At 40.6% G+C, this 121,896-nt stretch overlaps 1 protein-coding gene and 1 pseudogene across 4 annotated transcripts; one reads left to right on the plus strand and one right to left on the minus strand.

Moving 5' to 3' along the window:
* Positions 1-30,261: 30,261 nt before the first annotated feature.
* Positions 30,262-116,359, minus strand: FBXW11 (F-box and WD repeat domain containing 11). 4 transcript variants are annotated; one of them, XM_020992309.2, is made up of 14 exons: positions 116,118-116,359; positions 82,487-82,588; positions 63,914-63,976; positions 57,188-57,413; positions 50,932-51,118; positions 49,979-50,069; positions 43,915-44,052; positions 42,580-42,698; positions 41,176-41,425; positions 40,102-40,220; positions 38,799-38,909; positions 38,064-38,142; positions 36,919-37,105; positions 30,262-32,796 (listed from the first exon to the last, which is right to left on the minus strand). In XM_020992309.2, exons 1-13 carry the CDS (start codon positions 116,160-116,162, stop codon positions 36,944-36,946), a joined length of 1,692 nt encoding a protein of 563 aa, XP_020847968.1. In that variant the 5' UTR covers positions 116,163-116,359; the 3' UTR covers positions 30,262-32,796; positions 36,919-36,943. The 4 variants fall into 4 exon arrangements, with proteins under 4 accessions (XP_020847968.1, XP_020847971.1, XP_020847970.1 ...); XM_020992312.2 differs by lacking the exon at positions 82,487-82,588 and adding an exon at positions 103,299-103,466; XM_020992311.2 differs by lacking the exon at positions 82,487-82,588.
* Positions 116,360-119,724: 3,365 nt separating this feature from the next.
* On the plus strand, positions 119,725-121,070 carry LOC110212335 (E3 ubiquitin-protein ligase RNF149 pseudogene; annotated as a pseudogene).
* The last annotated feature ends 826 nt before the right edge of the window (positions 121,071-121,896 follow it).

The raw sequence follows: 121,896 nt of genomic DNA on the forward strand, positions 1-121,896 counted from the left end.
TTTCTCACAATTATCTCAAGCAAACCATATGTCTTATCTGAAAACTGGCCTCACACTGATCAATCGGTCATTGTCTCCACGGTTCTTTTGATTATTTGCATATACTTGGGGGGAGTGGGACATCTCTTTTTCTGAATTCAGAGAATTGCTCCTGTTTGCTCTCTGCCTCCCACCTTGGAAAATTCCCTAATCCTTTATCCAATTAGAAATCAGATTACCTAATGTTGTATGCTGGTTAATTGTTTCCTTCTAATTAATTGGTCTTATTTGACTGTTTTTAATGTATAAAAGTCTGTCTTTCCCTGTATTTGGGGTCCAGGACTAAGCTGGGGAGGTTGGGCCCAAGTTTGTTAAGCAATTGCTGCGTGTTACTTAATAAATTGATATGCTTAGAAGATCAAACTTTTGTTTCCTCAGTCATTTTCTCTTTCACTCACCATATCATGGAGAAGAGGAGTCCACAAGGCAGTTCTACAAAGTGGTGGGAGAAACTGCTAGAGGGGACAGCCTAGAATTGATACCTTGGAAGTTTTTATTGTGTGAGGAATACAGAAGGATGAGAAAGACCAGATAATTATAGGGGTCATGAATCAGAGAATGAGGGGCTAGAGAAGACAGAAAGAGAATAGATAATGAAGAAAGTAAAAGAAATCATTTTTTAGAAAAGAAAGTAAAAAAAATGAAATTTTTAAAAACCTAATGAACAGGACTGGTTGAAGAGGAGGGAAGGAGGGGGAAATCTATTTGATTAACTAAGAGGGAAAAAGGGGAGGGAGAATTATATAAACAGAAAAAAAGCAGGAGAGAACAAAGGAACTAATAAACAAACTCTAAAGGGAAAGGAATAACAAAGGGGCTGGGGAGGGATCTGGAGTGGGCCACCTCCAAAATATTAAGATAAAGTAACTGAAGGAGCACAGTACTGTATTTAGAGTAGAAAAGGGGAAAAAAATCAGGACTTGGAAAAAAAAACCCAATATTGAAGACAGATGGAGGAAAACATAAATCTAATTCTCAAGACTTTAAATGTGAATGAATTAAACAATCCAATGAAACAAAAAAAGAGTGACAGATTGGATTACAAAAGCCTACAACCTATTTCTTGTAACAAATGCATTTTAAAAACAAAGAAATGCAAAAAAATGAGATAGAAAAAAATGTACTCTATATACATCAAGTGAATCCAAAAAAACCAGACTTTGTAATTGTGCTGACGCATCAAAATAAACAAGCAAACTATATTATGCTGAAAGGAATCAGACGACAACAATAAAATCAGTAATAAATCTATTAACTCCAAATGCCTTAGCATCCAAATTCATACGGGAAACATCTGAACCACAAGAAGTTATAGACAATAATAGAACAGTGACAGGAAACCTCAATAGTTTTGGATAAACAAACATTAAAAAAATAAACAAAGAATAAACAAGGAAACTACGTTTTGCTGAAAGGAACCATAGACAACAAACCAATACCGATAATAAACTTAAGTGCTCCAAATGCCTTAGATCCAAATTAATAAAGGAAACATTAACTGAACTATAAGAAGACATAAACAGCAACACGATAGTGACTGGAGACTTCAACATCCCTCTCAGAAAGATAAAAGAGAAATATCGAACTGCACAAGTTGCTAAAGAAGAGAGAGTTAAAACCCTTATGGCATCTAGTAAATGAGACAGCGAAAGAATATACCTATTTCTCAGCACCATGGGGAACTTTTATAAAAATTGACCATGCATGTGGAGATATTGCAAACAAATATGAAAAGGCAGAAGTAGTTAATATAGACCCTTTATAGACCACAATGCAATAAAAACAGAAATTGGTTCAGAAACCACAAACAAAAAAGAGAAATCCAAATGGAGAATTAACAATGAAATCCTAAAAATGAGTGTGTCAAAGAACAAATCATAGAGAAAATAATGATAGAACAGCATAACAAAGTTTCTGGGATGCAGCTAAAGCAGTCCTTGGGAAAAAATCGTATCCTTACAACCCTCTATTAACATGATAGAAGAAGAGAGGATTAATGCATTTTTGAAAAGTAAAACACCCACAAATAAACAAACTTGAAATAAGTATAAATGTGTGAATATTAAAAATTAGAAAGGAAACATAACTTGGAAGCAAAAAACCCATAGGAATGATAAATAAAGCTGAAAGCTGGTTCTTTGGAAAGACTAATTAATTTGATAAATCCTTAGCTAATCTCATTAAAAAGAAGAAATAAATCAAATCCATAAAACAGCAGGTGAATGAGGTAAAATTACAGACAAACTAGAAAAATAAAAAGAACAATCAGAACTTATTATATACCATTATATGCTAACAAAACTGAAAATACAAATCAAATAGAGGAATATCTCTAAAAATATAAAATAGACAAACTCTCAGAATTCCAGTTTGAGATCTTAAATAACCCAACATCAGAAAAGGAAATATATTTAGTTGTAAAGGAACTACCAAAGTAAAAACTCCTGGTCCTTCTGGATTCACAACAGAATTCTAATATTTATTATCCAGACTTCACAAATGATTCTCAAAAATTAAGAAAGAAAGAGCTCTACCAGAATCCTTATGTGAGACAAATATAGTCCCATCACTTAAACCAGGGAAAAATAAAACATAGAATACTATAGGCCAATAACATTAATCAACATTGACTCAAACATTTTAAACAAAATCCTGTCAGACAAACTATAGTGATTTATCCAAGAAATCACTCATTATAATCAAGTGAGAATTATACCAGGGTTGCAAGGATACTCAATATTAGGAAAGCAATCAAAATAATTAATCATATTAAAAATTAAGACACCCCAATCCATGTGATCAACTCAATAGATGCAGAAAAAAATCTTTGGTAAACTACAACACTCTTTTATATTAAAAACTACAATGTACAGGCATAGAGGAACTTTTAAAAATACCATATAAAGCACCTATCTAAAACCAAAAACAGATATCAGGGAGCAATTAGGTGGCACTGTGGATCCAGCCCTAGTCCTAGAATCAGGAGGACCTGAGTTCAAATCCGCCTCAGATACTTGACACTTACTAGCTGTGTGACTCTGGGCAAAGTCCCTCAATACCATCGCCTTGCCATTAAAAAAAAAAAAGCATATCAAATGCGAACATTTTCCAATAAATATAAGAGAGAAACAAGGATGCCTACTTTCTCCACTATTATTTGATAGAGTTCTGGAAATGCTAGCAATTGCAATAAGACAAGAGAAAGAAATTAAAGGCATAAAGATAGGTAAAGAGGAGATAAAACCATTCCTATTTTGCTGATATGATGTTTGCTGAGAAAACCCCTTGTGGTCGTGGTATTCGGTCATTTTTCAGTCGTGTCCAACTCTTTGTGACCTCATTTGGGTTTTTCTTGGCAAGAATACTGGGGTGGTTTACCATTTCTTTCTCCAGCTCATTTGACAGATGAGAAAACTGAGGCAAACAGGGTTAAATGAGGAATCAGTAAAGATAATAATTGAGACAATAGCTTTAGTAAAGTCACAGGAGGGAGCACAAGCCAAGGAGATATTATTAGTGAGGAGCTGCCAGGATCGAACCCAATCTGTGAAACACAATGCTTCAATTCTAGGCTATAGGTTGTACCCATTTTCTCACCTCTATAAAAAAATTTTTTCACCTCTATAAAATTTTTATGAGAATGGTTTATTCATGTTTTAAGACTATTCTTGATGAAAATATGAGAGTAAAGCAGGTAGGATTTCACAGATGGATCTTTTTTCCTGCAAACTAAATCTTTGGTCACACAATTGAATGAAAGGTATATATAATGCAAAACTTCACAATATTTGTTGATCACTTTTTTAAAAAAAAAAAGGAAAAAGGAGGGATTTGACTCAGAAAAAAAATATGTTCTTAAAAGATCTCCTTTAGTAATGCATTTCTCATGCATATGTTAAGATTATGTCAGATTCCCTGATAGTTGTCACTACAGAGATTATTTTCTTCAATATTCTATAATTATTGTAATCAAGGAAGGCATACAAGAAGGAGACACACATATGGCCACCACAAATGTTTACAACTGTCATGGAATATGTCCAAATGGGAGAATGACTTTCGAAAGGGGGTGAAGAACTCCAGATGTTTTTGCTCACGGATGCTATTGTGCTGATGTCATCAAGTCCCAGAAAACTCCAGGTTCTGATCAATGAGATTCACAGACACTTAAAATAGATTGATCTAACAATATACTCGGGGGGAGGGAAAGCAGATGAATAAGCCCTGTTGCTCAGCTTATGACAAAATTTTGGATGTGTGTCCCAGAGATAAAAACAGCACTTGTTAGCCTGGGCTATACCTTGCTGACATGGGGGATAAAGGGGAGTGGTGGTGATTCTTTCTCTCTGGGTGTATTCTCCAACTCCCACTTCCTCGGACTATCATCCTTAACTAGGTCACTCCTTCACCTGGTTCCATATTGCATCCCCACTGGGTACTATCACCATGGGCCTAGGGAAACAGGTAGTAGTTAGCCTTCACTCTCTTCTTATTGTCCAACCATTTGACTTAGGGATCAATACCACATGGGCCGTTCAGAATCATGGAGGTATCAGCAGTGAAGGCATCTCACAGCCCACTGAATAGTTGGCCACCACCTTCAACCTCTTCCCAGATTTTATAGTAAATTCAGTTCTAATCCTCCCCTAATCACCATCCTCCTTCACTCTCTCTTTTTATTGTGTATTCAGATAACTTGACTCTTTTGTGGTACAGAGGAAAAAATCACTGTATCAGATGACCTGATTTTTCCTATCTTTATGACTCTGGGAAGTCCCACTATTTCCACTTCTGTAAATGAAGGAACTGAACTCTAAAATCCTTTTCAGCTCCCAGCTCTAAACTGGGGATCCCATTATCCTAGACACCGTCCACTCAGATTCCTTCCATATTCCAGTATTCACTGAAAGGTGGCTTTTTGTGAACATGTCATATCTCTTGTCACGCTTTTCCTAGCGTGGCTATTCCTTCTCTCGTATCCCCAGCAAACAACGCCATGAATGGATAAAGTTTTCACTCTCCACTATCACTTCCTGACTTTCTTCTGCCATGATGTCCACAAATGCCTCTCTCCTTTTTTTTAATGTTTACTTTAGTTAGCCCAAACTCTATTACTATAACTTACAGGTTACTCTCCCTGCTCCCCAACTAGTTCAATGTTTTAATCAAAGTCTCCCTTGACTTCTTCAAATACTCTAATCTCTTAGCCACCCAACCTCCCATCTCTAGTGACTTTTGTCTCTAATGTACCTCACATGAACATGCATAGGTGCTTTCATCACTTAGAGCTACCTCTTACCACCACCTTCCCAGCCATATTTGTACCTAGTATCAAATTCCTAATTACAGCTTTAGTAGAGACGATTGAATTGGACAGCAAATACATTATCTTGAATGGACATTTCAAGACGAGAATGAGCCAAGCCCAGAACTGAATAGGAGGAAGAGAGTGAGATGCATCGCATTTGGAAAATTGAACAATGCTTTCAAGGACTCCCAAGCTGCTTCCTTAAAAAAAAAACAAACTCATTTTAAACACCATTATTCTTCTGGTAATGCCACATGGTTGCAAATTATGCAATGTCATAATCTATGAAGAATTTTTAAAAATGTAAGTAAATCAAAGGACAGTGGAGCAACAGGCCTAATGACATACCACAAAAATGGCTGGTTTCTGAGAAGTGGCATAAAAAGATATGGAGGCGACATATGATTGGAAATGGATTTGAGGGCATCATATATGAAGACAAAAGGATACCAGATAAATGGCCCAAATGCTACATGGGTAGCTATGTCAAGACAAAAGATCTATTGGAAGGCTTTTAAAATGTTAGATGGACCCCACATGAAGGTATTTATAGGAAGATAAAGGTGAGAATTCATGCATGCATTGCAATCTTCATGATTAAAGGGAATACCCAGATAACTGAGATCACCCAATCCATGAGGAAATACAGAGTAATATAAGCAGCTAGGCGGCACAGTGGATATAGTGTCAGGACTGGAGTCAGGAAGACCTGAGTTCAAATATGGCCTCAGACACTTAATAGCTGTGTGATCCTGGGGAAGTCACTCTTTGCCTCAGTTTCCTCATCTGTAAAATGAGCTGGAGAAAGAAATGATGAACCACTCCAATATCTTTGCCAAGAAAGCCCCTAAAGGGATCACAAAGAGTCAGACACAACTGAAAAATGATGGAACAATTAGGTACTAATGATAATTAAAGAAGTTAATCAGAAAAGCAGTACACAATTTACAGAAGCAATTGAGCACAGTAACCTAGAATTTGATTAATAAAAATATTGTAGTGATTGGAACTCAATATTTCATAAAAACTATTGGGGAAACTGGAAAACAATCTGGCAGAAACTGTATACCAAGATAAGCTCAAAATGGGTACTTGATTTTGACATTTATGTGATATAATGAACAAATTAGGGGACCATGGAAGACAATATGTCACATCTATGGATAGGGAAAGAGTTTATAACTAAATAAGAGATAGAGAGCTAGCTTCATGGGAGATAAAATGGTTTGTTTGATTACCTAAAATTAAAAAGGTTCTGCACAAACAAAAACAATGCAACTAAAATTAGAAGAAAATCAGGGAACTGGGGGAAAAATCTTTGCAGCAAATTTCTCCAAGAAAGGTCTCATATCCAAAGGATATGGGAAACTGAGTTAAATTTATAAGAAAAAGAGCTATTTCCCAACTGATAAATGGTTGGTTGTTGTCTTTCATTCTTTTTTTTTTCAGCCAAGACAAGGTTTATTAGAACATCTGCCATATTGACCAGACTCTTGAGGAATCTGAACATTACTGAGCTATTGGCTAGATTATAAGAATCTGAACAGTGGCTAGATTTTAAGAATCTGAGCACCTTAATGGAGACAAGATGGACCTTTTTACAGAAAGATTGTGGGGGGGATCTAGGAGTGGCCAAGTAGTTTGGGGTGACTGACGGAAGTCTAAGGAGATCTGGGTGGGAACGCCTGAGACCTAGACCACGAGACCAACAGAGAATGGCGATTAATGGTGGAAAGTGGCCCGGGCCTTAGGGAGGTAAAACAATGGCCTGCTAGGCTAGCTGAGGGGTAACAGAACTGGGAGATTGGGCTAGGCAATAACAAAAGGCCAGTTGATGGAATTATAGCCGCAGGCAAATACCAGAGATTTGATCATGTGGGAAAGTCCAGGGTTTTTCCTTTCTGGGGTCCAGATCCCACCCCCATCATTCCCTCCTCAAACAAATGGGATGCAAATTCTTTTGAGGTAAGGGGTGAAGGTCTCAGCTTCTGAAACTGCTTCCTGCTGTTGTCCTTCATTCTTAAAGAGGACCAAAATGACATCACTATGTTGAAGTCAAGATACAGTGTGTCTGACTGTGACCGATCAGACCAATATGAGCTCAGAAGGCTCTACCACTGGTCAGGCACAAAGAATCCACAAGAACGTTTGGAATGGAAGTGTCTCTAAATTTGCACATCTCATGTTTCTTTTGAGCAACTGCAATTCTGCTTTGTTCATAGAGCACAGCACCTTCTTTGATGTGGGCATGCCATGCTGGGAAGGTCCTTTGCCAGTGTCTTCTATGTCATGCAATTGATTCCAAAGTTCTTCAGGAAGAAATTTAATAAATAATAAATTTTGAAGAATGGTGAAAAGATATGAAAAGTTTTCAAAGGAAGAAACCAAAGCTATCAATGGTCATATAAAAATGCTCTAAGTCACTAATAATTAGAGAAATGCAAACTAAAACAACTCTGAGGTACCACCTCATACCCATCAGATTGGCTAAGATCTCAAAAAAAAGAAAAATTACAAGTGCTGGAGAGGATATGGGAAAAATAGGTACACTATTGCACTGTTAGTGGAGCTGTAAACTAATCCAACTATTCTGGAAAGCAATTTGGAACTATGCCCAAAAACCTATTGAACTCTTCATGTCTTTTGACCCAGTGATACTGCTATACCTCTAAGAGATCAAAGAAATAGGAAAAGGCCCTAGATGGACAAAAACATTTGTAGTAGCTCTTTTTTGTGGTAACAAAGAACTGGAAACTGAGGAGATGCTCATAAATTGGAGAGTGGCTGAACAAGGTATGGTGTATGAGTGCAGTAGAATACTATTGTGCTATGAGAAATGATGAAGTGGGTGGTCTCAGAAAAACCTAGGAAGACATGTATAAACTCATGTAAAGTGAAGTGAGCCAAGAGAACAATGCATATAGTAATAGCAATATTGTAAAGGTAGTCAATTTTAAAAGACTTAGCAACTCTGATCAACTCAATGCTCAACCACAAAGGACTCATGAAAAATTCTATATACCTCCATACGTAGAGCCGATGGACTCAGAGTTCAGAGAGAACCTTGTTTCTTCTCTTTTTCTTAATTTTCCCACTTTGGATATGGCTAAAGTAGAAATTTGTTTTGCATGAAACTATATTCATTTGCAATGAGTTTTATTTTTCTTGCTTCTCAACGGGTAGAGGAAGAGAAAAGGAGAAAGAATATTTGAAACTAAAAATAAAAGAAAATTGAATATAAAAGAAAAAATATACACTTTTTCCCTCATGATAGAGAAGTGAGAGAATGCTAAGAAAAAAAATATTATAATATCAGATGTTCACTCTAGTTGCATGTCTGTCCATTTATTTGTCATCAAAAGAGATCTTTGCCTAAAAGAAAGAACTGGAACATATGCAAAATGTCTATCTTTTTTTTTAATGAAACTGTGGTTTATCATTTGTTTGTATTTTTGTAGCCACCTACAATTTTGAAGCTTGTAGCTATGAATTTACAATAAAAATTTATTTTTCTGATTTTTTTCTAAAAAAAAAACCTATAGATTTCAGATTTCTATGATAAATGTTTTTATTTAATTGTTTTTCTTTGTCAGAAGGGAGAGTTCAATCTGGAGGAGATAGGAGGTACTAATTATGGTTTAATAAAACCTATTTTCATTATTTGTTTTAAAAGAAGCAGTCAGACCATGTTGTTATGTGTCCTTCTTTGTGGAAGAGGACCTTGACATCAGAAGGTGATGCTATGACATGTAAGTGAATCAGATGTAAGTAAGGGAAGGAGGGCTGTGCAAAATCACTAGCCTCATTTTCTCTTCCAGAGTCATCCGGGTCCAGTGGTAAAACACAGTACGGGATGACCAGAGATGGCCCTAGATACAGTGGGAGACTGGCCTTTTTAAGCTAAGGTCTTTAACAGGTCTCAGTTTGACTAAGGCAATGCTCATTCAATGATTAAGGCTAGGTAAGAAAAAAGGCAGAGAATGGCCTCTTCACCTAGTTTTTTAAAAACCAACAATCTGGGAGGGGAAGACTCCCCAGGGTTTCTGGCCAAAACAGAAACAATGACTATTTACATTCACTTTGAGCCAATCAGAGCCCAAACAACGACCAAGTGGGGCTTGGCCTGGGTGCCAAGAGAGGAAAGAGCATTGATGAGAAGGGGGTGGGCAACAATGGGAAAAGCTGCAGATGGATCAAAGAGATATAGATTCCCAAAAGTCACTGGTCTTAGTCAGCAAGGATAGAGAACTTTCTCAGACTTTGTTGTAAAGGATAGAAGAGATGTAGGAAATTAGCTTAAGGAGATGGCAGGGTCAAAGCAAGAGTGCTTTTTTGTTTGTCTGTCTGTTTAGGGTAGAGAAGAGTTGGGCATATTTAGAAGGAACAAAGGGGCAGTTAGGTGGCATGGTAGGTAGAAGGCCGAAGTCAGGAAGACATCTTCACGAGTTCAAATCTGCCCTCAGACACTTACTAGCTGTGTGACCCTGGGCAAGTCACTTAACCCTGTTTGCCTCAGTTTCCTCATCTGTACAAATAAGCTGGAGAAAGAAATTACAAACCACTCCAGTATCTTTGCCAAGAAAACCCCAAATGGGGTCACAGAGGGTTGGATACCACCAAAAAACAACGAAAGTGGCAGATGGAGTCGATGTGTTGGCTACTGTCAGTAGTTTTCCTAAGCTGTTTCTCCCAACCCCCCACTTCTTATAACAAAGTAATATAACAATAAAAGATATCAATGAAAAATGTTTCAATAGCGAAGAAGTAGGAGGCAAGGTTATCTGCCAAATGAGTTGCTTGAGGAGTAAAGACGTTTGGAAGAGCTGCTATAATAATCAGAGAATGACAAGATTGAGGCGCAGCAGTAAGAGCCCCATTGAGAACGAACGACACAAATTTGTAATGGACCCAATCATCGAGGTTGCTTGACTTCTTCCAGTCATGTTCAGCAACCCAGGACCAGAGATAGTGGACCACCAGGAATGACCTTAGATTAAGGGCTGGCACAGTAATGACAAGGGGGCCAGGGCTTGGAGGGCAGAAGACTGGGTATAATTAAGCAGATCAACTATAGCGCTGACTGTGAACAAAAGAGAGATAGGCCAGGGTAGGGATCATATATAGGTAAACCAATGAAAAATGCAATCAATAAAATTGGATCATAAATTTAGAAGAAGGGAGAGAAAGTAAGAAAGATAGAGAGAGTGATTCAAAAATAATTTATTAAAGGTCTCCCGTTTGTTGGACACCAGCTAGGTGTTGAGGATAAAATGAAGAAAAATGAAGAACATTTTTTGATCCAAGAAAAGTTATTTAAATGAGGGTGGAGGTGGTAGTAGTATAACAGTTGAGAGGCTCAGGAAAGGTCTGTATAGGAGGTCGCACTTAGCCAAGCCTTTAGAGACCTGGGAATTCTAAGGGTAGCAGTGAGAGGGGAGAGCATTTTGGATCCTGAGAACAATCTGTGAAAGGACATGAAGAACTGTGGCAGAAGCAACATCTATTCCACATAGGCTATGCTAGCTCTTCAAAATCTATTGAAGTTCCTGCCACATAGGTGAGGCTAATCTTTCCCTAAAAAGGCAGTGAAATGACTTTATTGTTGTTCAGTCATGTCTGACTCTTTGTGACCTCATTTGGGGTTCTTTTGGCAAAGATACTGGAGTGGTTTGACATTTCCTTCTCCAGCTTATTCAATAGATGATGAAACTGAGACAGAGTTAAATGACTTACCCAGGGTCATGTAGCTAATAGGCCAGATTCTCCCTGATTCCAAATCCAGTGCTTTATTCTATATGCCACCCAGCTGCCCAATAAAACCATCCAGAAGAGCGACTCTGTCCTTACGACTAGGGTCTCAAACTATTGACATAACTTCTGGCTGCCTAAGGCAAAAAAAAAAAAAAAAGATCTTTGTGAGAGGAGTCAGGGCTTCTCAAACTTGACAGACCCTCTGCTACTGCCATTCAAGATAATACCCTTTTGACCAGGCAGGCCACTGTGGCAAATGCAGAGGTGAGAGAAACTGTATCTACTTGAACTAATATTGTATTTTTGCTGAGTATCCTTTCCATTCTTGATAGGCAAACGACTTTTTGTTAAATGTTAGATGGTCTATAAGTGTCTTATTTTAGCCTAACTCCCAGCCTGTACCCCCAGTCTGCCTAGTCTAGAACAAGAATATGTGAATGAAGGACAACTAGGTAAATGTAGCTGAAGTGTGGAGTGCAGGAGGATGAGTATTGGGAAATAAATCTGGGAAGAAAAGATGGAGCCAGATTGGGAGAAGCCTTAAATGACAAATAGAGCAGTTTATATTTTATCTCAAGACCCCCGGAAAGACTGCCTCACTGATATCAAATGGTAGCAAATCATGGAACACCATATCTATGAAGCATCAAAACAGTGCTTGACCTGAAGGGCAATGGAGAAATGGATGGCAGGTATAAATAGCAGGCAGTATATTATCTGAGATGGTTTGTGCCCAAGTAAAACGAAATAAATCATCAAACATGTATGATTGGAAAAGATTGTCAGGGATTATAAACTGATGGCCCAAGTGGTACTTTGGTACCCACCCAGGAAACATCAACCTAGAGACAGGCCTCCCGCATTTTGGACAGACTGCCTTCAGAGGAAATATGGCAGAACATCAATAAGAATGGCACAGGCTGAGAAAGCATAGATGGGCAATGCTCTTCACCAGCGGACGCAACATCCACATCTATGAAATGCATACTTAAGGGGAGAATAATATGCCACTTTTCCCTTTTCTGAGCTCATCATGGATGTATTAGCTGAACCGTACAATTTACTTTTTATTCCATCAACGTCTGCTTTGCGTATTCTGTAATAACAGTAATAGCTAACATTTCTGCCAGGCACTCCACTGAGTGCTTTACAAATACTATCTCATTTCAACTTCACTTGTGTAGATTCCCTTGGCATAGGGTCAACACGGTTAAGTGTAAAGAATATTGAATACAAAATTAACAAGATACTGAGAATGTACGAAGGGTTAATGTATAAGATCTTCCCTATCCACAGCCTAGGCCAAGGGACAAGGAACTTCCCTAACATAATGTTCTGGGATTTGTTTCAACCCAGACCTGCCTTGGGGAACTAACTATTCCTTAAAAAACAGGTCTTGAGGTAAACGTCCAGGGACTGGGCCAGTTCCTGGGTATTGACCCAAGACATTTTTGACACAATGAAACTTGTTCTTGAGGTCAGAGAGTTTCAGCCAAAACTCTCAGGTCCTTAAGATCAATCCCCTGTTCCTTGGCTGCCTGCCTTCTTTGAGTAAGGATGGTAAAGACGGTCTTTCTTGGGAAAGTGGCTTTGGCAGTCTCCCTCAGAGAGGACGCTCTGCCGTAGGGACTTCCCAACCGAGACCCTGACAGCTGTGCTACAGGACGCCCCCAGCCAGATGTTCAGGAGCTGGTGCCTCCTCGGATTGGTGATGTATTTCTTTCTCTTTATCTCTCTATCTTTCTGTGAGTAGTCTTTGTTTTTAAGATTGTATAATCATATGTAATCACATTTGTGGGCATGTATGTTTATGATTATTATCATTATTAAATCATTTATAAGCTAGGAAAAATGTGAACGTATCTCTGTGGGTACAGATCCGAACCTGTGAAACAAATTATAAGTGCTGTGCAGCCCACAGCACCTTACTGTTACAACATACAAAACGAGAAAATATGGCCCTGATCTCAAGGAGCTTCTGACTTGGTGGGGCAAATGAGATATAGACATGAATGATGCAAATGTCTATAATTCCAAAGTACAATAAGGGACGTTTCAAAACGCCATGGGAGTTCAGAGGAAAAATCACATTGGTTAGGAATAGAGGAAGGATCAAGGAAGATTTCGCAGCTGTGGCTCCTATGGGTAGAAATCAGGTAAAGAAGGAAGAGAACTGAGGTAGTGGAAACACCCACAACAAAAGCCCTGTGGCAGAAAACACCATACATATCTGGAGAACAATGAATGGTTTGGTCTGACCATAGCGGGAGATGCACAAAGGGGAATAATACAAGCAGTTCAGCCTGGGAAAATGACATAGGTGCTTCATAAAGGATGCTGGGTAAAGGAAGTAGAAACATACTGGTGATGTAATGGGAAGGTATAGAAAGTTTTGGGTCAAAGCAGTGATGCAAGTAGAAATGTATTCTAAGAAGATTAATTTAATAACAGTCTTCAGAAAGCTTTGGAGTAGAGACAGAGGCAGGCAGGTTATCTGGGGGGGTTTATTGTACTTTTATTGTGAGAAGTATTTGAGGACCTGAACTGAAGTGATAGCAGTAGGAATGTACAGGAGAAAATAGTGAAGGTGTTTTGTACATAAATGTCTAGGATAAGGCAATTGGCTAGCTATTGAAGGGTAGGAAGCAGGAAGCGAAAGGAGAAGTCCACCACGATGGGTTTCAAGTTTGGGTGAGGGGGCAATGGTTCTGCAGACTTAGCAGAATGTGTGGAATGTTTTATCTACCCCAGCCCAAGTAATCCGATTATGACTTCTGATGTACAGAGAGCTAAAAAAACAAACAAACCTCAAATCAATATTATATAATTACACATTAGAACTCTGCTGTAAGTTGTATTTCCGGATTATGTTGTAGAATTACATTTTAAGGTAAACTACCTCATCGTAGGGTCCAGATTTTCCTTCTGGGTGGCTTGGTCTTAGGGAATACACAAGTACTTAATTCTATTTACAGCTAAGACACGATCTTGGACAAATCATTTCCCCTTTCTGGGCCTCAGTTTCATCATCTGTGTAAATGAAGAAGCTGGACTAGAACTCTGTCTCCTTTCCACTAATATTCTGTGATTCTAGGGTTTGAGGTATGAAGTTTATGGAATATGCTAAAAAATAAGCATATGCAGGCAGAGTTAAGTGTGGTGGTTCCAAACCCTTTCTGTGACTGAGCAGCAGTCATTTAGGAGGGACCATTTCTTTGTCTTCCTATCCACAGTGCCTGGCACATAATCAATGCTTAAAAAATGCTTGTTAGTCGATCAATTGTTGGATTTGAGTTAACGTGGCTAAAAAAAAAATTCAGCCCTCTGAAGTGCAGTGATGAGCTCTCTCCTGTCTTTGCTAGGTTCATCCTCAGATGACAGACACAAGTATTGCTAGACTTCTGCCCTAAGCCCTTCTGGCTTGGTCTCTGTCCCTTTGTCATAGCCGTGGAGAGCCCAAGGTCACCTGTATACAGCAATGAAGCATCAGGGAGGATAGCTGTCCTGATTTCCCACAGTACTTATTCCTTTAATGGATATAGCATGTGGATTCATTGGTCAGGTTGGCCTTAAACTGAGGAAGCAGGAGACGGAACAGGTACTTTTGAGGTGGAGCAGAAGAGAGGGCATGGGCAGAATCAGAATTGACAAACTGGCTGGGAACACTGAGCTCCCCAACAAGTGGATGCCTGGCTTCTTGAAGTGGCCTATTTCTACTCTGGCCAAGGGCTTACTCAAGGTGACCTCCATGGAATGAAAGGAAACAGGCCTAGATCTATACCAGGGTGAGGACGTGTGCCCATTGGCCAACTACAAGAGATTTCCAATTGCTTCACTTAGAGGATTATCATACTAGTCATAATACAGCCAACAGACTAAGCTTTTAGAAAACTCTCTTTCTGCTCCCTCCCCCTTTTGTCTGTGTGTGATTAAGAATCTAGCCTAGATGAAAGAAGTCAGCTTTCTGTTAAAGGCTACCTTCTCAGCAATGCAGTTTGCAAGCATTCTGTTCACTTTTGAAGAATCATCTCGATACGGGACCTTCCTGGGGATGTGTTTGGAAAAGTAGTCCATATACTAATGGGACGTCCAAAAGTCTGCCAAGGAAGCTGGCTTCGATAGCAACAGAGCCAGGGCTGTTTTTAAAGGAAAAGCTATTACAGAAATGAGGTATTCACAGAGGTGCACTAAAGCAGCCCTGACTACAGTGACCTGAGGATGACCTAGGCTGCCTCATGTTACCGAAATGAAAAAGGGAGTTAGAAAATCTGAGGCCAATTAACTTTTTTTTCCCTTTTTCTTCCTGGAGACATGATGAAATTTCCTGAAACAAAAACTTTTAGCAAATTCTATAAAATGCTTCAACTTTGGTGGAAAAATAAATGATTGCCCTTTTTATCTTCTCATTCCTGAGGTGCAGACCTGGCCCACTTCTGTTTATGCAGATGGGTTGGAGGGAAAACACCCACGGAAGAGCCAAACTGCGAGATTCTTGGCAGGGGCCATGACGAGGGAAGCGATCCTCAGGGCAGTCTGCTGGTAATTGCTGCAGGAACCTTTGCCATTATGTGGAAAGATGATGTCTTGGGCCGGGAGCAGGGGGGGGGGGCGTGGAGTGTGAAGCAGGATTATGTGTCTGCAAAGGGATTAGTGAGAAAGGCATTGTTTGTCACAATTGGGAACCTGTGTTCCTTGTAAAGGTCTACAGGGGTAAAGGCTTTATAAGAGGGAGGGGAGCTCTGTTAAGTATAGATAGGCTGTTAAGGGACCATTTGCAATGTCTTCCTTGATCATATCTCATACTACAAAGATTTACCAACTGTCCTGTTAAGAACAACATAAGTCTGAGTGGGTCTCCTCATCTGGACCTTTGAGAGAATTGTGGGCAACCACTGATCTGGGATGCTAAAGGCTAAAAGGCGTGTGGGACAGAGACCACTTACTCAAAAATAAAAACAAAAACTTAGATACCTTGAAAGTAGAAAGCAGTTTATTGCTTTCTCATGAGAAAGGGTACCATCTCTGGTCACCATTGCCAGGAGAGTATGAGTTCCTTATGGAAATCAAGGCTTATTTATACCCTAACTCGAGTTCCTCCTCCCTAATCCCCTTCCCGTTATCCAATTGGCTGGGCTTTCGGGGGTACTATCTATTCACAGAGACACAAGTTTGCCCAGAGACAAGAAAAGGCCGGAAGATTTTTAAGAACAAGCAATTCAGGTTGGGGGTAGGGTTATTTTTTCTGCTAAGTACTTAAAAATAGGGTCTGCATGGAGGAGGGTTTTGAAAGCAACCATCAAGAACCATGAACAAGAACTACTGACCCTTTGAGGAGGCTTCACTTCTGAGAGATCATCTCTCACTAAGGGAATCTCTGGAGGTCACTTTGCGGCTCTCCAGGCTCTCAGCCAAACCAGATGGAAACCTAAACCAAGCCCAGAGGGGTTTTAGTCCCAGTGAAATTGAGAGCTCTGAACAGAAATCAAAGGAACAGTCTGGCTAGCATAACCTGCAGTACCAAACCACTGTTATTTGAAGGTGAAGATACTGTCAAGAAAGAGACTAATAATAATAACACTTACATAGTACTTTGAAAGAAATGATTATTTGTCTCTTATATTCATAATCAATCGTCGAACTGGGACCAGGATTTTTTCAGAAACTTGTAGGTTGTTTAGTCTCTGAAGGACGTTGCTGATGGATCAGATTCTCCAACTCCCAGGGTACTCTTTCCACCTTGGGGGGGGGAGGGAGTCCCCACCCAACTATAGAACCTTACAGAGAATTTAATCAAAGGTGAATTCTGGCCCATTGCGTTCCACTAGGGTTAAGGCTAGATTCTTTGTCTAGATTGCTTGAGACAGTCTTTGTCTATAAGTGACGTAATCAGTCATGGCCCACCGTGTCATTAAAATAGGTCTACTTCTCATTACACCATTCATTCTCTCATTATTTGTTAACTAATCAGAGTTGATTGCCACCCTCAGGAACACCCATTGAGTGGGTTCCATGAGGATTCTTTGGCATTCTAGAGTTCCACTGACCCCTTTTATTAATTGCCTGCTAGCATGATTAATAAAATAATTAATTACCCAGAAATTATGTCTCTGGACTTTTTACACATCACAGCTTAAAGGTTTGCAAATCACTTTAGTATCATCAATCAATCCAATCAACATTTACTAAGCACCTGCTATGTGCCAGGCCCTGTGCTAGGCCCCTGGGAAACAAAAGGAAGCCAAAGATAGTCCCTGCCCACAAAGAGCTTACAGTCTAATCGGGGAGACAACAAGCAAATGCAGTGTATATAAAGCAAGCCACACACACACACACGCGCACACGCACACACACACAAGTGCATGCACACACACATGCACACGCACACACACACACGCGCACACACACACAAGTGCCTGCACACACACACGCACATGCACACACACACGTGCACACATGCACGCACACTTATTACATAGGAAATTATTAACAGAGGGAAGGCACCAGAATTAAGGGAGATTGAGAAAGGCTTTCAGTAAAAGATGGAATTTAGTTGGGACTTATATATAGTAAGCCAGGGAAGTCAGTTGTCAGAAAGGAGGAAAGAAAGAGCACTATGGACATAGGAGACAGCCAGAGAAAATGCCCAGAGCATTTTATATTAACTCGTTTAAGCCTCAAACAACCCCATGAGGTAGATGCTACTATTATCCTCATTTTTATGGATGAGGAAACTGAGGCCAAGAAAGCAAGGGACTTGTCTAGGGTCATATAGGTAGTAAGTGTCTGAGGTAGGATGTGTACTCAGGTTTTCCTGACTCCAAACCCAGTGACCTGTCTACTATCAGTCCATCAGTCAATTAATAAGCATTAATTAAGTGCCTGCTATGTGCCAAGCGCTGAGGATACAAAGAAAGGTAAAAGAATGGTCCTGGCTCTCCAGGGCACAGCAGAGGCAATGAAGCAACACTGTTACGACTTTACATCCCATGAAACAAAAAAGTGCTCATGAAGCAACTATCATGCGCCAGGCAGAAGTGCTAGGTGATGAGAACATACAAAACCAATAGCCCACCTCAGCTACAGTAAGGAGATGAACTTTTCAGTGACAGTCATTAATGAAAACCATCAACCAAGCTATGAAGGGGTCATTATGGTTTAAGAAAAAAACAGCTAGCATTTACGTCACACTTTGAGGTCTACAAAGCACTTGACATATATTAATCTCATTTGATCCTCAGAACAACCCTGGGAGGTAGGTGCCAGCATTGTCCCCATTTTACAGAGGAGCAACTCAGGCTGAGTGGTTAAGTGACTTGTCTAGGGCAGGATTCTGACTCAGACAGCATTGTATCCACTGCGCCACCTCGCTGTCAAATGCATAAGGGAAGTGTCTATGCTGATGAAATCATAGACCCCTAAGGCTGATTGTAATATGTACCTGAACGGAAGGATTTTTGGTGTTTCCCAAAAAGCACATTGGTGTTTCAATGCGATCCTGTGCCTCAGAGCAAAATTCAGTCCAGGTGGGTCAGTGAGGTGGCCCAGTGGACAGAGTGCTGGGCCTGGAAGTAGAAAGACCTGAGTTCAAATCTGACCTCATATTGATAACACTTGCAGTGGTACTAATGGGGTACAGCACCCCAAACCTCTCGACCTCTTTGGTATTATTTGGCACTTCCTAAGTGTCAAGTACTGTGCTATGAGTTTTACAATTGTTGTCTCGTTTGATTTTCACAAAAAACCCTGGGAGGTCGATACGGTTATTATCCCCATTTTACAGTTGAGGAAACTGAGGCAAACAGAGGTTTAGCGACTTGGCCAGGGTCACACAGCTAGGAAGTATCTGAAGCTTAGATTTGAACTCAGGTCAGACAGGTACCAGCTGTGTGATGAAGATAATAACAGCACCTGCCTCCCAAGGCTGTTGTGAAGATCAAATGAGATACTATTTGCTAAGCATAGTGCCTAGCACATAGTAAGCACTGTGTAAATGTTAATTGTTCATCCAGGAGGCCATCACCAGTCCTCTGGACTTACTGCTCGCCACTGCACCCTGATGGCTCCGGAGGAGACAGTGAGGCTGGTGACTTTGCATAGCTCTGCCTCACTTCAATCCAATTCATTTGCAAGTCAAGACATCACCCTTCTGAAGCCATTGGTCCTTTTCCAGAACCCTGTTAATCCTGGACCCATCAGCCAGGCAGTATGAACACAAATTGAGAGAAAACCCATTATATATATATATGTATATATATATATATATATATATGCACAGAGTGTTCCAAAAGTCTTAGTGCTGGTTTACGTGTTAGTAGCTTAAAGAGATTTATAGCTGAAAACTTCACTGAGACTTCTAGGACACTATGCGTATGTCCTCCATGAAATGCCATCAGTAAATACAGGAGAAAGCTGAAAGGCAATTACCATAGTTCACACTCATCTGTACTTTACAATTTACAAAGTATTTTCCTTACAAAAATATTATCCCTTCATTGTTATTACCCTTTTACTGAGGCCCAGAGGTAACCGACTTGTCCGCCGCCATCGATGTAATCACATCGGAGCTGGGACTCCAATCCAGGTCTTATGGACAGTGTTCTTCAATAGCAGATAGACAATACACACAGGAAAGAACATTTACCCAGTCATACGGTGACTTAGGGACCCAGTGTTCATACTCACCAGGAAATCAGACGAGGTTTCAGACAGCCAGAAAAGAGAGAAGTTACACGTCTGTTGGGAAGAGAGGAGTCTGAAGATGTGGGGGCTAATAACAGCACCTACCTCCCAAGGCTGTTGTGAGGATCAAATGAGGTGTACTCTGCAAAACAAAGCGCTATGTAAATCCCATAGTTATTATTATTTACTGTTATATGATTATATATTAGTATACATATTATATATGATATACCAACACTATTAATATCATTACCAACAAAGTATAATACATTATATAATATAACAACTACTACATATTAGTCATTAATAATGTTGCATACCAATAATATAATCTATTGTCATCTATTATATATGTGCGTGTCATCTTGAGCAAATCCCTTCACTCTGTCTCAGTTTCCACAGCTATACAATGGAGGTAACAGTGACGTCTGCCTCCCAATGTTGTTGCCAGGATGAAGTAACAGTAGAAGTGAAGTGCTTTGTAAGCCTTAAAGTGCTACCAAGCGTCAGCTGCTGTCGGCCTCATCAGCCTCGCCGTCACCACAAGTACAATTTGCACTCCCAAAGTGACCAGTTGGCCAGGCTTCATGGCATGTCTGATAAACTCAGCTGCTCTCCTCCCCTCTTCCTGTTCCAATACGTCCAAAGGCCACAGCGGAAAGAACCCAGGCAGACTAGCTGCCCTTTGCAATGGTACCTCTGAAAATTATACTAACCTCCCTAGCATTCTTAAAGCATCACTTCTCACCGGCAAATACCATAGCTGACAGCTAAGACAGCAGGTAATTCCATCACAGTGACATAAACTGAAATGAGCAGGATAGATTTTCCCGGTCTCCCCAGCTGCCTTTTCCTCTTCAGATTATCCTTCAACTCTGAATAGATCTACGTACAAGAGGGGCTGCTAGGTGGCAGGTGGGTAGAGCACTGGGTTTGGAATCAGGAAGACTCATCTTCATGAGTTCAAATCCAGCCTCAGACACTTATTACATGACCCTGGCCAATCCAGTTAACCCTGTCAGCCTTGGTTCCCTATCTATAAAATGAGCTGGAGAAGGAAATGACAAACCACTGAAGTACCTTGGCCAAGAAAACCCCAAATGGAGTCACCGAGAGTCGGACAGGACCGAAAGACTCAACAATTCACCAGTCATTGACATGTTGTTTTCTCCGTTAGAATGAGAGCTCCCTGAGGACAAGGACAGCGTGTGTTTTGATTTTTGAATTCCTAGTGCTTAGCACAGTGCCCATAGTAGGCACTTCGTGAGTACTTCTTGACTAACTGGCTAAGATGTAGAGGAAAGGGGCATTAAAAGTATTGGCCTGTTACTCACATTGTGCTGATTGTATCAAATCCCCAAACCATTACAAAGTCTCAACAAGATCCATGATCACACAAAAGAAATCAACTTAAGAAGCCATGAAGGAGAATGCATATGGATTAAAAATACCTACTGCGTAAGCAAGGTTCAAGTTAGATGCCCATTTTATTGAGTTAATATGGGCCAGGCACTACAAATGACCAAGATGGGCTCAGAATTAAATATGAGAAAAAGAGGGTTACATCACATTTGGAAATCGTATGGTGCTTTTAAAACGATCCCACACTGCCTCCTGGTACAAAAACTTTTTTTTTCCTCCAGCAATTCTGTGGGGTGGGTGAAATTTAGAAACTACGGTCTTCAGAGTCAACGTTTTAGGGAACCCAAAGAACAATGGAAAAAGCCATCGTGCAAAGAGGATCTCACTAAGGAGGCAGCAAGGTAGCACAAAGTAAGAGTGTTAGACCTGGAGTCAGAAAGACCTGAGTTCAAATTTGACCTCAGATATTTGCTGAGGCAAACGCTAGGCAAGTCATTTCACTTGTTTCTAAAAGTGGAGATAATAATAGCACTTTCCATCCTGGGTTGTCGCAAGTATCAGTCAATCAGTAAACGGTCAAGTGTCCACTATGTGCCAGGTAACGTGTTAAGCGCTGGGAATATAAATATGAAAAAAAAAAGACATACCCTGCCCTCAAGGAACTTAAAATCGATTGAGGTAAGACAACACAAAAGGAAAGTAAAAAGGGGTGAGGAGGTACTCAAGTCCCCAGGAGTGCAGCCAGGTAGGAAATGAAGAGACAGCCAAACCCGGGGGGGCTCCTTTTAAATGGTGGCTTGGGGAGGACCTCTCCAGTCCACTCCATTAAGAGAGGCCACAGGGGCAGAGGATATTGATGAGGTATGATCACCAAAGCCACTGTGGTCCTGAAGAATGATGTGGTTCCTAATGAAATCTGAAGAGGTATAGTCAAGAAGGAAATGAAAAGAAGGCAGCTTAGAGGCCTCCCTAAACTAAGGTTACAGATACCTATACGTTACATATTACATGTGTGTGTATACACACATACACACACGTGTGTGTATGTGTGCATGTGTAAAGGGAGAGAGAGAATGAATATTGGTGGGGGTGGGGGGGTGGAGAGAGAAGCAGTAACAACTGGAGAAATCAGCAAAGGTTTTGTATACAACATAGCATAGCTGAACTTCGAGCTACAGATTCCAAGAGGCAGAAAGAAGGAAGGACAGGACTGTGTTGTTGTTTTTGTTGTTGTTATTGTTCGGAGGGGAGGGGATGTCAGCCTATGCAAAGGAAGAGAGACTAAAGATGGAATGTCACATGTGGGGAATTTGAGGTTTAGGGGTGCTGGGACCCCAAAATCACAACACACGGGTCCTCACCAAAAGAATTTGACCCAAACCTTCTTTCAGCCAAAGACGAGCTTTATTAGAACATCTGCCACATTGGCCAAACTCTTAAGGAATCTGAACATTAGTGGGCAATTGGCTAGATTTTAAGAATCTGAGCACCTTAATAGAGACGAGATGATCTTTATATACAGAAAGGCTGTGGGAGGGATATAGAAGTGGCCAAGTAGTGTGGGGTGACTGGAAGACGGGTCTAAGGAGCACCTGGATGGGATTGGCCAATAAGTTGGGGTGAACAGAACACCAGGGACCTGGACCACATGGCCAAGGGAGAATGGAGTCTACATAGAATTAAGGTTGGGAAGTGGCCTGGAGCAATTGGGAGGTAACAGAATTGGGAGCTTGGGTACAGCCACAATGAAAGGCCAATTAATTAGGATTATAGCCCCAGGTGACTGCCAGAAATTTGGTCAGGTGGGAAAGTCTAGGCTTTTTCCTTTTGGGGTCCCAAAGACATGGTCTTTTCCTTTTAGGGGTTCGGATTCCATCCCCATCAGGGAACAGCAAGGAGATCAGTTTGGATGGAAGCGTATGGGTGCAGGAAGCGGTGTGAAATCAGTTGGGAAAGATCAGTGGGAGCCAAATTGGGAAGGACTTTAAATGCCAGAGGAGTTTATTGCCTAGAGGCAATAGGGAGCCACTGAAACTTGAGCAAGAGTGACAGGGTCAGCCAATGGAAAGAGATTGAGGTAAGATAACACCCCTGGCCCCAGCCTTTTAATTCAGCAGCACAAAGATGAAAACAAAATAACAAATAATACAGTATTTCAAGGGTGCAATCCTCATAGATTCCTTCAACAAGGAATCAAAAGATTATAAATTGCCCTACCATAGAAACCTCCCAAATGGAAACAAATTAGACATCCCTCTACAATCTCCCCCCCATCACCATCCTCTGAAACAGGTCTCACTCAGGATCATAGATTTTGAGCTGGAAGGAACCTTCATAGTCATGTAGTTGAAGCTTTTATCTTACAGATGGGGAAATTAAGGCCAATAGAGACTTGCCCAAGGACACATTGTAGAAGAACCAGGATTTGAATCCATGACCTATGACTCCCAAGCCAGCAATCTTTCAAGTGAACCCACCTAGCTAACAAATTAAGCATCTTTCCCCCTTACAGAGCCAGGATTAGTCAATTACTTAATAAAAGTATAGAATCTTAGAAATGGAAAAGACCTAGAAAGAGTTAAGGTTTTTACCTTAGGGCAAATAAATACCTGAAACAATCAGAATGGATAAGAGTGGTTGTGTAGCCTTGGCAGGAAACTCTCCAGGGACCATCCCATAGGCGTTCACCATTGAATTACCACCTTTAATGGTTAAAATTCTGTCTTCTGTTCTGTCCAAACAGGACAGCGTAAAGCTATATTTCCTTTCCAGGGAACGTTTTTTAAAATAGTCAGCACCTTTCTAGAATTGTCCATTACGTTTGGCTCAACAAAAAAGCCAAACTATTTCAGAGATTGTCTTCTTAGCTCTCTCAGGAATTGGAGAAAGTAAAATAGTACCTAGACCTTTTCTCCTTCAGGCTCAACAAATATAACACCTTTTCCCTTTCTTCATAGAATGTTCTTTTTCTTTTTCTTCTCATCATTGCTTTAATCTTCAGTGTTTGCTGGGGTCCTCTTTGGTTCTTCAGTTATGATAACTAAGATTTCCCATATACTCAACTCAATCCCCATGACCTACTCCTCCACTTCACCTTGCCCTTTACTCTTGTGGTTGCCATCATCCACACGTATCCCACTGCCATGTTCACAAACTCTGAAATTCCATTGGCTGGTCATAATCTAACATTCCATCTTTTCCTATGTCTTACTACCCCTAACCCTCTCCACCCTTCAGTACCTCTGCCTCTTTAGGCCGTTCCTAGGCCATTATCCCTACACTGGCTTCACTGTTCTCCCTTCCCTATCTTGACCCTTTGGTAGACTAGTTCAACTCTATATCAGCTTATATATTCAAGTGCCTTGCCTCTTTGTCCTCTCACCAATCATGACTTGCTAATTTGCGAACTAGTACTGGAACCATAAACTCTCACCATCTACCTCCTTTGCTCCAATTTTTTTTGAGAGTTACTGTCATGTTCAACTCTTTGTGATACTAGAGTGGTTTGCCATTTCCTTCTCCAGCTCATTGTACAGATGAGGAAACTGAGGCAAACAGGGTTAAGCAACTTGCCCAGGGTCACACAGCTGCCAAGTGTCTGAGTCTGGATTTGAACACAGGTCCTCCTTGATGAGGATGGGAGCTAAATTTCAAAAAGGAAAAACCCTGGGTTTTCCCACATGGCCAAATCTCTGGCTTTTGCCTGAGGCTATAATCCCATCAACTGGACTTTCATTGTGGCTACACCCCAATCTCCTTGTCTTACCTCCCTAGGGCCCCTGACCATTTCCCACACTTAATCCTAGCTAGGCTCCATTGTCCAGGTCCCAGGAGTTCTGTTCACCCCAGTTTACTGGCCACTCTCATTCAGATCTTCCTTAGACCTAGTCACCCCAAACTACTTGGCCACTCCTAGATCCCTCCCACAGTCTTTCTGTATTCATCTTGTCTCCATTAAGGTGCTCAGAGACTCTGATTCTTATAATCTAGCCAATACTTGCGGCGCTCAGATTCCTTGAGAGTCTAATTAATATGGCAAATCTTCAATAAACCTTGTTTTTGGCTGAAAGGCGTGGGTCGAATTCTTTCAGACAGGACCCGCATGTTGTGATCTTAGGGTTCCAGCACCCCTAACCTTTAGACCTCATCATCCTGACTCCAGGGCCACTGTGCCACCTAGTTGCCCCCTTTGCTCCAATTCCCATGTTGCTGAATAGAGCTAGAGGGGAAAAAAAAAATGAAACTATGATAATTCGATCCATTCCACATTTTTTAATAATCACAACTAGGCCCTTACTGTAGTCAGGCAATCTTTTGATACTTCCTGGCTAGCCTATTTACCACAACATTGCAAACCTTTTCATTCCTCTCCCTACCCTCTCAGCTGATGACCTTGCCTCATACTTCACTGAAAAAAATTTCAGGCTATTTGCTGAGAGCTCTCTCTTCTTCACCTCACATCACTCTGATATGTTCACCCATCTCCTCCTTCACTCGTGTATCACATGAAGAGATGGCCCTTCATCCTAGTCAAGGCAAACCCTGCAACATACACTCAATCTCATCCCCTCCCATCTCCATCAGATTGTCCCCTGTATCATCCTTGTTCTCTATTCATCAATATCTTCCTATCTATTGGCTCTCTCTCACCCTGATGTCCATGAACACACCCATAACACTCTTATTCTTTTTTTTAAATTCATTCCTTGACCATCTGCATTCTCATCCTCACCTTGACTAAAACCTTTGAGAAAGCCATCTACAATTAGTGCTTCTTCCTCTGATCTCATTTGTTTCTAAACCTTCTGCTGACTTCACTATTCAACTGAAATTGCTCTCTTAAAGATCTTAATTGCCGAATCTAATGGCATTTTGTCTTTACCTTTCTTTATTGACCCATCTGTAATCTATCTACCTACCTATCTAGTCCTATTTGATCCTCACAATCACCCTGTGAGACTGATGTATTTAGAACCCTTATTCATAAAGAAACTGAGGTTGACAGAAGCGACTTGCCCAGCACACTCAGCTGGAAGCAGTGTGTCTAAGCCAGTATCTGAATTCAGTAAGTACCTGAGATGAATTCAGGTCTTCTCGACTCTGAGACCAGTACCCCACCTAGATGAGGTTACTCTATCAAGACAGATCATTCTATCCAGATCCTGCTAGCTGTTTTTTTTGTTTGGTTGGTTTTTTACTAGACACTAGGTCATTCCCCCTTTTTTTCTCAAGGAGCTCGGTATCTGGTTCAGTCTTCTTTTCCTCCTCAACTGCACCTCCCCCACTCTTCCCAGTTTATCCTCCTCAGTTTCCATGATCTACACCTTCACTCTGCAACAACTGCACAGAGAATGCCTTTGAATTCACTATCACCTACAAATATTCCTCTTCCACCATCCGTAATTTGACATTCATCTATGTGATCCTAACCTCCTGGCCGTCCGTTTCTCCCTGGGCCATGATCAGGTCACCATTAATGAGTGTATTCTGTCCAAACCTCTAGACTCTCCACTCCCGCATTGGGTTCACGTTTCATTCCCCAGTCTTACCCAATAGGGAAATAGGGCCTGCTCTCCTTGTTCTCTCCCAAATCATTTATCATTCCTACCCTCTTTTCACCCTCTTCCTTGGCTCCAGTCTCAGAGAAAGCATCTATTCTCCTTGCAAATGCTGACATCTCATCTGTGCCTTTGGCTCCTGACCCTGTCTCCTCAGGGAACTTGTCCCTTTAATCATCCTTTCCTTCTCTCTAATTTTCAATCTTACTTTCTCCATTGGCTTCTTCTCTACTGCTTATAAACATGCCGATATCGTCCCTCTCTTTAAAAAAAAATTATTTCTTCCTACCATCTTCTTAAAATAACATTCTACACCTCTCCTGTCTACATTTGCCATCCTCATTTTCTCATCTCATTCTCACTTCTTAATCTCTTGCTATTCGGCTTTCAATTTCACCACTTACCTGAAATTGGAATTCCAAGGTTACCCCAAGCCCTATAGCCTTTTTTTTTTCCTTATCCTTTTGGCCTCTATGAGGCAATTGAGACTGTTGATCACCTCTTCTAAAAACTCTTCCTGGATTTTCATGACCATGCTCTTTGCTAGTTCTCTGGGTTGCTCATTTTCTTGGAAAGGGTCCTAAGTCTAGCCCATTCACAACAAGAGCGGTTATCCCCAGACCTCTGCCTTAGGCCCTCTTCTTTCTACACACATTCCCAACTCCCATGGATACAGCTATCACCTCTACGTAGATGATTCCGATCTCCAGTCCCTCCAAGGGACTGGAGGCAGGGGAGTTTTGGAAGACATCTCCAATTTTTCCCAAGCCATCCTTTCTTCCAAACTTTCTACTGGGGGCAGACTATCCTTCTGATCATCCAGGTTCCTTCTTCCCCTTCTTCTCACCCCTTAAACCTCATCAGTTGCCAGGTTCTGTGGTCTTGCCTCCACAGTATATCTCATGTCCATTTCCCTCTCAACTCACCCTCACTAGAACGACTGCAATTGCTCTCCCTACCTCCAATTCTTCCTCTCCATACAGATGCAAAGTAAACTCCACAGCTAGAGAACCTATAGTGGCTCCCTTCTTCCCTAGATAAAACAAAGCAAAACAAAGCCCTTTAGAATCATGACTTTAGCTTACCCTCCCAGCTTTACTGCACATTACTCACCTTCACGTACTCTGGGCTTCAGCTAAACTCTTGCTTGCTGTTCTGTATTGCATTTCCCATCTCATTATCTGTGCGCAAGTCATTCTCCATGCCTGGAACATATTCCCTTCTCACTGCCATATCCTAGAATTCCTTGCTCCCTTCAAGGCCCAGCTGCTGTCACCTCCTACGGGAAGCCATCTTGCATCCTCTAGCTGCTAATATCCCGCAGAAATTATTTTGTGAAATTTTTCTCTGGCTATGTTGTGTGCCTTCAATAGACCATAAGCTCCTTGAGGGCAAGGATTGTTCCACTTCTGTCTCTGAATCCTGAGCACCTAGCACATTACCTGGTACAGAGCAGGTATCCGATAAAATACTTGTTAGACTGAATTGGTGGAAAGACCAGTCCACCAGTACCAGAAGCCAGATGTGACTTCTAGTTCAGTGTGCTTTCCTCCACGTGGTGCCTTTGTGGCATTTTTTTTTGAAGCTCTCACGTTGTTTTCATTTCTACAGAACTTTATATTTATGGCCATCTAATCCTGATCTAGAATCTTTTTTAAAGGTAAATTTATTGCTCTGAATTTAATGACACTTCAGTTACAAAGAATTATTATTTGCCAAGCAGTTATTTAGAACAAAGCAAAGAATTAGAACATACCTCTGCAGCCCAAAACAGTGTTCTAGATTCTGTGCAACTGATGTCTCAAAGTCCTTGTCTTAAAATTAATGCAGTTCACTCAAAGGAGAGAGCTTCCACATAATTTTGCCTGGTTACAAGAAATTCTAAGAAGGAAGAAGGGTTGTAATAGATAGGCTCACTTCTTGGTCGTAAGAAGTGGGGCACAGCCCTCCTGACATCCTCACAATAATGGTGAGGGGGGAAGAAATCATAAAAAGGAAAAAAGAACACTAAAGAGCAAACTGGGGCCACCTTAGTACATGGGGACTGTACATGCTTCCATATGCCCTGAAGGCATCACTGTATTCCAGTACAGCAAAATAAGAAACGCCCATTATGATACCTCAAAGGACCATTAAAAAGGTTAGATTGCTCAGACTGCACCAGTTCAAAAGCCAGGGAAGTGACATATTTCAGAAAGATTTCCATTCATAATGGTTACATTTAGAAAGCTGACCAGCTTTTAGATACTTGAAAAATCTGTTTCCTCTTAAAACTGTTTTCCAGATAGCTAGGGTTTTAATGTACAGTGGTTAGAGTACTGGTCCTGGAGTCAGGAGGATCTGAGCTGAAATTTGACATTTACTAGCTGTGTGACCCTGGACAAGTCACTTAAATTAACCCTGTTTGCCTCAGTTTCCTCATCTGTAAAATGGAGAAGGAAATGGCAAACCACTCCAGTATCTATGCCAAGAAACCCCCAAAATGGGGTCACAACGAGGTGTTGGACACAGCTGAACAGCAATGTACTAAGTGTGTGTAATTGACTGATCAAGGAGTTTATAATTATCATGGTTGGGGTCTAAGATCTACCTGTGGTGGGGGGGTAGCTAGTGGAGAGAGCGCAGGCCTCGAGTCAGGAGGACCTGAGCTTAAATCTGACCTCAGACGCTCGACACCTACTAGCTGTGCGGACCCTGGGTAAGTCACTTAACCCCACTGCCTAGCAAAAAAATAAATACAATAAAATCTACTTGTGTTCTTTCTGCCTCAGAGCAGGTGTTCTTAACCTGAGATCCACGCAAACAGGTTAACTTGGAGGGGAAAAAATAACTTTCTCCTCCACAAACTTCACACTGAAATTTAGCTCTTCCTTCCATTCTTTAAAAAGCATGGTTCTGCAATTGCCAGAAGCGGCCATGACCCCTGCCGGAGAGGATGATTCAAATAAATCCTGATGATTCCTTACTATGAGCCACAAGATCTCATTCTCGATGCACAGAAGTCGAATGGGCCCCAGCTGGCTGCTCCATACCTGCCTTCACAGCGACGAGATCAAAAAGGTTAATTTCCACTGAAATCAAAACGACACAGAGCACTTCAAGGTGCCCGTTTCATATTTCATCCCATACCTATAAAGCTCAATATTCTGGGGAAGCAATCTTGCGTATGGAGCAAGGCATCCTTGCCAAGGAGAGGTATGGGCCAGCCTAACCCCGCAGCCCGCAAAGTTCAAGTCAGCTTTCTAGCTAATACTTTTCAACGCATGCAACTGCATCATCAGAGACACAACTCTCCTATGCTGAAAGCACTTGACCTTCAACCTCATTTTACAATGCAGATGTTTTAAAAAAAAATCCATAAGCCTCAGTTGCATGTCACTGAATTATTGATAACATGTTACAGTATTTTTTTTAAACAAATTCCTTAACAGAGTAGTAGAGTAGAGGAGGAATATTTTATTAAGATTATTAGCTTCAAATTAGTATCTGAAGTAACAAATGCATGAAGCCAGATTAGATGTGATGCAGAATGCCTATACTCTTTTTGATGATATTAGTTAGCAATTTTCTGGACAAAGGTCAAACTTTTTTTTTTATTAAGCACATTCCACAGTACAAAGCTTTAGGTCATGAACAATATCTGTACAATTTAACAGTTTCAATAAGCTGTTCAGACACAAACTTATTTCAAACAGATAATTGGCAAACATAATTAATTACAAGTTAGAAGTAGACTATCCCAGTGCTTTGAAACATTAATATAGCAGTAATATACAATTGCTCAATTATGGTTAGCAAAACCAAAATCAGAGTGCAGCCAGGAATTGCTACTATGAATCCCCGAAGTCAGATTCCTTGGGTGCCAAAGACAAAGTCCACTGCTATGGTTTAAGAAGCACAATCCAAAAGTTGTGTGCACGTTCAAACACCATGATCTCCCAAGGAAAATGAGGAGTTTCCATTTTACACATGCATAAAAAAGGACACTGCTCTCTGAGAAACAATCTGCCTTTTTCTTCTGGGCTGCAAGAGCATCTTTTCTCAGCCAGTTTCATATTAAAGCTATAAGATGAAAAGGGTTAAAAGGAAGCCACTTTCACAAACTACTGCCAAGCTTACAAAACTGTGACCTTACTTCTGGATTTTGAGGTTCTATCATCTCAAAGGAAAAAAAATCACTTGTAATATATGGGAGGAAGCTTTAAATGAAGAAAAAAGAAAGAAACTACACAATGATCCCAACACTTTTTCTCGATGCAAAGGATAAAATAATAGCAAAGCAATCTGCCCTTTGGTAGTATCTGTGTGTGCTTTCACTGCGAAGAGGTTTGATCCGCAAGAGGATGCCACTGCTAGCCAAGCTCATTCACTGCATTTCAATATTAATTTATTGGTCCTTTAAATACCACGGACATTCCTGGATTCAAACAAATGTCAAAGGACAAATAAAACATTAACATTGTACATGAAAAAAAGAGCGTTGGCTGACACCTCAGTGCCAATATGAGCTCCACAGACAGTCAATGTGACACGGTCATTCACACCTACTTGAATTTTAGTGCATTTGGAAGCGAAGGGTAACAAAGCAAAATCATTTGTTGAAAGCTGCAGTCACACGAAGCAAACCAAGGGACGACATTGGTGAGTCACCCCTTCCCACAGAAGCATGCCACTAAACACACGGACGGCAAAGCAAAGACAAGGAGGCCTTGCACCCTACGATGGAGGGCCCCAAAGAGGCCTTCTGAGGAAGGAGACATCCAGTAACAGAATACAAAGGCACCACACATACCAGCACATACACCAAGCCCGGGGCTAGGGCCTGAAAACTAGACTGAGTCTAGACCCAGATGGAGACAGGGCAGCCAGCAGAGCCTCCTCTCGGCAGAGCAACTACTGTGATGCAGATAGAGTAACAGTAAAAACAGAAATACATCTGAATTTTGACTCAGGACATCGTTCAATTGTAGAGTCAAGGAAATGCTACCAACAAAACAAAAACAAAACAAAAAACCTAACTTGTAAGTACTTCAGAATACCATTGAGAAAACAAAACCAAAAAAATTTTTTTTAAGGTACGTCTATTGTACATACTGCAGAACAGAAACAAAACATTTTAATTTTTTTAAGCTGAGAAATTACATTTTTAAAACATAGTTCCCATAAAAAAAAAAGCTTATGAATACTGCACGGAGGATTCTAGATAATCCACGTGAACCCCTGGGTGCCAGTCATTGAGAATCTCCCATGGCTAAGTGCTAATACAGTATGCATTAGTGTCTCAGGATCAGGAGGCCCTGACTCCACACACCTTGAGGTTAAACTGTTATGTACATTCTATCTACATGCTGATACAGTATTTTAAATTAGGAGGCGAGCACTCATGTAAAGGTATGACTATATCAAATATGAGTAAAACAGAGGAAAGCAGAAAGAGAGGGTGTTAATAAAAGAAAAGCCAGTGCCGTATTACCAGTTAGCAGATAATATCATCTGGTTTACAATTCTTTAAATTAAAAGAAGTGGAGCAGAAATAAAGTAAAATCCAAAAATATCATTAAACAATCCAGAAATATTTCCAAACATCCAACACACTCCTCATAAAACAAGTTCTCGCAGCAGAATAACTCGTACAGTCAAAAGGAGGATGCCGACTTCTGAAAGGAACAATGTACATTCTGGGCATGTGTTTGGCACCCAAATTTCATCGGAGAAATGTGATGTTCTCTAAGGTCAGACCAAAGTGCAAAGCAATATAAATTAGGCCAAGTCTTTTCTTGAATTTTCATTTACTTCTGCAAAACAGATCGTAAATTCAGTTTATATGAAAAATTTACAGTTGAAGCATTAGGTGTTTTCTTTCATGGCAGGGAAGGACAGGCATTTTCTTATCTACTTGAAGTCGACGTGACAGTCCCCAATGCCTCCAAGGAAACAGTCAGGAGTCAGAGATCGCAAGAAAAACGAGGAGAATGTGGGAGCTGTGCTGCTCTGCCTCTACACAGCATCTAGAACCAATTCCAACTTCAGACTCAGCTGTGAATGAACACCCATGGGCACGTAGTAGCTGTGTAGCCAGCAGTTCAAGACTATGGAACCCTGAAAATAATGAAGAACAGGCGCATGAGATGTCTTGCCACTTACCTTTGCACTGCCCTTCCCCCACCATCACAATACAAAGCCTTCTCTTTTCAGCATGATCTGACTGATCAAATATTCTGGGAAACAGGACTACCAGCACAGTGTATAGAATCTGGACTTGGGTGTCAGGAAAGAAGACCTGAGTTCAAATCCTGCCTCTGACACTTGATAGCTGGTATGACCCTGAGTGGGTCACTTAACCTGTCTGTCTCACTTTTCTCATCTGTAAAAAGGAGATGATAATAATATATTATTATACATTTTATATATTATATTATATCATAATATAAAAGGAGAGGAAGCTGCCTACCTCTCAGGTGAGAATCAAATGAGATAACATTTGCAAAGTACTCGGAAAACCCCAAAGTGCCATATAAATGCTGACTATTTATTCCATATGTGGATAAAATATGCCTGCAATAGAACTGTGGTATTTAATCTTTCTTCAATGATTCAGAAGGTATTTCAACAGCATGAAAGGCCTCAGGTCACACAGAATCACAGAACCCAAGTTAGAAGGGAAACCTCAAAGGTCAGCTACCTAGTCCAACCTGAACCTGATCAGAAATTATCTAAAACCTTCCTGAAGGTGGCTACATATCCAGTCTCCACTGAAGACTTTCAGTGGTGAAGCAGTCCTGAAGCAGTCAATTTCATTCTGGGGTAGCTCTAATTGAGAGGAAGTTTTCATTTTTATAAGCATTAATTACTGTTGCAGAAGTACAGAAATGACAACTTTCAGGGAATTTCTGCTAGCAGAATGCAACATAGCAAGAATTTACTGTATTTTTAAGAAATTTCATTGGAAAAGGCAAAATGGTGTATGGGGAAAGCATTAGACTGGGGGAAAGGAGGCTTGGTCCTGGGTGTGGCTATGGCCTCAGTTCACTGAGCAACCTTGGGCAGTTTGTTGGGCTTCAATTGCTCTGTATGCAAAAGAACAGGGTCAGAATAGATGATCTCTCATGCTTCTTCTACCTCTAAAATTCCCCAATCAATTTTTTTTTAATGTATTGGAATGAGCCTCCTAAAAGTCTAAACGTGTATCTTAATTTCATAGGAAGTTTTAATCCCTTAAATGTATATAAGCCACTTTTTCCTTTAGAAAAATGAGTCTATGATTAAAAAAAAAATTAAACTGAATTCAACTCATTAAATCTTTATTGATCCCATTCATATCTGCTTGGCAAAACTAGCCTTGAAGACCTTGGCCCACACTGATCTCTTTAAAATCCTAAAATTCCTCTAGTCACCACTACGTGATGTGGTGTTTGGTTCTATATGGTCTTGTTCTGATATGTTATATTGGGGGGGAAGATGCTCAGGAACATATAGTGATCCTAGAGACCTGGGAGTTTGGGCTCTGGCACATTAGTAAGTAAGATTACAAAATCATAGTTAATCCACTTAAACTGCTTGGAGCACAGACTTCCTCTTCTGTAAGATGTGGATAAGAATGCTTATACTACCTACTTCCCAGAGCTGTTGTCAAGCGAAATGTTTTATCAACCCTAAAGCGCTAGGGAAATGTGTGCAATTAGAATCAGTATCTTAATAAAGATGTTATGGAATTACATCGTTATGCTGGTTTCTCCATAACCAAAAACTACCATGAAGCTTAGCTTTTCCAGAATCCAGGCAACCATAAAGCCCAAGTAATCAGAATCATTTTACTGTACAATGATGATCAACTTTCATAATGGTGACCTTGACATAGATCCTTGGACACCTCTAACTGTATTTTCATTCTTTCAAATTGATAATGCAACTTATGCTACATATGTCTCAGCAAACCATAATACATACAAGTAACAAGGACATGCTATTCCTCAGGTATTCCAGATGAAAGTAAATTTTGTGTTCCTTTGCTTGGAACTCATGTGAATCACAAATTTAAAGTAGACAACATTTAAGTACCTTACAACTTAAAAGAGGCAAGACACCATTATCCATTAAACCACCTTCCTTAGTATCTGTAAATCTGGAAAGCTGTCTTCAGAATATACCAAAAACATATAGTAATGAAGAAAGATTAAACATTTTTTTAAAATGAAAATAACACAAAATGGAGAAATAAAAACAATAACCCAGGAGTATTTTCTCCCAGAGATAAATAAGTATTAATAAAGAATCTGTGAATAAATCTAATTCCTACATTTCCTGAGCAAAGGTCTTGCTTTACTAAATTTTACCTGGGACACTTTCACTTCTTTAACAGTGAAAGCATCTTTAAGAGTGGGATTTTTCTTGTAGTGCTTAGATCTTAGCATCTTAGCATATCATATGGTAACAATTTTTGTCACGTTACAATAAATGAAAAGAATTCCAAAAAAAAGGCAATAAAATCCTTGTAGCTGACTGCCAGGGCTGTCAAAAGCAATTTGCTTTGAAGAAGCAAACACATTTGGAACCTTGTAAAAGAGGTTCATTGCTTGTATTAGGTCTTTGGGACCCACCACCTGAAAGAGCAGATAACATTTTCCACTGATTTACAGTTTATCGTCATAACAAAACACTATAGGGAGTGATCTTTACAGAGTTGTTTTAAAGACTCCTTGAATGGGGGAAAAAAAACCACACACCCACACACTGTTTCTTCCTACCTGAGATAATCATAGAGAGAAATGATTACCACACCTCAACTTAAAGGAATCCTGTTTGGGACTTTATAAACCAGGAAGCTATTCAGAAACATATTCAATTTGTGACATTTTATTAGAGGAAGGTATTAGAATGAATCAGAAAAAATACTTTTTAAGTCTCAAATTTATTGGAACTTTGTGCGTTCCCAAACTGAGAGCTTTAAGAATATGAGCATATATCAGAAGCTGCAGAAGAGGTGCACTTCCTCCTCTTCTCAGGAACACTCAACATCACAAATGAAGTATCTGAATCACTATTACAATTTGTGTGTACGTGTCCAGGGCTACATGATTCTACTGTTGAGGTTTTTTGACATTTGTGGGGTTCATCTAACCCCATTTGAAGGCAGGCTTCCTAATGTCAGTGAAGAATCTTGTCTTCTCCCTTCATCACTCTCCACAGCGTCTAAGTATAGAGTCCTATTCAGTAAATACTGAGTATGATGAAAACCGACTTTCAGTTAGTCTAGGGTGAACTATAATCAATTTGTCCAATGAGAGGAGATTATAAAGAAAGAATAGTTCCCATTAAAGATGCTCAGTCTCCCAGAAGTAGAGTGTCATAAAGCTAGACCGTGTGTTTGGCTCTGATGACACAAAATGTGCATTCAAAGAAACCTACCAGTTATGAAAGCATTCTCCCATTTCCTCTTTTTGGTGTTGACAAGGAGCAGAGAACTCTACTCTGTATGGTTATCTATTAGCATTGGACTTTTCTTCTTTTTTTTTTTCAAACAAGGCATGAAGGAGAATGACTTATGACTGCTGCTCCCACACTCTCCAAAGAGAACTTCAGAGACCGGGCTCCGGAAGACTTTGGGAATTCACCATCTGGGGCCAGGCTGTCCCGATTGGTGAAAACTTAACCATATCAAGCCTGCCAGAACCCTAACCACACTCTTTTACCCCGAGTACTTTCCAACCCATACATCCTCCCATCCCCCTCACTTCCCACCACTTCCTCTGCAGCATATAATCAAGTCAATATCACCATTGCTTTTGGAAAGAGAGTGGCAATTTGAATTGGAGCCCTCTGACTCCACTCAAAATCTCTCTGACTTTCCAGATGAAATATATAGGGGAATACACACACACACACACACACACACACACACAGAGTATCCCACTATTTGAATATAAACTCCTTGAGGGTAGGGCTGGCCTGCTTTTGTGTTTGTAAATCCAGCACAATACACAGGCTAAATAAATATATTCAGTCAAAGGGGTAGGAAGGAAAGACACAAGGAAGACTCAATGAAGAATCCAAAGGGCTTTGATCGCCTACGTTCTTGAGTCCTCTAAAAGTGATCAAAAGCATTTAAAGAAGATGACCTGATAATGGTGACTCAACATCAAATATGAAGCATCTGAATCACTACCATCTAACAGCAAACAGCAAACACACAACTGGGAAGAGCAAACACACAAAAAGGTGTACCTGATGTGGGTAAAAGTGCAGACTGTTATCTGGAGATGTAAGTGTATGTTCTAGAGGGAGAACGAGTCTCGTTCTGGGCACTGGGGGGCACATTTAGGAAATCCCAAATCAGAATAGTGTCATCATGGGAGCTACTGATGATCTGAAATTCATCAAACTGCAGCCGAAACACCCGTCCAGAATGTTCCTGCAAAACCAAACAGGTTCGTTAATGAAGTGAGATCTGCCCCATGCCACGAATGGAAGACCTCAACTTTTTTGGAATTCTCCACACCGTCGCTTTTAGCACGAGGACACGTGGCTGCTGTTTTTGGTAGTTTCCTGGCAAGTTTTCTACAGCACGTTACTCACAATGCAGAATTGGCTGTCTACGGGGAGCAAGGACTTCCCTGTCACCGAGCCTCGGGGTAAAGAACCCCACAGACAGGATTAATGATTTGATAAGAACTGGACCTCCCAGCTACCAGATTCTGTAGCTAAGTCACTTCCCCTTTTTTTAGGACCTGGTTTCCTAATATGTAAGTGAGGATATCAGACTAGATGAGGGCTTCTTAAAATGGGGTCAGTGGAGGTCCATGGAGGATTTTTATCTTTATTTCAAAATAAATAGTTTCCTTTATAATCCTAAAGGTTTTATTGTATTCATTTAAAACTACCATTCCGAGAAGGGATCCCTAGGCTTCTCTAAGGCTTCCTTTGACTGCCAAAGGACCCATGACACAAAACTGGGTAAGAACTTTACTGTAGAAGCCATCAGTTGAATACTTTGTTCTCCATCCCAAGAGCACATTTCTTCAGTCTATTCCATAGCTTTATATTTGTGCCCTACATTTTTAGGTGTTTTGGAAACCTTCCTTTTTGGAAATAGGCATTCCTACTTTTAAATGACCAGAAGACGGCCCCAAGTTCAAAGAAACATTTATGGTTATTCAGTTCCAAATCCAGGGTCAATATACTTTTGGAAAAAGGCTTACTAGAACAGAGATATCAAGTTCTCTCTAATTTGGGTTAACAAAACACATTCATTTGAAGGTACTTATTAAGGCACAAAAGATTTAAGAATTTTAACCTGTGATGTAAATTCACCTGCAAACAGACACATTTCTGCATATGGCCTCAATACAAAGAAGTGAAAAAATACATACCACCAATGTACGCAAACATAATGTGCTTGCTGGTGCCCGGGGGTCAAGAGCAGCTTGCAAATCCCAAACCTTAATTTTTCTATAACACAAAAATAATGTGAATTAAGATTTTACTGAGTGGAAAAGAAACACAGTAAAATGAGAGGAAATAGAAAACCTGATTTTGGTTCAATGCTCATTCTTTCTGCTTAAAAAAAGTGGAGTTTATAGTGTCTGCTTTCTAATTTTCAAAGCTGAAGGTAAATGTGCATTTTGCCTTATGTATGAACTTAATACATTTTACTTTGGATGCATGTCTTATTTCTCCATCTTGCTCTTCCTCCCCCCCTACACCCCCCAATTAAGCTCACTGAAGATCATCCTTATTTTACCATCAGAACAGTGATTGGCACACTCCGTGTGTAGATATAAATCTTCTGAATTTTACTGAAGGAAGCATCATGATCTTTTTCTCTTGGCCACCCTACATTTTACCCAGAAGAGGATGGACTATAGACATGACATTCAGTAGCAACAGTTGCCTTATAAGTCAATGGATAGCTAGGTCTAATTTAGGCTCTACAGGCTCTAATGATGTTACTCTGCCACCCACAGGCCCTCTGGACAGAGAAATGTTATTGGGGTGTAAGGAAGAAAAATGACTACCCAGGAACTTCTACTTCCTATATTTCTTATAGTTATAAGGTCACCACTGATGTGATTTTAACAATGCAGTCGTTTGTTTTAAACACATACCCATCATAGGCTCCACTCACAATCCTTTTGTTATCAAATCTGATGCACCGGACTAATTCTTCATGTCCTTCTAAAACCCTCAGACATGCACCGCACTCAATGTCCCACAGCCTTAAAGAAAATAGAGCATCGTCACGCAAAGGATGCATGTTGCACTGGAATCCTCTGCCTCGTCATCTTGTGATACATGATTCCAACATACAGAGTATTCTTGTGGAATGTTTTAATTATGAGAATTTGTGTTACACTTGATTCTTCACTATTCTCATTATTTCTTTCTTAGTTGTTGGTAAGAGAATGTGGTCAGATATATTCCTGGCGAATTCTGGGTGGGAAGGGAAAGGCCTGCCCAAAGGGGTGGATCAGGGATCCCTCACGCCAACCCATATTCTGACGCCACAAAGTGAAAATTGCTCCTTCTCCCTTTCTGCCCTCCTTAGGGGATACCAAACACTGCCATCTAGCCAGGGGGGTTAGCCCATTCCCCAGAGGCTCCACAGGGGCTCAGTGACGACTAGATGCAACACGGAATGGTTTCCACATGCCTGATGAGGTCTGCGAGTGAGGCTGAGATTATTGTCTTTTCCTTGACCTGGACTAAGGAATTAAGTTTGTTTCCCAATCATTGAGAGATGTCTATGAGTTATATAATGACTTGGGAGATTTAAATGCAGTGGATAAATCAATCCCACTATTTTTAATCTGATTTCCCTAGCAAATATTGTTGTTAAGAGGATTTTTTATTAAATATTCTTCTAGCTTATATATTACTGATTTTCTAGGCTATTTTTAAAAAATACAGACTGACTCAAATAACAACTAAAAAAAAAAAAAGAAAAAAATATTAGACCAAGAATATGGAACATGGCTCCATTGGTCAACTCTAGAGTAACCTTGTCACATTACTAGTCCAAACAAAAGTTCTTAGCATTCTTAACATGCAGCAGTTTCTCTGATCTATTCTGAACAAGCAACAGCTCAGCACTGACTAATCAGAGGTCAAGAGTACTAACAAAACTAAGGCAGCCACAAGGACGACACTCTAACATTTATCTACCACCGACGACAGCGAGCATCCCATCCACAATGAAAATCACCGTCCCAAGATTCAACCTTTAAGTCAAAGTGACAGAATTTTAGAATCTGTTGTAAATCAAAAAGGTTCACAGGAGACTCAAAGCAATCTTTAAAAACCTAAATATAACCTTTATTTCTCCTGCAAATCTTGAAACATTTGGGGTATAAATCCCAAGTTACCATTATTCATGTAAAACTATGAACACAGAGAATCATTTCCACTCACCTAATGGTATTGTCTGAGGACCCACTTACAACTAGTCGATCCCTATACTGAAGGCAGGCAATGCCACGCTTGTGCCCATTCAGAGTACGCACAAATTCACAGGTACTTGTGCTCCAGACCTGCGGGATAAATTAAAACTTCCATAGCACCTAAAATTACAGGTTCGAAGAACATTCGGTTATAAACCATAATCTAAAAACCTAAAACATTGGAAGCCTGGAGGATAAGCTGGATGTAAGGAATGCTTTTTTGCCTGACAGGGATAAAATGCTGGCGTGGCTTACAAAGGGAAGCTGTGGAATCTCCATCCCCAGAGATCTTGAGGAGAACAAACAAGGAGCGTTCATCATCCAGGAGGGTTCAGACACTCGCTTGCCTCAAGGCAAGGATCCCTTCCAGCCCCGGGATTCTCATGTCTTTCCTCCAAAGGCTTACTGACCGCAGATGTACGTGGCTCTTTTTTTTAAGTGTGGGCCCCACCCGTTCTCAATGACCCATACCCTATTTATGTAGGATAATTTCTAATTTATTAAGTCATTTGCATAAACATTCAAATAATAAAGTACTTAAGCTGAAGAGAAATGACGAGGGACACAAAGTAACCAAGCTGCCCAAGGCCACTTGACTTGTTCCACATTCCATCATTTACTCAGCTAAGTGTTTACAGCCCTGTTAGATTCTTTGACTTTCTCACGTATGAATGTATCTATATTATGTACCTCCTTGTGTGTCTACATCTTTGTGTCCATGCATTTGGCATTTGGGTACATGCATATATACAAAATCTCTCTCACATACACACACCCCCCACAATACCCCACCAACAGGACACATTTTCAACAGGTACTGAAAGGTTGCTTATGTCACACCTTTTCATTCCTCTTGCCTGTGACTCTAAGAGCTCAGAGGGTGAAATGACCAGAAGGGGGCACTCTGAGGATACTGAAAGAGGTTTTCTCTGCGTGCTGCCAATTCTACCGCAGCATGAAATCCACTCACATTCCCTGTGTCCTGAGCTCCTGAACAGTAAATGCCTAAAGGTAAATCGAGATTTCCCCCCGGCCCCAAACTTACTTTAATGGTCCTGTCACCAGAAGCAGAGACGATATACTTGTCATCAAAGTCAACCACGTTAACTGCTGCTCGGTGGCCAACCAGTACGCGTCGAAGCGTGATGTCGGTGGGTGAGGCCATGTCCCACACAGCAATGGACCTGTCCTTGGAACAGGTCACCATTAAGCCATTGCTGAAGCGCAGGTGAAGGACTGCTTCATTGTGGTGGATCAGTGTATTCAAAACTTCTCCTGTGTTCACATCCCACACTCTAAAGGGAGAGAAAAGCAGGATGCCGAGTGAAACTTGTGACAAATGATTTTTCTTCGTGCTGCAGACCTATCTCAGTAGCAGCAAATGCAGGCATACACAAGTAGTTTCTATTTTTAAAAGCTGTACTGATGTCTTTTGTTTTTATATCACATTCATTTCCCCAAATCCTTACTACCCCCATTTCCTAAAATGCCCCTATCTCCCTCATTAAGGAGGGGGAAAAAATGCTGAATAAAATTAACAGACATAGTGACTAAATGTGACAGCATACATCAGTAGGGGGACTGCTTGCTGATGGCTCAAAGATTTGTCTGGGCACCTGGATACTCAAATTTAAAACAAGTGACAACAAGCAACTTTCAAATTTGCCAGAATTCTAAAGAACTGTTGAAATTAGGAAGATAGAAAAGAAGGTGGGAAGCAGGTGATTGCTTCAGGTATAAAGTTTTTTTAAATCACAAAGACATGTTTCATCTTACTGGGTTTCCTCAAAGTTACAATTTACCTTTTGAAATCCAGAGGTCCCCTATGCCATTTTAATCCCAACATCTTATCCCCCCAACACTCCTGGCACCCCAGTGCTCAGCAACCCATCTGCATGCCTCCCAGTCATCTTTCTGATTAACTAGAGTTGGTACGGTGTGTCCATAGGATTATTTTTAAATCTGAAAGGAACCTAAAAATCACACAGCCATTTTAAAGATGAGGAAATCAAGTCCTACAGAAAGGAAGTGACTTTCCCAAGGTCACACAACTGTGACAGACTTAACACTCAAACCCAGCATTTTACGATTCTAAATCCGGTATGTGCTTTCCAATGCAGCATGCTGTCTTCCCAAGCCATCTCTTCCTATAATTGCCTCCCTGACTCCAGGGGCCCAGGCCACAGGCCAGACCAGTAACGGAAGTATCAGGCAGTAGTTGGTATAGTTGAAAGCATGAGAAAGACCAGGTCAGATTCTTGGTAGGGTCAAGAGAAAGAAAGGGCCCTCCAGAGCCACATGGAGAAGGAAAGCAACAGGGTGGCTGACAGACAACAGGAGCAGCAGGAGAGAGCAGCCCCGAGGCCAGCCCCAAAAAGGAGGAGGAAGGGAGCAAGACAGCTCTTCAGATACGCTGGCCGGCTCAGCTATGTGACCTCGCTGTGCTCACCTCACTGTGGAGTCTGAGGAACCAGTTACAATAACCCTCTCGTCATACTGCAGACACAGGACCGAACCTGTGTGTCCGGTTAGTATTTTCAAACATTCCAAACTGGTTTTGTCCCAAATCTGCTGAGACACAAGGGCGACCACGCAAAATGTTAGTAAATCACTCTCTTGACCACGCGATTGCTTCTCTTAGCTTGATCTTCTAAACCACGAGACAGATAAACACTCGTACTGCCTTATCAGTTAAGAAAAGGCAGGAAGGAGAGGCGTATGACGATAGTTCAAAGAGCATTGTTGACTTTTTGCCAGCTCACTAGCAGTCCAGGCTTTCCCTCTAAAGCATCTGTGCCCCTTGCCTTCTTAACTCTTGTACTGACACCAAAGTGAGGGGAGATAAGAAGGTATCTAGCCACTTATGTGATTCTAAGGTAGAGGCGAAATCTTTATAAGGAAATGCCCAGTGAGCAGCAAAGTCAAATTTTTAATTCAGAGAAATCATGAATATTAAAGAAAAGATTGTTGTTATTAGCATTCAAGAGGAAATACAATTTGCTAATTGCAAAATTATTTTTACACAGTCATTATATATTGCATATCTCTGACAAAAAATTATAGAAGGCTTTAAAATTCAAAAGAATTAAACTACTTCTTCAGTCTATAATTCAGACTGGTCTCTCCAGATACATGGAAATCAAGAGATTTTTTTCTTTATTTGACCACAGTTAAAGAACCCACAAAAAAAAATATGTTGAATGTTCTGTTAAACATGGAGAACGAAGCTTCCAAAAAGACAACCCCAAGTCTGACCTCTAGGATACTGAACACAAAATAAGATAGGAATTAGGTCAAAGCTATACCAGGGAAATACATGTTAATGCCACAGTTTTATGTACTTAAAAATGAATTGAAATTCTACAGCTAAGTTAAACATTATTTTCCAGCATTACTTGGGTACTTCTTACAAACTGCAAATGCTAATGACATTTTGGCAGAACTGGCAATTAATTCAGTGAATCATTCCAAGAGCAATTTATGCTTACTAATAGTTTGACAAAAAAAAGGTTAAACCTGGCATTTTCTTTGTATTTGACAATGAAGTTTGAAACTCTCACTGTGTGTCTGTGTCTCTGTCTTTGGAGGTGAGAGGGCAAGGTAACAGAAAGACCAGGATATGTAAAAGAAAAATATCAGTATGCGGTTCTGGTCCAGCCAGATAAAAGGCTGCCAGAGATAAGGAGGGCAGATACGTTAAGTCATCTAGACCAGACAGAAAAAGTGTCATCACAGATGATAACAAATCAATAACTACAATTTTAAAAAGAGCCAATTCACTCACCTTAATAGAGTTATCCCGTAAGCCACTGATAATCTTTTCGTCGTCATACTGTAAACAGTAGACACCTTTACTGTTTTCTGAGCGGCACTGAATTCTCTGCAAGTTATGTCTCCCACACCTCCAATTAGATTCTATAGTCTAGGACAAAGAGGGTAAGAGATTTTTTTATGAGTGAAAAAAGTATTCAGTTTAGGTCCAGAATTTTACCCCACTTCCAGAAATGTCAAACCATGGATCTCCATGTTGCAGATATAACTATCTATGAGAAACTCATGCAGTTATTCTCCTCCATTTTTTGCTTAGCAAGCAACTATCAAAAGATTTTTGATGGGTCTTCATTTTCTAGCTGAGAAAAAATGGCCCTGAGAATCCAATACAATTAAAAGAATCTTCTTTCCACCCATAGTATGTATGTGTATATGAATACAAACACACACACACACACACACACACACACACACACACACACTTTTAAATGAAATAGGTATCTTTGACTGCCTAGCAGCTAATAAAGTATGATAAAAGACTCAAATATATCCAACATGCATTTGAGTGTATGGAACTACTTTATGTTGATAGGTATAAGGTCCTTGCCTTTGAGGAAACTGCACCTTACTTGAGGAAACAGGATATGTGGAAGAAATATAAGTAGTGATACCAGATGGCTTGTGATAAATGGAGCTTAATCTACAGGCAACTGGGAACCACAGGTTTTTGAGAAGGGTAGTGATACCTGCAAAACCATTAATTTATAAGGGATGTTTTTTGAGGATCAAAGAGCATGAAAAGCTGTTCTCCTAAGAAAACCTAAGTCTAGTCCACTAGGACTTGAAATTCAGGGTCTATAAACAAGAACTAAAGCTCTGAAATAAGGCTATTGCTGAAAGGGTTATTTATTTTCAATTGCAGTGGCTTAACTGTGTTAATTATTGTGTGCTGGGGTAGGGATGTACTGCACAAGCTGAAGCCTCTTCCAAATGAGGCACCACCAACACTCTCAATATCGGGAGATATACCAGAAAGCACTGAATTAGTAGCTTTGTTGTTTATGGCCAGTCTGCAGCTACTCATATTTTACAAGCCACAGAGAAGTGTTCTTCCAAACACTGAAACCAATCCCTGCACTTGAGAGAGGGCTTACCAGCAAGGAGCAGATAAAAGGATGGAATGCAGTAAGAGGTCAAGATGAGGAAACTAAGCAAATTCCTATGTTCTCCTGAGTCAAAGCATCAAAGAACAATTTCATTATTTCAAGTGATTTCTCAGAATACCCTATACACTCACATGCAAATCTAAGCATAAACGTACTCCTAGAGCTAAGTTGAAATGATTTATTACATTACTTGCTGTTTGGGACTCTCCCCATCTCTGCTACCCTCCATTAGTGCAGAAAATTGAGCGTTGACCAGATAAACAATTTCTATGTGGGCCGAAGCCATAAATAATTTTACAAACTAAAAACCAGTACTTAGAGATGGTGGAGACAGGTGTGATAAATAATAAATCCTATGTCTGGCATTCATAGCAGAAGGGTTGCTGTATTCTAACCCAGCTGCCCTCCAAAGGGTTCCTAGCAAGGCCCCTGAAGTTCCCAGCACCATGAGGGCATTAAGCCACCAATGACTATGGATGTGTAATTTCTTTCTGTCACCAAGCCATCTTTAAAGGAACAGATCCCTACAAGACCTCACACACAATGAGCTCAAGTAAAAGAAAGAACAATTAATGGGAGAGGAAAGGAATGGAGAGAAATTTTTAAATAGCTCAAAGCTGAACAAAAGGAAGACCACCTTGTCTGTAAGGATGGTATGGGGCCTCAATGTCCAAGGTTTTCAAGAAGGGAACAGACAAGCAATCAACTGTCCTAGATAGCTGTCAGTACTACCAGCACAGCAGGTTAGAGAACAGCCATGCCAACTTTGGAACATCACAAGGTGGACAGATTTCTAAAATTGTTTAAAAAAAAAAAAGATAGCCATTCTTCGCTCCCTGGATCCTAATCAGAGTATGGGTTGTTTCCTCTAAGTATTATTATTAAGGATCTTCGACTCGGCAAGGAATGCAACAATACAGAAGCAAGCCCAGAAAGACTAATCTCCTGTAGTTACAACCCTATTCCCATGGTAATGACCATACTGCCAGCTGTTTGATTCTTTCAGGATAACAGTATGTATTGCAATACTGCTGAAAGGATACTAATAGACACATTCTATTATTGACCAGTCCCATGATGTAGTCCACAGCAGTCCAAGAACCCAGTCATGGGCTGGCAGGATACACAGGTTACTGAGTATATAAGAATTGAAAATCATTACTGACCACCTCTCACTGGATGAACTGAATGCAACAAACAAACAGCTCTAAAACCTGTCAGGCATCTACAGTATTTCTCTGCCCCACGTGGCTTTTAGGCCAGTGTTAGGCCTAAAAGTCTACTAGTGTCTAGTCTACATGCTCTTTTCCTTCCCTGTTGAGGTAATTGGCCAAAAATAAGAAACCAAGGCAAAGCTGTGGATACTAAGAGACCAGATATAATACTGTCTGTGCTGATGCTAACCACAGAGAACATCAGGGCATTTCCACAATAAGTATGGACTTCAAATGGAAATAACTTGTCATCTAAGCCAGGGGAGGATGAAATAATAGGTCATATATAGGAGCACATTGTAATTCTGTGGACACCTGCCATTTTGCTTAGATATAATGTGGTGTGGCTACTGTGGGAGAATATTTCATGTTTTTGAGAACTTGTAAAATCCCCTTACCCTGTGCAAATTTTCAAAATACTGGGAAATAAGCCATAATACACAGAATATACAGCAGCATTTAAATTGGCAACAGAGTGAAAACAGATGTGTGAGTATGGAGAAATAACATTATTTTTAGAAGCCTAAATACAGCTGAGTGGGTGGGCAACTTTCAGCATTTTCTAACCAGGACAATGTTAATACCAAATTTGCAAACCACAAAAAAGCTCCCCACTTTCACCATATAAAATGTGGTCTACTGAAAGGTGCAAAGCAATGTGCTACTATTTCACCTATGGTCTATCTTAAGGACAAAATTTCAAATAGTTACCTAATCTGGACAAAAGGTGGGGAACAGGACTAGAAAGAAGATTTTGACCCTTGTGCCAAAAAAAAGAAAAAAAAATAGGTTCAAGAGGTCATTGACTTGTGTGGTTAAATTAAAGAGTCAAAACTCCCCCCAGAATGCTCAAAGAATCTGGGTCTCAGGGAAGAAAATGGCTACCATGTTCAGGGCATGACCTAAGGTTTTTGGAAAAATTTGTTGGGATTCAGAGGCCCTGAGAGTCCATCGTGAGTGACAGAAAATCTTTCAGTGATAGATAAGAGGAAATGTAAGAATGCAGAAAGGCTAAGAATTGGTGGTTGGTGTCCAAATTCTTCAATTCCTCACATCTTTTGGTTTGAAGTGATCAATATTCAATTTTACCATAGAAACAGGGAATATCAGAGCTGGAAAGAGCCTGGGTGATCATTCAGGCCAACCCCATTCACTTCTCAAATAAATGAGAGTTGGTCATGATGGAAAACACCAGCCCTCTACTGTATCCTTAAAAGTTGTAGAGAAGGAATTCCAGAGCTAAGATTTACCCTTTTCTGCTTTTTGGAAAGCCAAACCTGAACCATTCTCCTTCCTCCCTCATCCCAATGAACCGAGGCTGGGAAACATGAGAAAATTTTTAGAAATTTGCCAAGCTGAAAAACCAATATAAAGCAATATGTATACACAACCAAAATAAACAATATAAAATAGAATGAACAAATAACAGAGGGAACCAAATCTAGATGCTTCTACCTTTTTAGAGTATTTTCTCTTCTGTTTGAACTAAAACTTAGTTGGTTCATTTAAATACAAACCTCTTATTCAACCAAGGCATTAACCAAGTTAAAAATGTGTATGGTTTAGAAAAAGACACTTAATATGACTTATAGTCAGGAAACAGACAATACTGTTAACTCCCAATGTTTTACTTTCTCCATCTCTTATGCATTAACTGATTTTGAAAAAAGAGCAGTTAACAAGTCTCGGAAGGTGGTTCTCAAAGTCTTTTGGTCTGTGGAACCCTTAGGTCTATCTCTGTCTCTCCCTATCTGTCTGTATTCTCTCATAGACATACATACAAACACAATACCATTTACCCAAATGCCACTTGTCTGAGCAAAACAGCCTAATAAAAAATAGGAACCACACTGCCTTAATTGTAACACAAATAAGGGGCATTATATGTGTAGATTCATCCGAGAAACCAAAGCGTAGAAATTATCACTAATTCTATAGGAGAACCACCCCAAAAACCACCTGGAGTCACTTTGTGGACCACCAGTGGTTGTCCCCAGACTGCACTTTGAGAACCACTGGGCTAGACCACCGTGCTGGTCTGGAGTTCTGCGCAAAGAGAAGAATCAGTCAAACTGGGCTCTACCCCTCGCTCAGTCTCCTCTCACATCTTGACACTGTTTCCTCTGGTAACTTTAAAATGTTATTTCAGCCTGTAGAAAGCTCATGCAGCTCGAAGCTTCACAGCCAATGACGTCTGTCAATCCTGCTTACAGGAAAAAATGGGTCGGGCCTATGTTGTATGTGGGGTGGGGGAACTTAAATAGCAGTCGAATCGCCAAGCTGGACTCAAGATTCTTCCAGAGAACTTCTGTAGCGATTGGCTTTGGCCATCACTCTTATCCTAACAACTACGGTGATTTAAAAAAAAAAAAGTCAAATAAAATCTGGAAAATCCTCATAAAGACTGCTTAAAGAAACAGCATTCTAAAAGGGCAAGAAATAGTGTTTCTAATGATTGCGCACACCTCGCATAAAGGGAAAATGGCTGTCAACTGCAACAAAGGGGGACGGAGCTGGGAAAGGGGAACCTGCTGAATCAAGGCTGAAAAATTATCGTCCATGTCTTGGCTAATACTGTTGGTGCTTCTTTCCTAGGTTTGACCCTGAAACCAGATGAATTCATTCTTAAATTTTATTACTGGCATAGTAAAGGTTTATAAACATTTAACCCCCATTTAAAAGTTACTTTATAACTCATAACTAAAAGTGGCAAAATATTCAAAACAAGGATTTGTATCTTAAATGATTTTATTCCAGGCACACTCATATTTACCATAACGGAATGATTCCATTAGTTCACATCTGCCTTAAAAACCTCAAAAACACATGTTACTCCTTTAATGAATTTTGGCCCAATAACTTTTATGTCCATCACCTGGGGGAGAGGATTACTTCACATTTGGGAAACTGAGCATAGCTTTATGGTTGATACTGCATTACCTGACTAAAGCCAAGCTTTTCTGCCAGGGAGGAAATGCTCAAAGATCCCTGACCCGCCAACAACACATGTGAACGAGTTAATGAGAAAAGGCTGCACACGTCTGTCCCAGTTCAAGGAAACGAGCTCAATAATAAAAAGGCACCTAATTAGAACACACGAGCAGTATCAAACATCTTCAATGTTTCATGTCAAGTTTACAGAGTCTTACCACTTTGGGTAAATCACACTCAAATAACTGAAAGGTCTATGTGTTATGAGCACTCTTTAAAACCCACTTTGCAATAGCTTGGAATCACATGTGAGTCATTTCCATGGAAAAAAAAGAGAGAGAAATTTAAAGAAGAAGCTGTGACTTTTTTCCTCTGGCTCATGAAAAACCACTCCATTACATGAATGGCTTGGAAATTTAAAACTATGTTCTTACCTAGAAAAGGCACGCCCGGGAAAATCTGATTTTGTGGAACATTACCAAATGTGAAAAAACAGTTGATTCTGTAAAGCCTGTCACAGCTTAAAGCAAAATCCAAAGTCACTTTACATTACAGAAATGTTAAATTATCTTTTTACAAAAGGGATGCCACTCTGAGGAATAGTAGCATGCTACGGTCATGTTTGACACATTTTATTGACGAGCCTAAATAAGCTAGCTGCTATCTCCGTAATTGTTAACATAACACACAAGAATACATCAAAGAAACCATTTGAAAACAGGATACTAACAGTCCACAAAGGAGGAAAACAAAATCATAGAATTACCTCTATATCCTGGATAATTTTTGGGTACAGTGACCTATAAAATGAATTGGGAGGACCATCTGTAGGTCTGTTTTTAAACAGGTACTGATCCCTAGTAAACAAACAAAACAGAGATTACATTTTTTTGCACACAACAGACATAAAGTTACTAGAGTTGTATCCCTATTAAGATTAGTATTGTCTTAATAAGTTATTACCATACTATTCTAACAATTGCAAAGCAGAATTTTTTTAAAAAAACACAAATTTTTATTTTTACACACAGAACCCTCTGAAAAAATTTCTCTTCCTTTTTTCTGAGGGTACTTATTCTACAAATATATTGATCCAGACGTTCATCTTAAGTACCTTTTTGAATCAGACACTATAAAAAGAGCTGTGTAGATCAGAGTATGTGGCTGCTGAGTTAGTGATATTCCTTCAGGCCAGGGAAGTGTGGAAATTACCTAACCAAACTGACTTTTTGTGCTTAACTGGGCAAAGGATTTAAAATCCACTGATAAACCCAAAGCCTCATTCAAACCAACAGTTTTCCCTTTAACACCTGTTCCCACAAATCTCCTTCGCCTTCTGGCCCAATTCTGAAGCACAACCAATAAGTTACAAAATGTAGTGATCTGGCTTCCGCTTCTTTGTTCTAACTTTGAAGAGAGGGTGCTATTGATTTCTCTGCCCTAAAATAATAAGCAAAACATAACACGAAATGTCAATAAAGAGCTAAATAACTGAAAGTTGGCCCTTTCATCCAAATGATACTAAATATTAAGATTAATTGAAAGGCAAATGAAGAGTTAAAAAATGTTTTGATGAAAGTATACCCCAAACCCTAATTCACAATTTCACTTTGCTTAAACAAGGCATCTAATTTGTACAGATATTTTCTTGGAGAGTAGTATGTAGGCAATATTTACTTGGGACCCAAATAAAATAGCGCCTGTTACAGAAAAACTTACCATGCTCTTCTTTCTGAAAGTCCCTTCCAGAGTGGATCAGTTCGTACCATTCTTTCAATCAATTTCTTCCAAAGCATTCCTTCAGAGATCACGCGCTGCCATTCTTTACACACCAATTCTGCCGCACACAGAGATCTAGCATCCAGATAAGACAGGATGTTTTCTGCTATGTGATCTAAGCCTTGCTCTACAGAAAGGAAAAAAAAAAAAGATGAGAAAACAGGAGAGAGAGGCATACATGTGTCAGCTTTGTTTGTGTTTAGTAATGATGACTAAAAACTTGAGAGTATTAGTTGCATGTTCTCATAGTTAAAAAGAAGAAATAAATAAATCTGGCTCAAATTACAATGGAGGAACAATGCCAGAAGCCTGTTGCAGGTGGGAGGGGGTTCAGGGGGGAGTGGAGAAGAGAAACCTTCTTTCATTCTTAAATATGAAATCATGGTGATTGCTACATGGGTGAGCATTAAGACAGCAGACCAGTTGCAATCACTACTTTCCACATTTTAAAAAATGTTCATTGAATACTTAATTATGTCAGACAATCTATTAACCTTTAAGTTGTCCCTACCCTCAAGGAGTCTAATTGGAAAGATAAGGCACATCAAAAAGGTAACAAAAAAAAAAACCAAAACCAAAACACCAAAAAAACAAGAGTACATGGTGGAGAACAAGGTGTAAGAAGACTAGTAAGGCGGGGGCAGTTTATGAAGTGCTTCAATCACCAAACAAAGGAATCTTTTGGATCCTGGAGATGAAAGGGAATTATGAGAGTTTATTGAGTAGGGAGGTCACATGGTCAGACGTGTGCTTTAGAGAAATCACTTTGATAGCTGAGTGGAGGATGGAATGGAGTGAAGAGAAACTTGTGGGAAAATAGTCCAGGTGATGAGGGCCTGCCCCATACAGTGGCAGTATCAGAGGAGAGAAGGGGATTTATGCAGAGATGGGAAGGGAAAATCAACTGTTACTCAATTTTGTCTTTCTGTTCTAAGTGGTTACAATAGAGTGCTTGGAACAGAGACAGCACTTAATGTTTGTTGAATGAATGAATGAATGAATGAATGAATGAATGACTAGCCCACAGAACAATAATACTACTTGCTAGGCATTATTGCTAAGTAGAGTGAATCCTGCTACTCCTCTCGTCCTGTATCCTGGTGGGCACTGACTTCCTCTCCTCTCCCTCCTCAGCTCTTTGCAATCTGGATTCCAATCTCTTAGCTGCTAAATGTCACGTTCTTTTCGTGGTCTTCATTCTTCCTGACGTTTCTGTTGTATTTGATATTGTCGATCAGCAAGTAGGGACAACTTCACTATCTGTATTTGCATTGCCCCAGTGCCTAGCACAGTACCTAGAACATGATGGGCCCTTGCTGATGAATACTCCAAACGGGGCGGGGGGGGGGGGCCCATGCGCACATGCACATGTGGCCCTCTAGGTCCTCAAGTGCAGCCCTTCCACTGAACTCTATTCTTCGGGCCACATGTGGCCTCGAGGCTGCAGGTTCTCCACCCCTGCTCCATACAAACCAAGGCTTACGAGAGAGAAGTTCTAGTCTAAGGGGAAGAGGGCAACGGTGACAAGAGCATTCTTCAAAACAAAATCAGAACGTATCTTTGAAAATACATGAATCGGGTACTGATTCAATTGATGGCATCTGGAAATGGGAAGGCTCCACAGCTAAGGGAATTAGTGGCATTTTCCCTGCCAAATCTGTTTGTTTTTTTGGCTTTTTTTGCAGCGTTCATAAACTACATTTAATTTGCAGATAGCTAATGCCTGTAGAGACTCCCCAAAACAGTTTTTTAAAAAGGCAGGAGACAAAGTAACTTTATGAAGCTGTACCATGAAATACATTGCATAAAAACCTATGTTTAATATGATAAGAAAAGAAAGAAAATCAGTACTTGCATTTCTCTGTTCAGCTCCAATAAAGAGTTTACTCATGGAACCTTTCCCCTGAAATGGCTCAGCTTTCATGTTGGGGCAACATGATGGGTGGATAGGTGGGAAGAAACTATGGGGAAATGGCTGACATTCCATCTGACAGGCTGCAGGTAGCAGACTCCCTGGGTCAAAAAGGTGACTTCCCACACTAGATGAAGAGATCTTTGTCTCAATTACTAGGTCATATCACACAGCACTGAGCAGAAGGCGTCCTGGGCAAGAAAAGATCATACTAACAATCAACAGCGGCAACCTCCTTCAGAGCAAGGAACCACATGACTAGGCACTGCCTGTTATTGTGGAGTGTTTATTCCTTCACATGTGAACAAAAGATTTACATTTGGAGGACGGGAGAAACCGCCCAGTCCCCAAGGAGAACAGCTACTCCACAGGCATCTGGGGACACCTTCAAGGCCCACTGACCTCACCAGAGGGGCCCAAAAGCTCCGCAGCCGCTGTGCTCTCTTGGATCCACTCTGTGTTGTGGAGTGGGGTTGTGCCCCAGGTGGGCAGTGCCCAATTTGCCTGTAATAAAAACCCTTTGAGGTGCTAAAATTAAGCACTTTCCTAAGTAACAACATCTGGCACTCATCACTGTGTCATTCGGTTTTTTTCCCCGCAAGGCAGCAAAATGACAGCATCACGGCCTGGGAAAATGAGGCAGTAATACCGCGCGAGATGCTGAAGCAGTGCCGCTGCTGTTGATTACTGGCACCAGATGAGGGTTTGGAAGAATTTCAATAATAAATTAAAACAATTAAAATGCAAAGATTTCAAAGCTTAATATGTAAATAACACTGTGTCAAAATGAAACTCAAATGGGCAATGTCAGTTCAATGCCCTTGACTAAAGCTAGGTATAAAGCAGCTGCTTAGATCATATAATTACAAAAAAATTTATTATTTTAGAAACACATTTCAAAGAACTGTGGTGGAGTGCTGCACTACAGAAAGCAGCTTCAAAGACGCCCTGCCCTCCCTGCCCTGTGCCTCGGTCACCCCCCCCTTTCTCAGACATTTTAAAAGGCATCTTGGGGTAGTCATCTTGCTGTGAAATTCAAAATTGGGAACACTCAACTTAACATAAATGTGTTCAAATAGCAACATTCTATTGTTAGATCCATCTAAACCTGGAATAAATTAACCCAAGAATTAAGGCAAAGGCATAAAGGCACTCGTGCCAAAAACCCCACCATTTCTTTCTATCAAATAACAAGTAGAAACGGTTGAGAATCATCATCGAAAACATACCTCTCTGAAGCTGCAATAAATCAGGATGGAAAATACTAGGCAAGCAATCACAAACAGCCTAGCAATAAATCTCATTACCTTTGGAGAACCAGGTGTTTCTTTCTTGCACTAACTGGCCCTGGACCCTGCCCCCGGACCCTGCCCCCCTCCCACTGCTCTGACTCTTCCATATCTCCCACTCCCCCTTGCTCCATCCTGTCTTAAGCACAGCCCTGACATCTGCTTTATATCCCTCCTCTGGGTTCAGGCAGAAGGATAAGACAGTGGCTAGGTGGGTCAGTAATTTTAAGATCCTTTCTTTGCTGATATACCTTTGCCGATATACACAAATTGAGTAATTTGTGTGCAAAACCTTATCACCTCTATTTAAAGTATAATCTGCCTCTCTTTCAAATGGCATACACTTTTCTTTTAATAACAGTTCTTGCTAGCCACAAACTTAGCCTGCAGAAATTGACATTGCAGACTAAACATTTACCATGATTTTAAGAAAAGCATACCATAATTATCACTTTTCCACCAAACCAAAAGGGAGCCAGAGACCACAAACATTTTCCATTTTCCCTGTTCTGACAGGTATGATATTCAGACTGAGCATTAACAAGCCAAAGTTATGAAGATCATTTATATAAAATTAATCATTTTCACAATAAAAAGTCTAGGTTTCATATCCATTTCAATAAACTTTAAATTCAAGTTTGAGACTGTCAGTAAAATCTAAAAATCACAGTGGGATAAAGATTAGCAAAATCCCCCAACACGATGTTAAACGCAAATATGAACATACACATGGACACATTTTTCTCCCTAATATTTTGAAGGCATGGTCTTGTACCAGGGCCAAAACTGTGCTAAAGAAATAATGCCAGTTTTAATCCAAGTCTACTAGACACTAACACGATCAACTTGGCCAGCTTGTCCTCCACAATTAGATACATATGTGCACTATATAGTAATGTGTATGCATACATATATCTTCAGATCAAATCCTATTAAAACAAATACCATTACAACAAAAACATCTGTATAATGAAAAGATTTCCACTTCTTATCCTAAAGCTCATTTATTTCCAATACTCAATACCACAAAATTCCAGTTCAACAAAAGAATTCAGATAGTGCCTTGGAGTTACGATGGAACCTGACCTGCGTGTGATGACCTTTACTATATTTATATACATAACCACTGGTTGGTTCAGCCCTGTGTCTCTTAGATAGAAACAATCCCTGAGAGAAGGGACCATCTCTAAACCTATACTCTCCACATACTAGGCTAACCGCAACACTGCCACCTCGTGGACACTTAATAAATACAGTGTTACTCCGTTGACATCCTGAAAGTCTGGAAAAGCAAAACAACGTAACTTTGCCCAATGCAGGAAGAGGCACAACCCTGAATAATTGAGCAGACCCTTCTGGCAACAAATTCAACCAAACTCTACCTTCCACTTATAGAAGAAGGTTGGAGGGAAGCGGGGGAGGGGGGGTAGAGGATGAGGGCGGAAGAGAAAGGTCACAGTTTTGCTCTTCCAGGGAAGGATTTAGAAATGTGGCAGGTAACATTGTACTTTAAGAAAAGGAGTAGAGAGTATTTTTTTCACTCCAAGCACCTCAGCGGCTTAAACACCTCATACTGAAATCTGTTAGAAGGATGAAGGGTTTGGAAATCCAAGAGTCAGCATATTGTGAGGCATGCCAGAGTTAGGGCCCCCAGGCCTTACGGGTAGTGGTCCCAGAAGCCTACTGAAGCTAGCACTCGAGCTCAGTCCCTTGGGTCCCAGAGTCCAGGGATTCTAGTGACCACAGAGAGACTACCCACACTTCCAAGTGGACTCTAAGTATCACAATGCAGCTCTGGTGTGAAAGCAGTGGCTAGCCATAATAACACTGTCTCGGGGCAGCTTGGTGGCACAGTGGATACAGCACCGGCCCTGAAGTCAAGAGGACCTGAGTTCAAATTGGGCCTCAGACCAAACACTTGACACTTCCTAGCTGTGTGACCCTGGGCAAGTCACTTAACCCCAAGTGCCTGAAGAAAAACAATAATAATAATAATAACAACAACAACAACACTGTTTTTGCCTCAAGTACTAATTGCTTTACTACCCCCAAGCTTGGGATGGAAGCTGTAAGACTACTTTATGCATGGACCAATATGGCCACTGTCCTGAATCTTTCAGCCTGTAACATCCTCCTCTGAAGGGACATAAGATGCTCAAAGAAACTGAGCCACTGAGCCCCAGCCAAACTTGAATCCCTTTATCAAGGAAGCTCTTAAACTTTTTACACGGAAATAAGCATTCTGAACTCTGGAATCATTTTAATAAGTCCAAACAAGAGACTGAGAGAAACCTGACACTAAAACACAACTTTTAGGCCCAAATTCTGATACAGCTCATCTGGAGACATTAAGACTTGTGAGCACGTGTTTGCCTATGGGCCTATTTTCATTGGTGTGAAAAAATATCTCCCAATGCATACTTCCCAATCACTAATTTGTACTTTGCCTCACAGAGCTGCCTGGGGCCTTGTGAGATTAACTGGCTTGCTCATCATTAAGCTGCTAATGTCTCAGGGGCAGGGCCACTAGGTGGCATAAGAACGCCAGGCCTGGAGTCAGGAAGCCTCATCTTTCTGGGTTCAAATCTGCCTCAGACATTTTACCAGCTGTGTGACCCTGGGCAAGTCATTTAACCTTGTTTGCCTCAGTTTCCTCATTTGTAAAATAAACTGGAGATGGAAACGGTATGCCACTTTGGTATTTTTGCCAAGAAAACCCCAAACAGAATCACCAAGAATTGGACACAACAACAATAATTACTGAATGTTTCAGAGGCAAGAATATTGGCATCCAATATTATATGGTTCATAGTTACTCATACGTTAGTCACAGATAAAATTACCTAAAACACAGTATGTATTATGCTTGATTTAACTTTCTCTAATTTTTCCCATATTAAAATATAAATGTAAATGGCATTAAAACTGGGAAAGATTTTAACACTAACTCACACTGCAAAACACAGAACTTTTCAAGACACAAATATATACTTACCTGGTAAAGCAGTGATGAAGTCCCGTTGCAACATGGGCTTCAGGTAAGAGTTAATATGTCCATGCTGATAATGACACATTCGTGAAATCAGATGCTCCACAAATTCAACCTGATCTGATTCAGACCACTGGTCAAAATACTTAATACACAAGTCCTTTTCTTTTTGGTAATTTCCTTCAGATGGTCGCTTCCTGGAGACTATCACAGATGATGTCCCATTACTTATCTAGTTTAGAAAGACAAAAATCATCATGATGAGTAAACCGCCAGTTGTTTAAAGCAACTTCTCATATGATCTAAATTATTTCAAAGAATAAGCAAACATATACATCCATCCCTCAACTTAATAAGATAGTGCACCCAAAAGTTTGTGAGGAAAATCTGTGAGCCCAGAGCTAAAATACCATGAATACTTATACAACACTTTCAAGTGAATGAATCAAAAAGCATGCTTACTAAATGCCATGCAGGAGCTGGAAATCCCTGCCTACAAGCAGACTGTATTTTAAATGGGGGAAACAACAGAGAGGGGAGTGGTAGCCAGGGAGAGGCATCAAGGAGAATAGATCAACAAACCCCATTAAGGAATAATGAGAAGATCGTTTTCCAGAACTAGAGGGAGGAGTGAGGAAGGTGTGGCAGTGGGTGGAGAGGCAGGGGAGGAGGTGATTGGAAAGGAGGCAGTAAAGTCAAGCAGGACTAGGGCTTTCCTGAAAGTGTTCTGGGATGGGAAGTCGCCAATCAGAAAAGTGGGACCTCTGGATAAGAGGAAGAGGAAAAACAAGACCTTTTCTTCCTCCTTTTTAATACAAAAGTGTCATCATCATGTAATAAATTCAATTACACATGACTTATTTGTAAGCTCAAAAGTAAATGATCAGACTGGAATAATAAATAAACCTCAAAATGCTGACATCGAAGCAGATGTGATGATGGTTGGTTGTGAAATAATTTCAAGGTGGGTTACGGCAGTGGTGATGAAAAGGAAGTTTTTATTGTCTCATAAGAATCATCAGAGTTGAGAAGAGAAAATTCAACTCCAACCCCAATCCATCTTCTAATTAGGGTTAATCAGTCTGATTGTAAACACTGGAAGCTTAAAAATCTACCACCCTTTTGGCTAGAACCCTTTCCAGGATGGGGAAAGGGAAGAGGGGAAGAAGGGAGAACAGAGAAGAGGGGTTGCAAATCCTCTCTGGTCTGAGAAGGAAGACAGACCCAACACTTGGGGAATATCTAGACTGAGAGGGGAATTCAAAAAAAAAAATCTCACACAGAATGGTATGATATAGACCCTGGTAGTATGTATGTATGTATGTATGTATGTATGTATGTATGCATGTATGTATGTATGTATGTATGTGTGTGTGTATACACATGGGTGTGTATGTGTATATACACATGGGCGTATATGTGTGCATACACACTCTCTTAATGTATGATCAGAGGCAGAACTTAGAAAATTTTAGAGATCTGTCTACCAAGAATATTGTTCACCAACAATAGCAATTTATTAATTACAGCAAAATAACTACTTACAACTTGAAATTAAAGGATGATAAAACAGTTTGGTCATTGTGTTGAGAAATGTCAGGCATCCATAAATCAAACTATGAATATATATATAAACACGTCTAAAATAGTTTAATACTTATTGAGAAGCAGCTAGGTGGTACAATGGTTGGAGCAATGGGCCTAGAGTTACTAAGAGCTGTAAAACCCTAAGCAAACCAGTAAACCTCTGGTTGCCTCAGTTTCCTCATCTGTAAAAAAGTAAAAAACCTAGGCTCAGTAGGGTTGTAAGGATCAAATGGGATAATAAATATTAAAAAAAAAAAGCCTTGAGCATACTGTCTGCCACACAGGAGCTATGTAAATAGGTGCTAGACTCAGGTTTAAAGAAATCTGAATTCAAAATTGCCTCAGCTATCAGTTAGGTGACCCGCAGCAAGTCAGTTACTGTTAGGATCAAATGGAATAACACAGGTAAAGCCCTTTGCAAAACTTAAATTGCTATATAAGTGTTAGCCATGATATTATTAAGTGCCTTGCCCAAGGTCACAAAGCAGTAAGCAGCTGCTTACAGAGATTCGAACCTGGTTCTTCTGACTCCAAATCCAGGCCCTTTGCACTATACCTCACTGCTTTTCAAAACTGACCTTGTGTGTAGGACTCATACCTATGCCAGAAATTCCCATAAGGTTAAGCCTAATGTTTTAAGTCAAATCTGCACACCTGGCTTTTCCTACATTCTAGCCTCTGTTCAGCTCTCATTATAACCATTTCTGTGACCCTGAACAACTGTTTAACTGTCTGGACCTCAGTTTCCCTATTGGTAAAATAAAGAGATTATTCTAGATAATGCCCAAGTTCCCTTTCCAGTTCTAAACCGTATGAAGCTTTTATGCCTCTACAAGTGCACTGGACCCCATTCCTTCCCGGCTTGTCCAGCAGACGGCATCCCAGAATTAATCCTAAGGCATTAGTGGCAATTGTACATACAGTAGATAGAGGCTGGGCCTGGAGACCGGAAAACTTGAGTTCAAATCCAGCCTCAGACACTTATGAGCTATGTCTGGGACAGTCACTTCACTTGTTTCTTTCAGTTTCTTAAACTATAAAATGGAGACAATAGCACCTACTTCAACTTCACAGTATTGTTGTGAGGATTAAATGAAACAAGATTTGTAAAAAGTGCTTAGCACTGAGCCTGGTATATAGTAGTTGCTATATAAATGCATATTCCCTTCCCATAATGCACCCCCCACCTCCTCTCAGATTTTTTCCCACAGCCTTCAACATCTTCCCATCCTTCAAAACGAATCCAAACCTCCCTTAACCTCTGCTCTCCCCTCAGGCTACCCATCCTCTAACTCTTTCTCAACCCAACTCCTAGAAAAAAGTTGGGCCTGTGCTCATTGCTTTCATCTCCTTTCCACCTCAGCCCTTTACAATCTGGTTTCCCACTTCATCCTTCAACTAAACTCCCCCCTCCTACGTTACTAATGATACCCAGGTATAGCACAGGGCCTGGCACATAGTAGGTATTTAATAAATGCTAGCTGACAGACTCAATTACCAAATCTGATAGTCTTTTCTCAGGCCTCATCTGGCCCTATTTATCTGTCGCATGTGACACAGCTCACAACTTTCCTCCAGAGTCCTCTCTCTTCTCTAGATGTTCCTAACACTGCCCTCTCTCTGTTAACCCTCTTATGCCTGCCTGACTACTCCTTTGTCTCCTTTGACTAATCAGCCTTATCACACCCTCAGACTATGGGTGTTTCCCAAGGTTCAGGTCCCAGACTGTCTTTCCCCCTCTCTTTATACTCTCTCTCTTGGTGATCACAGCAGTTCCCATGGACTTAATCATCTTCTCTCTGTGGATGATTTACAGATCTACAGATCCATCTCTAGTCTCTCCCTTGAGCCAAATTCCTGAATCATCAATTGCCTTTTGAACATTTCAAACTAGATGTCCCAGAGACATCTCAAACTAGACACAACCAAAACTGAACTCATTACCTCCTCCTTCCCTCCTCCTGCCTTCTTCCAGACTATGCTATCTATGTCAAAGGCACCACCATCCTTTCAATCTTCAGGTAACCTAAGCATTTTCCTCTTCACTACTTCACATATCCAACCATTTGCCCAACTGTGTCATTTCTACCCTCATGATCTCTCTTGCTTTCAACCAATACCTTCTCTCAACCCACCACAGCTACTGCTTTATCATGTCTCTCCTGGATGAGCAATGGCCTCCTATTTTAGTCTCCCTGCCTCAAGTTTCTCATTTCTATTCCATCCTACACACTGCAGCCAAAGGAACTATCCTTATCTACGTCTCACTGTGTGACTTCCTCTATCCCAAAGCAATTCCAGTGGCTCTATTGGCTCTAAGATAAACTACAAACTCTGCTGTTTAGCTTTTAGAGCCTTTACAATCTGGCCCCAACCTATCTCCCCAGCCTTACTGGGCATCCCTCCCCCATTGTGATCCATCCAAAATGGCCTCTCTGTTTCCACACACAGAGACTCCCACTTCCATGTCTACGCCTCTGCACTGGCAGAACCACATGACTAGAATGCACTCCCTCCTTACCTCCAGCCTTAGAAAGTCTCTCTATTCCTTTAAGATGCATGTTGTACCGCAGCCTCTCCAAACACCTCCTGCCACCCCCAACCTGCCCCTAAACTACTCCGAATGACCTCTCCCTCCCCTCTCTTGTTTGTATTTATTCACTTCATAGCTCCATAAATACATATGCATACATACATATATATTTGTATTTATTCACTTCAAATTTATGCTGTGCTTATTTATATATGTACTTGTCTCTCTTGCTAAAATGATACTTAATAAATGCTGACTGATTAATTGATAATAGAAGCTACTAAACAACCTTGGAGGAGATTTTAGTAGCAGCTAACTAGAAATACTTGGATAAAATCATTAGTGCAAAAAGAATTTTAAATAAGTATCTTTGTATTTGAACTGCTCTATCAAAATACTTGTCTAATTCATAAAAGATGTAACTTTCAAACTGTAACTGTTGCTGATACTGCATTGAACCTTTCTGAACTTTTATGTGGAAATATAGATCCCATATTCTTTCCAAACATTTTTAAAAAACAATCCTGAAGTCAACTGCTTTTCTACAAGCACACATAAACTATTTCCCCTTTCCCCTCCCCCATATCTCAATTATTTATATCAGAAGAGGATGAGGAAGAACATAAAATTTTATAGAGATCTAGAAAGAGTTTCCCTTAGGTATTAGGACCTTCATCAAACTAATTTTAAAGTACGTCCAGAAAGACCCTAAAGGGCTTAACAAGTCTATCTTTTGTTTCTACTAAAGAGGAATACTCTTAAATCATCCCAGAGAGGAGATATCTGTTAAAGATAGTCAGAGGAAATTCATAGATCTACAATGATAAATGTATATGCCTAGACTTAATGATGAGTGTCCATCTGGTATCTAGTGCAGTGGTCTCCAGTAAATCAGAGGATGCATTGTTGTAATATGGGGGGAAAAAAATCGATGGACTTGGTGACAGGAAATGAGTGGGTTTGAATACCAGCTCCTGGTACCTACTTAGACAAGTCACTTTAAATCCCTGAGTCTGGCTTTCTCCATATATAAAAATGGAGATAATAATATTTAATATTACCTACTTCACAGGACTGTTGAAATTCTGAAAGTGGTATGTATATATGAATTATTTTTCATCATTATTAGGGTTATCTCACGAACCATGTTTGGCTGTATGAGAGAACATTTCTTTCACTACAGAATTTATTAGAGACATTTCTAGTACTCTATTACATCTGCAGGTTTTATTTTCCTTCCCTAGCATGAGGAAAGGAAGGACTCAGTGGTACCAGGTACCACCAGAGGGTAGCATGGAGCTGATAATTAAAATCTTTTGTGTGGTGAATTTAAAGGACAGATAAGTCTCATTTTTAGAACAACCATTCTAAAATCAGATAGGTGAGATAATCACTTAAATCCCTAGTAGTTTTAGTATGTTTTAATGTTTATTAGCTATTTGACTAGCTGAGTAAGAGCTAAAATGATCGAAACTATTGTTAACTAAAAAACCAATCAGAAATGAAGAGAAAATACCTATGAAATTAAAATATAAAAATAAGGGGAAAGAATTTTCAGGAATATCAAATCTGAATTTTTCCACTTCATTTGGAGTCAGAAAGACCTGAGTTCAGATTTCAGCTCTGCTATTGACCATTTTGTGACCTTGTGCAAGTTACTCAACATTTACACACACACACACACACACACACACACACACACACACAACACACTCAACAAATAAAATGAAATGGTAGGGCAAGGTGACTTCTTGTCCTTTGTGCCCCTGAGATTCCTCTCAGCTCTAAAGCTGTTACCCTATAATCTTTCTAACAATTGTGTTGGTCTATTACAGCAGCCTGTTTCCCACATTTTATACTATGCCCTTTCTACTCTCACAAAATCCCTTTGGGTTTAAAATATTTTTTTTTGGTATGAAAGTTTGTGGCAGTGCTACATTGCTACAAATCTGCTTTCCTCATTTAAATTGTACAGAGCTCAGATTTCTTTTCTTGCTCATCTTATTTGTGATGAAGGATATTGTTTGTATGTGTAAACATGGGAGCATGAGCTAGGAATTCCAGTAACATGGGATTTCACAAAAGCCTCACTCACTCACACTGGAGTCAGAAACCTCTTTAGCTCAGAGTCACGACCAGAGCACTGGCACAAACAAGAAAGCTTCAAATAAGGAATAGGAAGAAAAGTATAAAAAGAAAGGGAATGAAGATCATAGGGGAAGACAGAAGGAGGAGGAGAAGCATGGTAAGTCAACGGCCCAAGTGTCACTTTCAATAACCATTTTCAGTGGCACCTGTGTCTATTTAATTAACAAGATCTATGAGAAAAAAATAAAATAAAATAAAATAAAGGTATATGGACAGAATATCTGAGGATATTACCAGCTGGACTGCTGAAAAACTCCAAAGAGTTTTTAACCAATCCTTAGGTAAGATGATAGATTTAGAAAAGGACAGAGATCATCTGGTCCAGTCCCCTCATTTTCCTAAACAAATGTGAATTTGGATATTCTCTTAAAATGGTAGAGTACAATGCAGAGAAAAGAAAAGCAAAAAAAAAAAGTAGGAGGACCAACTCAATTCACTATCTCATCTGTAAGCATTGCTCCTACCTGCCATAGTGTATTTTTCTTTGGGGACTCATCTTCATTCTGATCCTCCATAACTGACGTGTTCTATGGGAGAAAAAGGTTATTTTGATTATACTGAATTTTTCAATTCTAGACAGCTACTCATATCTACCGAGTCATTAATGTGAAAAAAAAAACACAACTGAAGTCAACAAGCATTTCTACACACTTTCCCCCAAAATATAAAGACAGCCAATCTGCCATTGCATATTCAGTTTGCAGCTAACACATGCCATCCAGCTTGGGGTTGGAGGAGAGGTGGGCAGGTTTGGGAGGCATGCTCATCTTTTATCATTCCTGGATTAGTAGTTCTGTCACCAAAACAAGCATACACTTCAATGCAGCGGTTTCAAGGCCGAGCATGCTCAGTTGACAGTAGATTGGTGAAGGGAGGGAGCTTTCCCTTAATCAGACTTTTATGGGCAGCAGCTAGGTGACTCAGTAGACAGCCCTTCCTGAATTTGACTCCTACCTCAGACTCTTACTGGTTCTATGAGCCTGGGAAAGTCATTTAAATTCTTAGCCTCAGTTCCTTCATCTGTAAAATGAGTACAATAATAGCGCCTATCTCACATGGTTGTAATGAGGATTAAATAAGATAGCAAGTTATAGATCTTAAGGCATAGATAATAAACTTATTACATGTTATCTGGGATTTCTGATCCATCCAAATGGATCTCACCCACAATTGGAAATGACAGTGCATTTTGGCGCCCCTTTTTAAGTCAGCCTTGTTTCCTCAGAATAGGTGTCACCACAGGCTAGGGACTATGTTCTTTTGTGTTGTCTTACAAGCACTGGGGGAAGAGGGGAGAGGGAAAGGGGCCCAAATCCATATTGGTACAGATAATGATAAGTTGGTTGAATTAATAGGTGTCAACCAATAACAGTCTAGTTTTCCTTGGTAGGGGAGTCATCGTTCTGTTCTATTTACAATAAAAATATTAGCTCTCTAATGAAATACTGTACGGTTGTGATGAGGCCCTTTAAAATCACTAAGGTTAGAAGGAACCTGAATAAATTTTGCAAGATGAGAAAGCCGGCCATGGCTCCTAGGTCATGAGGTTACAAGTAACTAGACGTCACCTAATCCAAAGGTGCCAAACCAGCTTCCAAGAGGCATTTTAACAAAAGGTGCTCCTCCTTCCTTTCCTCTGTCTCGTTCCAGAGTTACCAGTGATCTCTTAGCTGCCAAATCCCAAGGCTTTTCTCACGCCTCACTCTCAATGACCTCTCTGAGGCCCTTGACACTGTTGATCACCCTCTCCTGTTTCTCCTCCTGCCTTATGTGACAGCTCCTTCTCAGTCTCCTTTGCTGGATCTTCATACAGATCATGCTCTCTCACCATGTGTCCCTCAGAGTTCTGCTCTGGGCCTTTTTTTCTTCTCCCTCTGTACTACTTTACCAGGTGATCTCATCAGCTCCATTAATCACCTTATCTACGCTGATGATTCTCCAGTTTATCTATCCTGCCCCCACTAAGAGCTGACCCCCAATCTCCTATCTCTATCTTTCAGACATCTCAAACTAGAAGTCTAGTAGACATCTTAAACTCAATATGTCCAAAATAGAATGCTTATCTTTCTTCCAAACCCTCCCACTTCCTACTTTTCCAAATAAAGTAGAGGGTATCACCATCCTCGCAGTCCCTCAAGCTCACAACCTAGGAGTCCATCTTTCATTATCTCATACCTCCCCCACTACCACCACCATACTCAATCTGTTGCCAAGGCTTGAGGGCTTCATCTTTGCAACATCTCTTGAATACACTCCTTTTTCCCTTCTGACACTCTGGTGCAGGCCCTCTCACCATCTCACACCTGGACTATTGCAAGCCTGCTGGTGAGTCTGTCTACCTCAAGTCATCCCCGACTCCAATCAATCCATCCTCCATTTGGCCACTAAAAAGTGATTTTTCTAAACAGTAGGTCTGACCATGTCACCCTATCACCACTACAGATCAGATACAAAATGCTCTGTATGGCGATCAAAGCCCTTCATAACCCAGTACCCTCCTACCTTTCCAGCTTTCTCATACCTAACTCTCCCACCATGTACTCTTTGATCCAGTGACATTTGCTGCTTTGCTGTTCCATGAACAAGACAAATTCTCTGCACTGGCATTTTCTCTGGTTGTGCCCCATGCTTAGACCATTCCCACTCCTCGCCTCTGCCTATAGCCTTCCCTGGCTTCCTTCCTCTCTTCGACAGGAAGCCTTCCCCAACTTCTCTCAATTCCAGTGTCTTTTCTCTCCTAATGATTCCCTATTTACCCTGCATAGAGTTTGCTTTGTATATATTTGTTCCTATGCTGTCTTCCCCATAGATTTTGAATTGCTTGAAGGCAAGCATTGTCTTTTACCTCTTTTTGTAGCCTCAGTGCTTAGCACAGTAGGTGCTCAATAAATATTTGCTGATTGATTGAACAAAAAACAAAAATACAACAGAACATAGATAATGTTACTATCTGGTTTTCCAGGTCAGTACGCAGCCTGCAGGCTATATAAGGTATACAGTGGTCCCTGTTGTTGCTTGAGTTTGACATCACAGATCTAATCTAATCTCCTGTACAATGCAAGAATCCCATCGGCAATACTCAAGGACTAGGAAACCCTTTCCACTCGATAGCAGCTCCTTAACTGAAGCTTACTCTTTCGATGCTGGCCAAAATTCATAGTGTCGAGGGAATAGACCTTTACATAGCGCCTACTATGTGTCAGGCACTGTGCCAAACACTCTTTACGACCACCTCACTCCATCTTCACAACACTTCGGAATAGGGGCTGCCGTTCTCATCCCCATTCCCCAGCTGAAGTCACACAGCCAGCAGGTGTCCCCGGTGAGCACTTTATCCTCTGCACCATCTAGCTACCCATTAGCATTATGTGTAATAGCAATTCACTAGAGGAAATGATGTCCTTTTAGCTCTCAAAGGCCTTAATGCTATGGGCTCCGTACAGGTTCTAAACTAAAGCAAGGGCGCTGGATTTTGAAAGCAAAAGACTTGCATTTGAGTCTTTAATCTGTGCTACAATTAAGCAAGTTCTCCCCTCTCCAGACCTGTTTCCTCATCTACAAAATGAAGGGACCAGACCACACGGCCTCCTCGCTTTTACCTTCCAGGTCTAAAGCTATAATCCTATCACAGAGCATTCCTCAGTAGGCCCTCGCACCTAATTTAGATGCCAGCGCTTAGAAATTAACACATGGCATTATTCTATCTTGATGGATCTGTGACGACAGTATCCCATCACTCAATTTCCTTTCTTTTATGTTCATATTCCTTTCCTGTCTATGCTATGGACATCTTTGGTATTTTCCCCAAATAGTATTTTCCACTTGGTTCCTTCAAAACACCCAATATTTACTTTTGCTTCTCAGTTACCTTCTCATCATGCCAGGGTGTTAAATATCCATACCCCCTTATTAATACTCCTTTACAATTCTAACCTTAATCAAAACCACCTGGACACTGTTTCAGGACAGACAATCTACTCCGATGACCCCACTCACCATCTCACAACTTTCTAGATAGGTTCTTACTCCTAGATAAGGAGTTCTTAAATGTTTTTTGTTTCAGAATGCATATTTTTAAATGCATAAAATGAAAAACATAGGATTATAGAGGTTAGCGAAAATAAAGTTCTCTCATCCAAGAGCAGAGTCCCCTAGAAATCCATGCACAGATCCCAGTTTAAGAAGCCCTGTTCTAACCAAAATGCCCTTTGCCCTTCCCTGGTCATGATCACTCTCTGTCTATTGTTTCCCCTTATTAGAAGGTTAGCTTCTTGAGGACAATGATTATCTGCCTTTGCATTCTCAATACTTAGCCAAATGCCTTAATATAGTAAGTGATTAATAGTTTCTTAATTCAACCTATGACAAAAATCTTGACTGAATATCAATCATAGTATCATTTTCTCTCAAAAGGATTTCCAACAAACAGCACGGCAGGACTAGAGCCATATTTGGAAGTTACTCTTATTATCAAAAAATAGTTTCGTAGACTATGGAACAAGGAACTTGAATTCTTGAGAGGTATTTCTGGAAAAGGAAGGCAGGGAGAAGGCAAGTCATTCCTCAGTGAATAAAGGAAAAGGGAAAAGTTCTGTCCTAATTCTCACTCCCCAGGAGGGCTGTACCTTATTTATTTCTATATCCTTCCAATCCCATTTTATCTCTGAAGGCTTAGTAATTAAGAATTAAAGAAATCTCAACTGGACTTAATTAAATTCTATTTTGTAGAGAAATATTTAGGTACCATTCACACCTCTTTGGCTTATTTTATCAAGCCTTCCTAGCAGGTTGGCAATGAGGCACTCTCTATGCTCCTCCCTTCAGAATTGCCGTCTGGAAAAATATCAGGCCACAATACACACCCAGCTCTCTTGTTTTAGTTTAAGTGTCAAGAGGAAAGGAGGAAATTGTCATGGAAAATATAGTAAGGGACCGGACCGAATTTATTCTCTACACAGGTTAACTTTCTCAGCTTGAAATGCAGTGGGAGGAGGGAAATGAGATGAGTATAGTTCCCTTACACTGGCCAATTTGAGGTAATCATGATTTTTAATCCTCAAAGACACAAGGCAAAATGTCAAGCTTCCAAATTAGATAAGCAAAAGATACTGAAACCCCCAAAGAATCAGGAAACTCCCTCAGTTAAATGTGCCAAGTAAAGAGAGAGAGGTCTGGCTTGGGTCACTATAACTTTTGGGAAAGGCAAGTTTTTGGAAATAACAACATAGCCTTACCTCTCCTCTTAATTGCCTTCTCTGCATATCTACCAGAAGATATAAGAGGAAAAACTAAAAGAAGTTGAAACTGAAGCCATCCATTTTCCTACTACTTTCCAAAAGAAGATTTAATATAAGAAGTTATTATATATATGGGCTCAGCTGTTCATTGATAAGAGCCCTGGGCAAGGATTCGGAAGACAGGTTCTAATCCTGGCTTTACCTTCCATTCTTACTAGCTACTGGTCACAGAACTTTGGATGGTGACACTAATTATCTTCTCTATGTGTTTTCTCAGCTCTGAAAAACAGGTAGTATGACCTGCCCAGCCTATTTCACAAGGTTGTTATGAAGATTATAGTGAATGTGAGGCCTTTTGTAAACTGTCTAACATTATACATATAGGAAATATTATTATTTTGCCTCTTTTTGGGGTAAAAACAATCTAAATGAGAGCTACAAGAGTCTCAAGGGTGTTACACTGGAAAAAAAGAAAACAAAAAATGTCACTGTCCCTCCTCTTCCCACTATCCTCCCAGACCACAGTTTGGTACTCTTCAAAAGATGACTGCATGGTAGCATGTTAGATGCCAAAACGGTGTTATTATTGCTTTGGACTGCAGGGCTTTGGGGTAAAACTAGGATGCCTCTAAATCTCTGTCAAAATACTACTTTCATCACAGAAATTAATATAAGAAGTTTATCTTGAGACTTCCATCTGTGTGACATATTTGACCAAGCAGAACTACAGTGACAGCAAGACAGTCTTTGTTTTGTTAGCGATCCATTCCCATAGTGCACCTCTATCTCGAATCTTATCATTTCATGTGTATCTTCTGAGGATAACATGTTTTAAAAAACCCAACCCAAACCTATCCTGGTCAAATTTTCTGATAAGATAAGAAGTGAACAATAGTGCATACACTTTTGTTTTGGTGCCAGTACTAGGCTTATTTTCAAGATTGCTTTCCCAACATTCAAAAGTAGCATTAGTACCAACAGCTATTTTCCTTGCAAGGGCAGCATTCCAAAGAATGACATTTCCAAGATGATCCAAGTTTCTCTCTCAGGTGGGTAAGTCATTTAGCAAAATAGCAGACACTGTCAATTTTGTGGACAGTCAGCTCAAATAAACAGCGCTATGGTGAGGCTGTGGCGTCTCACTCGATTCACACAGGGGCCAGCTAGCTTAGTAAAAATCTGCCATTAAGACTGACCAACTGACTTGCAAATAAGTACCACTGATACGGAGGGGGGCTAGAAAAGCACGTCCAGGCGCTAGCAAGCATGGGGGAAAAACAGCTCATTAGGAGGGGCATCTTAAGAATGGCTGCAATCAAGAGCGTTGCTGCCGCAGCAGACGTGCTAGCTTTCGTTTTCTAGTATAAATGCAGTGATGTTATGTCCTCTGCAAACCTTAAAACACTACATTAATATCACTTATTGTTCTGGTTATTGATATATTAACTTGCATGAGTTATTATTAATGGATCTATGCCAATGAAAAAGTGACAGCTAGATTCAAGAACGAATACAATTTTTCCACTGACTTCAAACTACCAAAATAGGAATGTGCTCTCATTTATTTTTTTTTAATTTTTTTTCTCAAAAGACTTTTTGTCAAGGATAAACAGTCCTATGGCATGCTGGTACAATACCAGAGTACTATGTCTCATAGAATTTTAGTTGCCACTTTTCCTTTATAGCACTTCCCTAATTGCAGGATTTCCTTTCCATTACTGGCCCCCTCACTATCTCCAAAACCCCAAGAACTTCTAAGGATGATGGTGCCTGCAGCTCCTGGACTATTACTGCTTTCCCTTTTATTTATTTATTTTTTTAATGGGCGCAGAATTGTAATATCATATTTCACCAGCAGGTGACACCATCTAACAGACTAATGCATTACAAGCCAAAAATTCTTAACCTCAAAAGCCTTATATTATATAAAAAGAATTAGTTCCCTAGCTCCCAATTTGTAATCAAAGTTACAAGTTTAAAGGTCTGTGTTTTGAGGATGGGTTAAAAAGGCACGGCCAAGTTCAGAGTTATGCTCATTGTTTGAATACTATGGGGGCAAAAGTATGAGAAGAGTCATACCCAAAAAATTCTACCAGAAGCCATGGTGTGAATTCACCTGGTTTCTTTGAAATAGAAAAGGAAATAGAGCCTGGCCATATAAAAAAACAGTCAACTGAGTCAGTTCAATTTTAAAAAGCATTTAATAAGCTCTCATCATATAAGCAAAGTACCATATAATCAAACACAAGAAAAAAATACAGTCAGATCCTTCTCTCAAAAATCTTATTGTCCACTGACAAAACATGTACATAAATGAGTGAAATACAAAGTAGGGAGTTTAGGAGAGTTCAAAGTGTTCTATGGGAATAAGGGAAGGGATAAAAACTAGGGGGATCAGGGGAAGACTTTACAAAGAATGTGGTGCCTGAACTAAGACTTGAAGGAGGATAAGCAATTTTGGGAAGAAGCAGCATGCCAGGATTGTGTGGATGCATAATGGTGGGAGAGATCAGATCACATTATAGAAAAGCCAGTAATCCAGTTTGGCTGAAATGTAAAGTTAATGAAGAGATGTTATATTAAATGAGGCTAGAAAGATGTGTTGGAGCCATATTGTGGAAGGATATTGTAGAAGGAGTTTAGATTTTATCCTCGAGGCACTAGGGAAGACCCTGAAAAGTTTTTGAGCAAGGTAATGGCATGACCAGCGGTATGTCTTAGCAGGATTCTCTTGGCAGTTACGTGAAAGATGAATTAGAGAGGACAAAGACAGGCAGCAGAGAGAACAATTAGGAAACTAACAGTCTAGACAAATGGTGAGAAGAGCCAGCGTTGCTACTTCTAGAGCAGTGGCGGGGCATGAGAAGAAACAAGCATGTTCAGGAGGATGGTGATACTCTCAAAAGCCATAGGAAAAGAAGGAAGAGGAGGTTAGGGGCAAAAGATAATAAAAGCCCATTTTGGATGCTGAGTTTGAGGTGCCCACAAGATGCTGATTGAGCTGTCCAGCAGGGCTAAAAACAGATGGGAGTCATCTGAGTAGAGATAATTAAGATAAAGACTTGGATGGGAGGAATCATCAAGAAGAAAGTACAGGGGTGATCTGTAGGAACCCCAAGAAAAACATTTTGATGCTCATTCTAATGGTAAATAAAATGCCAAAACTGGAGTACACACCAGTGTTTGTAAAAGACGCTACTTTTAGTACATGTAATGCCACTGTTTACCACTCCCAGGACGACAGGAAACAAAGAGGAAGCAACTTGGCAAGAGCAATATATTTGGAATCTGCCCACCTAGAATCAAATCCCACTTCTGCCATCAATTGCTTGAGTTAACTATGAGCAAGTCACTTAACAGCTCCGGGCGTCACTTGTGAAATGAAAGGGCTAGAGGAAGAGCAAGGGGACCAATCGATGGATGGGTCAAGCAGTAAAATCCCTTCATTTTACAGATGACAAAGTAGACCCCAAATGGGTCAGTGACTTGGCTAAGGTCACACAATAAGTTAGCAACACAAGCAACCCAAGTATCCTGACTTCCAAAATACAATGTTCTTTGTACTCTTTCACAGGAGGTGTGAGAACTACTTAAAGAAGCCCCAAGAAGAGTCCTCATCTGAATAAGTTTTGGAGACTGTAAGAGAAGGTGCTAATCACATCATACAAAATAACCTAAGCACAGCGTTTCTCTTCATTCCCAATGATAATGGGAGGGAAGGAAGGGTGAATGGGGGGGGGTAAGTATCTTAGTATTTCTACCCTTTGGTTTGTTCACGCGAGTCACTAGTGGCTATCTATAAATACGTTTGGCAGATCTTTAGGGCTCAGGTGGGCAAAATTTCAAAAAGCAATCCTCAAATTTCTCTCCAGTTCTCTGCAGTTTCTCTGTGATGTATCAAGTATGAACTGCCCACGGGAAATTACCTGGGCAGAAGCTACTGCCCCTTCTGATCCATGAGGTATCAACTGCTCTTTGGTTCCCAATTCAGATCACTTATTTAATGACTTCCCACAAGTTGCTTTCTCTTAAGCAGATAAAAAGTTAACTAGTTATTAGGCATTCTCAGTCAAGGGAACATGGGATGGGCACCATGGAGACAGATGTTTCTGGGATCCCAATTCAATTTATTCCCAACCAACAAGCAGGGCTTTAGAATACATTCTCTACAGAAATAGTGTTATAAATGGTGGCTAGGAATACAGTCTCAACACTCATAAGGATTCCCTGACTGAAGCTGCTTTTTTTAACACAAGGTCGGACCACATCATTAAGTTCAAAATGCTACTTTAACTTATTTAGGCTGATGATGCATTCATAATAACATTGTTCCTATGGAATTACCTGTGCTGGTAATGATAGCTGGCCTAACGTCCTGTTTCTTCTGCAGAGGGAAAATATTACTGAGATGTGTCTATACCTGGAATAGTACTTTAGGAACTGTATTTCAGTTACAATAGGGAATAAATAGGCATTTATGGGAATACCCGGAAAAATCACCAACATACATAACAGTATTTCTACAAGAAAATATATCCACATGACTGACTCATGAATAAAGCTCTGGAATAAAGCTTTTAATAAGTTGGGAGATTATATTTGTCAGCTGACATATCGATGCTTTAGGTCAATAAATGCTCTAAGTTAAAAAATCATACTAATAATGCTAGTCCTGTAGTCAAGCCCCATTCACAAAGAAAGGCTAGGAAATAATGTATTCTGTCTAAAGAACCCTTGTACCTTCGTCTCCTAGCACAGTGCCTGGCACATAGTAAATCCTCAATAAATGCTTGTTGGTAGATTGACAGTTACCTCATACTACATACACACAATATCAACATTCAAATAATTGAAGCAATGAAATCATTCACATTTATGCCAGCTAACTCTTTACAAGGAAAACTTTCCTTATGACCATGTGCATATATTTTATGTATAAAATTCTACTAAAATTGGTAAATAAAAATAGAATCTTTCATAAGATAGAAGCAAAATTATTGAAAGAAAACTAAGGAAGTTGAAACAAGACAGAATTTTGCATTTATTTTGTATCTTCTTATATATGTTACTTATGTTCTATCTTCTTATATATGTCCTTGCTGTCTCCCCCAGTGAAACATCAGTTCATTGCAAATGGGATGTTTCATTCTTTTTACCCCTTTTTATCCATAGTCTAGCACAGTGCGGGACACATACTTGTGGACTGACTGATTTACAAGCAAGCGGTCCCTTGTCACACATAAAGTCTTTCTGGCAAGTCTGTTCTAACTGTACAGCTGGTGTCCAAGAAGCCAGAGGGGAAAAAAGGAGATGAAAAAGTTTGACTCTGGCTTTCCATGTGTCTGTTCCTTTCTGAACCCAAAATGAACTGGGAAAAGGTGAGGGAAAGTGAAGGGACAAGGGGTGGTAAAGAAAGCAGCCAGGAATCGTATGAGCTGTAGAGTCTTCTTGGAAACAAGGCTTTAGACTCCTGGCTCTAAAATGAGGGAACAGTTCTCTGAAATGTTCATAATCCTGCAGTAGAGGGCAGTATGGGAAGCAGGTAGGTGCCCATGAGCCCTATAGGAGTTGGTCCTTCTCAATACTTGAGATCCCATGTGCTTTTAACTTAGAATTCTTAGAATATGGCTACCGCTAAGTTTTTCCTCCTCACATATCCTCCTTAGGAAAAAAATCAATACCACTTTCCATGAGAGGAGCAATATTAGAAATAAGATACAGAATCAAAAAATATATGTACCCAAAGGATAACTGAATCTTTTAAAGAATTTATTCCAGATGGTATGCAGATGATTAAACTGCATTTCAAACCTTTTACAATGCTAACCTTCATGATCACTCTATTCTTTGTATTACAAGTGCTCACACATGTACAACGCTATGGTGTACACTGAGGAGAAAAGCAACAAAGCAAACGATCATGCGTTTCTAAAACTTAAGCGTCTAGAGCAGGAAGCATTCGCAAAGATGCACTATGGCATCTAACAGCAAACTGCTGTTCAGCTCCATAGGGAACATGAGACTTCCACATCATTGGAAGCAAAGGAAGAGGGAACGGTGAGCAATGCCACCAATGCCTAATTGCCCAGGTTCTGTATAAAAAGCGAACTCTGAGGAGATCTTGAAAGGAGGCTAGGTAGAATGCTTATGGGACTGGGGAGGCTTAATCCTAGGAAGAAGCACAAGCCAAGGCACCAAAAGCGGGGGCCGCGGAAGGTGGAACAGGTGGAGGTGAATAAGACTATAGACAAGGTGACCTGGATCAGCTGGCTTAGCTGGACATGGATATGGTGAGGAAGGGGAAAGGCAGATTGTGTCAAGAGGGTGAACCAGCTTAGGTCCAAAACCTAGGCCGGTGTGCAGATCAGCACGAGACCAAGTCTGGTCAACAGAGGGAGAAATAAAAACAAAAGGCATCACTACAATGTATTTTCTTAAGAAAATATTTCAGTGGCTCCCTAATGCCTCGGATGAAATAAAAATCCTCAGCCTGGCACTGAAAGGCCTCCATAACCTAGCTCCTACCTTGCTATCCATTCTTCTTTCCCATAAACTCCCTTAAACACTCCAAGCTCTAGTCAATTGGGCCCACTAATCGTTCCCTGCACACACTATTCCATCCTTGCTTGTACCTTTGTTGAATGAATTGGACGGCCAGGCTTGAGTCTATAGGAAAGGCAGCTTTTCTGACTGAAGGTCAACATTGTAGCTTGAGCTGGTGTCTGCTCTTTCATTTACTGTATGCTACAGTAATGTGGCAGCATTTTTAAAACTCATACCAACAACCTCTTCCAGACTGAAATACTCTTCAGTGTAAGAAGGTCAAGTATGTTTTTATGGCACACAGAGGGAACTCCAGTGAAAATCCTAACCATATCCTAGCAACTGGATCCTGTTTGAATTACACTTTAGCTGAATTGTGTGGGCGAGCTTCCCATACTGGCACTGCTCAGTTAGAAGAGGAGTTCGCGGAATATTTGGGAAAATTAACTAACAATACATTATGCATACTGTATGTGACGCAGCCAGTTTCGTTTCTTGATTCGCAATCGTACTTTCTAATGGGTTTTTGTTGGTTCCCCTGGGCCTGCCTTCACTTTGAAGATGCTGAATACCAAAGTAGAATTCTGTCCAGTTTGAAGGCCCCCATCAAGCTCTTGAGGGCATCTTCCACATCTTCATTCTCTGCAATGGACGTTGGGGGCGAAGCTGCAATTATCTTCATGGTAGTCTGGTTTTGCTTCCCCGTGTCATAAACATTAGGTTTAAAGTGCATATCGGGTAGATTTTCTTTGGAGGATTTGTTCAGATTGAAAAGGTTTGGGATGACTAATGATCTGCACTGGGGGAAGGAGTAACAATAACATTGACTTGGATTTACAGAAAGCTTTAAAGATTATGTGGCGTTTTCCTCCCAAGAGCCTTTGAGGTAGCTCGAGTATCATTACCCTCATTTTACAGATGAAGAAACTGGCACTCAGAGGTTAAGCCCAAGGTCCAGTGACTAATGAGTATCAGGGCCAGGATGGGAGTCCAGGTCTCCTGACTCTTAAGTATAAACATTCTCTAAAGTACTGACCCACCAGAGGGACCTAGTGAAATAGATCCAGTGTACAGGATAGATGCTGGCTCATGTCAGGTGATGACTAAGAGATGCATTTTCGCCCCCAATAGTAAGGCTAGCTTTCTGCTGATCACTTCATATTCTCCACCTATCCCCTTTATGACTAATGGCAAAGGCACTTGATCAGCTTGCCAAGTTTGGGGTGTCATCTTTAGCCATTGAAATATGCCCTTGGCCTAAGCACTGTGCCATAAACAATAAACCTTACAGGCCCAGATGCTTATATGGTCAGTCCTTCACAGAATACACCCGGTAGCTGTAGGGCCCATGGCCAAGTCACTTTACTTCTCTCCTGTAAAATGGAGGGCATCGATGCCTGTGCTACCAGCCTTACAGTGCGTCAGGAGGAGGATCAAGTGATATGGTGTATGTGAAGAAATTTTGCCATATTAGTATCAATTGAAGGAACCAGAAATGTTTAGTCTAGTTAGGAAAAGGCCCAGGGGCTATGTAACCTGGCTTTAAGTATTTAAAGGGTCCTAATGTGGAAGGCTTGTTCCACTTGGCTCCAAAACACCGAATTGTGAGCAAGATGTGAAGACTGTAAGATAGCAGATCTAGGCTTGATGAAGGAACAACAGAGCTACCCACAAATGGAATGAGCTGCTTTGGGAGGTCATGTATGACCCCTTGTTAAGTGTGAGAGAGGGAATTCTTGTTCAGGTGTGGACTGAACCAGATGATCTTGGAGGGTCCGGCTGACTCTAAAATCCTGTGAAGATTCCTGCTGACCATCCCATCTGCTGTGAGCTGTTTTTAAAGCAGGGACTGTAATTATAACAAGGTTGTCTAAGTTGAGGCTGCTTTATACAAAAACTAAATCCTGGCCCTTTCACTCTACTGAGGGCCTAGAGTGTCCAAATCACTCCAAAATATTTACTGGCCTACCACTACCTACCTCATGGCATTAATGAAAAAATATTGTTTGTGAACCTTCAAAAACACTGACAATTTTTTGTTGAGTCATCTTCAGTCATCTCTGACTCTCCATGACCCCATTTGGGGTTTTCTTGGCAAAAATATTTGCAGTGGTCTGTTATTTACTTCTCCAGGAAGGAAATTTTACAGATCAAGAAGCTGAGGCAGGTTCACAGAGCTAATAAGAGTCTGAGGCTGGTTTTGAACTCAAAGATGAGTCTTCCTGACTCCAGGTCCCGAGCTCTATCCACCGCATCACCTAGCTGCCCCATTAATAATTAGGGCTGTTCAAAATGAATAGGGTGCCTTGTAAGTTAATAACCTCTCTATCACTTAAAGTAGCTATCAGGGATATTACAGAAGGGAATATTCCTACGCTAAGTGGGACACCGGAGTAGACGACATCCAAAGGTCCCTTTCAACTCTCAAGCATCTATATTTCTCTTATTCTTCCTCCCTTTCTGTCTCTCTTCTATACGGTGCTGCCTTAATGTTTTCTACTTTCAACCCTTGGGAAAAATCTAAATTGTGTAACTATAAAATTACACTATACAATAATGCCCATTGACCAAACAACTCTTCTATGATGAGTTGTCCTGCCCTCCCACCAAACATCTATTAGTAGCCAATCTTCAATTGATGGGCCTTTCTATATGTAAATAAGATGGCCCTCAGCAGGACACATCACTTAGCATTTCACCCTTAATCAGAGCTTTTCTGGCTCGATCAGATGAGTCCAAGGTTGTGCTCTGCTGGCATAGGCTTTTGCGAGCCCAGGGTCACCTCTATGCCACAGTTAGGCATCACAAAAAAAAAAACCCAAACACTTTAGTAGCAGTTGGGGAACTGTGTTCTATAAATATTCAGTACAGGCATTCTTAACTTTAAAAAATTCCTATGTTGGAGGCTGACTTTCATCTCCTCAGAATAAACAAAAATCTTCAGGCCTTGTTCTAAATACAAAAACTGGCTCTTTCACTGCTTCAAAAGGTTAGATCACTGAGCCATCCCTCTGCTCAGAGAAAAGATGCTATGTGAACCCCAAATCATAGGCAAACCACACAGAAAGCCTCTTTTAAAGATTCTCTTTGTTCCTCATTTAACTTTCAGAGGCTCTCACCATTTACGTGACATGTTTCACTTTCATCTACTAGGAGTGAAAAGCCAATCTGTTCCTCTCAAGCGGTTTACATTCTTGGACTTTAATTCTCTAAATCCAGGCATGCACTTACTCTGCAGCTAAAGTGCTCCCTCATCTTGTGGCTGAGGCAGAAACTATTCAACATCTGAGATACAAAGAATCCTCCAATCAATGTCTGAGGATAAAAGAGGGCCCTGACATCTTCTGCATGTGACAGCCATTAAGAATTTAGTGGGAGGACCTTGGCTAGGAGCCTGGTGAAGAAGGTATGGATAAGACCAACCTAAGTATACTGGGAGAGAAAGCCTCACAGGTGCTGAAGATGATTAGAAAGAGATGAATGAGAAACCAAGAAGTGAAAGGAAACAGGCAATGGGGAAAGTGCACTTGCAAACAGTGGGCAGGAAGATGGGCCTTGACTGCTGGAGTCAAGAGATGAGACAGAGCATTAAATGTTTAAGTGAACAAAAGGTGTTTTTAAAAACAACACCAGGGATGAAACCACGCCCAGTGAACTAATTTAAACACAGAATTCAAGCCTATATATTTTCTAAACCTACTACACCAGAATGTCAAAGTCTCTGGCTGGAATCTGGAAGTCTCTAGAAAGGAGGTAATGTGTAGTAGTGGGCAGTTTGCTGGATTTAGAGTCTGAAGGTCTAGGTTTGAATCCCATCTTTGACATTTGCCCTGAGGTTCAAATGTGATACATGAAAAGCCATTTTTCAAACCTTAAAATACTTTATAATGTTAGCTATTCTAATGTTCCAGTTCATTAGAGGAAGAAAATATATAGGTTTGATTCTAGTACAAATTGGATCACTAGGTATTTTTAACCACTCAAAGTTCAGTTAAAAAATTCACATTTGGGTTCAATTTGGGATTCAACATATTACTGAGGTTCATTTTTTTTTTGCTTCTGTTTTGCTCTCTTCATTTACCTAAATGAAATGAAGGCTAGATGTTTCTTAACGGCTCAAGCTTAGCAAATCCACAAGACCTATAGCACTGTGGGCCTCCAGGTTTTACAATTCAGTAATCCTTGCCCATCAAATTTTAAAGACTATTTTCAAAAACCCTATTTACTTAAGAATTTGAATATGAGCCATCTGAAGTCAGAAGTCCCAGAGCAGGGATAGGGCACTTGTGGCCTGGAGGCCACATGTGGCCCTTTAGGTCCTCAAGTGCAGCCCTTTGACTGAATCCAAACTTCACAGAACAAATCCCCTTAACAAAAGGATTTGTTCTGTAAAGCTTGGACTCAGTCAAAAGGCTGCACCCAAGGACTTAGAAGGCCACAGGTTTCCCACTCCTGTCCTAGAGTTTCTTCATCTGAACAATACAGGAAAATGGGACCATCTGGGAGGCTACCATGACCCTATGACTCATACACTGGTTTCTCTGCTCTGTCCTTCCAAGACTGTCAGTGTTCCTCCTATCTTTCTCCTTTCCCTATTAATTTCTTTTCATATACATTATGCCCAGACTTACATTGTTTTTCCTTTTATTTTTTCCATTTATTATCATTCCACTTATATTCCACTTCCAATTATTAGAATGCCTTTAAAGAATAGGCTTCTTCATTTCCACCCACACACCAAACTCCCCCCCCCCGCCCGAAACATTCTTGGATATCAATCAGTCAACAGATCAATAAACAGGAAGTTGCCTTTCTTCTGATCACATGTGTGTGTACATATGTATGCATGTGTATCTTGTTGGTATAGAGTTGTTTTCATGTTGCCTCTCTCATTACAATGAACTCTTTGGGAGCAAGGATTTGTGTGTTTGGTGTTCGTCTTTTTTTTTTTTTTGGCCTTTATATCAAAAGGCCCTTCAAAGTGCCTGGCATATAGTGGGTGCTTAATAAATGCTTGTTGATTGGCTGACTGACAGAGACATCACCCCAAATCACTGCATTTGAGAGAGCTGTTGGGGGGGGGTCTGGGAGTCAGTGCTTGCCATGGGGAAGGCCTTTTAGTTCATATCATTATATCCCAGACAAGGTTCCCTCTACCACTCCCATAAGCAGGTGGGAAGTTAAGTAGAGATTGATTCCTGAAAGCTTCCACAACATCACAATATCAAATTTGCTCATTCTGTACAGCTAAGTAAATACTTCATTTTACAGTGGAGAATGCACCCCAAGTCCAAACCAGGGAAAACAAAACCATATGCAAACAAACTTCTTACCTACTTCTAAAGAATGTATTTCCCCATTCCTGGGATAACTGCCCAGGGCAAAGCCCCATTTTTCTAATGTAAAAACTTATCTTGTGTGCAAAGGAGTCAATTAAGAACTCAGTAACAAATGTGGATTGCCCCTTTACCCTTCCACCCATTCCACTTCGGAGAATTTTCACATCAATCCCCATTATGAAAATAAAGCGGCAGTGTTCTCTTAACTGCACCAGCTTGGCTAAATGAAGAGTGTTTGCAACTGGTCACTTCGTTTTAATTGGATACAATAAACACAAGTTGCACTTCTAACAATTCTAAGTGCAACCCCTTCTTACTTAATGGGTCAGACCAATGGAATCAGCAATTGGGTAACATTCAAGTTAGCAATTTTCAGATAAACAGCAATAGAGATAAACACTATTACTATCATACAAATATCTTCATTCATTATCAAGCAAACCCAAGGCATGCACTAGACAGCATTTAGAAAAGGACCTGTATTAAAAAGCACATATCAACAAGCTCAGAAACGCCTTTTCAAAGGTAAATCAATATCCAGAGTACACTGGAGCCTCGCTGGAACATCTGGGTGTGCCCTGCATCTTACAAATGACACCCACCCCACACATTCTTCAACTGGGCCTTAATGGAACTTCATTACCAAATCCCCATCTGCTCTAGGGTCCAAGGCAATCTTATATCAAATTCTAGTCTATAACAAATAATGTTACAGCCAAGTTCCAGTGTGATTTCCAAATACAGTACATTTGAATAAATGACCATATCGACACTAACTAATCTGAAAGCATTTCTAGTCAGCCGTGCAAAAGAAAACAAAAAACCCATGATCCTAAATGGGAGGGGATGCTATTCTCTTCCCTCCTCCCTCCCTAGTTACAGCTTGTAAAATTACTAGAGAGTGGACAATATATAGTATATTAGTATAATAGCAAAGTATAATAGCATATTTAGTATAGTGTAATATATAGTGTAATAGCAAAGCCACTCTCATCATTGATAACAATAACTTCCTTATTAGTGCTGCCAGCATGAAGGCCACATAGGCAGCATCATAGTAACTTCCATATTTCTTTTCAGGACAAATTGGAGTATACAAATGATGATATCATAATATTGCCTCTCAAATAAGGCTTCAACACAAGCTTTCCCTAAATAAGGCTTCCCGAATTAAACTCTGATTTAGATAAGAGTCTGGCTCCCTGAAGAGCTGGGCAACTAAACTCACTCTTGGTTAAATTTGCCACATGACTCTTTTAGGGAGGGAAGGGCAAGGGAGAAGAAGTGAACAGCATCTTAGAATTCCTTGCCAGACTTAATTTGGCAAAGCCCCAGTCTATGGACCCTGAGAGTGACAGTGCAGGGCCTACTGGCTCAAACTGCTGGGGGGACCAGCATGAAGCTGAGAACTGCATGTGGTACTGTAGTAGATGGCTGATTGCTGGGGGTTATATACTCTAAATTTGGGGGGGGGAGGGGGGAAAGAAGGGTGAGTTGGTTTCCTTGCTTCCAAGGTACATTTTTAGTTGGAAAAGTGGTCATCTAAGGTCTCAGCATCTAATCACAATATATTATCATAAGAACCCTTCAAAAACTAGCCAAACTAAAAAAAATTAAAGACCAAAAGAAGTGATAAGGCAAAATGTGACGGGCAACATGCATAGCTATTTAGGATCAGAACCACCACTTCAAGGGGGAAAGAACACAAAAGGGATCCCCAGCCAAAGAAGAAGCTACTCAGAGAGGCCCTCTCAGCCCTAATTCATTACTAAGTGTGCTTGCTGGGCCTATTTCAGAGCAGAAGGTTACACAGAACATTTAGCAGACTTAACAATTTGATTAAACAGACTACTCAAGAATTTAACAAATGTTCACAGCATACGCATAACACATTTACAACAAGAAAGAAGAAAGGCACCTGGAGACATCTGACACTGGGCATGCTCTGCAGGCATCTCAGTGCGCACATGCTCTCTACCAGGTTGGAGCAGCCTAGCCACAAAGACCTTGGCACAGAACACTGCAGGGTGACAAAAAGGAAGGGAGAGAAGAAGCAGTTAGAGGCCACACCGAATCACTTCACACAGGCAACTCAGACAGCAGTGAGTTAAGTGCATCATAGTTTATAAATGGCCAGGGGCAAAATAATTTAACCAAGACCTTTTAAAAGTGTGTGCCAACTTTCTGACCTACAGAAAGGAATGTCCCTTTCCAGCTGCTCAGTCATGTAGGCTCCTTGCTCAAGAGCTGAAAGGGACCTCAGAGACCATCTAATCCAACCCCCTTCATTTTACAGCTGAGGAAACCGTGGCCCAAAGAGGTTAAGTGACTTGCCCAGGTCATACAGGTAATAAACTAGTGGCAGAGTCAGAATTTGAACTCAGGTCCTCTGACTCCAAATCCAGCAGCTTTCTCACTGCCCCATACTGTTATGTCTACTTCATACACAAAATTGGATTATCTAATATGTTTGTCCCTGTGCATTATATTAAAATGCAAGAGAGATTGGGAAAGACATGCTATCCTGTGGTGGTAGATGAGGCCAGATGATTTGCAGTATAACTCTGATTCTCACCGTTATCAACATCTTTGCTTTGAGTCATAAAAGTTCAGAAACATCATTCTTTTTTTTTTCCCATCCAGGACACCACCACCATCCAAAGTCAAGGCTGTGTTTTCTGGAGCTTTGGTTTACTGCCAACATTATGCTGCTTCTCGGCTAGACCATATTAGCCTGGTCAGTATATTATCTATATGCAATTAAAGCATGCTTAAGAACATTTAGGTACCATAGAAAAATAGAAAAAATAATATGGGGCAGCATTCTCATGACATTAGAAATCACTCAAGCTTCATTTAGCTTTATCTTAAAGCTTACCAAAATGTTGTTTGACAAGTCAATATAATTTCACTATTAATTAATTATCCTTTAGTTATATTTACTCATATCAGAGTGGATAGACAGAGAGCCAAGCATAACATTTAAAAGTCCCATGCACTGTACAAATTTTCAATATTTTAGAAATTCTGTCATATAGTTTCCTATAGCTCAAAAAGGACTTTCTTTTAAAAATTTTTTTTCTAATTATTTGAACACCAGAACCATGAAACTACAAGCATAGGATTTAACAGATACACCTGTACTCCTTGTCTGATATTAAACACAAAATCGAACCACCCATTGGTGGTTCCATTTCCTTTCATGAAAATTTAGATATCAATCTGATTCTACTGTCTTAGATCTAAAATGTGGCTCCCTATTGTCATTAAGGTAAAATACAAGCCCTGCCATTTGCCCCCTCATTTAATGTCCTTTGCAGCCTGGCTCTAGCCTGCCTTTCTAGATTTATTTTATATACTCCCCTTCAAACATTTTACACTCCAGCCAAACATGCCCTCTTGACTTTCCCTGAACATGTATTCCACCTGATCTCACCTCAGTGTTTTTTGCACATGTCATCAATGCTCTGTGCAAGGAAAGTCACCACTGATTGTTAGAAATCCATTGATTCTTTCAAGGTTCAAATCATTTGCTGCTCCCTACAGGGAATTTTTCATGAGCACTCCTCAAGCCCATACCATCTCTCCCTCCCCCAGTAGCACTCCTCTCTCAAATTAGCTAGTACATACTAGTTTTTAAAACTGTAACCACCACCCCTTGAAGACTGTAAATTCCTTGAGGGTGAGAGCTATTTATTAGACATCTAAGATAGAAATAATGTGTCTTCCCACATAGTGGGCCCTTGATAAATGCTTATGGTTGAATTCACTGAATCAGATTCAGACCGGAAAGAAACTTTAGGGGTCATACAGTGCCAACCCACTAATTTTATGAATAATGAAACTGAGGTCTAGAGAGATATCATGATTTGCCCAAGGTCACTCAGTAGGTGGAGTCAAATTTGAACTTAGGTTCAAACAAATCCAGCATGATTTCTACTATACCATAATACTTCTTACAAAGTATTAAAAGTAAGTTCTACAAAATCCAGGAATTTTAAAAAGATAAATATTATATAAATACACACCCACATACTACTAGGTATATGTAAATATTTATTTACTTTAGTTTGTCACCACTGCTAGAAGATAGTGGAAGCAGATAGTATACCAGCACCTCTGCTTAATACTATGTTCCACCGTCTGTAACATGTTCCAGTTTATGTAATATTACTTTAGGGTAGAATATAGTAGAGGATGGGTCTATCACAGACCCTTATCTAAGGGCAGTTAATGACTGAAATAGCAAAAAGGCCTTTTGGACAGCCATGAGTTCCAACTCTAAGGTAATCCATTCCATGGTCAGGACTTTTCAATTGCAGGTCTGATCTGACACTGATTTGTTAGCAGTAAGTAATCAATAAGATCTTATTAAGTGCTCTGTGTAAGACAAATAGACAAAAATGAAATAGCTCTTGTCCTCAATCTCACGTTCTTTTAGGGGAGATAACATGTACACCTAAGTATACACGGAATACAAGGGGAAGAAAGGCAGTAATAATAAGCAGGGAGGGATATCACACATTTTTAAGAAGTATTAGGGCTGTGCCACTATCATTCTTACCTACTTTTCTAAGAAAGGAAAAGTTGGAAATCAAACTGGCCATGCCAAAGAAAGATACCCTTTCATCCACATCAGATACTCCACTTACAAAATGCATTCTTCACAAGGATAACTGCACCGACTTCACCTACGGCACCCCTTCCTGGTTCTGTTCAGCCAGAAAGGACATTAATGCCATTTGCAAACGATGGCTAAAAGCTCAGCTATGATTATTAACCTAAAGGATTAGTTTACTTAATTTTCAAAGCAATAGAGGGTTCTAAGCTTCTGTGATTTATTTTAGGGACTCCAAATTTAACATCTTGTTGACTGTATTGAAACAATTTTTTTAATGTTTCTGGCCTAGAGAGAATGTAATACCTCCACAGTTAAGGAACATGAAAGTTTCTTCATGTCAATTACAACCATATCACAATCATGATATTTAAAAACAGAGGACTCTTGGTAAGTTATTCTTTGTTATATGTCCGAAAATATTTGTTAATTTTACTTGAAAACCATCAACATACTCTAAGACAATTTCAGTATTTCTCCCTTCAGGCCCCAGGCTCAAGCTGTTTCAGCCCCTGGAGACCCCACGGGGCATACTTCAGGAGGGAATTCTGGGGTGGAACAAGGGCAGCACACTACACATGTTTCTCATATCTTGATACTTGGCTTGCAACAATGACCATCTTCAATTAGGAGCATTTACAAAAGGTCTGCAGATCTCTCACTGGATTCTGATCACAAGCAGAAAGAAGTTCAGTTAGAATGGCCAGAGGACAAAATCAAAGAAATCAACTTTAAACAGCGCAGTAAGCTCATAACAACTGTGTTTACGTGATTCTCCAAATCCACTGTATAGTCTACACCAAAATTGGCATCATTGAAGTGAAAACTACAAAGAGAGTCTAAGACAAAATATATCATAAAGTCCAGAGTAAAAAGAAAAAAGGTTATGGCAATCTGGCATCTACCAATTCACAGAAAACTTTTAAAACCCTCCAATCATTAATATATAAAAGGGCTAAAAATGTCACGACCCCACCTCCTCAGCCTGTAGCAGCCACAGGCCAAGAGAAGACCCATGTCCAGGGCCCTGTTTGCGGGCAGGCTGACTGTGCTACTTCCGCTCTAAACAGTTATACAACAAGCTTTGCTTCAGGTGAAGGGATCAATTTTTTAAACCTATCGCAGCATATTTTTTCTTTAATAATGTCTTTGCAGAATTCTTTTTTACTTGGTATTGCTTCGGTTAAATTTTTCGGATTCTTTCTTCCGGGGTTGCACTCAAATCGTTCTATTTGTCCTCCTCTTCCCTGCTGAGGATTTCATTTGCTAGAGCATGCCGAGACGTTCTGTGGGACTCTATCCCAGAGTTCTGCCCTGAACCACTTCTCTCTCAGAGGTCGCATTAGCTCCTGTGGATGTGACTGACTGACCGCCAGCACTAGCTATTCCCGGGCTCCCGCCCCACGTCACTAACTCCGTATTGGACTCTTCCGAACGGGTGACCGGTAAGCACCTAAACGCAACATGGCAAAGCAAAGCCCCTTCTATGTCTCCTTCTCTTTTTTTACTGAGCCTCGCAGGCCTCCTGCGCTCTTCCCTCTCCCTGTCCCCTGCCCCCATTTCTCCACGTCCAATTGGCCTCAAGGTCTTGTGGCATGGTCCCTGCTCACATGGCCACCAGCCTAGTCCAGGCCCTCTCTGATTTTGGCCTGGGCTGCTGCAATAACTTCCATTCTATTTTCCGTACGGCTGACAGACTGATCTTCTTAAAACACTGGCTCATGATCCTGTAGGGGCTCCAGTCCACCTTGCTAGGCCTTTTGCTCATTCCTCTCCTTCAGCTTCCTGATCCTCAAACCTGAGGCTTCCTCTCCTGCCTCTATGCACAGGCCACCTCCTCGCCTGTCACATACTATCTTCCTCATCCCTGCCTCTTGGAATCTCTCTCAGTTGTTGCAAGTCTCAACTCAGGTGCCACTTCTATTATGAGGCCTATCCTGATTCTACTGCTCTCTTCTTCCTGTAAATTACTACCTAACTATATCAATATTTGCTTATTTTATTTCTCCCCCAATAGAATATAAATTCCTTGAAGGCAGGGACTACTGTTTCCGTCTTTGTATCCCCAGGGCCTAGGACAGGGCTGGGCACATAGGAGCTTGACAAACATTTGGCGAATAAATGAACTTTTACTATCTTCTTCAAAAGCAATCAAAAAATGGTTAGAGCTCAAAGAAATCTTAGATACCATCTAGTTCAACTCTTTTTTACAAATAAGGAAACTGAGGCTCCAAAAGATGAGGTCTCAACGCTAGCTCGTAAGAGGGGGAAGAATAGAGCCTCTCATTTCCCCAGTATATTCCAATGTATTATATATTTTTCTCATGAGGGCAAAGAGGCACCTAAACTGAGCCTCATGCAAAATATGGGAGATGAGAATTGGAGCACTGTGGGTCATTTTCTCAATTTTTATTTTAGGTCCAACTAGAGTTCTTAAAAGGATTTGTTAAAACATCCAGACTACCACAACATTATCTCACCATTAAGGATAGACAACTACTGCTTAAATTATACGCGATATGGGGGCAGCCAGGTAGTGCAGTGGATAGCGCACCGGCCCTGGATTCAAATCTGGCCTCAGACACATGACACTTACTAGCTGTGTGACCCTGGGCAAGTCACTTAACCCCATTGCTTAGCCAAAAAAAAAAATTAACAATATGGTCACCAGGCTATTAAATGTAAAGCACAGAGCCTTCCTTTTTGTTAATAATCAGTAATTCTGAAAGTTCAGAGTGACCCAAAAAATTTCAATCACTCCATTAGGACAGTCTTGCTTCTGGGGAAATGTACGATGGTGGGGGGTGGGGAGTGGGGGGGGAGTGTGGAAGGGGGGCAGAAAAAAGTGGAAAAGACAGGGCTGTTTGTTAACCAGTATCAGTGTGTCAAAACAAAATATCCATTTTTTTAAAAAAGTCTACTGCTTAAGATAGAGAAACCCAGAAGTTAATTAAAATGGATCTTTGTCAATCACAGACAACTTAAAACCAGAACAAGTTTGTTTTCCCTTCTTCTCAATTGGCTCTGTCCACATTAAAGAGCTCTGGAGAGCTTTAAAACTCATCTTCAAAAGCTAGCTGTAAGACAAGACATCTCCATCCACTAGACCAAAGAAGTGATAATCAGTCAAATCCAATTCGGTCCAATAAGCATTCATGTATGTGCAAGACCCCGGGAACAGGGAAACAAATAAAAAGCCAGTCTATTTCTCTCCTCCCCCACCCCCAATAAGCTTACATTCTATTAGTGGGATAAAACACAAACAGTTAAGCATTTTATAGTGACAATTAGCCAGGTTAGCAGCTGTTTGTACCTGGGCACACCCCGGGGAAAAAAAATCATCATCTTTCCATTTTCTCTCACATCCTTAGATCCCTTTCCTTGTAAACCCAACCATCCATCGTTCAAAAAGTCCATTAGGGTTTTCAAGGTGATGTCAGGGGTAGTGAGGGGCAAGATTAGAAGATAATATCTATTCTGGGAAGTGTGGCAGGAAGCTAGATGTAGCAAAATAGTTTATTTCCGGCTTACAAGTCCCAACTGAGACAGGTCAATCCTGGAGTTCTGCTGATATGGAAAGTAGAACTCCACTGGCCAGTCCAGGCCATATCAGGCCTGACTCAGAGCCAAGAGGGAGGAAGGCCAAAATGTTTGGCTCTACGCTGGTCAGCATCTGTGCCCGAAGAGGAATTTTTATTCTCCAGGACTGGGCAGACCAAAATACAGGTTAATCTGTGTCACACAAAACTGATATAAGAAATCTAGATTTATGGGGAAAAAAAGTTTTTAAAGAAAATGATGAAATGATTCTTTGCTTAAAAAATCTCTATCACGTGCCCCCTAAATAGCAAGCTACGGAGGTGCATTTAAAATTAAAATCTGTTTTACAAAGATGATTTATCTGAAAATATTCAGAAACAAAAAAAGAAAGAAAATATTCAGGATTAAATCAATTGCACAGTGAGGTGCATCTATTATCAGTGATGGAGGCAGTCTGGTATGAAAACGAGTCCCCTCCAGCTTAACTTTCTAGGACCGTATGTAAGCAGAGCCTGTTAGGTTAATCCACAAGGGTGAAAGAGAAAATCTAGACCCCCAGATTTAGCTCTAGAGAACTGCCTGTATTCAAAGACCTTAAGAGCTATGAATATATGCAAAACCACCATGGCTCTGAGGTACAATTTGAACTGTGTCAGATTTACTTATCTATCAGCTGCTCACAAACGCGTCCTTTGGGTGAATGCTGAACAAACCCCAAGATTCTTTTATGCTAAAGTCTGAGAAATTCAAATGTCTTTCTCTGCTCCAAATTATGATGTCCTCTTGATCTGCAGTGCCTTAACACAGCATCATTTTTAGATTGAGTTACTATAGTAATTACAATGTGTCAGCCCCTATACATAGGCCTCCTGTCTTCTCTTTCTTTGACCACCACTAAAAAACGGGAAAATCCTTTTCAGCTTCTACAGCTGTTCAGTAGAGATGAACATGCTTAGCGAAATTAGTGGTCTGGGTGGTTCCAGCAGTGGTTTGCGTCTTCACAGAGATGCAAAGGAACCACAGAGATCCTCTAGCCTAAACTAAGGCCCAGGGAGGAGTGATTTAACCAAGATAATCCACCAGTGTGCATTTAATCACATTCTCTCAATAGAGACAAGAGATGAGCTAGTAAAGTTCTTCCCTCCTCTGTAGCAGGTGAGGAGCAGGAGCTACTAAGGTTTTGCTGGAACAATGCAATTAACCCCAACTGAGCCCAAAGGAAGGCCTAGGACTTCCAGCTGTGAGCTACTTAGCAAGACAGACTCTTGCTGGAAAGTAATGCGCCCGTGCCATCAATACTCATTTTGTGCCACAATACCATAAAATACATAGCAATCCCTATTCAAATGCCATCATATCAGAGAGGATATCAGTAAGCCAGAACACAAAAGCACCTTGCTCACTGTTCTATTACCAAGGTCCCAGAACAGAACAACTTCTGCTGCCTTGGGATACAACAGTACCGGCCTCCTCATTTCCCAGTCCAGGAGTGCAGAACCTGCGCCCTCGAGGCCGCATGTGGGCCTCTGGATCCTCAAATGCGGTCCTCTGGCTGAATCCAAACTTTACGGAACAAATTTAGGATTAGGACAATTTTGGACCCAGTCAAAGGGCTGCACGTGAGAACCTAGAGGGCCAGCTTCCCCACCCCTGTGACCCAGTCCCTTCATTCTTCACATACCAAGTAACTTTAATCCCAAAACTCTTCAAATCATCTACTCCAACATATTCAGTTGCTTTTCAACAAACTGAGTCAATCTCCCAAACTAAAGGTTTTTTTTAAAAAGCAATGAAACATACAAAAGTCAAACATCTAAACACACCAAAAGTGGATTTCTGTATCTCGCCTTGCCCCAGTGATCAATAATCTCATATATTCCAGAAGCAAAGATCATTTTCAGGAAGATATTTAAGGTTAAGAAATATCTCTTGTGTATAAGTTCATACAAAGAACTCTTAACTTTAGTTTGTTTCATTTCAAGAATCAGACTATAGCAAAGTTCTTTTATTCAATTTTATTTTTAACATTGTCATTATCACAAAAAAAACACGTTTTGCCAGAGAACATTGCCAAAAGCCACTCCCTATAACAATGCAAACGCATTCAGATTAATTACGGGAAAGACCAGCTTGAATTTGTTGAGAGTCTGGTTGCAAATTACTTTACAGGAGATGAAGTTCTACTTTTTTCAAGAAGATATAGTGACTTCAATCAATCAATCAACATTGATTATGTACCAGGTCCCGTGCTAAGCACTGGAACTGACTTGAACTAAGCTAGCAGTCCTAGAAGTCCTTTGGTGGACCTCCTTCTGGGAGGTCAAAGTAATTCTCATATTTTGTATCCAAATGGATATTTTAGTTCATTTTCCTAAGCACTCCTACTAATAATACTTCTTTACAAAATAGATCCAGTCAGGCCTTTGTTCAAATGATCACAAATTCTGGGTCAGAGGGTATAAATTTGTGAGGTTCATTTTCCTTAAAAGCAGAAAATATTAAGAGTGATCTCAATTCATTAATCAATAAGAAAAGGTTTGGGAACAGAACTTGGTAGATGGACCTGACGGGAAAAAAACACTACATCCCAACAGCTTAAATTAAAAGACACTACATGATCCAAATCAGAGACATGAAAAGATACCTCCTCCCTCCCCTCTTGTTAGAAGTCAGGAAAGGACTATGACTAGAGATATAATGTCTAAACTGGGGTAGACGTGTCAGTTTTGTTCAACAGTTTTCTCTTTTTAAAAACACTTTCTTATAAGGGCTGGTGGGCAAAGGATATATTAGGAAATGTAGATGATGGAAATATAAGAGATCACTATACATGTACATATTTAGCACAGGACATCGCATATTTAATTTAATCTCAGGGTTAGTTCTTTCCTAACGTTTATGCCATCCAGAGATGAGGTTGTTAACGATGATGTGAATGAATAAAAAAGCACTTATGAAGTACTTAGTATGTGGTAGACAGTGTGCTAAGAGCTGTGGAAGACCAGGAGGATATGACATCATCAGAACTGTCAGTCCATTGAATATGGAAACTCTCTCCACCAGCCTAAGACTTAGCAGAGCAGGCCCAGGGAACTGTCTGTGGGATGCAGAAATTAACTGACCTGCCCTCAGGGTCACAATATGTCATGCTCTGATAACAAGAAATCGTTTTGTGAAACATTTAATGTTGAACCCCTACATGTCCAAAAGAAGCCAGATCTGGAGCCAGGTTTTCAGTGTCCCAACCATAACCTCTATTCATTGTGGCAGGTGGCTTGATGATAAAAATCATCTATGATGCAAAACCAAAATCATAATGTTCCTTTACGCTAAAAACAAACTCGTTTGTTGCGTACCAACAAATATAAGGTGTTCCCGTTACAAGCACAACTCTGCTTATGTCTTGATATTTTGTGTATTAGAAACTAAAATGCCTCAACATTATTATGAAAATACTTCTGACCTTGCAGACCTCCTACAGCGGATCTTCATGGGTTCCCAGTCCATTTGGAGAATTACCAGACTAAATGACTCTGAAACTGTCTACAAGCTCTGCATCTTACAATCCTATGAATCTGCCTCCTTGGTAGTGGTTGTGACTAATGTTGTCAGGGATTCCTAATTCTTCACTTCATAAGCTACACAAAACTTTTGCTTAAAAAAATGAGCTACTCATAATAATAATAATAATACTAGAAAGTAAATCTGTTATTGATTAAAGAAGAGCTGAACAAAATGTATCATATGAATGTAATGAAATATTGTGCTGTAAGAAACAAACATGAGGAATTCAGAGAAACATCAGAAGTCAGGTATGAACTGATGCAGAGTAAGTAAGCAGAAAAGGAAGAACACACACTTACAAAAATGTAAATTATCACGATTAGATTACTGTTAAAAGGCAGCTAATTCTGATGAATTACAGCCAATGAGCAATCTGAAGAACAAATTTGAAAAAACACTTTCCCACCTCTCTGGGGAAAAGGGGAGGAGAAGGAGGATCACAATATGCAACATTGTATTGGGTTTTTTTTTGGTACAAAGGGAAGGTTTCAGTGGTGGGGCAGGTGTGAATATTAAGAAATGACTGAACTTAGTACTGGCTAAGAAATAGAGTGGAATAGGTCAGGTATGCAAGACACAGTAGTCAATGACTACTTTGATAAACCCAAAGACCCCAGCATCAGGGATAAGAATTCACTATTTGACAAAAACTGCTGGGAAAACTGGAAAAGAGTCACAAACTAGGCACAGACCAAAATTTTATACTCTATACCAAGATAAAGTCAAAATGGGTATTTAGATATAAAAGCTGATACTATAAGCAAACTGGGAGAGCAAGGAATAGTTTACCTGTCAGATTTATGGAGAACAGAAGAATTCATGACCAAACAGGAGATAAATGGCTGAGGTAAAATCAAAAAGCATAAATAAAACTACTAAAAATTACGTAAACGCAAAATTTTTAAAACCTTTAAAACTGTTGGGGTGAAAGAAAAAATAGGGGTGTTACACTGCTTGAAGCAAATCTTTACAAACTTTTTGCTTCATATAAACAAAAACCAATGGGCTGTTTATATTACATCTACTTTTAAAGGTTATTCCTACTCTAGCTAGCAAATAATTAATACTAAACACTTACTAAGAACACAACCAACTCTATTACTAGAATCATTGGACAGCAACAATCCAAAAAGCATTTCTATTGGGCTCTGAAATAGGTTTTTTGTATTTATAAATACAAAAATGTATTATTATAATAAAGAATATAATAGATTATATAGTACATAATTATATGATGTTAGATTACAATCACATAATTGTGCTATATAATGTATAATATATAATAAAATATATTATATGTAAAATATATATTCGTGTTCTAGAAATCCATAAACATCGAATAAAATAATAACTCCCTCTCTGAACACTCAATTTAAACACAGAAAGATCTAGAAATCTTTTCAGCTTTTCTATCCTAGCTCCCTACTCAAATTCTGGTCCCTTCCATCTCTCTCTATTCCAACCTGTACTTCATTCGGCAGCCGAAGTGATTTTCCTAAAGCACAGGTGTGAACATGTCATTCTCCCTACTGATAAACTCTTGTGGCTCCCTATTACCTTCAGGATCAAATATAAAATGCTCTGCTTGACACTCAAAGCCCTTCAGCCTGCTTCTACTTTTCCAGTCTACTCAATGTCCCACACTCCTCGAGCCACTGCTACCAAGCCTCTTCGTTGTGGTTGTTTCCTGTGCCTGGAATCTCCTCGCTCATCTCTGCCTACTACCTTCCCTGGCTTCCCGTAAGACCCAACTAAAATATCATTTACTAGAAGCCTTCACAAACCCCTCTTAATTTGAGCGCCCTCCTTCTATTAATTATTTCCCATTTATCCTGTATATAGCTTGCTTTGTATATATTTGACTCCTTGTTTTCCTAGTGCTTAGCAGAGTGCTTATCACATAGCAGGGAATGGTGTATGTATCAACATCATGAGGTGCAATGCAGAACCATTTTTCTCTTCCTGGCTCTGGCCTGGGGAAGAAAATGGTTTTGGTTTCAGTGTAGGCTACGTGTAAAGTAAGAATAAACAAAAGTAGTGCTAAATGTCAACCAAGAACTTAAACAGAATGGGGGCATTCAGTAAGAACTGGAAAGCAAGAACAGCTCTGCATGCGTCACAATTCAAATTCACCTATAGATAACTGAAAGATGGCTATGCTTTCTTCGTAGAAAATGATCCATTTCTAAAAGGGAAAAGCTGGGATTATGGACCAGAACACCAGACAGGGAACATGATTTAAACCTTTATCTCTTCCTAGATCTTCTCTTGTCTCCCAACCTGAAATTTTTATGAAGAAAACAGTGGGTGGTGATTAAAGGTGATGATGATGATCGTGGTTGTGGTGGCAGCTGGTGGCACAATGGCTAGATTCTGGGCCTGGAATCAGGTACACTTAAGAGTTCAAATCCAGCCTGAAACACTTACTAGTTGTGTGACCCAGGGCAAGTCAATTAACCTCAGTTTCCTCAACTGTAAAATGGGGATAAGAAGAGCACCAACATCACAGGGGTTGTTCTAAGGATTAAATAAAAATTATAAAAAGCATTTAGCACAGTGCCTGGCATGTACTGGATACTACATAAATGACTTTTTATCTTCCCCTTTAGTATTATTCATCACACAATTTTGATGGAATCCATATACAAACGGTTGTAGCAGTGCATTTCACAACAGACAGCTGGATAGCACTTACTATCCTGCTATTATCATTATAAAAAGCTTCTAGAATTAAGCATCCTAACATAGTCTACCAACCTGTCAGGTCAGATCAGAAAACCAGTTATTAATTTTAGAATAAATTTGAGCCTTTGAAGTGTTCCTTACTTAGTGAGTAAAGGTGATTCAAAATTACCATGGTCCAAACTGGAAAACTGGAAAAACTGAATTCAGATCACTTCGGAATTGTATTTGGATGTCAGTAATGAGCCAAGGGGCCTACAAAGCACAGATGTCATCTGTTTCCTGTGGCTCACACCAGAAATAGAACTCCTGTAAGATGCATTAGCCCATACTATAATGGGAGGTGGAAGAGAGATAGATAACGAAGCAAGATTTATAAAGGCAGAGTCTCTGTAGCACTATGTGGATCACAAGAGAAAAAGTGGTCATCTGTATTCAATTCAAGTGGGAAAAGCGACAGCCAAAAGAGAACACAATAAAGGCATCCACAAAGACTATTTCTGGCGGGGTATAACAACAGTGAGAACATTAGATCTTACTCTGAAAAGAATCTAAATCTGAACAAACACATTGTACATAATCAAAGGGAAATATTTAAACATGATCTATAAAAAAATATTCCACAAGAAATTATGTTTTGGTACTTTCAAGTACATATAGTACAAATGCAGCCCAGCATCTTGCACATAGGTTTTCAATAAAAACTTGCTTTTTCATTTGACTCTCACAACAACCCTAAGAGATAAGAGCTATCTTTATCCCCATTTGTGTAGATGAAAAAAATGAGGTTAAGTTTTAGTGACTTGCCCCAGGGTCACACAGCAAATAAATAACCCAGGCAGGATTTGAATTCAGGTCTTCCAGACTCCAGCCACTGCACCACCCAGCTGCCTCTGAATGAACACTTGCTGGTTTACAATGGTGCTGAGTCAAGGCCTGTAGACCTAATTCATGGCATAAATTCTGCTGAAAGGATAGAGAATCTCAGGATATTCATTATCACTATACAAGCCCCTTCAAGATCTAGTCCAATCCCCTCATTTTATGGATGATATAATTGAGTTATTCAAACACACGGCCTTTCTTCCATCACAGAGAGAGCATGTATCTAGAACTCAAATATTCAATTGCTGAAATAATCAGATGCTTATTTTTGCTTGTGGCCTTTATAACTTTAGAACAATGTGCAGATAATCAATATTAAATGTTCTGCAAAAAGAACACCTTTTTCAATCAGACCATACTAGAGGAAGTAGAGAAATAAGAGCTCTTTGGGGGGAAAAAAATTCTATCAGAATGGAAAAGTGACAGTTGAAAACACACAACAAATCTCCAATTTTCCTTAGTCATCTCAAATATAATACCAGAAATCCTAGCCCAGATTTTATAAGAATTTCATCCTACCTAAATAACCAAGCATGAATGTGTGTGTGCATGTACGTACACTGTTAGAGAGAATCCTGCAAATAAATGAATGTCGCCCCAGACTTTCCTCCCCCATCTCCTTAAAAAAAAATACACCATCAATCAAATCAAGAAAAATAAAATGCTTTCATTTATACTGAAAATGCAATCCACAGTAGTACTTTCAGTCTCAAGGCCATTGATGTTATGTGCCATCAAATGTCCTGTGGATGTTACGGTCACTGTCCTTGGGAAGAATGAAAGGGGCAGGTGAACCTTTACGCAGACTAAAAACTTCACAGTTCTCAAAAGTCCTACTTACTGCTCAGTGTATACAACAATACAGTGTTACTTTACTGTAGTGTAGAAGAAATAGTTGTCAAGCATTCTGAAGGATGAAGTGGGTAAGTGAAGGCTCCCTCAAAAGGAACTCCAAGGAGCCTAAGAGGAGGGATGGCTGGGGATGGCTCAAGATTGGGGAGGGCTAAAAAAAAAAAGCATTCCTAGAGGAAGTTCAAGGCCCCAGCCCCAACAGAGGAGGAAATTCTGCAGGCAGAACAGCTGCAAACTTTTTTTTTTTAAAGCAGCAGGCAAAGAAAAGGAGACTGGAATTTGGGGAAGGAGAGAGAAATGGGGCAGGCATGCGGGAGGGACAGAGAAGGGGCAAGACTGAGGTCTTGTAGAGCTGTTTTAAGCAAGGACCAGCTGGGTGGAAACTGATTAGGCCTCTGCCTCTCCTTTTCGCTCCCCGTGCTCTCCCCCACATACCCATGGCTACAGCCATGCCCTGCCCTGCCCTGCCCTCGGCTGGGTGAGATGTCACTTCTGAAGTTCCTGGCTGTGCTCCAGAAACCTTACTAGCAATACCTCACTCCAGGGGGGAAATGCAGCTCATTCATTCCGTGCAGCAGTGAGGGGAGAAGATGTCCCAAGCAGATAGATGGTCAAAGGCCTGAGGAGCTTCTTCCCTCCCCACTCTCCAACTGCCTTTCTCCAATGCTTAATAAATGTTTATTGATTGATTTTGCCAAGATACACAAGGCATATGTAGTGTTCATGCAGGGAAAAAGCCTGTCTTAGGAGGAAACAGCCAACTGATGTAGAAAAAGAAGGCAAAGAACTTAACCAGCTTTAGTTTGTTCACTGAAAAGGTATACATTAATTGTTTCTTAACTAAAGTAGGCAGGTCTATGCAACTATTAGAAAACCAAAGCCAAAGAGGGAAAGCTAGTGGGAGGTCAGAGCCCTCACTTTGGCCATATTTACCCATCACTTTGCGTGTCTGACAGTGGTCCTTTAAGCACACTGCAGGCAAACTGTCTGAGCAGTTGGAAACATGATCTCCACATATGGCTCTTGGAGCCCTGCTGGGTATTTGGAGTAATGACATCGGCAGCGGCACGGCTGAATACACATTCAAGTACCAAGGAGTCAGCGAGGAGTCCCAGTCAAATGGGACTCGGCTGTGTGGCATGTCTTACTACAGATGCACTTGACTGAGCACCCACGATCACACAAACGTATTTGTCCTGAGGACTTGGGAGCTGGACTCTACTCCCCCTACAGGTGAGCTAGTCCAGCCTTTTCATCTTATAAGAAAAGGAAAGGAATGAGCATTTAGTGAGCACCTACTATGTGCCAGGCATTGTGCTAAGTGCTGTACATATGGTTTCTCATTTGATCCTCACAACGACTCTGTGCTATTATGTTCCGCATTATAACTGAGGAAACTGAGGTGACAGACTTAAGTGACCTGCCCAGACATAGCTATTAATTATCTAAGGCCAAATCTGAACTCAGGACTTCCAGACTCCAGGACTCCCAATCCACTGCTGCTCCACCTAGCTGCCTCAGGTGGCTTGCCCAAGGGTAAAGGGTAATAAGAGGCAGAGAAAGATTTAAGCCAGGGTCCCCTTTTCCTCCAAATATCCTACTTCCTCATTTTGGCCAAATTCTTGCCAGGGCTCAAAAGGAAAATTACATGCACGAAGATTACATGTACAAAGGCAGACTGCTCCTTGAAATGAATGCTAGTATTTAGAGAGGTAGATGCGAAAGAGTATCAAATATGAAATCAGAGGGCCTGGGGTTTAAATTCTGGACCTGTTACTTTATTACTCAGTACAATCATAGGCAAAACATTTGCTCTCTCTGGGCCTCAGTTTACTTCTCGGTAAATTAAGATGGATAAGATAATTCATCTCTAAAAATCCCTTCCAAACCTAAATCTCACAATCTCCTATACCATACTTATCTTCTACGTCATATTTATTATCCAGTGGTGCTATTTTCCTAGGAGGCAGGAAAATGGTTCAGTGGTTATAGCACTGAGCCTTGAGTCATGAAGTTCCGAGTTCAAATGAAGATTCAGGCACTGTGTGATCCTAGGCAAGTCACATAACCTCTGTTTGCCTTAATCCACTGGAGAAGGAAATGGCAAAATCACTCCAGTATCCTTCCCAAGAAAATCCCATGGAAAGTATGGTCCCAGGAGTCACAGAGAGTAGTAGGACACAACTGAACAAAAACAGTTGTTTTCCTCTGGAAATGTAACTCCAGCATTCTGAGGAAAAGCCAGTGGGAAAACAGGACTGAACAAATACATTGTGACCTAAAGACAGCCTCAAGGTTTATGTGTCGCATTTTTTTCACTGCCAAAGGATTTTGCATTATTACTCTAAGACTGCCCAATTATATTTAAACTAAATTTGAAGCGAACTAAATCTGCTATCACAAAAATTGTTCCTATACATAAGAGAAACAAATAGCCAATTGCCAGAAATATTTACCATAAAAAAAGGTTTTTAAGAAGCAAAAGCATTAGGGGCAGCTAGATGGTGCAATGCACACAGCACTGGTCCTGGAGTCAGGAGGACCTGAGTTCAAATCTGGTCTCAGACCAGACACTTGACACTCACTAGCTGTGTGTCGTCTCTAAGCAAATCACTTAACCCCAAATCATTCCGCAAAAAAAAAGAAGCCACAAAAGTGTACTTTTTAAGGTTGTAGCAGGCTTACTCATTAGGTAAGCTATAAATACATACTCATTCATTTTAAAGAATAAAAAAAAAAGTGTGGAAGGTGGGGTTGAACTTCTTTGTGTGAAGAAGGAAAGATTTTTTTAAAAGACAAGAACTTGAGGACCTCTGTTCTGTAGCACATTCATAGTTACTGACCTAATAAACAGCGAATTGTTAGGTTTATGCTTATGTTGACACTTTTATTTACTTAAGCAAAGGCTACTCTACTGAATGGGGGATCCTTTGAATAAAAGGAGAATAAAAAGGCTCTGGAATCATAGGACCTGGGTGTGACCTTAAGAAAGTCACTTGACTTCTAAGGGCCTTAGTTTCCTCTTTTGTACAGTAAGGGATCTGGATTAAATGACCTCAGATGTTCCTGTCAGCTCTTGGTCTGTGTATGAGCTTATGATCTGATCCTGCATCTCAAAATGGTTATTAGTTGAATCTATAGTAACAAAGAGTGTGTCTTAACTGTGCCCTCCCAAAGTGCTTGGGGGGGAAGGCGGGTGTATTTAAAACATAACGTCTCATGTGCTAAACTTTCATTTAGAATAATCTACTAATTTTCTGCAGATGGATTAAAAACTATCTAGTTTATACATGTGCTTTCATAATGACATGAAGAAGGGAGAAACACAATTTCTGTTACCCTTGGTTTTACTCATCACAGAACCGATCTGGTTCTGGGCCAAGCATCTAGTAGTAATAAGAGCAAAAACTATTCATTGCTTTTCTTAATTTTTCCCAGCAGACAATCAGGACCCGACCTGAGCTGTTCTCTAACTAATAGAAGACCAGGGCCACTACAGAGTAAAGAGTGATTATGGGGGCAAGATTTGGAGGTGAGGGGAAGGTTGGCCACAAAAGCCAGAAAGAAGGGCAATGTCCATGGAGCTGCTCTAATAAATTCCAATTCAAAAAAAAAATTCAAAAGAAAAAAATAAATTCCAATTCTTCTTAACTTTTTTTTCTTTACAATTTCCCTTTACATGCATATAATGTTTAGTTCCACTCTTCAGTTCCACAATTCCTCAAGACTGGCACTGCCCGATTTGGATGCCAGTGTGGAAAATAATGATCCAAGAGAAATCCTTTCAAGATTAAAGGAATTTTAATTATATTGAGGCAAGCATCATGAATTCTGAGTGTGCAACCAAAATGAATCCTTGGTTGGGGGCAGGGAAGAAGGGAATTCTGGGAGAATTACTTACTGTTACAAAGAGCTTGCCTGTTCTCCCAAGGGCAGGGAGGAAAGGAGTGCGAAGTGGACACGACTTCACAGCAGAACAACCACTAAAATCAGCTACGTGGACATGTTTTAAATAGTCAACTAAGCGTACATGGTTCCTTAAGTCACCAAGACAGCATTGAAAAAGAGAAAGAACTCAGAGAAGCACGAAGCTGGCTTTGAATTCACCAGACCCTGAAGTACTTCCCTGTTCAGCACTTGCTTTAATATTTAAAAAGAGTTCTTCTCTTATACTTCCTTAGCAACCTTTATTTCTTCAGTTTGTACTCTGCTCGGCGGCAGACCGCAACTGGAAGACTGCACTCAATTCTAGCCACTACGTTTTAGGAAGATATAAAAGTGCCCCGAGGACTAGGATGACATAAGGACCTAAGATCATCGCATGAAAATCAGGTGAAGGAATTCAGTTTGGTTTAGACTAGAGGAGAGATGACCTAAGCTGGTACATAAAAGCCATCTTCAACACCTTCAAAGTATTTGACGGGCTAACACTGGAAGAGGGATTAGATTGGTTCTACTTGGTCCCAAAGGGCAGAACCATGAACAACGGGTGGAGCTTAAACTCCAAAACATCCCAAACTGAGCTTGTTATCTTCTCCCCAGAATCCGTCCCCTTTCTAAACTTGCCTGTTAGTGTTGAGGGCACCTCCGTCCTCAAAGTCACCCAGCCAGGCAAAACAGTGTCACTGTCAACTCCTCCCTATCTCTCATTCCCCAGATCCACTCTGTCACTAAGGCCCATCGTCTCTACCTTTGTGATATTTCTCACAGATGCCCCTTTCTTACCTCTGCCACTGCCACCACCTTGGCACAGGCCCTCATCATCTCAAGCCTGGACTATTGCAACAGCCTGCTGGTTGGTCCCTTTGCCACAAACCTCTCCCACTCTAATCCATCTTCCAACCAGTTGTCAAGGTGACCTTCCTCATGGGCAGGTCTGACCACGTCACCCCCTGCTCAAAATACTCCCTATGACCTGCAGGCTCAAATAGAAATGCTGTCTGGCACGCAAAGCCCTTCATATCTCTCCAGTCTCCTTACACCTTCACCCCCATCCCCACATACTCCTGATCTAGTAACACTGGCCTCCTTGTCGTTCTTCAAACAAGACATTCATCCCCTGACTGGGCATTTTCAACGGCTGCCCCCACGCCTGAAATGCACTTCCTCCTCATTTCTGCCTCCGGGTTTCCACTGTTTCCTTCCAGACCAAACTAAACTTCTACCTTGTACAGGAAGCCTCTCCTAATCCCTCTTAATGCTAGGATCTTCCCTCTTTTAAATATTTCCTCTTTATCTTGTATATAACCTATTTGTACATAAATGTTTGTATGTAATCTGCCCCATTGGACTGTGAATTCCTTGAGTACAGAAACTCTATTTTAACTTTCTTTCTAGTCCCAGCCCTCAGTACGGTGCCTGGCACATAGTAGTTGCTTAATAAATATTCATTGACTGACAGCTTGATGGGATAAATTTCCTAACAATCTGCATGCACTATTCCAAGGTGGGATGGGTTGTCTCTGGCAGCTGGGTGACACAACCCATTAGAGCACTGGGCCTAGAGTTAGGAAGTCCTGAGTTCAGATCGGGCCTTAGATAACTGCTAGTTATGTGACCTGGGCAAGTCACTTAACCCCTGTTTGCCTCCCTCCATTTTCTCAACTGTGAAATGGGGGTTAGTTAACACCTCCTTCACAGCATTGTTGTAAGGATGAAATGAGACAAGTCTGCAAAGTGCTTAGCAAAGTGCTTGGTACAGAGTAGGGCTAGGTAAATTCTTATTCCCTTCCCTTCTCTTCTATTCCCCACTTGGAAGTTAGGATGTTCTCCCTTGTTAGAGGCACTTAAGTAAAAGCCTGGATGATCACTTGTCCAGTATGTGGTATGGAGGATTCTTGTTCATGTACCGGTGGGGTTAGAGAGATGGCCTGAGGTCCCTTCCAACTTGAGATTCAGTAGTACATCAATTCAACTCTTTCAGATAGCTTTCTATTCTTTCTCACAGCTCATCTGATGGGATAGATGGGATAACAAATGTTAAGCCAACAAATCACCCAAAGCCTGCTGGTTCTTTTTCTATCTATCACAAAGTGAGAATAAGAACCTGAAAATCTGCATACTCGATCACAAAATCTGAAATGACATCTCTAGGCACTCTTGTAGAAAAGCTCCAAATGTCCAAAGAAATGAAGATCACAGCATGATATGTGAGCAACATAAATTGTTTTATGACCATTGACTCCATTAATCCTACAAGATGACATCGCAACAGAGTTTTCACTCCCATCTTTCAGAAGCCAATTCTCGATGTAACCACTACGTTGTCCAAGTGGTCCTATATATATGCTTTGGTTATTGTATTGGTTCCATTCTTAAGTCAACAAATGAGGTGTCATTCCATTTGGGCCTAGGATATGTTTCAGAACAGCCTTAATCTCATTCATTACACTCAGTGAGGTTTCTGCGAGAAATGCTGCTGCCTCAGATGCATTGACTAACACCAGTCCAGAGCCACAAGACACTAATATCTAACAATCTATTCTATTTCCTTCTGGAAGTGGGGGAAAACAATATTTTTTAAAAGAATAATGCTTTTTTCGAAAGAAATGAGTTCCACAAAACAAAACAATGCAAGGTAATTGCTTACCTGGAAAATAGTTTGTACTTCAGATCCACCAATCCAGAATGAATGGGTGGGGGGTATTCCCTTTCAGACTAGTCTGAGAAAAGACAGCAGTCAATCATCTTCCAAGATTCCTTCAGCTTTACTGTATCCAGCTTTCTTCAACAAAATCCCAAACATGCACTTCGGTAACTGTTGGAAAGACAGAAAGCAATCCATACACCTACCATGGCACCAGTGGCAAATGGTGACCACTATGTAATGGAGGGGTCAGTGGAGTGGTAGATCTGAGTCCCAGAAAACAGTTACAGGCCAAGACCCTGCCCTACGCAAACCAGCTCAGTATGAAATCTTAGGAGTGAGACTCCTTGTAGCAAAGATTGACAGGAGAAGAACATCTCTGCAGCACACAATGCAACATCCTTAACTATTCAATCATGATCAATCAGGTTCACCAACTTCTAAATAAGTACAAATTCTCTGATAAGACTTACCCTATCGTCAGCTCTAATATACTGGCATGACTCCCTTTTCTTCTCATCGCTTCTCCACCAACTAACCAGGAAAGAGTTTGTCAGCCTAGAAGCCAAATTCTAACACATCTTAGAAACACAGGGACCTAAACACCTTACAAGACATCTTTCTGAAACTCACGATTGCCAAGAATCTCTAGAAACACCAATTTTGTAACCGAACAGGAAAAATACAACAACAAACCAAAGAGTCAATTCGAACCGTTAGCATTCAGTCCCAGTTTAAACAGAAGAGAGGTTTTGAGTGCAGGTGTGGGAACTCCCTCCTACCAGAGACGGACTTCTATAAATAACTCAGTAGGTAAGTCTCAAAGCCCACAGACTCAGAGAAGTTAAACAACTTGCCCAAGCTAACACAGCTAAATGTCAGAGATGGGATAAGAACTCAGGTCTCAAATCCCCCCCCATAAGACAGACTGCTGTCTCAATGTTGATTTTTAAAAACTGAAACCAGTCTCACCTATGACTAGGCACTTTATTACTAAAGCAATAAAGAACCTCAACTGACAGTTATTATTAGATTACTGCAAAAAGAAATAATCCAGGTCTTTAATATACCAACACTCCATCTTCCTCACCACCTCTTTCATGAGACAGTTTGTGAATGCCATGTAAACTGTGAGAGAAAGGCATGCGAGACAATAGCAGTTCTGACAAAAACTAAAACCCTAAGGCCTTCAGTATTGAACTATACATTGCACCCCTGATCCCCTTAATTTCCACAGCAGGTTCAGTTAGTATCCTCAGATTTTCTGACATCCTCTGTGCTCAGCTACGAGACAGGCCAAACCTCTTATGAAAGAACAATTAAGATACAAAAAGTAGGAAACCTTCAGGCTCTGCCTACCTAAAATAGTTTCATTAGAATTTGTTTGGCTTTGGTTAGGTTTTGTCCTACTAGACCTCAAGCAGGCCTTAAACGGGTCAGTTGAGAATCAAATATAAAAGGTCACTATCTCACATTCTCACTGCTCAAAACAAAACAAAAAAACCCACAAATAAATAACAAAAAAAACCATATTACTTTTAAAGAACTATAATTCCTCAAATAGTAATAATAAAATGGGTGTTACCAATGCAAAAGTGCCCCACAAATCTTTCATGACTAAGAAAGAGGAATCCATCTTTCAGACCCAACTTAACCCAAACTAGAACTGAATTGTTTGGGATTTGGTGGGGTAGGAGGGGAAGGTGGCAAACAACCCATGTTTATCCATCCAAGACAGCCAGTTATTAAATTCATTTGGAAATCTACCAATGCTACAAATCAGTTCCCATTTTATTGAAAGATTGAAAAGTGGTGGAGAAAATGTTGATAATGCAGATTAAACTAAAAAGTACTATGGTTCTTTTTCCTGGGGAGCTGGTAGTTAATATTTACCAGCTCACTCCTGCCCATACCCTTCATGATTTTTATCAATTTTGGCCATAACTTTGCCACCTCTTATAGGAAGCCTATTTTCCCCATGCCAGTTTCTAGTATCCTCCCTCCCACTCCTAGATATTTTATATTTCCTTATCTGTGTTCATTCTGTTTCTGATTGTAGCTAATGCTTATGGTACTGTAAGATTTACAAAACATATAGTTATCCCTTCCATGTCATGGGGGGGGGGAAGGTAGGGACAGTGCCTCCTCAATCTGGAAAAATCCATGTAAAATTTTTGGCCCTCCCTTCATACCAGAGAAGAAGCCTTAATTTTTTTCCTTTTCTTTTATGGAGTGTTTACAGTACCTTATTGTAAAATCTGGATTAAGTTTTTGTCATAGGCTATATGTAGGTCAATGTTAAGTAAAAATAGTGTATGAAAAGGAACTAAAATGAAATACTACAGTAATTTCTTCTGGTGACCTGCAATATACTGAAACTGCAATGGGGAAAGTCCAAGATGAGGAAGGGATAAGTATACAAGTCTTCTCATTTGATTCTCATAACAATGCTGTGAGGTAGATACTACCGTTACCTCCATTTTACAGATGAGGAAAATGAGGCTGAGTGAAGTTAAGTGACTTATTCAGTCACATAAGTAGTTGAAAAATGTCTTGGACACTTCAAATTCCAGTCTTACCAAGCTCTACCCACTATAACACACTTAGCTGCATTACCATAGAATGTAATTTGCTTGAGGGCAAAACTTAATTTGTGGGATTTTTTTTTTTGGTCCTTGGAGTCTCAGTGCCCATTCTAACTACTAGATACTTATTTGGAAATTATTTGATTCTCTGGATTATTTGAACTGCTCTTTTTAAAGACTTTTTTCCCCCAGCTGATAAAGATATTTAAAATATCTTGATAGGACCAGAAGTTGCCCCAGGTTTATCCTGGGAGAGTTTAGGAGCCACGCCCAAGGCCACAGGGAAGAAGGAGCAGAGCTAAGGTCCAAATTCAGGTTCTGACCCCCAGGTCAATGGTTCTTTTTTCCATTCCTTCCCTTTCAGTTTCCCAACTTTCCCATCACAGTCATAGATACCATGTTCTCAGTACCTCAAAGTGGGAACATACACCATTCAAATCATTGTAAATGAGATCTAACTCCTGATCAGGGTGATTTAAAGCTGGAACTCTTAGATGCCTACTTAGGCATCCATCTTTCCCATTTCCACACCATCTTTGCAGACTTCTCACAAGTAAAAAGGTAAAGTGATACACATTCAGCACTTTCCTGACCTCTAGTTCCAAACACCCTCTCTAAAACTCTCCACCAACTATTTCTCAGAACCTTCTTACATCTGCGTCAGTCACATCTCAAGGAAATCTCTTTCCAAGATCATTTCATGAACCATCATTTTTCATCTTCTTTCCTTTCCCAGATCATCCAAAAATTATGGGAGATGAATGGGCTCTTTTGTCATTTGTGTTTAAAAAAAAAAGAGAGATTGCTATAGTCAACTGTAGAGTAAATCTATTCTCCCACTTTAATGCAATAAACATTTAATAGGCACTGGGGATACAGTACAGTACAAAACAAAACAAAATAATGCTAGCCCTCAAGAATCCTCTAGTGGAGGATACATGATGTTCAGAAGAAAATAAAAATTTATATGAAATTATTTTAAAAGGAAAAAAAATAATTACCTGGTCTCACTTAGGAGGCAGCACCTGGACCTGTGCTTAGAAGTTAGGGATTCTAAGAGGCCAAGATGAAATAAAAAGTTTGGCCTTTAAAGCTCTCCATACAATCTTTCAATTAATCAATTGATAAGAATTTATTAAGTACCTACAATATTCAGCCTTAAAACTTCACCTCCAAGCACAACGCCGTTCAGCCAATGATGTTAGGGATATTCTGTACAATGCCCTCCCACTCTCATCTTTTTGCCTTTATATTGAGAAGCCAAAGGCATGGAAAGAAATGTACAGTGTTCCCTTCTCATCTCCATCCATCCAGCCATCCAGCCAGCCAGCCAGCCAGCCATCCAGCCAGCCATCCCTCCCATTAATCAAAGCATTTATTATGGGCTGGACACTGTGCTATATGCTACAGACACACAGGGAGGTAAAAACAGTACCTGTTTTCAACTAACATACATGTTAATGGGGGAGACAATTTATAAAAATACTAGATATACAAGATAGAGTCTTAAGTACCACCTTGCACCATTAGGTCTTTTCCTGCCATCTACCTTAGTTGTTAATTATCACCCCTTCCAATTATTTTGTACCTCTTGTGTGTGTGTGTGTATTTAGATAGAAGACTAGAGAGACAGACAGATCTATGGCATATCTGTAGAGATAGATAAAGATATCTACATACACTCATACACACTGTTTCCCCTAGTTAGACTGTAGAGACTGTTTTCACTTTGCCTTGGCATCCTGGGCACTTAGTACTGGTAGACAAGTGCTTTTATTAAGAAATGCTTTTTGATTGATAAAATGCATTTTAGACAGGGAGGATGACTTGTACAAAGGCTCAGAAGTGGGAGATGGAGCAACGGACAGTTATGGAAAACAGCTAGCAAGCCAACCACATTGGATTGGAGAGTGTAGGCAGGAGTCTGATTTTGGAAGCCTAGCACCAACCTGAACAGTTGACATAGCCACTGAAGAGGTTTTTTGGTGTTTGGGCATTCATTTTTTGTTTTGTTTTTTTTGTTTCTGAGGGGGTGTGTGTGTGTGTGTGTGTGTGTGTGTGTGTGTGTTTCATACAAGGAAGACAGTCGGATTTCTGATTTTAAAATATCAAATTTAGGGGCAGGTAGGTGGATAGATCACTGGCCCTGGAGTCAGGAGAGCCTGAGTTCAAATCTGGCCTCAGACACTAGCTGTGTGATCCTGGGAAAGTCACTTAACCTCAGCTGCCCTTCCCCCCCCCAAAAAAAGAAAGAAACTATCAATTTGGCAGCTCTATGAAGGCTAGTTTGTAAAGGAGAGACTGAGGCCAGGAAGGCCAAGCAAGGGGCTTCTGCAAAGGTTCAGGTGAAAGATGTTGAGGGATTTCATAGAGTTTTTTGCCAAGAATGGAGAGAAAGGAATGTTTATAAGAGATGCTGTGAAGACAGGATTGACAGGCATTGGCAACTGATGAGTAATGAGGGAAAGGGAAGGCTCCAAGATGACACCAATGTTGTAAATGCGGGTGACTGGAAAACTGATGGTTTCCTCTACGAATAGAGGAAAGTTTGGAGAAGAGATTAGTTTAGAGAAAAACATAATGAGTTCTATTTTTGACATGTTGAGGTCAAGATGCCTCTGGGACAGCCAGTCGGAAATATGCAGCAGGCAGCTGGCAATGCACAAGCAGAATTCAGGAGATGATGGCTGGATATAGATAGAACTGAATAGAAAGTATAACTGAACCAATGGGGTCATCACCAAAGGAGTGTAGAGCGATGGATAACTAGGTGTCGAGGTGGATATCGTGCTGGGCCTGGAGCCAGAGAGCCTCATCTTCCTTAGTTCAAATCAGGCCTCAGACACTCGCTAGCTATGTGACTCTGGGCAAGTCACTTAACCCTGTTTTCCTCAGCTTCCTCATCCATAAAATGAGTTAAAGAAGGAAATGACAAACCACTCCAGTATCTTTGCCAAGAAAACCCCAAAACGGGGTCACAAAGAGTCAGACATGACTGAAAAGCACTGAACACTAACAACAGAGTGAACAGAAATGGACCCAGAACAGAACCTTTGGGCCTGCCTGTGATAAGGAAAAGGGTGAATGATCTAGCAAAAACAAAGTCAGAAATGGAGGAGAACTTTTGTTTACATAACATACAACAGGCTGGGGAACTAGATAATGTACCCTTAACTGGATTTTTGCCAAGTATCCTGAAAGAAAAATTGTTCTGGCCACAGAGAAGGAAACCTAAAGAACATTCTCCCCATCACGGGCTTGTAGTGGCATTACAATGTAATAGCATTCTCGTCATTTCTGGGCTGTTGAAGAGCTAGAGATATTACTTGGTATCATAGGAACACATATTTAAAAGTGGAAGGGACCCAAGAGGTCATATAGTCCAACTCCTTCATTTTACAGATGAGAAAACTGAGGCCCAGAGACACTGAGTGTCTTACCTAAGGTCACACAGGTAATGTGGCAGAGGTGGGATTTGAATCAGTGTCCTGACACTAAATTCATCGCTCTTGCTGCACACCATGCTAGACACTACAACACTGATCAGTTTGTAAAAGGCCAGTGAAAATTTAACTTCCTTCAACTGACTTCAGCTGAAGTACAGACCATCAACGTGTAACAAATGCTGTTAACTTTGACTAACACTTCTGAGGTTGCTACTCTTCAAGCTCCATCAGGCTGTTTCTTCATTTCTTTCTCACTCCCCCATCTGTTTTTCTTTTAAATAATCATAAAAATGAAAAATATTGTGTTTATCAATTCAAATTTTATCCCTTAGTCAAGATTTAAAAGCAAGTATATTTTGTTTCTCCCTCAAAAATATTTCTTAAATTCCTGTGTGTGTGTGTGTGTGTGTGTGTGTGTGTGTGTGTGGCCCCTGCTTGATATTTTCCCCCATGTATCAATGAACTTGGTTTAAAAGAAAACTTTTTTCCTTACCCCTCATATACTATTATTTCTGTCATTTCCACTATATGACAATCAACACAAAGGATAGGACCTTATTTTCTGTTTTTCTTGTGAATTCCTCAATGTTCCTAGAATAGAATTTTAAATATAGTGGCCATTCAATCAATGTTGACTAAGTCTGAGAAGATGTTTCCTTTTATCAATTCAGGAAACTGAAACCTTCAGGTTTCACTAAAACAATAATAAGGTTTGACCTAAGGACAACCAACTGGATTGTCAGGTCTTCCTGGTACATCTGTCATTTGCCTATATAGACAAACTTCCTGTTAAGCAATTACAGTGATCAGAAACTTAACATAAGGAAATATGATTTTCCCCCCTTGAGCAACAGGTTTCTTCCTTTTGGTGTTATCACTCACAAACTCAAAACAGTTTGCCAAAATGAAATCAGAGATTTTCAAAAATTAGAATTCATTGGTCTGAAACACACTAAGTAAACATAATAAAGTATAGATTATGTGAATAATTGACAAGGCTCCCAACTGGAAAAAAAGTCATTGTTTGGTCACTTTCTCTTAGGGTATTTATTAATTCAAGCCTAGATCAAGTAGGCCACGTGATTAGGACCCTAGGACACAGTGAGTTCTACAAGACCTATGAATAGGTCGGTATAGTCATCCTAAGCGAAACAGCAGGTTCTTCTCAGGGAAAGATTCCCAACTCTTGGTCCGAATTTTTTGTCACCTATAACAGCCATGTATGAATAGCCATTATCTAACTATGGATGTGCATATACATTGTATTGTACTTTCCCTCCCTCCATGCTAACCCTTAAGTTCCCTCCACCTCAGAGAGGTATCCTGGAGAAATATTAAAAGGTTTCATTGAAAATTTTAACGAAGAGTCATTCATTCACCCAACAAATAGTTAATGAGTACACGCTATGTGCAGGAAGGCACTGCAGGAGGTGCTACTGTAGGGAATACAAAATGGTTAGACTACATACAGTTCCTGGCCTTAAAAACTCACAATCTAACAAGGGGACACAACTATAATACAAGGTGAATGTGTACAAAGTAAGCCATAAGTTCTGAAGAGGAAGAGGTCACTTGCTAGAAAGTGCTAGAAAGTTAGAGCCTTCTGCCTTCACCAACTGAAAAAAATAAAAATCAAGGAAACGATAACAGATAACAGTAGATAATGGAACCACAGGCTCAAATGAGATATTTGCAAAGCATTTAGCAGTGCCTGGCACATAGTAGGCTCTATATAAATGCTTATTCCCTTCTGTACTCTTCCCATACACATACTATCAACATACCTTTTGCTCCCTTAGGTTTGGACAGCACAAGTCTGGATGCTGGAGTTTCTACAGGTCTGGGGCTCTCATAGAGGGTTTGGAGGTTTTGTGGAGTCCTTTAACCTAGGTCAAAGAGCTCTCTCTATTCACCAGTGGGCAGGGCAGATGTTCTATTGAATAGGAAGACTTCACAGTTGGCTGGAATTTATCCTATGTTGTATCTCAGGAACCAGGGTACAAACAATACAGGGCAAAGAGACCCAACACCACCATGTGCATTTGCAGATTCATCCAGGAGGGCCTCATTTTGACTCCATGTTTCTGTCAGATGAGTGTACCATGTCAAATTAGATGGTCTCACAAAGTACAAGATGTACATGCTAGAGATTCAGGGTTTCACATACAAGTGACTTTTTCTGTTCTTTGTATATGTAAATGTTCATCCTTGTTAGATTCAGAACAACTCCTTTAAAAAATTAAGAGTAACAAGATAGGAGCCAAAAGAAATATGCTTAGCTTCATTTTTCTGTGAGCTAGTCAATGTTCATAGATTATAGATTTAAAGCTAGAAGGGATTTTTAGAATATCCACTGTATGCCCACTATTGAGAAAGATTATGACTGGCCCAAGCTCCAACAGCTATACTCAGCTGTGGACTCCATATTCACACTCATGTTCTCGGACTCCAAATGCAGGTCTCTTTTCACTGCATAATATGGCTTCTGTGTTCAAACAGAGCCTCCAAGTCAATTAAATTTGCTGTGTGGATTCACATCTGTTTAATTTGTGCTATATGTTACTTGGCATATGATTAGGACAGTGTCTTGCTAAAATATAAGCCCCTCAATTAAAGTAAGTTCTTTTGGGGGAAATATTATTATATATATTCCTCTACTTAGAAAAGTTAATGAGAACAAAATGGAGAACAGCTCACAGTAATAACGTACACATTTGTAAAGTGCTTCATATATATTATCCCAAAAGAGAAAGAAGTTAGCAAGAGAAAATGCCCATAAATTCACACAGGAAAGCTTCCTTCATCTTCTCAGCATATTCCACTTTGAAATGATTGTCAAATACAATCTGGAATACACTGGCTCTAACCATGACCTTTTTAAAGAGGCTTCAGGTATTTTGCATATATTACCCCATGCATCCTTTAAAAAAAAAAATTCCAGGAAGTAGCAGGCTCAGTTAAAGATAAGAAAGGTAAGCCTGAGAGACAAGAAAAGACCTGCCCAGGGGTCACTTTGTCTGGAGTACAATCAGTCAACAACAAAGGACATGTTATGCCCTGTATGGGGGAGAAAGCTCTTGAATCCTTGTATCCTCCAGCCTTCTTTCACCAATCTCGGCTACCCTCTCAATAGAAAGTCTGTCTTTCTCTTCAACCTGCACAGAACCCATTGTGGCTTATTAGTCATGCTTGGCTGAAATGTAAATCATAACTGGAAGCCAAAAGAAAACAAATATTATGTGACAATACATATGCTGCCTTCCCCCCCCCCTTTAAATCTGCCCTTGTGATATCCAATGTGAGTATTTGAGTCAAAAAAAAAAACTCCAAGCAGGTAACTCTTACAGACATTCCCATACTGACCAAATGATTCAGCAATCTGGGCATAACCGCTTTTCTCCAATCAATAAGAGCATAAAGCTAGCGTTAATACAGGTTAAAAAATTTTTAACTCTAAAATACCAGACCAATTAATCACTATGTGGTATCCAGGGAATTACCTGATTATCTCCAGACTGCCTCTACAGCCAAGAGAGTTAGTTACTCACCACTGGTATTTGCAAAACAATCATCCACATCCTTGATAAAGAGTTTTAGTAAACTAGGGATTTGAGTCAGCTACTTAACACTAGCTACTGTCCCAAAGGTAAACCTAAACTGACTGAGAGTTAGGAATAACAAAGGAAACCTCTTTAGCCCAAAGGGATGCTATAATCTACTGACTGGATTACTAATTCAATAGAATTTATTGAGTATTAATAAATACTTCTTATGTGTCAGATATAGTGCACTTATGGGGTAGGGAGAGAAGAACTTCCAGCAAGGTGCTTAATTTCTAGAATAAAGACTAACTTTGTTCTTGTAATAGTAGTACAACTTGCCAGAAGAGGTAAAGGAGGCAAGAAGAGAAAAAGCTAAAGAAACAAATATAAAGGAACAAAGATGCCAGCAAGTCAAATAAGTGGTCGTGTTTCATTTGCAAAGAGCATACACTTTAGTTACCTCCTTAACTAAGTAATGAAACAAAACTTACTGACACAAAAGCATTTAACTACTTAAGTGGACTAATAAATCACAGATCACAGGAATTGATCTGGTTCTCTACGGTTCCTTATCAACTAAAGAATTTAAAAACTGGTGTAAGAGATCTACTTATCTACAGAATGAGGATGCTGCCCCAATATAAACCAAAGAAAAATCTCAAGCATGATCCACTGAGATACCATTTATAACCTATTTATCAGTAGATAGTCACTCAGCTTTAAATACATTATATTTATCTGCCCAGTCTACTATACCAATGCAAGTATAAAAAGGCTTTGAGGAAAAGGTTTTAATAGTCTCAACTGGTTTATCCCATAAAGAACAGCAAAGTCCTTAAATGAAGCTTCTGAACATTCTCCCCCCCTTAAAGCTCTTGGGTCATTAAACATGTTCTATGAATATCCAGATGTGTTGCACATCTGGTAAAGAGTTTGCTTTTTTTTCCATTAGTTTTAGAAGGCTGAGTGCCTTGTTAGACCAGAGACAAGTACTGTCACATTATTCAGAAACTTTGTGGTTTGAAGTTTGAACCTTGGAAGATTAAGATTTTGAGACTTCAAAGTTCATTTGACCATAAAGATGTCGGTCTTCATTTATACTTCACCAAGTATTTGGGAAACAGATGATTCAGTTTTTTAAAAAAATAAGTATTCCGTTCCCAAGAGATGTAACCCATCACCAACCCAATCAAACAACATTTTTGTTTCACAATGTTTCAATAAGAAGAATTCTGCTTAAAAGTTTAGACTTAAATCTCAATATTAAATGTGTTTATACTGTTTAAGTAGATGAGTGGTAGTCTTTGTTACAGTATCTTTTGCTGAATAACATTGTGTGTATCAAATGCCTAGACTGCTGCAGGCTGTAAAATACTGCTAAATAGGAAGAAAAATTACTCATTAAATGATGGATATTATGGTTGGCTTTTTTTTAATCCACAAATTAAAGGATCTCTTTGAAAACTTTTTGGAAAAAAATGCTCTGGTTCTAGTGTTCAAAGCACTGAGGAAGTTTAGTTATCTAAATAAGGCAAAAGCCAGTAGATATTAAGCTACCTCCATGTTTAAGCTACTGTACTTCCATTTTTTAAAACATGTGGCTCTGCCTTTAAGATATCATCATCTTCAGAAACTGGGTAGCTATCCAAAGGGCATTCAGAGTAGTCACCATTTATTATTTATAGCATTAAATGTGGAAGTGGCTCTGATGTCACTGACCCTACCTAGTGGAATCTTTGACTCAGTAGGCATTCACGAGTTAGAGAAAAATCCGACTATGAAAGTCTTCTGATAAAATCTGACAAGTGGTCTTTTTCCCCCTTTCTTCCAACTCAGGGAAAAACTTGTTACAGTTAAGGCTAGATACAAAGAAACCATTAAGGTTTCTATAGCAAAGTGCCTGGTAGAGAAGCTAACATAGACTCGACAAAGAGCCTATAGCCTTAAAATACTCCCGAATTCTGCCAATAGCTATCCACCCAGCATACTCCCTATGATTGATTTCCTCAGCTACTGAAATTGGCAGGTACCACCTACCATATTTACTTCTTTCAGTCAGTCATCTTGGGAGAAATCAGAAATTTTAAAATGCCTCACTTCTACTACTGTTACTTTTCCTTATACTGTCACCCATTTCTACAAAGACTTGTTTTGGTTCCAAATCCACCTTCCCCAGGCCTGGAGCTCTGCTCCTTAACCCCACACTGGTTTCTAATACAAGGCTGATTTACCCCATCAATTAGTCATAGCCTCTTGCTTTTGCAGAATAGTTGAAGGTATTAACGGCCTACCACGGCTTCACTATCCTTGCAAACACAGAAAAAATTGAGTGAACAGTTACTCTTCCTTTCAGCTAAAAACACTGTATCCTCAGAGAATCCTCTGAGCCCTCCAGCGTGAAGCAGCTGCTGGGATTTCCGCAGAATGTCAGAAGCCCTTTGTCCGGATCAACCCCAATAATCCAGTCACCAGAGAAGCCCGGGAGATCCGGGGCTATAAATCAGTCACTCCCTGAAAACCGAGCTCCCGGTATACACCCATCCGATTATCCGGAGCATTCACAGACTCTGCTCTTACTTGGGGGGGGGGCGAGGGTTAGTTACTTAAAGACTGAGGGGGAAGGAGGAGAAAGGGGGTGCACTGAGGCCTCAGAGGTTTGAGGAAGAGGAGGATGAGAAGCAATGGCGACTGGGGCTTCCCTTACCCTCTTTTTCCATTCTCTTCTACCTCTCTCTTACTGTACAGGGAAAGGGAAGCAGGAGAAATGCAGCGGGGGCAAGGGGAAGAGTGGAGGCTCGGACCGGGCGGGGCGGCCCAAGGCTCCAGACGAGGTGGACCAGGGAGGATTCGGGGGGAAAGGGTCGGGAAGGAGACTCTTTGGGGCTGCTGGGGACGTGTTTGCCTGGAGGGGGTAGGCGGGGGGGGGCAATGGGGACAGGAGGGGGGAGGGGGGAGCTCACCGGGACGGAGGATCGGGGTCACGGGCCAAGGAGCAGGTATCGGGTCCTCGGCAGCAGGAGTGGGGACTGGGGGGTCCCCTGGATCGGGTCGGCGAGGTAGGAGTAGGGAAGGGAAATGGAGGAAAAGACCAGACCCGGGAGGAATCGGGTGGGAAGTAAGGGGGCCAGGACAGGCCTCCGTTGGGGGATGCTGGGGGAGGGGAGACGGAATCGGGGATGGGGGAGGGTTCGGGCCCTCCGATCGCGCTTGGCAGGCCCGGGGCCGGGGGTCCGGCGGGGCCGCACTCACCATGAGCTCGATGGTCTTGTCCTCGATCACCGAGTCGGGCTCCATCGCGGCACCGGCCCCGCCTCCGCCTCTTGCTCCCTGCAGCGGCGAACGGCCCCGGAGCGGGCGGCGGCGGCGGCGGCGGCGGCGGCGGCGGTGGTGGTGGTGGCGACGGCGGCGGTAGTGGTGGCGGCGGCGGCGGCAGCGGCGATCGCACCCTCTCTAGCTGCCCGCCCGCCCGGGCCGCCGGCAGCTCCGCCCTCCCCTCCGCCAACGCCGTAACGCAACTCCGGGACTACAGCTCCCAGAAAGCCCCGCGCCCAACTGCAGGGCAGGCCTATCTGGGCGGGCGGTCCGCCGCGGAGCTTCCTGGGACTGAAACCCTGGCTCTAGATTTATCCCTTTTGTCTGTGACTACAGCCTAAGCCTGAGCCTCCAGATAAAGCCCCCAACCAGGCTCTGTTCGCCTGGAGTTAAGACCGATACATTTTGGGGAAAATAGGGTTCCTGAGCAGAACGAGTTTCTGAGGCGCTCATGAACTACATATCCCATCGGCCTCGGCGGTCGGGCCTTGTAGGTTTCGGTGCTTCCGGCTCGCTTTCCTGAAACTGCTTGGGTGCCTTTATGACTGTCGGAAACCGTAGTACTAAGACAGGAGCGGAAATTCCGAGGCGACTTAACAGTCACTGAGGCCCTGCGCGTGCGGCTAGTTTCCGCACATGCGCAATGTGTCTCCGCTCTCCACGGCACCCCGAGGAAGGGCTACTGAGCTTAAGGGGTGAACCCCAGGGTCGAGTCAGGTCACGGAGGAGGAAGGGTTGGGTTATAGGGTTTGTAAAGTTGGAGGGATCTGGGGTCCCGTGGGCCTGATGAGGGAGGACACCAAATAGCCAAGTGGGGGCAAGGGGGAGAAGAGAGAAGTTCGTTTCTGGAGGCTGCTGGGCCGGGCCTTGGCGCTGTGGAAGGTGCTGGGTCTTGGTAGGAGGCAGGAAGGAGAGAATTCGGAGGTATTGGAGATGGAAGGTCCTTGAATGCTGAAGTGTGAATAAAGGGGCCAAGTGCATGCCGTTCTCTAGCCCAAGTGGTGCCAGGATGTGAACACAGAAGTTTTTGTGGCATAAATGCAAAAGGTGATGTAGGCGTTGTTTCCTACCTCCTAGCTTTAGAGCTAGAGGGGACCTTAGACATCAGCTAGTCCAGGAATTCTTAACCTTTTTTGTGTCATGGTCCCCTTGACACAAAAATGGAGCCTGCTGACCCAGTCTCCGAATAATGTTTTTAAATGCATAAAGTGAAATACATGGTTATAAATGTAAGCCTGTTATAATAGTAAGTTCATTTTTAAACTTCTCAGGCTCCTGCAGTAGACTACAGTACATTTAGGCCTACTGTCACCTTTAAAAAGTTTACTTTAGATTAAAAAGTTAAGAGTTCAGTAACAGCTGCTCAGTTCTAATTAAAATTTCTGACATATAGGGTAAGATTGGGCTTTTTGCCTAACCTTACATTTATATATATTTCTAACTCATGGCCTCTAGTGGTTGAGGCAAAGTTCATTTTATTAGAGACATTTGGGTAAGGAAACAGTAAGTTATACTATAGTGTCTGTAGACTTGACCTTTTATTAGGACTTGACTCATCCTAGGTCCTCTTCTCCAAGATGCAACTCTCCTGGATACTTCCTTCTCTTCCTCAGTCTTCCCTTTGCTCCTCCAACTTCTTGAATCCAGCAGCTCAGAATCTTTTTCCCCTACTTACTCACCCCTAGTTCTGAAACAACATCTCCCTTTTATACAGATTGCTTAGAGTGCAATACAATCTCTCACCTAATAGGTTTGATTCAAGGAGCCAGTTCAAACTCAGTTCTGATTGTTTGATTCAATGAAAACATGTGTTCTCATCTGGTATAGGGACTAGAGCCAAATGGGATAGTTTCACTATCACCTTTATACAGAGTAAACCAATTATAACTAACTTTGGGTGTGGTCATGAGCCCTTTTTTTCTTCTTCCCTCTGTACTGTTTCACTTAGTGATCTCATCAGCTCCAGTAGTTTGAGTAATCATTTCTTCTGATGATTTTCAGATCCAGTCTTTTTCCTGATTTCCAATCTCACTTCTCCAAATGCCTGTTGGACATATTGAATTGGAGATCCTGTAGACATATTAATCTCACAATGATGAGAATGGGAGCTAGACCCCAAAAAGGAAAAACCCTGGACTTTCCCACATGGCCAGATCTCTGGCATTTGCCGGAGGCTATATCATCCCATCAACTGGCCTTTCACTGTGGTTGTATCCAATCTCCCAATTCTCTGTTACCCGTAACCTAGCCTAGCCCTCCATTTTCTTACCTCCCTATGGCCCCTGGCCATTTCCCACCTTTAATCCTAGCTAGACTCCATTCTACCTTGGCCACAAGGTCCAAGTCCCAGGTGTTCTGTTCACCGCAGCTCATAGGCTACTCCCATTCATATCTTCCTTAGACCCTTCCTCCAGTCACCCCAAACTACTTAGCCACCCCGAGATCCCTCCCACAGTCTTTCTGTGTATAAGGTCCACCTTGTCTTCATGAAGGGGCTCAGATTCTTAGAATCTAGCCAGTAGTTCACTAACATTCAGACTCCTTAAGAGTCTGCCCAATATGAGGATGTTCTAATAAACCTTGTCTTTGGCGGAAAGAAGGTTTGGGTCGAATTCTTTCGGACGGCACCCTCCTGTTGTGATTTTGGGGTCCCAGCACTCCTAAACCTCAACAACATCTCTAAAACTGAACTCATTATCTTCTACCACCTCACAATCCTCTCCTCTCTTCCTAACTTTACTGTTACTATTAAGAGTACCATCATCTTCCCAGCCCCCAAAGCATCGGCTTAGGTGCTATCCTTGACTTCTCACTCTCACTCCCATACTCAATCTATTGCCCAGGCCTGTCAATTTTGTCTTTGTAACATCTCTCCAATATGGCCCCTTATCTCTGGCACTGCCGCCGCCCTGGCATAGGCCCTTGTCATCTCATGCCTGGACCAGTGCCTGCTAGTTGGTCTGCCTGCCCCAAGTCTCTCCCAATTCTAGTCCCTACTCCAGCTGTCAAAGTGATCTTTCCAAAATGCAAGTCTGACCACATCACCCTTTCCTTGCCCTCTTAATGACTCCCTATCAACGCCAGGATCAAGTTTTAAAATCCTCTGGCTTTCAAAGCCACCTTCCTGATCTTAAGCCTTTTTCCCTCCCAACCTCCACATACTTTTCAACCCAGTGACTGAGTCTTCCTTACTGTTCTTTGCACAAGACACTCAATCTCCGAGCTCCATGCATTTTCTGGCTGGCTGCCATACCTGGAATGCTCTCCCTCTTCACCTCTACCTCCTGGCTTCCTAGGTTCCTTCAATTCCAACTAAAATTCTGCCTTTTCTAGTCCTCCCTAATGCTAGGGCCCTCACTCTGTTGATTGATCTCCAATTTATCCAGTACATATCTTTTTTTCTTTTTTTTTGCCTTTCTTTGCAACCTCAATACTTAACACAATGCCTGGCACATAGTGATGGGGTTGGGATCTGGACCTCAGAAAGGAAAAACCCTGGACTTTCCCACAGGGCCAAATCTGTGGCATTCACCTAAGGCTATAATCCCATCAACTGGCCTTTCATTGTGGCTACACCCAATCTCCCAATTCTGTTACCCTTCAGCTTCTGTGGGACAACTCGCTCAAGGAGAACCTGCAGGGCCTGGTGGGCATCCCCCTGATCTGAAGGGCTGCGCACCCCACACCTGCTACCATGGGACCTTGCCGGAGGGATGGGAGGCTTGGAGGTGGGAACCCTGGATCACCCTGGTGGCCTGAGGGGACTGCACCTTCAAGGACAAGGTGTTCAATGCAGCCCTCAGAAAAGCCCCAGCCATGGTCATCTACTACGAGGACCACTACGGCCACGGCACCAACTCCACGTCCCACCTGGGGACAGGAAATAGAGTGATTATTGTGGTAGCTATCCAAAAGGAATAGAAATTTTGGGGCCAGTGCAAAGAGAAATTCCATTTAAAATTGGTAAACGTCATGTGCAAGAGTTCATCAGTGGTCAGTCTGTTGTGTTTGTAGCCATTGCTTTCATCACCATGATGTTCATATCATTAGCCTGACTATGTTTTACTATGTATGGCATTTCCTATATTCTGGTTCACAGTTTGGAAATCAGAACCGTAGGAAAGAAACAAAGAAAGCTATTGAGCAACTTCAGCTTTATACTGTAAAGCATGGAGACAAGGGAATTGATGTTGATGCTGAAAATTGTGCAGTGTGCATTGAAAATTATAAACCGAGGGATATGGTTAGAATTTTGCCATGCAAACATATTTTTCACAGAACATGCATTGATCCTTGGCTCTTGGACCACTGAACTTGTCTAATGTGTAAACTTGATGTCATCAAAGCCCTAGGATACTGGGGAAATCTTGAGGATATACAGGATATGACAGCTCCAGAATCCATACCTGATAGTGTTTCGATTGTGAATTTGAGCATCTCTTTACAAGATGAAGACAAAAGTGAAGTAAATAGTTTGCCTTCATCTTCTACAGATGGATCTGGGCTACAGTGTAACAACTGTGAAGATGATACTGGGGAAAATACAGCATAACTAAAGAGAGATGACAAAGATGCTCTGCAGGAAGAGCCTGGCTGCTAATGGACATTAACATTCAGTAGCTTCACAGCAGCTTTTTGGACTGCATTAGAAAAGATTTTAGTTTTTTATCTTATTAGCACACACTTTGTACATTGGAAAAATTATATATGATCTTTTATCTTTCAGACTTTTCTAGTTCTTATTGTAAAAGGGCTACGATATTTTGTTCAAAAAGGAAAGGTTTTTAATTAGTCTTCATGTTGACCTGCTGAAATGCATTTTCTGTTTGGAAGAATTTTGTCATATCAGACTGTTACAGAAACTGTAACTTAAGAAACTGTAATGTAAAATATTGGTGTCATCATCTCTAAAAAATACCAAAATAATTAAAGTGTAAGAGAGATTATTTTTCTGAAAGTCGACTCAAGAATAAGCACAATTTGTTTTGATATATATCTTGATTGTGGCATTGTGTAATGAAATGTTTTCCCTGGAGGAAACATTTTAGAGGTTTAGGGAAACTTGTTCAAGTTCATAACACTATTGTCCATGTGTGTCTTGTATGTAAATAATTAAGAACTTAGCTAGAAATAGGTTATTTTCTTTTACTAGTTGAGATTGTAAAAAACACTAACTACAATATATATTTTTTCCTGTTCCTTGTGACATCTTGCAGTGGGAAAAGACCTCCTATCTCCCTTTTCCCCCTGTGCACCAGACCTCCCCATGTTCCCCCAGAAGTATGGGAGAAAGTAGAGCTAATTCTTTGGCATCAGGGAATTACGTCAAGCCACTTTTCACTATTTGGTGACCGCTAAAACAATTTGGCTAGCGTTGGTTATTGTCTTAATGTGTAAACTTGCCTAAAAGCTTGTTTGGGTTTTGTCTTGCTGAGAATTTGCAAGTATGTAGAAACAATCTCTAATGATTGGCTTTTTACACCAGGACAAATTTAAATCTGAGATATAAATCCTGGAAAAGGTTTTCCTAAGCTGTGATTAATGAAACTTGCTGTTTGAGGTAAAAAAGCTCATGATTTTATTTTGTTGTTGTCTAATGGATCATAATAATCCATTGATAAATCAATAATCCATCATCTGAGACATGCCACAAGCCACTCAGAGAGAACGTGATACTGGTGGGAAGTCAGCATTGGGAAAAGCAGAGAGGACAATT

This window comes from Phascolarctos cinereus, unplaced genomic scaffold, assembly GCF_003287225.1.
Source record: "Phascolarctos cinereus isolate Bilbo 61053 unplaced genomic scaffold, phaCin_HiC Scaffold_2;HRSCAF=192, whole genome shotgun sequence".
Taxonomy (NCBI): Eukaryota; Metazoa; Chordata; class Mammalia; order Diprotodontia; family Phascolarctidae; genus Phascolarctos; species Phascolarctos cinereus.

What these genes read in the sequence shown, in the direction of transcription:
- FBXW11 (XM_020992309.2), bottom strand. Translation starts at nt 116,162, where the DNA reads ATGGAGCCCGACTCGGTGATCGAGGACAAGACCATCGAGCTCATG. An exon ending in CTTCATCACTGCTTTACCAG is followed by an intron (nt 51,119 to 57,187) that starts GTAAGTATATAT and finishes TCCTTTCTGTAG; the next exon opens with AGCAAGGCTTAGATCACATA. An exon ending in GTGAGTGGAGCCTATGATGG is followed by an intron (nt 38,143 to 38,798) that starts GTATGTGTTTAA and finishes TTTGTGTTATAG; the next exon opens with AAAAATTAAGGTTTGGGATT.